Here is a 144,179-nt window from a genome sequence, read left to right as displayed (position 1 = left end):
AGAATAACCCCACATTGGAAAACTCTGGGACCTTGAATGCCTTCATACACCAGTTGGGCCTCTCCACCTAAGAGCTTAAGCCTTTGGGTTGGATAAGTCAACATGGTACCACAGCCATCATGCCCAATACGTTAATAAAACATGTGTGTACAGTCACCCAAAAGAGGAATCACACATGCCACATGCACTGCTACCCAAAAGAGGGGCAACATGTGAGTAGAAGTTTGAGAATAATCTCACAAAGGAAAACTCTGGAATCTTGCTGCTTCATCTAATAGCTTAAGCATTTTGGGTTGGATACTTAAATATAATGTAGCTCAGATTAAAGTGCTTGTATTAGACTGCAATTATATTAGTCATCCCTGACAACTCTGTCTTGATTGGGTGTACTTAGTTTCTTGAATTGTTTATGGCGTGTCTGCTTTTACTGATACTATCCATCTTTGCTTTGCTTCTCAGGAGCACTTTGGAAACCAGGCCTTGCAATATAATGAGGGGGCCCTGGTTGTACCACCAGGCCTATCAATTTAGTGCTAGTGTCAGTTACTTTTCTTTTACATAGCAATGGTCATGGAGACTGCTGCGAGTTTCTTGGTTGTGTCTGAGATTGAGGTTGGATGAGAATGGCAGAGAGTGGTGAAGGTTGTTTAATTTGTGACTGCCCTTCAGCTGTCAGAAATGTGAATATAACAGAGGGTATGAGTCAAAACATAAGTGCAGTGTCTGCCTAACAGATCACTTGAGATGGGAAGGGAAAGTGATCAGTGTATGGGTGTATGAAATCATCTGGATATATTTACCCCTTCTTTTCCAGTTTCATCTGTATCATTACCAGTGGAACTCCAGAACTCATGGGAGTATGGGTTTCTGTACTTTCTCAGCATCTCTATTTTATGACTTCAACTAATTCCTCATAACCTTGTGAAACATTGTCTTGCTTTCAGTTTAAGATGGTCACTCTTTACCCCTATTTAGACTTTCTATCAACTTAAGATGGTAATATATAATGTTATGCCATTGCTAAAGGTTATGTTTACTTCGATCTGTTAAGTGGAATGATTTTGTGGTTTCTGTGTTGCTAAAGAAGTACTAGAAGTACTAGATGGATTTGAAGAATCTTAATTCAGGTTAAGAAACATCTGCCTCTTCTTCACCTTTTAATTTTATCAACCCAAATGAGTACTCCATCTCTCAACGTTTTGTGACAAATTGAATTCTGTTCTTTAATCAGTCTACCTGTCAATGGTTCCAGATCAGTTAAAAATATAAGGTCTATATTAGGTTGAATCTGAAAATGCTGGAAAAGGTGAGGCAAGAACAAAATGGAAATATTAGAATTAATATCAACAATAATTGTGTAACCATGTTTAGTTGGGACTAGAGACCATGTACCCTTCATTTATATGTGGTCCATGATACTATATGTGTTGTTCAAAACTAAAATTATATTTTGTTAGTAACATGACAAGATCCGAGAGAGTCGTTTAAGGTGGTATGGTCATATTCAATTGAGGCCTATGGACACCTCAGTAAGGAGAAATGATATGATTTCAATTGAAGGAGTTACTAGAGCTAGAGGCAGACCTAAAATGATCATAGGAGAAGTTGTGAGTAAGGACATGCTTATTGGAGAGCACGGATCCATGTAGCAGACCCCATTTAGCTAAGAGCTAAGATTCTCCTCATGTGATGGGTTGTGTCTCCCTCCTCTAATAATCTTTCATTCTTTTTTCTTTTATTAAATTTTCATCTTCCATTTCTCATTATTTCATCTGTCCCTATCCCTTTTTTCCCACCTCTTCTTTCCTTTTTGGGTCGGAACTCAGTTTTTCTTATTTTGTTTTGTTTAGATCCATGTAGTCGATCCCATTAAACTGGGTTAAGGCTGAGTTTGTTGTTGTTGTTGTTAGTAACATGTGCTATGGATGGTGGTTTGTTGTGTTAAGGGGAACAATTTGCTTTAACCATATTTTCTTGGTAATACAGTATAAGCAATATGTATTCATCTCATAACAACATAAAAGATAATTATTTAAGTTTTCCTTCACTTGTAGAAAAGAATTCCTTTACTACTAGTGATATAACCTTGTGATTGGACTCTTGTGTCATCATTAACTCTCATTCCCTTCTACATGGTCAAAGATATTCTATTTGCTAATCAGATGATTGAGAGGAGATTTTCTCTTCACCATGGGTAAAAAGAAATTGGATCCATAAATCTTGGAACATATTGATGTAAGAGTATAGTTTTTTGTGGGGCAGTGTACCGCCTTGCTCAGACATAGAGGAGGTGAAATGACCGCCTCACCCCTCATGGAAAGTGAAAATTCTGCTCCCATGATGCTAACGCATGAGCTCTCAATAGTCCCCCTCACACGTAGGGGCCACACTCCCCACAGAGAACGTCGACCCATTAATTCATGGATCTTTATCACCTCCAGTTCCCTGCCCAGCCTAGTTCCCCAGTTCTTATAACAAGGGGGGCTGAAATGATCACCTTACCCCTGCCCAAACACTCTGTCCGGATGGGGTCCACCACCCCCTATTAGAGGAATTGGGGAACTGGGCCGGGCAGGGAAGTTGAGGAGATAATTTTCCTTAATTTATGTCACATCTCATGGGGTTTTTTTATTCAGTGAGGCTCTCTCATGTCACTTTTGAACTGTGACTGGTTTTAAGAGTGGGAATCATGCCAAACTTTGCATACAAGGTGGAAAATGGATGTGGAATGATTCCAAACAGATCCTGCTCTGATTATCCATAGAGGTACCTCATGTGAGGGCTCCTCACTGAATCAATATCCTCACCCCAAATGATAGGTCCCAGCTGCCTTGGATGTGTGGCAAATCAACAACTGCATCTCATCATCCTCACCTTCAATTTTGGAAAAAAAAAAAAAAAAAACAAAAGGAAAACTCAGGGTGAGTTTTATACATAGAGCCACTGCAAATACGTGCCAATCTAGACCGTTCGATGGGTCTCTCATTCAGATCCATAATGGTATGATCGGATAATCGGACCACTGTGATTGGTCAGAGTTCCTTCTTGTGATTACAATGACCACCAGAAACCAAATAACTATCATAGACTTTTCTCTAAAACTTTGAAGGACAGATATGATCTCCTATGGTATATGAGAGAGGGATCGTGGAAGCCACAGGTCCTCAGCCACCAAATAAATTTGTGAATCTCCTCATAGTGATAAAGAGATAAAATGAACCACAAGGAAATGCCACATGTCAAGATAGGATTTCTTACCAACTCAATCTCACACCATTTCCACCCAACAATACTGAGAGCAAACCAACCATAAAGCTCACTAGTCTTTACAGCCATTAGAGCTTTCTCTCTGTATTCTCATTCCTCCATTCTTTGAATTGAGAAAGCCAACAATGGCAGCTTCAGCAACACTCTCTGGTACCATGGTTAGCACTTCCTTCTTCCGAAGGCAACCTGTAACAAGCCTTCGTTCTCATCCTAATGTTAGCCAAGCTCTCTTTGGACTCAAGGCTGGTCGTGGCAGGATAACAGCCATGGCTACTTACAAAGTAACGCTTGTTACACCTGAAGGCTCGAAAGAAATCGAATGCCCAGATGATGTGTACATTCTTGATGCGGCTGAAGAAGCTGGAATCGATCTCCCTTACTCATGCCGTGCAGGTTCTTGCTCCTCATGTGCAGGAAAGGTTAAGGAAGGGAAGGTGGATCAATCAGATGGTAGTTTCCTTGATGATGATCAGATTGACCAAAAATGGGTTCTTACCTGTGTTGCCTATCCACTATCTGATGTGGTTGTTGAGACTCACAAGGAGGAAGAGCTCACTGAATGATCATCTCTCTCTGTTTCAATGGAAGTTGCCCTCTAGAGGGAGTCTCTGTCACTTTTTTTTTTTCTTCTTCTTTCTTTATATTTCTTTTTTAATGATCTAGTTCGGTTTGTATGAGTGTTATGTCGTTTCTGATAGAGTAATTTAGTGTTTTGTAATTGCAAACAAGATTCTTGTTATCTTTTCTTTAGATGACCTGTGTGTGAGTTCCCGTTCCCCTTTTATCTCTGTTCTGTTTTTATATGTTGCCTTTTGAGTAGATCATCATAGAAGCAGCTGGTATACCTGCAAGAATCCATTTCCAGAGATTTTACTAGTTATGTAATTTAATTCCTTGAATCATCCTCTGAATATCTTTTGTATTCTACATGATTCTGTCTGTGTATACACATAGGCCAAATAATTTGGACTTGGAAGGCAAATTTCCTAGGAGGCGGACCTTTCCACAAAGCTGGCGTAAAGCTGTGTACATTATGACCCTACCCAGACCCCAGTGACGGGAGCCTCGTGCACTGGATATACCTTTTTTTTTATGGCAAATATCCTCTTTAAGAATGTGAATGAGAGGTGGAATTGTCTATTGAGATGGTTAATTTGTGACTCTGAAGTTGTGAGTCTAATGTAGATGAATAGTCCTCTTGCATTGCATATGCCCTTTGACTTTGAGTTCATGCCATAGCTACTTAGGACAAGTCTAGAACTGGTACTCCAAGTTTTTTGCTTTTATTCTTCCCCTACCTTGACCCCGACCCCGATCACCTTTGTTATCTGCAGCAAGATTTAATTACCAGATATACAAGGAATGGAGGACTGCTCCAAAAGATGAAAAGAACATAGTAAAACAGAAAAGAGAAACACTCCCAACACTTCCAGACCCAGATGAAGATTGTTGTAAATATTTTTAGATGAATAGATTGTAATAAGATTTATATATTCTTGTTATAAGACTCATTTGGTCTGGTTATGTGAAATAGCACGCAAGCTGAGAACATATTATGAACTTATCCAGCTAGAAAATCTAAATTTACAAGATATGTTAGAACTGAGGTCTGAAATTGTTACATCTAAACTATGTGGCTGTTGTCCATATAGTTATCCCTCTAACCCAAGGAATGGAAACAACTCAATGTGGTCCAATACTTCTTGTTCTTCGAAATAAATCAAGAAGAGTTTTAGCTTTGGAGTCTTCATTCACTGCATTTTGTTCTGGGCTGTCAGTAGGAAGTCGGAACAATCTTTCACTTGGTGATTCAGATGAAGAGGAATGATCACATTGGGGATCATCAAATATCTCAACCGTCACTTGTTTTTCTGTGCATTCTGTGATCTCCTGATTCACTGAAGCTGTGGAAGAGCAACGAGATAAAGTGCCTGAACCAACTGTAATTATTTCATTCCTCTCCTCTATTGTTGCATCAAGAGAACATGTCATCCCAGGATGTGAATGTTTAGACCTCTCTTTCACTCTTTTACACCAACTATGGAGTGACTCTCTAACACCCTCTGCAATCAAGGTTTTCTTAAACTTGGATCCCATCTGAAATTACCAAGAACAAACAAGAATTATAATACTTATTATCATCCTATGAGAGAGAGAGAGAGAGAGAGAGAGAGAGAGAGTCCAAGGGCGTCAACAGTAAACCAGAATTTCTGCAATCATATGTTTCATCCCAACCCTACCCCATATCACTTTATATATATTTTGGTAAACAATAATACTCACATGATCTCTACCAGTGCTATGTTTATAGATATACTAAACCAAACCCTAAATGGAATCACAATCTAGGACTTTAAAAGAATTTCCAACACAGTTTCCTAATTCTTTGTAATTTGAAACTACTGGCAACATAACAATTGGCATAAAAAGTATATGATGCAATCTTAAGTTACAAAACTTTGCTTTCGGATCGCTATGGGCCCCCACCCAAATGATAAATGGCTCAAAATTTAAAGGTGATGGCAATTCTGTAATTATGTGAAAGTTTTGGACCCTTTTAGGAAAGGTAAACAGGAAGAAGGATTAAAAGTTAATTGTATTTGAAGGGTTAGGGGCTTTTCTGGAACTTACGATAAAAGAGGGAAAAGAACCAGAAACCAAAAAACAACTACTACAACATGGAAGTTTCAAGCCTTTTTGTCTCACCCCAATTCTCCTCCACTGTGAGGAATAAAATCTACAACAGATCATTCACCCGAAAAAAAATAAATCTACAACAGATCAGTGGGAGTATGAATTCTAAAGAAAGGTGCATTCTGAACTGCCAATCAATATTTACTTTATTCTATATGTTAGATAAATATCCTAGATTTCACTAGGCTCAACTCCAATGTTTCAACTACAGCTTTGAGGAATTTCATTGTTGACCTGAATGACACCTTTGTGTGCTATAGATTTGAAATCAATTTCTGTTAAGGACTTATCACATTGATGTCCCATATGCTTCTTAACAATCTGACCTCATTTTTTATGCTCAAATTAAGAGTAAATTGATGAGAAAAAAATGTCTATTTTGTACGCACTAATGTGTAACTTTCTGTTATCAGGTAAATCAGAGGACATTATCTCAATACTATATCAGGTTTCTAGCATATTTCTTTATCTCATAATGTTAATGACATATGGAAGTACATTTAGGGTAATACATAATCAAGCTCATCGAAATAGGAGATCTAAACAATATGTTATGGCTCCTTTTTTAACCTGTCCTAATCATGAAGATATCACATTCAAAGTGCCACATCCATTTTTAATATCAATGGGACTACAGTTTTAAACTGACAATCAGGAAACAACACCAATATAGAAATTGTAATGTAAGCATACCTGAGTGACGATCACATTTAGAGGAACTGTATAAGAGCTACACCAAAACTGAACAAGTAGCCTGCATGCCCCTCCCCCCCCCCCCCCCCAAAAAAAAAAAAAATTTAAATTAAATAAATAAATATACATAACTAGCTGACATTGGCGAACTCAAGAAATAGACATAGCTAGCTGACATTAGTTCTCGATATCACCGAAAAGAAAATACTAATCAGTTCCAAAACTGGATAAAGTTTGAGCATTGACAAAGATACAGCAAACCTGTTTCCTTTTAAAGCATGTTAAACAGCACTGAGGAACTTGTGATTGTGCAAAATTTCTTTAGGAGGCTAGGACAAATGCATGTTACCGATTAATTCATAGTAAAGCTCTTGCTAAGAATGCAATATCAGTTTTTGGGCTTTTTCTTTCCTTTCCTCTTTTTTTTTTTTTTTGGGGGGGGGGGGGGGGAGGAGAGGGGAAGCTTATTGGTTCTATAATGAGCCGGAGTGTGAGAATTGAGAAATGAGTCAAATGACAAATGGTGCAAACAAATACTATTAAAAAAAGGGTAAGAAAAGAGACTTCTAGAAGCCTTTTAGTCGCAAAATTTCTTATAAATTGGACATAATTGTATTTAGTGACATAAATGTCTTAATGGTTAACAACAATTCTGAAATCATACCCTAGGTGCGCACAGCCAAGAAACAAAGTAAAAAACAATGCAAACCTTTGGATCTTTAGAAAGCAACAGTCCCATCCCTCACTTTGATAGGCTTTGTATAATAAAAGGTTTTCATGAAGGGAGCAACTTGAAGTGCTCAAAATGTGAAGGTACAAATTAGAGTCTAGATGGAAGTTATGGATCCCATCCAAAAATTACAATGTTTTCTAGCAGTCATGCCAAAGACTTTGGTTGCTATGGTCAATACAGAGAATTTACCCAACTCATGAGAGAGCAACTCAGAAAGAAAACTCACATGAACTTACAGAAAAAGGGGAATTGATTCGGAGGAAAGAAATTTACTATGCCCTACATAGAGTATGACACTTGGTTTAAAGGCCCAAAAGATGCTAGTTAATAACTTGACTGATTTGAACATTTATATAAAAAATAATAAAAAAAACAGTACAATATGACAAAGAAAGAAGTCCAAAGATCAGCAAAGAAATATGATGCAGTCAGGGGTTTTCATGGAAAACTGGTGAAGGTATCTTAAAAAATTAATAAATCACATATATGTTTTTCTAAGTAAACTTGAATCACATGTGTTCTAAGCTTCGGATTTGTTGGGCATCAATGCAATGTGAACTTCCATTACTATATGAAAATAGTTTCAGTCCTAAGATGAGAAGTGGTTAGTATACATTAAAAAAAACTGAAGGGGAAAGCAAACCAAAACAATGATGATACAAATAAAATAAGGGAGAGCATTCTCTGTGGGGGAGCGCAGGGGCCACGCATGCGCGCTGGCATCTCGGGGGGCAGAAATCCCGTCTTTTCATGGGGGCGGGGCGGTCATTTTGTCCTCCACTGTGTCTGGGCGTGGCCCGCGCGAACATTTACCCATGATTTAAACTCAAAATTTTTTATTTCTCATTGGCATGTCAATGTATACCAAAATACAGATAATTCTAATGCATAGTCATATCGATTGTATATAAATAACAGTTCAGTAAATGCATGTTTAAGTAATTTATTATTTATCTGAGTGCTTCAAACAGAATAACAATTTTCTCTTAATCGCTATTTTTTTTTTTTTGCTAAAGGTCAGCAAGGATTAAAATTAAAAGGAAAAAATATTATAGGGTTAACATCCAGGCATTCCTAGATGAAAACAGAAACAAAATAATCTTATCAGCCCTACCTTCGGCAATGCCATCAGCACGAACAGAAAAGATTATCATGTAAGAAATAATTTTGCATACATAAAGAAAAAATATTTAGGGGTAGAAACATACCCAGAGGCTAGGCGGATGGCAATCATAACATGGTTCTTCATGAAGCATGACCTTTGCTTGAACCCCCACTAGACAAACAAATGGCCAACTAAAATCAATTTTATTTACAGAAAACGGGAAAATTATTTTAAAAATAAAAAATAGTTTTACACAGTATCCCAAACACACACACATTTTACTAAACCAGTTCTTCAACTCATCAGCATAATAAAATCCCTCGCAAAAAGGAAAACTATAGGTAGGTATCAAAAGACAACATAGTATGCAGGTCCTGCAGGACAATGTTGGACAGCAAAACTTCCTCTATTATTGTATTTGTTGGGAATAATTCCACATTGATTAAGGCAGAGACCTCGGGTGTCTTCATGTGCTAGTTGGGCCCCTCCACCTAATATTTCAAGCTTTTAGGTTGGAATCTAATATGGTATCAGAGTCCCGTGTGTCTTTCCACATGTACAGTCATTCCGTCTACATGTCCCTCATGCATCGTTTCACGTATACCTCATTCCGGCTATATGTGAGGGGGATTATTGGGATTAATCCTCCCCGTGTTATCCGAGGATTACGTAGTACAATTATAGAAATTGTAAAAATGCCTAAACAAGCATGAGAGGGGAGGTTGATCATTTATATGTTCACCACCAACGGATTCTATTGGCACCATGAAATTTCTCTATCTAAAAGAATGAGTTTTCACCAAGAACTGGAAGTGGAGAGGTGGCAGGGGGGAAACAGTCTTGCGAGAGGGTCTTGGATGATCTTGAAGTAGAAAGGGAAATTTTGTAACTATTCCCAATGCTCAACCAGATGCTTATTTTTAAATCTGTTACAAAGTGATTATGTAGTCCAGAAGGCCACTTTTTGAAAAGGAATATGCCATATACTAGATCCTTGGGGGAAGATGCCGTAGAGAATATTCAACAACATAACATGAATATTATAAGAGGGGGTTTTCTGGTTTGGTTCTTGGACTACTCTTTCATGATGGTGTAGCAGCAGATTTGCCAATTGGATGTATTTCAGCTGTCCCTATGCCTCCCCAGCTGAGAACCCAGCAGATAAGGCATATGACGTGACACACAATAGATCTGTTAGACTATGAACATTGACAACTTCGTCACGGATAAGGGAAAGCGTTGATATGCAAGAGTTGAACCCATCAAGAGTAGAATTTTCCTTTTTTTGCATTCTATATTCTTGACAAAGGCTCTATGGTGGAGTTGGTGGACAACCTTGAAGGTAGACTTTTTCATCTCACTAATTGACATAAGGGAAGAAAGCGTAATGAAAATAATGTGGATCACCTATTCATTGTGAGATAGCAAAACAGGTTTTGGGTGCTTTCTTGACATTTTGGTGTGGATTCGATAGAGCACTGGAGGAGGTGAGGAAATGCAAATTTTTTTTCTTACAATGACCAAAAATGGTGCAAAACAATGTCTGTTAGAGTAAAAAATATCTAGAAAATAAGTTTAAATTTCCAATATTAGCCATACCATTAATGGGGCAAATTGGTGATGTAGTAGCCTGTGTTTGATAACCAATGCCTTGTATCCATATTTCTTTTGCTTTTCTAATTATGACCAGGCACATATTTAAACATGTAAAGTTCTACCACTAAAGATGCATATATGGTATGACATCTTACCAAGGACCAGATAAAAGTTGCCATTTCAAACGCATTCTGCAAGTAAGTCAAAAACATGAGAATTAGGAAATAATCAATAGAGTGAACATAGATATTTAAGAAAATGAACTCATATAAATGGGATAAAATACAAAGATTGCAGCATTTTACCTGAAAGGAGATAAAGTGTATCAACCATAACAGAATATCAGGTTTTTGAAACCAAAAGAGATCATCATGTGGCTTCACTTGTACTGTGGCAGCAGGACCCGTTGATTCAGAAATTTCAAGAGCTAGTAGGGAGACCACATGTTGGAGTTTTGTGCCCACCAACATTACCAGCTTTGATATGTGTTTCAGTTGGAAACAATAACCAGAACTTCATGTAAATGAAAGAGACAAAATTCGCATATAATAGAAGAAGAATAGAAATCCTTACAATAACAGGGATAAAGGAAAGCCAGAAGTATATATTAAGCCCTGCCACATAAAGATGACTTCTAAATGTCCTTATATGAAGCAGTAAAGGTACATAGTATTCCACTCAATTTCATGAGCTAGAACCTAGAAGAATAGCTTACCGTGTATATTTACGAAGATGGACAGTATAGTATAACCCCACAGAGGCCAGCTACAAAACAAAAAAAAAAACCCAATTTAAACACACAAAATTGTATATACCCAACCACCATGGTCATTCAGAATTTCAGTTTTCTTATGAAACCTTAAAATAAAAATGCTGAGGTATCACATTGTTTCTTTCCATGACGAATCAAATATTAGAACAAGACAACTCTTTCAATATTGCTCTACCATAAATTCGGGGAGGGTGTGGAGGGAGAGAGAGACCCTCGACCAACTCGTAGTGGATTTCTATGGTTCAGGCCGATTCTGGCTGAATCACAATCGGTGGTGGCCAATCCCGTTGAAGAACCTTTCTCATGAATGAATGGAGAACATCACAAGTAGGCTCTCAGTATGAAAAAACCTCCAAGTGGTACCATTACAGCACTTGGGAGTACGTCTAGGAATGGCAAAAATTCTAACTGCCCAAAATTCAGCACCTTTTCCCCCTTCACTCCATTACAGAAAAAGAGAAAAAAAACAGGCAGAATTCTTTAAAAGGCTGTCTTTTAATAATTTGATATCACCAATACAAAACACACTATTTAGAACTTAAGAGTCTAGAGCCATTGGTGCAAGGACATACCTGATACCTACTATCCCATGAAACTCATCCTCCATGCTCCGGACTATGTATTTATGAAAATCATAGGAAAGTGGCAGATTGTGGTTCTGGGAAGAGTAGCTGAGGATTAATTGCAGAATATAATCAAAAGAATTAAAACAAGGGAACAATATCCCAATATAAAATGTTCAACTACAGAAACAATTGTAGTTTGGGAGCACCAATAAGCAGTGCTTGTCTAGTATTATATCAACATACCGAGCTTCAAGACTAAGAGGAAGTAGAGAAATAGTGTGAAACTCTTCTATTGAAAAGTTCTCAGAATGATGCTAAAAAATTCGTGAAGTGATTGATTGACTACTTAAGTCGAGTGTTTATTGATTTAATAATAAATCATACATTCGATACAACTCAACTTGACTCAACTCAGCCTTATCCCAACGACCCAACTAAATGGGGTCAGCTACATGGTTTCTTTTCCTCCAATCAGCTCTATTCAAAGCCATACCAGTTACTAGTCCTAGCATATGCATGTCTTTCCTCACCACTTCTCCTAGAGTCATTTTAGGCTTACCCCTGGTTCTTTAGCTCTTTCACTTAGAATCAAATCACTCCACCGTACTGCAGCATTCAAAGGCCTCCGTTGCACATGTCCATGCCAGCTCAAACAACTTTCTCGCAGCTTATCATGTATTAGAGCTACTCCAAAATTAGCTCTAATGAGCTCTTATTTTGTCTTTTCTAGTTTTACTACTCATCCATCTCAACATCTGCATTTCAGCTACACTAAGTTTATCTACATGTTGTTTCTTTACTGCCCAACATACAGCTCCATACATCATTGGTCGTATGTCCTATAAAATTTCCCTTTGAGTTTGAAAGAAATACATAGATCACACAACACTCCGGACACACTCCTCCACTTCATCCATTTTGTTTAATTTTTTGAGCAACATCATCCTCCATTTCTCTTTTTTATATATGTTTGAACCTAGGTACCTAAAATTTTCACTTTGCGATAACTCCCTATCATCAATTTTCACACATCATATACTCTGTTTTTGTTCTACTTATCTTAAAACCTTTTGATTCTAAGGTTGATCTCCATAATTCCAACTTGGCATTTATCCTCGCTTTTGTTTCATCCATAAAATTATATCATCAGCAAAAAACATGCACCAAGGGATAATCTTGAATGTCTCTTGTCAGCTCATCTATGGTTAGCGCAAACAAATATGGGCTTAAAACTGATCCTTGATGTATACCAATTGCAATTGGGAATTCAGTCAATTCACTACCATGTCCCTCCATAGTTTTTACACTAGTCATCGCATCATTATAAATATTTATTCGAAATACTTCTCTTCTCTAATACATGCCAAATTAAATCTTTAGGGACTTTATCATAAGCTTTTTCCAAGTCAATAAGGACCAGATGGAGATCCTTCTTATATTCTCTAAATCTTTCCATTAGTCTCCTAAAAAATAGATAGCTTATGTAGTTGATCTTTCTGGCATAAAACCAAATTGGTTGTCTATAATATTAGTTTCTTGTCTTAGGTGGATTTCAATTACTCTCTCCCAGAATTTCATATTAGGACTCATAAGTTTTATTCCTCTATCGTTATAACAATTTTGAATATCACCTTTATTTTTAAAAATTGGAACCACAATGCTTCTCCTCCATTTGTCAGGCATTTCTTTTTGCTCATGATCTTATTAAACAACTTAGTCAGCCAAATTATTCCACAGACTCTTAAGTTCATCCATACCTCTATTGGAATACCATCTGAACCTATTGTCTTCCCTATTTTCATCTTCTTCAGAGATTTCTTGACTTCAAACACCCTAATTTTTTTTATATATTTAAGACTTGTGGTTTCTTGGTGATTATTACAACCTTCTCCACTATTACTTGTATTATTTTCATTTAGTAAGTCGTAGAAATAGGTTTTCCATTTCTCTTTAATATCCTCATCACTTATTAATACTTTATCATCTTCAATTTTAATGCATCTAATATGGTTGATATCTTTACTCTTCCTTTCCTCATTTTAGCTACTTTATAGAAATTTTTTTCCCCTTCCTTTGTGCTCAAAATGTTATAAAGAGCCTCACATATCTTAATCCTTGCTTTTCCTACTTTATAGTTGCTTGAACTTCATCATCCCATCACCAAGTTTTGCTAGATGAATGCCATTTTCCTTTAGTTTCGCCTAGAACTTCTTTGGGAACATTCTTAATATATGTAGTCATCTCGTTCCACATCATATTAGTGTCTCCAATCTCCATCAAAGTCCCACCTTCCCTGTTTTACTAATTTATCAGTAAATGTTTTCAAGTTATCTCCTTCTAAGCTCCATCATCTTATCCTAGGTCAAATAATCTCACTTTTCTTATGATTCATCATTTTAAAATACAAATTCTATGACCACTAATCTATGTTGTGGGTTAAGCTCTCCCCTAGTGTAACCTTACTCTTTCCATAATAACCTATTAGTCCTTTTAGTGAGAAAGAAATCTATTTGGCTACTATTTTGCTCACTTTTGAAGGTTATTAAATGTTTTTCTCTTTTTTCAAAGCATGTGTTTATCATTTATAAATCATAAGCCACAGAAAATTCTAAAACTGAAGTCCCCTCCTTATTCCTCTCTCCAAAACCATATCCTCCATGAACTCTTTCATAACCTCTACTCTTCCAACATGGCAACATATCTATTTAGATCTCCCCCTATAATAATCTTCTCTCATTGACTAATTCCTTGACCTAATCTATCCATGTGTTCCCAAAAAAGTAAGGATGGTTACAACAAGATTTTCACTTTTTTAAAATGCCAAGTGCAAGACATAAATACAAACAACAAAGAATGGACACCTAAACAATGTAGCATGTTACTCTATTCTGAATAGAATAAGTAAGAGATACAATCAGTCAATCATGGAATAAAATATCGTATTATATCAGTTTGTATCGGCCAATACAGATCAGTATCGGGAGGCATCAATACGATACTGACCGAAATGATACGTAAAAAACAGGGTTAATTGCAAGGATTTGAGCTTGTAAATATGTGATTTTTCTCTGAAACTGAAATGAGAAAATTATTTTACAATTTGTGATTTTCTTGTGTAAAATGCTAATATTATGCTTTGATTGAATTATATATGATCTCATCCTCTTTGATTTACAATAATTTTATATATATTTTTAACTTTTTATTTTTTTAAGTTTATCTATTTTTTTTTTAATTTATATTTTTTTCTCGTACTACTCTTTTCTCCTTTTTGTGGATGATATATCTTTAATATTGCACAATACAGTGTTTTATGCTTCAAAACTGTATTTTCCATGTATCCTAATCATTTCCATACATATCTTTAGTGTATCTTGCATCTCTCCAATATGATATGATACATCTCTTAAAATCATTCTCCCAATATGTTGACCAATACCGATACTTTACACCTTGGATACAACCAATCAAGTAGCTAGTAGTATTTTTAAACATTCCAAAATTCCATTTATGTTCAACTGTAAGTCATACACATTGGGAAAGTCTAACTCTAGTCATACTGCATGCACCATTACAATTATCAATATATTTTGCACCAAAGGTGGGACTCATTTAGCTTCCAACATACTTCTTTCACATCTTTTACTAAAAAGCCATGTAATGTATATTCTCCGGCTTTTTTTTTTTATTTAATAAAAAATTTATTAAATATTAAAAAAGAGGCAAACAAACCTAAAGACAAACTAAAGGCAAAGAAAGCTAAAGCTGAAAAAGGGGACTCAGTTAAAAAATAAATAAATAAATTCCATTCAGATAGATGTCATGAAGCTTGTGGTTGGTCCCTGAGAAAAATTACTAATTACTGATAAAGGAGGATACTGAATTACTGAATGAGTACTAAAAAAATGATCAATTTATTCTATTTAAGGAACTCCATTATAGAAAACCTGAATACTCACAGTGATGAAACCCAAGCGTAGTGCCATGTAATCGGACTTCTCTATAGAACTCTTGAACTGACGTAAAAAGCAAAGCTGCACAAAGAACCACTTGCATGATGAACTTGACAACACAGAACCACCCTGTTTTATATGTCATTAACCACAGGTATCAAAGTACTAATCAACTTAAACAAACAAAGACTAATTTGATCAACTTAGAAATAAAACCCAGCAACTAGATTCATATTTAAGAGAGAAATTAATGAATTTAATTCATTCAGTGTAGATGATAGCATTTAAAAAGTGATTAACGAGACATCATTCACATGGTTGATTTTCAAAAGACAATTGAGAAGATTTTGCCAGTCAGAGGTTCGGCAAAGAATAAGAAATCTAACCAATTGATTCAAATGTTTAAACATAAGATCAGTCAAAAAACCCTAACCATCCAGAGAGAGATATTTGTAGTACAGGAGTGATACCTGGTAACAGCTCCAAATGACTGAAAGAAAGATTTTTTTTTTCTTTTTTGTGGGGATAAGTAAAGATTCCAGTCAGCATTTTAACAGTATATAGAAAAAGTCTACTAATAACCCCAAGTCGTTCTTGCTTCTCCAGAAACAATCACCACATCCCCTAGATGACTCATAGCCCTCATAGCAAACTTATCAATAAGAAGAATAGTAAAGGCACAAGTAATGAGGCTCAACAATATTTCAAATAAAAGAATATTTTTAAACAAAAAATCGAAACCAATATTAGAAGCCTGGATTATTACCATCCAAATGAGAACCCTGCTCCTGCTCCATGGATGGGATGTATAATGAAAGACAAAAGTGGTCTGCCGTCTCATCACCTTGTTCCTCATTGCTATAAAACCAATGTTAATATCAATAACAATCACCAAAGAATCTAAATGATAAATTATCGCAAACCATTTGAAATGAAGAAAAAGAATACATAATAACTCAATTGAAATATTAAATAGAATCTTTAGTATGTAACCCCACCCCACCCAAAAAAGGGGGGGGGGGGGGAAAGATCATGAACCTAGTGTTCACAGACAAAGTAATAAGCCAAGGAGAAATAAATGCTCAAGGACCAACCGGATGCCTCTTTAAACATTAGCACAATGAGGAAAAAGAATAAGTATAAGATCAAAGTAATATTGGAACAATACCAAATACCAAGAACCAGCAACCAACCAAGGAGGGAAAAGAAAAATGTTTCGAGTATAAGATCAAAGTAATATTGGAACAATACCAAACACTAAGAACCAGCAACCAACCAAGGAGGGGAAGAAGAAAACCGAGACTGCTAGAGAACTGCAGAATCTTTACTCTAGCAGTCTCCCTTCAATAATCCTATATAATGTCAGTCAATTACAAGTATACAAGGAAAGTAATTCCTTGTCCAGAAAGAAACACAAAAACAGGAGTCTAATCTAACTAGGAAACAGAATTCTAGCCTAATTAGGAAAGAAATAAACCAAAAGAAAGAAACCCACCCAGCCACGAAGGGAACATTCCCCCATATCATGGTATAAATGTCTACAGTGGTACACTCACCTTTGTTCCCCCATGGTACAAAGGTAGTATTGATAATCAACAGCCTTCAAAGAAAAAATCCCAGAACAGGGAGCAGCAGCAATAATCTTCATAAAACTTGATGGAGATAGGCTAGACTCTTCATGAATCAGCAAGAGAGTATAAGAAAGCCCTAGTTTATATTTTTATCATCATTAACTAGGGCTGTAAAAGGTATATAGGCAGCATAAGGTTGCTGCAACCAGAAAACGACAACAGTCCTTGAGTGGTAAAGGAGATTGATAACTAGTTCTTAGTGATCTGATACCATAAAACAATGCTAAATACTAAGAACCAGAAACCAACCAAGGAGGGGAAAAAGGAGGAGAGAAGAGGATTGAGGAAGAAGAAAACTGAGACTGCTAGAGAACTGCAGAATCGTTACTCTAGCAGTCTCCCTTCAATACTCTTATATAATGTCAGTCAGTTACAAGTACACATGGAAAGTAATTCCTTGTCCAGCAAGAAACACAAAAATAGAAGTCTAATCTAAATATGAAACAGAATTCTAGCTTATTTAGGAAATATATAAACCAAAAGAAAGAAAGCCACGGGTTTCAAGTCTGGAAACAGCCTCTCTGCGAAAGCAGGGGTAAGGCTGCGAACATTATGACCCTCACCAGACCCTGCAGTGGTGGGAGCCTCATGCACTGGGTACGCCCTATAAACCAAAAGAAAGAAAGGCACCCAGCCACATAACACCTAGCCATGATATGGGGACATTCCCCCATATCGTGGTATATCTTTTGGTTTATATCTTGGGATGGACCCTAGTAGCTAGCCATGTGTCTCAATATAAAAGGATCGAAATACACTGTTGGACTGGCGCTAAGAGATTAGTTAGACAAAAGATCAGCTTGAACAGTTCACCCTAAACATATTTTTTTCTGAGTATCTGTTTAAACAATCAAAAAGAAATTAAATCAATTTTTCAAGAGGTCCAAAAATAATCCCTAGGTAAGGTGTTAAAAGTATTCTGATCAAGCTGAACTTTTGTGCATATATCTTATACCCGACACCTCCAACTGTCAATCCTGACTCTCTGAACCTATGATACATGACAAGCCATTGGGATCCCAGAGGCAATACACTCCCTTGATCAACACAAACTTTCAAAGAGTTTCTTAGTTTCAATTTCAAAGTATCTAATCCTTAAACACCTTCCGACATAAAATGTGGGCGTACTAACATTTTATGGCGCTTGATTGTTATGGACTCAACTGATGCATCCAAATGTTTTTTCAGCTCCTTCTGTATCAACACTCAACAGTACCATCTTCTGATTGGTCTCCTTCAAAGTCTACATTCATTTTCTTTTGAACCACCATTAAAGGGACAGAAATACTTCACTTTTGAACCAATATTTCCCAGTGGATTGCTTTTAATTAAGAGATAAAATAATCAAGTTTTTTGATATCTGAATAATGAGAGCCCTGCTGACATGAAGTCATCTTCAGCTGCAATTGCATGCTCCACCTTGACATTGAGACAACAGTCTCAATGAACATTCACCCCATCCCATTGTAAAGGGTGTTCTAGGAAATTAAAGTAGACAATACAGAGAATACCTTGAATATCTCCCTCAGTCTACACATCTGTTAAACCCGTAGTTCCTCATGAAATCTCCTAATAATGGTTCATGACACCCACTGTGCACATTTCTCAACAGAGTATTCTCTTTATCTCTCATAAAAGTTTCTCAACACAGAATATATAACTAAAGTGAAATCTAAGTTTTCATCACCCAGTTAAACAGACTTTTTCTTTTTTTCGCTTCCCAAGCATTGCCAACACAGTTCTAACAACTAGAGAGCAGGCATATCAAGGATCAGACACAATTTGTTAAGGAAAATAAGGAAAAGTCTGAGAACTGGAATTTTTCAAAGTTCTGAGAACTGGAATTTTTTTCGTCTAAAACCTCTGTTTCTTCTTTCAGTTTTAGCTTCATGTGAGACAGCTTCTTCTTTGCTGGCATTTACTGTGCTTTTATTTTAAATGCTAGGGTTTTATTCCAGAAATGGCGATTTTAAATGCCGTTTTGGATCTGTGAAGTACTTAGGCTGTCTCTGTTTGCCATTATATCTTCTTTTTTTTCTGTTATAGAGCGAGGAGGAGCATTTTATTCCTGTCGCTATAATAGGATTTTAACTTTTCAGCTCGGTTTGGGTGAGCATTTTGTTAAGAAAAATCTCTGAAGCTCTTCTGCTATTGATTTCTGAAACTTCGGAGAAAGAAAATGGTGGATTTGTTAAAGAGCTCAACTAGAAATAGGTTTTCGACGGCCGTGTGGGCCGTGAAGCTCGGTTTTCTTTTCATCGGAATCGTGGCCTGAGAAGAGGGCTTTAACGGCGGCACCTCTCTATCCTTTTTATACGGTGGAAGAAATCGTGGCACGAGAAGAGGGCTGAGATGAAGTTCTTCTTCCTCCTGTTTGCTGCAACAGGTGAGGTGGAGAGGATGAAGTGAAGAGGGCTGAGACGAAGTTCTTCAAAAGGTTTATTTCACTTTTGACCAAGGGTATTTTTGTCCTAAAAAATCGGTGACAAGAGTTTTGTATCACTACTAACCCCCACCGTTAGGAGTCCGTACAGTGGGGTCCATTTAGTAATTAGTTTGCACCATGGGGGAGTAACAGTTGTTTGAAAATTTGGGGGGTAATAGTAGATATGAAAGTTTTTGGGGTGATAATTGTAAAAAACCCAAATTCAAAAGTAGGGGAAAATAAAAAAGAGGCGAGCGATTTATGAACATTTCTCACAAAACAGATCCTCTACAGCCCAGCTTTCCGATCGGTCATAGCAACGCAGGCACAATGAGACACGTAATGACCGTCTTATCCCTGCTCGAGCAAGGCATTCGGGCAGAGGTAAAGCGGTAAATGCATGCCTCACATGATCTACACGGCTATGGCCGCTTTTTTCTATCTTTTGCAAGGAAAAGAACAAAGTGATTTTTTTTTTGGTAAAGTGAAAAGAACAAAGTGTGGATGACTATCAAAAGTTTTCACATCAAACAGCACTAAAAAAAAGCTATCCATGGTCACTCATGCTCCTTATTAGTTAACCAATTCATCATCTTGTTGGAATTTTTATCCTCTCAAGTGTGGTGCATTGTCGGTGCATCTTTAAAATGCATTAGAAGATACACCACATTTGAGACTTGAATTTTTATCCTCCAAGTGCAGTGGTCACTGTTCAAAGTGCATTGGGTATGCACCGCACTTGAGAAGATGAAAATCCAATTGATTGAGAGTCAATCAAGAGCTTTATGGTGCATGCTTTCACATGCATTGTCCATTGGATGTCTTGCTTTTGTTTTTTTTGTCTGGCTCTGTTTCTTGTGCACTTTGTGTAAAATCATATAATATTCTATAAAAGTACAAATTATATTTTCATGACCTAAATCTATGTATGGATGTCAATTATCAAACTGAAATCATTTATCGAACTTTTGGATGCGCCATTTTCTATGAAACTATTTAAGAACCATACAACTGTTTAATAAACAATTCACTTTTATTTTCATTACATGAAATCATTTAATAAATTATTCGATTTTGATTTCTACCCCTAACACCATAAACCCAACTGAACTATATCATTTAATCGCAACCACACCGTTTAATACCTTTAGATAGATGCATCTTGCCATTTTGATGTTCTTATTGAAACTTCCTTATCTGAGTATGATTGAAAGATTATCAAGTGATGAGACCAAAGGTTGAGGTAGGGAAGAGTTTGAAGAGTTGGTAATGGATTAGTCATGTGGCTTTAATGGGTAAATAAGGTCCTGTTCCCATGGAAAATGTTTTTAAGAATTTAGGTAGGACAAGGTGTCTCTGGTGAGAAGACCAAACTGATTTCTTGAAAGCAAAATGCAGTTACAAGGGTATTGCTGAACCAACAATGCTCGTGTGGTGGTTCCTTTTGTAAAGTAGGATGTCCAGCGCAAGAAATCCCAATTACAAAGATCCAAAATCCATGGAGTGGAGTTAGGTCAAACTGTCTCACACGCTATAAACAGAGCCTTTCGAGCAAGAGAATCAGCCACGTTGTTAATCTCTCTTGAAATATGATGAAAAACACAAACATTAAAATACCCTCCTTAGCCATATATACCTCAACACAACGCGTGGTTAGCAATATATATTGTGCTAGTAGTTGAGTTGCTTTATTGAGAATTTGAAATTGATGAGATGGGAACAGTAGCTGAGTTTCTTTATTGAGAGTTTGAGAGTGATTTGATGAAAAAGCTTTTTGGTCTTTTAAAAGCCAAGGAGTTAATAATTCCTAAACTATGGGTGGAATGTGATTCGGTCACAGCAGTGGCTGTAGCAGTTAACAACAGATCTATCCCGTGGTTCGTGATGCAAAAATGGATATCACTTCAACAGTTCTTAAATTCTATTGATTGGAAATTGTCTCATTGCTTTAAGAGGCAAATTTAATTGCGGATTTTCTTGTAAAGGAAGTGATAAAGCGTGGATCTTCACTAGATAGAATAGATATTCCATATTACATTCAAGAAGAATTTCAATTAGATGCTTCTAATAGGCCTAGATTTTTCATCTAATTAGTGGGTTTTTGGTTTCCCTGTTAATGGCATTGCCGACGGTGAAGTACCTTTTCCTACTAAGTTTTTTTTTTTGTATCTGTGTAGGTATGCCTAAACCTTAATCCTGTAATTTTTCTTATTCTCATTAATTTATTCATGGATCTTTAAAAAAAATAAAAAAGATTGAAGAAGTGATGTTAGAATTGTCATATTAAAAGTTTCATTGAATTTAGTCAGTAATTGTTATAACAATGTGATTGAAATCTTTCCATTAAAAAATCAAAGTTGTGAAGTAAAAAGTGGTAACCTTCTTTTGATTCTCCCTTGTTTTATTCCTAAAAATTATTTTAAAGCAAGTATAAAAAAATGATTTATATAATAATTTGAAAGTGATTTGTGATTATGTTATTATTAAAAGTTATATATATTTTTTTGTAAGTAGAACTATGAAATGACCTGGTTTACATTCATTGAAAAAGACAAAAAAAAGTGTTATACTAAAAGAGCAAAAAAAAAAATATTTACTATAGTTTTTCACCAACCTTGATTACAAGAATATTTTTCCCAAAATAAATGTTGAATTGAACACTTTATAATATTGTTCTAGATAATTAAATGGTTTCAAGCTAGGCTTGACATGTATTTCTGTTATTAAAATTATCTTCAAAGTTCTTAAAAAAAAACAATTTTCACTTATATGGGGCAAAAGAACACTGCCCGTTAGTGCCCCTCCCCTCATCCTCTCACATGGGATAGTGAAATGATCACCCCAACCCTCCCCTTGAAGAAGTGATGTTAGCTGATATCCAAATTAAAATTTTCATTTTCTAGAGAAAAAAAATAAAAATAAAAGAATATTTAAATTTCATTTTCTTACAAAAAGAAACTTTCGTTTATTTGATAGCTGAGGACGAACTTCAAGACACTCTAGACTATCTATCTAGCATTTTGGATTTATTGATCAATAGTGTACTTGTCTTTGGCTTTCAAAGCTTTATTTTTCCACTTGACAAACTCCGACGGGACAGAAACTTGATCCTTTGCATGGCTGGGATTTTAAAATCTTTGTGTTTCCACATACCAAATTCTGTTAATTCAGGTTGAAACTTAATGAGAGAGTAAGGGGTTGGGGGTCTACATGTTCACAAAATTTTGAATTCAATTGATCTGTATCTTGGTAATTGTTAGTATTTAAAAATGGCAGTTACAAATATTCCTACCATAAACGTGTTGAATTGAGCTCCTTTTTTATTTTTTGTTTTGGTAGAACTGAGCTCCTTTAACTTAATTGTTTGTTTTAGGGTCAAGTTGTCCTTAAGCCTTACCGTGGGACTCCAGAACCACATGAAAAGGTATCAAGAGCGTATTTTGGGGAACATACTAAAACCCTATAGCGTTTGTAAACTGTAGGATGATTTGGTGAACCTTCACCACACTACAGGAAATCTCATTTTTGGTGATGCCAAGTTTCCTTAATCCACGTTGAATGGATCCATTTACCGTGGGAGATGCACACTAAAAAGTATCAAAAGTATATTTGGGTAACATACTAAAACCCTATGGCTTGTTTGTTTGACGGAGACTTAGGAGGAGTGGGAGATTCGGGTGGGAAAGTGCTGATGTGGCATTTCAAAATCCTACCGTAACCTTGTTTGTTTAACTTGGAATGGTGAATTTACAAAAGCTTAAAGAATAACATTAAATGTTTTGTTTGTTGATGTGGCATTTAAAAATCCCACTCTTATGCTATCTAAATTTCTATAAAAAAACAAAGGACTTTAGTTACTATTCATAAAAAAAGTAAAAATTTCACCTCTATTCCCCAATCCACTACATTGTAAGACCTAGTCCCACAACATTCTCACCCCATTTGTAAACAATAGTATACTATTGTGAACCTTCACCCACACGGTTTTGCAAAATTTTCTCCATTATTTAATTAAAGGTATTTTATTTTTATCAGGGCAATGCCTATGTGGTGGGTCCATTGTAAAGTAGGATCTCAGCCATGCAAGCCTCCGTGAGACACGTGGTGTTAATATCATCATTAGTTGAGGTTTTTTTATTGAGCTTGAAGAATTAATTAGATACATCTTTTTATGTTATGGGTCCATTGTAAAGTAGTACCTTAGCCTTGCAAAGTGTACATGAGACGTAGTGTAGGGTCAATATCATCATTATTAAAGTTTCTTTATTAAGATGCATACATCTTTTTAGATGATTGAAGTTGAAGGAGTGTTGTTAGTTGGTATCTAAGTTAGAAATTTTATTTTGGTTTAATAAATATGGAAAGGAATTCTCCCTATGCATATTTGAGAATTGAGGATGACTTTCTTTTGTTTAATAAAAATAGCTTTTACTTTTATTCTCCTATAAAAGATCAATTTGAAGACACTCTAGACCATCTATCTAACATTTTGGATCTAATGGTCTATTGTGAAAGTGTAACTCCTCAAGATAACTCTTCCAAGTCACAAGAAGAGTCCTCAACCGATAACTCCTCTCAAGGATTATCTTTAGCTAAGTCCTAAACTGTAGCAACGGCTCTTATCCTTATCTAATCTTGAGTGACCATCAAGTTACATCTGAATGTAAAACTCTTGTAAAGTACAATATAAATACACAACCTCACATACCAATTCGGTACTAAGGAATTCTATTTCATCTCTAACTTTACATGGTATCATTAGCCTGCTAAAGTTTAGCAGTTCGATCCAGATTTCTCTCCCTTTTTTTTTTTCACGTCTCTGCCATGGTGACCTCTTCATCTTCCTCACTTACAACCACACCTGCTATGGTCTCGGCCTCCACTCCTTTTGGTTTTGGGGGAAACATAACTCATATTTTGCAGATCAAATTGGACCAAACCAACTATCTCTTATGGCGTGCTCAGTTTCTGCCATTATTCCGTCTTCATGGCTATCTCAAGTATGTCGACGGCTCATTTTCGTGTCCATCTCCAACGATCATTGCGATCGTGAGTGCCACTGACCCTGCTGCTACAACTCAACCGCAACCCAACCCTGAGTATACCACATGGCAGCAGCAAGACCAGATGTGATGTGTTGCATACTCTCTACTCTCACCAAATCGGTCTTCTCCTTGGTTGTTGGTTTGGATACTTCTCATGAAGTATGGATGGCACTTGAGAAGCACTTCTCCTCTCGCTCTCAATTCCGTATAATGCAGCTTGAGTTTCAACTTCGTTCATTGAAAGAGGGCACTCTTTCTGTTGCTGAATATGTTCAAAAGGCGAAGACAATTGCCGCACATCTGGCCGCAGCTGCTCAGCCCATCTCTGACAGCCAGATGGTTCTTAGTCTTCTCCACGGCCTTGGGCCAGAATATGAAGGCTTTGTTTCCTCTATTACTTCTCGTTTAGAGCCTCTTGGATTAGATGACTTTTTGGGAATTCTCACAAATCAGGAGGTTGTTTTGAATAGTCGAACTACTGAAGTGGTTCCAGCCACACCCACTGCTAATGTGGTTGTGAAAGAGACCCCTACCAATACAAATGCCAATCCAACTACATACCGTTACAGAGGCCGTGGTCGCTACAGAGGACATGGTCGGTACACCAATGACCATTGTGCAAAGGTGGTTTGTCAAGTTTGCTTTGCAACCGGGCATTCAGCACTGCAGTGTTACCAAAGATTTAATCCGAACATCACAAAGCAGCAACACAATCCCACTGCTATGTATGCTGCCCCATCTCAGACTGGAACTGATGACTCCTAGTATTCAGACTCCGGTGCAACTCATCATCTTACTACAGATATGGCAAATCTGTCCATTCCATCTACTTATCATGGCACCGATCAAGTTTGCATAGCAAATGGCTCAGGTTTGAAAATCTCTCATATTGGTTCATCAATTTTAAGTACACTTGTGTCTTCTTTTCGTCTCAATAATATTTTTCATGTTCCCAATATTCAAAAGAATCTTCTATCCATTTCTCAATTTACTAAGGACAATAATTGTGTTTTTGAATATCACCCAAAATTTTGTTTTGTCAATGATCCATACTCGGGGAACATCCTTCTTCGCGGCCAGAATAATAATGGTCTATATGTTCTCAATGGTGCTTTTGCTTCAGCTAATTCTTTGTCTTCAGGAACATGCTCTACAGTTTCAGCCACATCTCATTCTCCAACAACCTATATTGGAGAACGGGTCCCTCCAATGGTTTGGCATGACCGCTTTGGACACCCTTCTCATCGTGTGGTGACATCTGTCATCCAACGGAATGCCCTACTAATAGACAAGTCTTCTTCTTCTAGTTTTTGTGAGCCTTGCACTTTAAGCAAGTCTTATCGTTTGCCTTTTACTAGTTCTTTTAGTATTTGTAATGCACCATTGCAGTTAATTCATTCAGATTTATGGGGTCCATCTCCAATACCTTCTATTGATGTTTTTAAGTATTATATTTTCTTTATTGATGCTTATAGCCCCTACACATGGATTTTTCCCTTAACTACAAAATCTGAAGCACTCTCAACCTTTATTTCCTTTAAAACACAGGTGGAAAAATATTTTTGTACTAATTGTTGCGTGTGAAAACCTCCGGTACTTGGTTCGCCCGTGGATGAACCTGCAAAAACCAAGCAATGAGCGCAAGAGGGCCGGTGTGGTTCCGGCCTAGGACTCTCCGATGCTCAAGTCAGGTCTTTAACGCGACAGCGTAACTGCCTAGTAAAAAGCAAGATGTGGAATAGAGCTCCATACCTGGGTATTTATAGAGTAAGGAGGAGATGAGATGGCTGGGAGAATCCTAGTATGGTAGGAGTCCTTCTTTTGGAAGGTTCTCTCACGTAGAGCGGAGTGGAGAGTTATTTTCGGGGTCGGACTCTTATTAAGGTAAGAGTCCATGTAGAGTGTGATTCCGTGTTGCGCTGGGATCGTGGCTCGGTCCTTATCCCGTGATTCTCGGGATGTGCTGACGTGGCCCGGAGATCCCCGGTGGGGTGCTATGAGAGCCTCAATGGAGGAGGGCTCGGCCTACGAGGTCGGCCCGTGGGGTCGGCAATGGAGGTCGGCCCGGGAGGAGGTTGGTCTCGGCCATGAGGTCGGCTAGGAGTCTATGGCTGACCCGTATAATCTCGGCCTCAGCCACCGGCCAGCTCGCTCAAACCAGGCTTTGTCAGGTGACTTATCGGATATGGTGTCGGCCCAATTTCCTGTTCGGCCCAACTCGGTTCTCGGACTGAGGTCGGGTCGGCCACGTGGCAGCCTCTGATAGGTGGGGTGTTTTATGCCTCATCACAGGCCCCCCCACTCATCAGGTGTCGGCTCGGCGTTGATGAGTGAAATTTCCTGGGCGCTTGTCTGGAAGATTCTTGCGGTTGGGCCGAGATTATTTATTGCTGCGGATTTGACGTTGCACGATCTGATGGTTGGGTGTCCGTGCCACGTCAGCAGAGTCATTATGGCGGGCTCGGGAATTCGAAACGTCCTTTGATCTGGGCCGTTGGATCATGCTGAGCTCTGGTCGGCCGTTGGATCAGTGAAACCCAAGGATTATAAATAGGCGACTCCTAACTATTCATTCTTCACTGCTCTAAGTTATTGACTTCTCGGCAAGTTTGGAACCGTCAACTCGGTAGATCTCGTCGTTTGCTTGCTCGTGATCGACTCGGCCGAAGCTTCGTTCGTGATCTACTCGGCCGTCGTTTTGTTCCCGCTCAGCTCTTCTTCAACCAGTAAGTCTTCTCCGCCCAGTATGTTAGTTGGTAGTAGTCCTATGGGCGAACTGCTCGCCAGGGCGGCAGAGGGCGCGAGTCCGAGCCGAGAACTCCCCGTCCGCTCTCCCACCATAGACCTGTTGGGCTCGACCTCAGACGAGCCCGATGTAGTGGAGCTTCATCAGGCCGAGGTGGCCGAGCCCCCGTTACCCATGGAGTTTGACCACGCGGCCCAATCCATAGCCGCAGACCGGGCCGAGAACTCCGGGTCGTCCTCATCCGATGAGGAATCAAGCGAGGGAGATTCGTCCGAGATGGGGGTTGGCTCGGTAAGCTCGTCCACCGACGCCCCTGAGCCCGAGGAAGGCAGTGCGGCACCGTTTCGAGCACAATCACGGAGGCCGACCTCGGCTATCTGAGGACGACCTACGCCATCCCCGAGGGCATCCAGCTCCGAGTTCCTAATCCCGGGGAGATGGCCTGCTTCATTAGGCCCGGCGATGTGGCTCTGTACGAGACGCCCTTTAAGTATGCGTTTTGGCTCCCCGTTCTCAGCCTGGTGGACCAGATCTTAGACCACTTCCACCTGTCTCCTGGTCAGCTGGTGCCGAACTCTTGGCTGGCTGTGTACGGCTTCTGCGAGATGGGCCGAGGTGCGAGCGTAGCGCTTTTCTCTCAGCTCTTCTTCCTGAAGAAGTCTCCCGAGAAGGGGTGGTATTACTTCTGCCGCCGATCAGGGAAGAGTGCGGCTCTAGGCGGTCACAAATTTCTGGTCGGCACGCCGACCTTCAACAAGTATTGGAAGCCCCATTTTTTCTTCGCTTCCATTCCCAACAGCCCTCTCCGAACCGAGTGGAAGGAGATGAATCTGAACTATGTAAATAGAGTACTACCCCTGACCGAGAACGAGATGACCTCGCTCGACCTGATCCCCCAGCGTCCGCCCTTCGATGTTCTCCAACTTCAGGACCAGGGGTTTCTTCAGAGTTGGCATATAACCCCTGGTAGGAACCCTTGCCGAGCTTATCTTAGTTGTCCGAGCCGACCCCTTTACTTAACTTAGTTTTCTTTTCCTTTTCTGACTTGTTTTCTATGTTTTCGGTTTCTCTTGCAGTGGTCGGCCACATTCCTCCAATGGACACAGCTCGGCTGAAGGCCGAGATTATCGCGGATAGGAAGAAGAAGAATGCCGAGAAGAGACCCCGGGGCGAGTCCTCCAAAGGCCTCCAAGGGCAAGGGGGTGATGCCGGGACCATCGGACACGGTGATCGGTCTGGAGGCCGAGAAGAACACGGGTCAAGCCGGGTCTCCGAGGAAGGGGAAAGGCCGAAAAAGCGAGAGGAGCCCGCCGAGAGACATCAAACGCCAAAAGCTCTCGGTAAACCTGACGAGTGGCGGCCTTCCGCCCGTGGCCTCTCCCACCAACATCTCCCGATACGTCCTGGGGAGGGCTTCGGCCAACAACGTCCCTGTGAGGCCAACCTGGCACCTCTTCCCTGGGGACTTGGCCTTGACGTCGGTCGCTCACGCCAAGGAATGGCTGGATGCAGGTCGGCTCCCAGCCGACAAGGAGAAGCTCGAGGCGCTGTCCGACCACCCTGAGCTCCTCTCCACCCTATTTCAAGACTTCAATATGGTAAGTTTCCTTGTCGGCTCTTGCCTATGATCTGATATGTGTAGTTTATCCGATTTTTGTTCTCATGCTTTTTTGTAGGGTTCGTCAAGCGGTGGAGACCATGCTCCGCTTGAGCGGCTCCCGATCGAGAACTATTCCTTGGGCGTCCAGGCAAGAAGGCTTATCGGGCGCCCAAGATGCTGTTCGAGGCGTCGGGAGACCCAAGAGAAGCTCACCGCGCGAGGCCGAGTGGAGAGCTCTCAGGCCGAGGTGGTCGGCGAGAGAGAAGGTCCGAGCTCTGCAGGCTCGGCTCGCCAAGGTGAAGGAGAAGACCAAGGAAGATCTGGCCACGGCTCGGAGCGCGGCGATCAGCGACTATCTCCAATCGGAGGAGTACGCCGATATCTGCCATGAGATCAGGAAGCCTCCCTTCGCCGAAGGTTTTGAAGCAGGCCGAGCTGAGCTTTTGGCCGAGATCAAGGCAGCGTACCCTGATCTCAATCTCTCCCGCTTTGACGATGATGCGACTACTTTTGCAGGGGAGATGGGAGATGAGGAGGGAGTCGAGGTCACCCAAGCTCAGCCCCTTGAGGCACCTGCTTCAGCCGACGTCTTCCCTCTGGGAGCTGGACCCCAAGACCCTGCTGCCGAGCCCAATACCGTGGACGCCTCCGAGGGCGCCTCCAAGTCCCACGCCGAGGAGATGGAGATGTAATTTTTTTTTATTTTTTTATTTTTTTAATTTTTTTTTTTGTGGGTGTGGGGCCGAGCTGCCCCTTTTGTAACCGTGCCGATCAGTCGGCTTACAATGAATAAAACAACTTATTTTTGTCAGAATTTGTCTGAGTATTTGAACTCGGCGCCCTCAGCATTCTTTTCCTTGCGTATTTTGTTTTGTTTGTGGCCAAGCTGCCGAGTCGTTTCACTAACCGAGCTTAGGAACTCGTCTATTTTTTATCCATGCCCAACGTTGTCGGCGGTTTCGGCCATTCAACGCCCGAGGTCAATGTGATCTTCGCTTTGGTTGGTTAATTCGCCTTTCCCTTCAGTCCGATTGGAGAGGCTATCATATAAGCGGACGCGTGGCCGAATATCCTTCTTGGCCGAGCCTAATGCCTTAGCTTGGTTTTGTACTTTGTTAGGCTCGGCCAAATAGGGATGTTGGCCCTTGAGAGGTCGGCCTGGTCTATGAGGACCGGTCTTACGACTCGGCTGCCGACCTACGAGGGTCGGTCTGTGATGTCGGCCTGGTCTATGAGGACCGGTCTTATGACTTGGCTGCCGACCTATGAGGGTCGGTCTTTGATGTCGGCCTGGTCTATGAGGACCGGTCTTATGACTTGGCTGCCGACCTATGAGGGTCGGTCTGTGATGTCGGCCTGGTCTATGAGGACCGGTCTTATGACTTGGTTGCCAACCTATGAGGGTCGGTCTTTGATGTCGGCCTGGTCTATGAGGACCGGTCTTATGACTTGGCTGCCGACCTATGAGGGTCGGTCTTTGATGTCGGCCTGGTCTATGAGGACCGGTCTTACGATTTTGACTTGGGAGCTTGCCAATATGTTGAGTGTTGGAGAAAAGACTTTATTGAATCAAATGTCAGAACTGAAGCCGAATACAAGCATGCTCAATTATTGAAAAAACTTTTTCAAATTTTTCGAGTTCCAAGGTCTCGGTACCTTCTTGCCCCCCGGAGTCTGCAAGCGATATGTGCCAGGGCGAATTTGCTTGGAGACTATGTACGGGCCTTCCCAATTTGGTGCTAATTTTCCTTGTTGCCTTGGTTGGGATGCGCTGAGTTTTCTGAGAACAAGGTCCCCTTGATGAAAATGTTGCTCTTTGACTTTTGAATCATAGTAGCTTGCCGTCTTCTGTTGGTACGCCGCGTTTCGGAGTAGGGCATTTTCTCGGACTTCATCGAGGAAGTCAAGATTGGCTCTAAGCCCATCTTCATAGGTCTTCTCATTGAAGTTGAGCACTCGGTACGATGAAGCCATAACTTCAACCGGTGCGAGGGCTTCGGTCCCATAAGCGAGGCGAAATGGACTCTCCCCGGTTGGAGTTCTTACAGTCGTCCGATATGCCCATAAGACGCTTGGGAGTTCTTCCACCCATCTCCCCTTGGCCTCATCCAACCTCCTCTTAATGCCGGCAAGTAATGTTCGGTTGGACACTTCTACTTGTCCATTTGCTTGTGGATGAGCTACCGAGATGGGTCGGAAGTCAATGTGGAAGTGCTCGCAGAATTCTCGGAAGGCCGGGTTGTTGAATTGCCGCCATTATCAGTGATGAGAACTTTCGGTAGCCCGAACCGGTAGATGACCTTATCTCGGAAAAATTTTTCCATGTTCTTCTCATTGATGGTGGCAAGGGGCTCGGCCTCAACCCACTTGGTGAAGTAATCGATCGCCACTACTACGTATTTTCTGTTTCCCGATGCTGGGGTGAAATCTCCGAGAATGTCCATTCCCCACATAGCGAATGGGATTGGGCTCAGCATTGAGGTTAATTTTGTTGCTGGCCGACTTGGGATTGGCGCGAACAGTTGGCACTTCTCACACATCTTCACGTATTTCATGGCCTCTTCTTGCATTCTTGGCCAATAGAATCCTTGCCGAAGTATCTTGTATGCAAGAGCTCGGCCGCCCATGTGACTCCCGCATATTCCCTCATGCACCTCGGCTAATGCATACTCGGCCCCCTTCGGTCCCAGACATCGGAGAAGAGGGGCCGAGATTGCCCTTTTGTAGAGTACTCCGTCGATCATCGAGTACTTGGAAGATCGGATCTTGACCTTCCTTGCTTTGTCTCGGTTCCCCGGGAGCAGGTCATTCTCCAAGTAGTTGACAATGGGGTCCAACCAGGTCGGCCCATCCTCTTCAATGTGCTTTATGCTTTCTTCTTGTAAGGATGACTTCTCCAATATTTCTATGTATACCGACCGGCTCAGATATTAGAGGTCGGCCTCGGCCAACCTAGATAAGGAGTCCGCCGCGGCATTCTCTTTTCTCGGTATTCGAGTCATCTCAAAGTGTTTGAGCTCGGAGATCAAATCTCGGGCTCGACCCAGGTATGCTATCATCCTTTCGTCTTTTACCTCGTAGTCTCCGTTGACCTGGTTGACCACGAGTTGGGAGTCTCCTCGCACCTTCAACCGCTTTATGCCCATAGCTTTGCAGACCCAAAGTCCAGCTAGAAGGGCTTCATACTCAGCCTCGTTGTTTGAGGCGGGAAACTTGAACCTTAGGGCATATTGGACCAGAAAGCCTTCGGGGCTTACAAGTATTAGGCCGGCCCCGCTCCCTCCGGAATTGCTTGAGCCGTCAACATTCATGGTCCAAATCGGGTCGGCCGTAGCCCCGACCTCTTCGACTATCTTTTCTTCTCCAACCTCATGTTCGGGCCCCGTGCATTCGGCGACGAAGTCGGCCAGGGCTTGTCCTTTTATCGCCGTCCTCGGTCGATAGCTTATATCGTATTCACTTAGCTCAACTGCCCAAGAAATCAGCCATCCCGAAACGTCGGGTTTGTGTAATATCTTTTTGAGTGGCTGGTCGGTCAGTACCACGATCGGATGAGCTTGGAAGTACGGCCTTAGTTTCCTTGCAGCCGTGATTAGAGCGAATGCTACTTTCTCGAACCCGGAGTACCTTGTCTCGGCATCAACAAGAACGTGGCTGATATAGTATATCGGCCTTTGAGTTCGACTCTCTTCCCTAATCAACACCGCACTGACCACTACGGGAGTGGCGGCTAAGTAGACTTGAAGCTCCTCTTTTGGTTCAGGTCGGCTGAGAAGAGGCGGGTTCTCCAAATATTTCTTCAGCTCTTCAGAAGCTTCTTGGCATTCGAATGACCAGATAAAATCTTTTGGGTTCCGGATATTCTTTAGGGCCTTAAAGAACGGTAGGCACTTGTCGCCCGATCTCGACATGAATCGCGCCAACGCCGCCACACGTCCGTTTAGCCTTTGTACTTCTCGGATCGTCCTTGGAGGACTCATCTCTTGGATGGCTCGATTTTTGTCGGATTGGCTTCGATGCCTCGATAGAGACCATGAAGCCGAGGAACTTTCCCGAGGTTACGCCGAATGCACACTTGGCGGGATTCAGCTTCATCTGGTTCTTCCTCAATACGCCGAAGGCTTCTTCCAGATCAGCCAAGTGGTGCTCGGCCTTCAAGCTTTTCACCAACATGTCGTCCATGTAGACTTCCATGTTCTTTCCGATCTGCTCGCTGAATATATAGTTCACGAGGCGCTGGTATGTCGCTCCGGCGTTCTTCAATCCGAACGGCATGACCTTGTAGCAGAAATTCTCTTGGTCAGTTCGGAAGGCCGTGTACGACTCGTCCTCCTCATGCATCATGATTTGGTTGTAGCCGGAGTACGCGTCCATGAAACTTAGCATCTCGTGACCTGCCATGGCGTCGATCAAGAGGTCGATCCGAGGTAGTGGGTACTCATCTTTTGGGCAGGCCTTGTTGAGGTCGGTGTAGTCGACACACATTCTCCACTTCCCGTTCGGTTTAGGGACCATGACGACATTAGCCAACCAGGTCGGGAATTTCTCTTCTCGGATGAATCCTGATCGGCGAAGCTTTTCCACCTCTTCTTTGATTGCGGTTTGTCGATCAAGTGCGTAGTTCCTTCTCTTCTCTTGGATTGGTTTCGACCCGGATCCACATGGAGTCGGTGCTCAGCTATATGTCTGGGTATGCCCGACATGTCAGCGGCCGACCAGGCGAAGACATCGGCGTTCGTTTTTAAGAAAACTCCGAGCCGCCTCCTTTGATCTTCATTTAGTAGTGATCCGAGCTGGACCACCTTGGCTGGGTCGTCTTCGCTGAGATGAAGTGGGGTCAGGTCTTCCACGGGTCGCCCTCTTCTTTCGATAAGCTCATCCCGCTGATCTTCGGGGAGATGTACGACGCACATGGCCATTCCCCGAACATTACCTTTGTTTTGCTTGACGAAAGTAGCGTAGCACTCTCGTGCCTTCTTTTGGTCGCCTCGGACCTCGCCGACACCGTTCTCGGTGGGGAACTTCATCTTCAAGTGAGTCGGGGAGATGATGGCTTGGAGGGCGGTCAATGAAGGACGGCCGAGTATGGCGTTGAAAGCCACTACCGACCGTACCACCATGAATTTGACTTGGATCGTTGCCTGGCATGGAGCTTGCCCAATTGTGACTAGTAGATCGATCGAGCCCTTGATGGTCGAGACCGCTCCAGAGAACCCGTGAAGCGAGGTGCCTTCGGGCTTGAGCTCCTCGTCGCCGAAGCCAAATTGTCGGTACGCTTCCAGTGACATAAGGTCCACGAATGCGCCGGTATCGACCAATACACGGTGTACGGGTCTGTTCGCAATTTCTACCTGCACCACTAAAGCATCGTCATAAGGTAAACTTATACCTTCGAGGTCGGCTTCCGTGAAGGAGATCGTCACTGCCGGCTTGAGTTTCTTGGCGGGCATCTCGGCTACTCCGACGAAGCGAGCGTTTGCCTTAGCCTTTCGAGTACTCTCTTGCCCGGGCCCTCCAAGGATAGTGTATATGGGGGCTCCCTTGTCATTGTTCGGCCCGGATTCGTCCTCCTTCTTCTCGGCTCGGACCTTGTCATCATCTCTTTCAACTCGCCTATTTTCGGCCCTAGGCTCGGCTCTTCTTTGATCTCGGTCATCAGGCCGCCGACCTCCACGATCTTCTCGACCTCCTTTGACATATCGCTTCAAGTGGCCCGCTTTTATCAGCTCTTCGATTTCTCTTTTCAGCTGATAACAATCTTCGATGTCGTGACCGATGTCCTTGTGGAATTGGCAATATTTGTTGGGATTCCGAGATGACCCCGCTTGCATCGGTCGGGGTCGGCGGATGTACCCCCCATCTTGTATTTGCATCAGGATCTCCTTGCGAGATGCATTCAATGGCGTGTAGTCGGGGCTCCGAGCTCGATCCGACCTGTCAGCTCGGCGATCCGTCCTTGGCCTTTTGTCTTCTCTTCGGTCGTCTGTTGTCGGCCTTTTCTTGTCGGTACGACCCTCGTTGCCCTTCCGGGCTTGGAGGACATCGACCATATTTGCGAACTCGTTGCACCTCTCCAAGAGCTCGGCCAGGTTTCTTGTCGGCTTCCGGGCCAAGTCCTTGATAAGGTCCATGTCGGCCAATCCGTTGCTCATAGCCGTATGGGCCGTGGCCTCATCCAAATCCTTGATATCTAAGGATTCCTTGTTGAAGCGGGAGACGAATGCTCAGATCGACTCGTCGGGCCTTTGCTTCACGCTGAGGAGGTTGACCGTGGTCTTCTTATGTTTCATACTACTCTGGAAGCGCGTGACAAAGGCTCGACAGAGTTGAGCGAAGCTTTTTATGGAATTCGGCGGCAACCAGGAAAACCATGAGGTCGCCGCGCCCTTGAGGGATGCAGGGAAGGCTCGGCAAGAAACGATCTCGGTTTCCTCGTACATGGTCATCATCGCATTAAAGTAGTTGATGTGATCTGTCGGGTCGGTCGTCCCGTCATACCGGTCGAACGGGGGAGGTTTGAAACCGTGTGGTAGCGGCGCGGTCATAATCTCGGGAGGATAAGGGTGACACCCGACCAAAGAGTAGGCGTCCGGGGTCGCCTGTTTCTTCAACCCCTCCACCTGCTCGGCCAAGTCTCGTAGCCGCTTCTCCAGCTCGGTTTCAGGTGCTCGGCCAGCCGGCTCCTCGGCCCGGGGCTTATAGGGTCGGTCATCCCGTTGTAGTCAGCCATTCTGGTCAGCTCGGTCCTCACCACCCTTCTTTGTTCTTTTTTCTTCTTGGAAGTTAGACCCTCTGGGGCTCCCCTGTTGCTCTTCTCGGGGAGATGAGCTCTGACCCCGGGGAGTATGACGCGATCCTTCTCCTTGTCTCGACGTGCGCCTTTCAACCGGGTCTTTTCTTTGTTCTCGGAATCTCCTCGGCGGTTCGTCCTCTCCGATCCGTCCGAGAAATGCGACCTCCTCGCTCTCAGGCCGGCCGGCTCAATTTCTGCCTGTTCACGGGCTTGGCGTGCTCTTGTTCACCCCGCCGAGCGCCTCTACTGGGGCGCAGAGGTGGAGTCTTCTGACGAGACGGGTGCGAGGACGCAGCCCGACTCGGCTCGGCCCTAAGTCGGCCGCCATTTCGCTGCCGGTTTCTTTCAGCGTGAACCGGAGCTGGAGGGGGCATGGCCAGCGGCTGGCCCATCAGCCCGCCTCGGGCCATCTGGTTCATGAAGGCGCGCAACATCTCGTTGGTGTGGAGCATCTGCAGCTGCAAATCCATAACCTGTCGATTATTGGCCGGGGCTTCTGGGTCCAAACTCTCCGGCAAGGGTGGCGGTGCAGGTAGGACATTCCCGTCCAAACTTGGCTCGGCTTGTACCCGGCTAGCCGCGGCCATGGTTAGTGCACCTCCCCCATTCCCGCTCTCTGGAGGTGGAATGGTGCCCGTGATGGGTTGCGCACCACCTGCCCTAGGGGGTCTTCTGTTTATCCCCTGCCGAGAGGCTTCGGGGGGCGGTGATCGTCTCGTCGGCACAACGGGTTGCGGCTCCTCCGACGGGAAGTAGAGCCTTGCTGCCCGACCTCGTATGCACCATTATTATTGTTCGGGAATTGGCGAAACGACGATGCTTGCCGATGTCGTTCCCACGACGGCGCCAAATCATTGCGTGTGAAAACCTCCGTCACTTGGTTCGCCCGTGGATGAACTGCAAAAACCAAGCAATGAGCGCAAGAGGGCCGGTGTGGTTCCGGCCTAGGACTCTCCGATGCTCAAGTCAGGTCTTCAACGCGACAGCGTAACTGCCTAGTAAAAAGCAAGATGTGGAATAGAGCTCCATACCTGGGTATTTATAGAGTAAGGAGGAGATGAGACGGCTGGGAGAATCCTAGTATGGTAGGAGTCCTTCTTTTGGAAGGTTCTCTCGCGTAGAGAGGAGTGGAGAGTTATTTTCGGGGTCGGACTCTTATTAAGGTAAGAGTCCATGTAGAGTGTGATTCCGTGTTGCGCTGGGATCGTGGCTCGGTCCTTATCCCGTGATTCTCGGGATGTGCTGACGTGGCCCGGAGATCCCCGGTGGGGTGCTATGAGAGCCTCAATGGAGGAGGGCTCGGCCTACGAGGTCGGCCCGTGGGGTCGGCAATGGAGGTCGGCCCGGGAGGAGGTTGGTCTCGGCCATGAGGTCGGCTAGGAGTCTATGGCTGACCCGTATAATCTCGGCCTCAGCCACCGGCCAGCTCGCTCAAACCAGGCTTTGTCAGGTGACTTATCGGATATGGTGTCGGCCCAATTTCCTGTTCGGCCCAACTCGGTTCTTGGACTGAGGTCGGGTCGGCCACGTGGCAGCCTCTGATAGGTGGGGTGTTTTATGCTTCATCACTAATATAAAGAGTTTTCAATATGATGGAGGAGGAGAATTTCAAAATTTTAAATCTTATTTGCATACTAATGGCATTCTTCATTGCTATTCATGCCCTCATACACAAGAACAGAATGGGATTGTGGAAAGAAAACACAGGCATATAGTTGATTCTGGACTTACTCTCCTCAATAGAGCTGGTGTTCCAAAAATGTACTGAGTGCATGCTTTCCGTACAATCGTATTTTTGCTCAACCGAATGCCCACATCAGTTCTGCAACATAAGTCTCCTTATGAAATTCTCTTTCAAAAGAAGCCCATTTATACTGAGATGCGGGTCTTCGGATGTGCTTGTTATCCCTGGCTACGCCCCTACCAAAAGCATAAGTTGGATCACAGGTCACTACAATGTGTTTTTATGGGTTAATCCATTCAACATAGGGGTTATCAATGTCTTCATGTTCCCACTAATCGCATTTATGTCTCACGCCATGGTGTCTTCAATGAGAGGCATTTTCCATTTGTAGATTCATCACCCATAGCTTCCCCTATACCAAAACCCAATACACCGGTTACAGTCCAATTACCGGTTCCACATGTGACCCAGGGGGTGCTGGTGCAAGCATCTTCCCCCTCCCCCCTTCGGCCCCTACTAATATCCAACCACTCATTCCCATAGGTACCCAAAATCCTTCAAGACCTGAATCACCAACCCAACGTCCATCATTTCCTGCTCCAAACCCCAATTCAGTACCCAATACACAACCAGAAACCGAGCCACCTCCACTCTCATCTACAACCTCAACTCACCCAATGACAACTCGGTCTAAGAGTAATATCTACAAATGGAAAGCCTACGCCACAACCCTTACACCTAATCACCACACTTCTTTGCCTCTTGAACCCCCACCCTGATGTAGGGGCTATACGATCAGACAACGATTCTTGCCCGTTGTTTAAGTAAAGGCATTTTTAAAGCAATGCCTGTACGATGGGTTCATTTTAAAGCAGGATCTTAGATGATATCCAAATCTGAAATTTCATTTTTATTTCAAAAAAGTTATATTTAAATTTTGGAAAAAATATCCTTTCACCACATCATTGTAAGGTTTATATACCTCTATAGAGTTTTAGTATGTTTTCCAAAATGCCATCTAGATACCCTCCAACATGCATTTGAACAAGGTTTTAAGTATCTTAACGTATCCACTGATAATGATCAATATGTGTTGTAACTGTAAAATACTGATATGATACAACACCTAATCAATACTACAAAAATTATCGATTGTATCGGGTCGTTACATGATCCGATTTGGTTGATACATATCAATACATCTCTTATAATTTATCTAACACGATCAATGACTGTGCCTGGGTCGTGCTATTAGTCAGTCGATCTCGGTCGGGCAACCGTCGAGTTGGACCCTTACACCAAAAAACGACCGACTGTTCTTCGGACAGACTCAAGCCTGACACGCTTACTAAACGGACCAGACCGATCTCAAGTTTTCCTGGTCGGGCTTTGGCAGGCCTACCGATGCGGGCCTGAAATTGACACCCCTAATTACAACACTCAATTGCTTCTCCATGAGTGGCACTCACCTCAATGATTCCTCTTGTGGAGACATAATCTCCACCAGGGACAATTCTCACAATGAGAATGAGTGTTTCAACTCAAGTTAATATGCGTCTTCATAGCCAATTATACAAGTTCAAGCCCATAACTTGATTCTCACAACTTAAATGCTCATTCTAATGATATATTAATGTGAGTCCAAGAATTCTTGGACGCAATTGTGTAATGGCAATAACAATTTAGTTACTCACCTACATATATTAATGTGGGTTTGCACCAAAAAATGGCAGAAAGATTCAGAAAAGTAAAAGTATGAGCCGAAAATGCTGACATTTATCTTTGGCTTACATAAGCGAACCAACAAGGGTGGCCTTTTGAACTATTTCATATTTTGTTATGGATTTCTGTTTTGTCATTGTGGCAACCAATGCTGCTATTAAGGTCAAGAATGTACATAGATTATTTTTTATGGGGGAAAGAACACTATCAGGTCATGCGTCCAACGTGGTGATCACACCTACACAGAAGCTGCCTTGAGTGCTTAAAAATGACCATTTTACCCTCATGTAAAGGTGAAAATTCCAGACGCCCAAGGCGTGGTCACCACGCTAGGCGCATGACCAGGCAACGTTCTATTCCCCATTTTTTATGTAATTTTCCTTTCCAGAAAAAAAAAATTGGGAAATTTATTATGTTTCTATGTTTTATTAAAAAAAAAAAAAACAAAGTCCATCAGTCTAGATCCTCTCTTGTGGGCGCCGGCGCATACAGCGTGCATCAGACGGGTGGGCAGGCTAACACGCACCCCAAGGCCAACGCACAGCCGTCCAATAGACACTAGATGCACTGACGATGGAGAGGATTTTTACACACATACTAGAGTCCGATCCTCTCCAGTACATTAGTGCATCCTATGCTCTATTAGTAAAAACACGTTTAAAACTCCATTTTAAATGCGTTCTCGTTTTTAATTATTTTAAACAGGTTTTGTCGTATGTTTTGAGATATACGGGAAAAAAAGACAAAAGGCAAGCATTCCCGTTCTAAACGCGTTTAAAACACGTTCTTATTTTTTAGCGTTTTTTAAGACCTTGGACTTGTTAAATAATGGCTTACTTAACTCTCTCTCTCTCTCCCTCCCAAACTTTGATCGACTCTTAGTTAGTAAGTTCGAGAACGGCAATTGAACGGAAACAAATACGTTCGGCAATTAAACGGACTAAACGACAATAATACTTTTCAAAAATTTGATGTAATAAAACACTTATGGCAATAATTCGATACGTGTTTAATACGTATTTAATACGACCGCTCTATAAACAAAAATACGGACATATATTCACTATGTAATAGACATGTACCACCTAATAAACAAAATAATAGCATATAGACAATGATTTTATCAAAAAGAAACCTCACAACTAAAATAAACATAATATAATATTCCCTATTACATCTCATAAGATTATCATTTAACAAATCAAAATATCAATAAAAATATCTCATCCGACATAAGAAAAAAAAATAAGACATAATGTGTTCTAGAACTTATCTCTAAGATGAGCTCACATCAATGAACTCATCTCTAAGATGAACTAACATCACCAATGGAAGTTCATTTGCCTTTGCAATCGCCAATTCACCCAGCTATAATTAACTAGCCACCTGAACTAAAATGAGAACGGAGATGAATGGAATGGGAGCAGTCGACGGCTAGGGTTCAAAGAGAAGACTAAAATCGTATTATGCGAGGGTTTTGTTTTACGTTTTTTCTTCTTTAAGTTTTGAGTTTTTTTTTTTTAAAACAAAACAAAACTTGAATTAAAAAGTATTATACACGTTTAATTCATGTTTAATACGTGTATAATATAAGTACACTTAAAAAATGAATATTTTACTATATATACCAAAATATACTATAAAATAAGTTTTTTTGAATTAAACATTCGGATACGCGAACTTAATAACTAAGTGATCAACTTGATTCTTTCACCGACATAAAAATGACTCAAAGGGTTACATTTCTTATGATATCACCTTTAACTCAAGGTCAAAGTGGGACCTTGAAATTGAGCTACAAATAGATGCATCTGCTGAAAAAGGTTTCTAAAGCGGACTCTCAACTCCAACTAAACATGCATCACTCCATGAATGTATTGGTTGTGTTGACAATAATGAGCAACACCATAATCAAACCACATTGCACAACTTTGGACATTAAGGAATATGAATTGGGAATTGATATTAGATTGACATGTCTTGGAACTTACAATGAGTTGTGAATATATATGGATTAATTTTGGATGTTATAATTGTGTGGAACATTAGAAGCATGTGTTTCAAATAATAATTCCTCAATTTATATGAGATAGTGTCATCTTTTGGTTCTGTTTTTTGAATTATAAACGTTAAAAACGCTTAATATTCCATTCGTTTGTAATTTTTTACCGTTTAAAACCCATACCTTTTAAACTCAATTTTTTTGCCGATCCCATTTTGCCCAACTATGGTCCATCACACATCAGACTGCTGGCAGACTCGAAAGGATTTTTACACACATTGAACACAGAACACCTTCCTTCCTACGCCCCAGGGGCGAGTTTTTTGGTTAAGCCCGTTTCCATGACTCGGTGAATTTTGTAAACGCAACACAAGACGTCGCACCCTCTTCCCACGCCGCTGCGGCTTCCTTTCTCATCTTTCCACTCCGTTCTCTAAGTTTTCTCCCTTCTTCCGAGTCCATCAACGCTCTGATCCGTTTCTCTACCTCATCCGCACTCACAAACCCATCCTCCGCCTGCTCCATCGCCATCGCCAGCTTCATATCCTCCACTAAAATCACCCTATTCAGATGCTGCTCTGCATACAGTGGCCATGCCACCATTGGCAATCCTGCACACACCGCTTCCAACACCGAGTTCCATCCGCAGTGAGTCACGAACCCACACACCGATTCCCGATTCAGCACCTCAACTTGCGGCGCCCATGTCTTCACCACTAATCCTTTATCCTTCGTTCGACCCAAGAACCCTTTCGGCAACAGAGCATCCAAATCGGGTTCCCCATGTCTCGAAGAGCTGCTGGTTCTCACTTCCTCATCCGTTAACGGCGGACTCCGGACCACCCACAAGAATCTCTGTCCGCTTCTCTCCAACCCAATCGCAATCTCCTTCAACTGCGCCGCAGAAAAGGTCCCTCGGCTGCCGAAGCTCAAGTATACGACGCTTCGACTCGGTTGCGCGTCTAGCCATGACAAGCACTCGGCCGTGCGGGCACCATCTCCACCTTCAGCCCGACCATCGTCTTTAGCAACCAATGGACCGATGTAGTAAACAGGGGGGGTCGGAGTGTCAGGCACGCAAGCCCCTTCAGCGATCACTTTGATTGCTTTCGGCTCTAATGCCTCAAAGGTGTTTGTTAAAATTCCCCTGGATTTGGGGAGGTGAGCAGTGCAGTATATGAAATCATGATAGGCCGGGTCGTCTCGGTCGAGGATGGGTTCAGGCATGTGAGATGCCCGGACAGGGGACAAGCCTGGGAAATGGAGATAGGTGTTAGTAAGGTCCTTGAAGCTTTGGGTGTTCTGGTTGTGAATGGTGGGCAGGTAAAGGAAGGCTGCGAGAGCGGCTGCACCGGAGGTGTAGAAGTAGTAAGTGGGGATGTCAAAATCAGAGGCGATGTGAAGGGCTGAGGTGCAAAACATGTCGATGACGAGGGCTTTGATGGTTGAGGTTGTAGAGATGGACAGGAGGGCGTTGAGGACGTTTGGGGTGTTGAGGCGAAGGAATTCGAAACCAATGGCTGCGTGGCTGCGGATGGGAGATGTGTCTTGGGGAATGGAAAGAGGGGGGAAGCTGTGGAAAGTAAGAGAAGGGGTGGTTCGCGTGACCTGGCTGGTGTAAGATGTGGTGGCCGAGGGTTCGTGAGGGCTGGTGGTGAGGAGGACTGTGACGGATAGGTGGTGGTGGTGGCGGAGGATTAGCTTGCCAAGCTCCACCATTGAAACGATATGGCCCATGCCAGGGGATGGGTAGAGCACTATGGTGTCTTGCATTCTGCTTCTGTCTTGTGGTTCACTGTTCACAGAGTTGTTTACAAGGAGGGAAGGACTGAGAGAACGGGGAAACAGATGGAGTAATGGAGTATTGCACGTGGATCAAACAGAACTCCTTTTGTAAACCAAGTGTTGATTAATGTCCTAATGAGTCATAGATGTTAATAGATGTTAAGGAGAAGTCCAGCTCATGTGTTGTCTGTTAGAGATTTGTCCATGTGTACAGTTGATTGTCGCTGTCTTTTTCTTTATCGACCACATGGGTTGTTGTTTATGTTGACTTTCTTTGTATTATATATACCCTAAGACTTAATAAAGAAATCATTTCTGATCAAACACAACAATAGAGTCATACGCCGGGTAGGGGTGTCAATCAATCATTTTGGGCCGGTTTCAGTCGAGTCTAATCGGAGTTGGGTTCACGTTCACTTACGTGAGCATATGAGAACGGCTCATAGTCGTCAGGATGGAATCCACCCTATGGGTCCCACATGGGGTGGATTCCATCTTGACGGCTGTGAGTTGTTCTTGTATGCTCAAGTACATGAACGTAAGTTGGCCTCGCCTAATCGTTCCCCTTATTTTAGGATTTCGTACCGTTATCAATCCGTTTAGTAATCGGTCTTCATAGGCTAGGCATGGTTTCATTATAAATGGTTGGTTAGGTATCGATCTATAATTGGGCTTAAATTAAACGGGTTATTAATAGGTTAATATTAAATGGGTTACAATCGGGTTATATAAGTTTGGTCCATATAGCTCCTAATGAGATTCAATTCTTTATGATGAAACAAAAACTTACTTGAGACTTGAGAGAATGTTCTTCACTGGGTTAATGGACATTCATAAGTATATCTCAAATTTATTTCAAGATTTATGGCCCTCAATTTCAATGGACATACATATGGTGGCATTTGGAATAATATAAATTGACTCAATTATGTAGTCCGTTTATTTTTGACCAATCAACTTCATAGTGCAATAATATACAATTATCAAATCTATGTTTTTACTCGGCCCAAATCTTTTATTTATAGCTTATGTAATGCAAGATTAATCAAGGAGATTAAGAAAGGGTATATTTGGAATGGCCAAATGTTTTCTGTGTTGGGGGCGCAAGTTGCGTCTAGACACATGGGGGTGGGCGAAATGATCACCCTGCCACCAAGAATACCCAGTCCATGTGTATGGGCGCAGGCTACATTGCGGCATGGAGAACATCAGCCCATTTGGAATAAATAGAAAATTTATGGGGCTAAAACAAACGGTCCATAAACTGGCTTAAAAATGTTGAGCTCGATCAGGCTTTCATCGGTCCATCCCCTTGCACCTTGATCGACATATTTAGCTAACGTGTCGGACCGATTTCAGGCTTTCATCGATCGGGATAGGTCGGTCCTATCGGTGCAGGCTTAGAATTGACACCCCTAAATGAGAAATCAAGCAAGGTATGGACATTAAGCATGCTTGTGGGACCTTGTAGACCCTAGAATGATAGTTGAACCTTTTTTGCCTAGTAAAAGAAAACTTTCAATTCATCTTTTTTTTTTTGTAAGAAAAACTTTCCCCATCAATTATTAGGAAAAAGGTAGTGCATGATACCAGTGTGAATATTCTTGAGCAAGCCATCTCACATCGAATCGTTATCATCTCTAATTCCTGTCCGCTCTAATTTCCTCCAATTCCTCACATAGGAGTGGAAATGATCACCCTACGCCTTGCCCGAACACACTGCCCAAGGTGGATAGGATGGTCATTTCTGCTCCTATGTGAGGAACTGGAGGGAATTGGAGCGGGCAGCGAATTGGAGGTGATAAAAATTCATCTCACATCCCAGTTAAAGGTTCACATCTTCTCTCCTCAATAAATTTCCATCATTATTAGACGATAGGTTACCCTCCCCTCCTATTGGTGCAAAACTACACTAGTTTTATGAAACCCTCTCCCTAATTAATATATGAAAATTACTTTTTTTTCTTCCATTAGTATGCCCAGTTAAATACAACACATAACATGAAATAAAAATTGACATATTTTTTGGGTGTAATTTTAGTTACTTGTACTCATTTTAAGTTGAAATTATACCAATGAGATGCTTGCTTGGTCATTTATCACATAGGGTAACTCATGTACTACCAAGTGGTAAATAATAAAACATTATACTTCACCAGGCATAGTAACACCTAGAAAGATCCATGAAAATTAGTTACCAATCAATGAAAATTAATCAAGATAAGAAATATGTGGTTTTTATCATGTGAATAGCAATAGATTGGTTACAAAAGTGTGATTGATATTCTCAGGCCGACACTGAGGTGGGGTTACTCAGTATTCCTTAAAATTTTCTCTTGGTGGCAATAACCTTTGACCCATTGCTCACACATGTCACTGTACTATCATTGTTCGGACTGTAGAGCAAAGACCTGTAGGCACCACCGGTTGGAGAAATTCCTATTGTACCAGTTTTTGTTCGTATGCATCATTGCCTTCAACCAAAAGAGGTCGGGCCTACCAAGGGTTGCATACCCATCCTGTTACGTCAAGAAATCATCGAGCGGTCCTGCGAGTGCCGTCACCTACAAGTGGACCAAGGGGTCAACAGAGAGAACCGGTGTGGTCCCGACGTAGGGCTCTCCGATGCCAAAGTTAGATCTCCTGAGCAAACAGATAAATAATGATTATTCAGTATGAATTTTAGATGTCCCTTTCCTTTTATAGTAGTGTATGGCGGTGTGGAGAGTCCCAGTTTGATGGCGAGTGTGCCATTGAGTGGATAGAGGCCCTGGGTAACGGGGCTCTATCCTGATTGGCCATCTCCCCGCGGGAGGGGGTGTCCTGGTGGTATCAAGATCCTTGGTGGATAGATACCCGCGTGTGGTGATAACGTCATTGGTGCTTGAATCCGTCTGGGTGACGTGACTTCTAAGGGGTGGCCTAGAGTCTTGGTGGTGACATGAGTCTGTAGTGATACGATCGGGTCATAGATGAGTAGCCCCGATGTCCATGCACCTCACGTCTGTGTCCACGATGCCGTGCCTGGGTGCAGGCCCCGCCTGGGTGAGAGGCCGTGCCTGGGAGTGGCCGCGCTTGGTGTAGGCCTCGCCTGGGTGCTAGCCACTCCTGGGTGAGAGGCCGCCTGGGTGTGGCCGCGCCTAGGTGAGGCCGTGCCTGAGTGGTGGCCGCCGCGCCTGAGAGGTGGCCGCTGGGTGTAGGCCACGCCTGGGTGAGGCCGCGCCTGGGTGCTGGTCGCACCCTAGTGGTGGGACCCCGGTTCGTTCCCCTTGGTTCTAGAGCGGGTCACCCTGTGACATATGGCGACCACTGATTGATCCGGTGAATCTTGAATGTATTACATCCTGCAAAGCAAATTACTCTTCTGTCCACAAGCACATAGTACAGAATACGCTTTATGTGGGTTGATAGTGTGTCTACATCCATGGGATAATGCCCAATCGTGGACTTCGTATATTACCTAACTCCAACAGTCAGGACTTCTCCCTTACAACCCATAGCTCCAACAGTAGGTATCTAGCACCGACTAGATAAATTATCTAACACCTTAGGAGCACCCACTCCTAGGTCCCTTACAATGCAATAGAAAAACCAAATTTAAATTCTCAATCCCTATATTTTTTTTGATAATAAAAAGAAAATATTATTAAAGAAAAGAAAAAAGATTGTCTACAATGTTCTCAAAGAGTACAAAATTATGTCTCACGTGGCTAGCATAATAAGATAACCCTTCCACAAAATTAAGAACATAGTTATCTTGGATTGTAATGATCTGAATGTCTTCAACTTGTTCAGAGATCTTCATAAAGAGGGGTACTAGAGTCCATGGCTAGGTCGTCCCAGATGGTGTAGGGCTAATATTGAGAGTCTCCTTGTTAAAACACCAAATTTCGTGAACTTTATGATCTAGTGTAGATGCATAATCCAATCCCTTTGAAATGCTGAAAATTTTTTGTTCCAATAAAATTGAGAAAAACAAAATTTCAGGTGCCATTACACATTAATTCACTTATCCTAGAATAAGAAGTGTTAAATTAAATGGCAAAGTAAAATGTCAATATTAGGAATCTAATGATCAAAATAAATGGATATATTACATCCATCATCCACTCGCTAACATCACACATTTTAATAAAAGTAAAAGTGAGTCCACTTTAAAGGAAAAATGATTTAAAGTGTTTTTACCAAATCTCTCTCTACTATAGATTATGAATGTAAGATTTTGTTTTTTTGATGATAGGTTATGAATGTAAGATTTCATTATGGTTTAAACCCATAAACAAATCGACATTAATTCCATACCAGAAAATCAAAACTGACCAAAAATTGAAGTTTCTTAACGATTTGATTTTGGTCTTATTCATTGCCAAACCAAAACCAATTCAGCCCGACTGAACCGACCGTTTGACACCCTTTGCTATTAGTTATGCCTGTTTCCAAGACTCGATGACTCGGTCAATTTTGTTTCCATGACTCAGTAAATTTTGTAAAGGCAACACGAGACGTCCCACCCTCTACCCACGCAGCTGCGGCTTCCTTTCTCATCTTCCCACTCCAATCTCTGAGTTTTCTCCCTTCTTCCGAGTCCATCAACGCTCTGATCCGTTTCTCTACCTCGTCAGCATTCACAAACCCATCCTCCGCCTGATCCATCGGCATCGCCAGCTTCATATCCTCCACTAAAACCGCCCTATTCAGATGCTGCTCTGCATACAGTGGCCATGCCACCATTGGCAATCCTGCACACACCGCTTCCAACACCGAGTTCCATCCGCAGTGAGTCACGAACCCACCCACCGATTCCCGATTCAGCACCTCAACTTGCGGCGCCCATGTCTTCACCACTAATCCTTTATCCTTGGTTCGACCTAAGAACCCTTCCGGCAACAGAGCATCCAAATCGGGTTCCCCATGTCTCGAAGAGCTCCTGGTTCTCACTTCCTCATCCGTTAACGGCGGACTCCGGACCACCCACAAGAATCTCTGCCCGCTTCTCTCCAACCCAATAGCAATCTCCTTCAACTGCGCAGCAGAAAAGGTCCCTCGGCTGCCGAAGCACAAGAACACGACGCTTCGACTCGGTTGCGCATCTAGCCATGACAAGCACTCGGCCGTGCCGGCACCATCTCCATCCTCAGCCCGACCATCATCGTCAGCAACCAATGGACCGATGTAGTAAACAGGGGGGGTCGGAGTGTCAGGTACGCAAGCCCCTTCAGCGATCACTTTGATTGCTTTCGGCTCTAACGCCTCAAAGGTGTTTGTTAAAATTCCCCTGGACTTGGGGAGGTGAGCAGTGAAGTAAATGAAATCATGATAGGCCGGGTCATCTCGGTCGAGGATGGGTTCAGGCATGTGAGATGCCCGGATAGGGGGCAAGCTTGGGAAATGGAAATAAGTGTCGGTGAGGTCCTTGAAGCTTTGGGTATTCTGGTTGTGAATGGTGGGCAAGTAAAGGAAGGCTGCGAGAGCGGCTGCACCGGAGGTGTAGAAGTAGTAAGTGGGGATGTTAAGATCAGAGGCGACGTGAAGGGCTGAGGTGCAAAACATGTCGATGACGAGGGCTTTGATGGTTGAGGTTGTGGAGATGGATTGGAGGGCGTTGAGGACGTTTGGGGTGTTGAGGCGAATGAATTCGAAAGCCATGGCTGTGCGGCTGCGGATGGGAGATGTGTCTTGGGGTGTGGAAAGAGGTGGGAAGCGGTGGAAAGTGAGAGAAGGGGTGGTTCGCGTGACGTGGCTGGTGTAAGAGGTGGTGGCCGAAGGTTCGTGAGGGCTGGTGGTGAGGAGGACTGCGACGGATAGGTAGTGGCAGTGGCGGAGGATTAGCTTGCCCAGCTTCACCATTGGGACGATATGTCCCATGCCTGGGGCTGGGTAGAGCACTATGGTGTCTTGCATTCTGCTTCTGCCTTATGGTTCACTGTTCACAGAATTGTTTAGAAGAAAGAGAGAGAGATGGTAGAACCAGGCAAAGTTTGGTTGTGGAGTAATGGAGTATTTGTATGTGGTCGTAGAGATGAACTCCTCTTCTATATCAAACAATTGTTGATTAAGGAGAAAGTAACCTTACAACAATCAATCAAGGAGAAAGAGTTTTCTTGCGCGCGAGCATGGCCATTGTGAGTGCACACTGTGACCTTAACAAGATGAGAAGTTTGTGGTTGTTAATTGTTATCATGTGGATGGCGGATAGATTGGGTTATTTGGGATTAGTAATTGATTTGACCAAAGTGTGACTGGTAGAGTGGATTTTGCTGGGCTGGAGAAACCCAACTGCCTAATATAACAGTAACGATATATTGAAAGGGCGAAAATTGAAACTATGTATCTCGAAACCTAAATCACAATCTGCTACTGTTGGGAGTTGGGATTACAACATGGTTATGGTTCCGATTTAATCTTTTATCTTCCCTTCCATAACTCGGCCAATCGGTCAAGGGCCGCAACAGAAGAGCCCCTCTCTTCCCATACAGCCAAGGCCTTCTCTCTCATTTGTCTACTCTTTTCTCTGAGCATTGCGCCTTCTTCCGAGTCCATCAACGTTCTCACTCGCTTCTCAATTTCTACTGCACTCACCAGCCCATCTTCACCTTCCTCCATGGTCATTGCCACCTTCATCTCTTCCACCAATATAACCCTGTTCAGATGCTGCTCTGCATATAGAGGCCATGCTATCATAGGCACCCCTGCACACACCGCTTCCAATATTGAGTTCCACCCACAGTGAGTTACGAACCCAGCCACCGATTCCCGATTCAGCACCGCAGCTTGTGGTGCCCATGACTTCACCACCATACCCCTCTCTCTAGTCCGATCCAGAAATCCTTCTGGCAGCAACAAACCTAAATCAGAATCATCTCGGCCGCGCACCACCCACAAGAACCTGTGACCGCTCTTCTCTAATCCTATAGCAATCTCCTTCACTTGAGTCGTGGAGAACTCGCGTCGACTTCCGAAACACAAGAATACAACGCTCTGACTCGGTTGCGAGTCGAGCCATGATAAACACTCAGCCGCAAATCCCAAATCATTATCACTAGCATGAGTTCGATCCTCAGCATTGGCTGTCATAGGTCCGATGCTATAAACCGGCAACCCATCAGCAATAGCTTTGAGAGCTCTTGGCTCAAGGGATTCAAATGTGTTAACTATAATTCCGTGTGCCTTGGGGAGCTGGGTTGCTAGTTGAAGGAAGTAATGGTAGGCCGAGTTGGTTCGGTCGAGTAGAGGCTGAGGCATGTGGGAGGCAAGAATCGGTGGTAACCCGGGAATGTGAAGGTGAGTTGTTGGGATATCCTTGAAGCTTTGGGTATAGGTCGTCAGTGGTGGGCAAATAGAGGATGGAGGCAAGTGCCGAAGCACCGGAAGAGAAGAAATAGTAAGTGGGAACTTTAAGGTCATTATAGTCGGAGTGAGAGGTGGAGGTGATGAAGGCACGGATGGTGGAGGTGGTTTGGAGGGCATGGAGGACGTTAGGGATGTTGCGGTGGATTGATTCGAAGGCGGCGGAGATAGGGTTGAGATTAGATTCAGGGGGAGGAAGGGAAGGGAGGTAGTGGAAGAGGATGGATGGGTTGGTTTGGGAGATGCGGTGGATGTAAGAGGTGGTGGAAGGTGTGTGTAGAGGTGTGGTTGGGAAGAGGATTGTGATGGAGAAGAGTTGGTGGTAGTGGTGGAGAATTAGCTTCCCCAACTCTACCATGGAGACAAGCTGTCCCACGGACGCGGCATATTGTATTTCATGCTTCTTCTTTTTCTTCTTCCACAGGCACACGGTGATCTGAGAGTGGGAGTAAGAGAGAAATGACCGAAATGTATGTTGTGACTTGTGACATTTTATGAAGGTGAATTCAGGGCAGCCTTTTTGGAATTTTGAAGGAAGAAAAAGTTATTTGGCGCTGCCTTTTTGGAATTTTGGAGGAAGAAAGTGACCTGTGGACTTTAAAAACAAATTGGGAAAAAGATGTATGTCGTAGACTCGTAGGCCACACTCCCATGAGTCTATTTCTTTCCTTTCATGTGAAAAGATATCTCTGCCCCCTTGTTTTCAGGAAAAGAGAGATAGATACATGGGAGCCCGGCCACACTCCCGAACAGAAAACTGCTTCCCAAAAAAAATATATCTTTCAAGTCCACCGAAAGTGTTTTGGTTCTTTCTTCTTTAATCTTTATATTATTTGGATAAAATGCTATAGTCTCACATCGAAAACTACAAGAATTATAAATGGTATTTATTATATTATTTTCTTTATCTCTTGAGTTAAATCGAAAAAGGGACGGCGAGTATGCACACATAGTGTCTGGTCTTGTAACTTTACAATGTGGGAGCCAATGAGAGTGGGGTATCAACATAGATACAAATTTTGATTTCATGGGGGCAGAGTGGTATTTTCGCATGCTCCTATGTCTGGCGCAATAGCCATATGATCAGGTAGTGTTCTTTTTCCTTAAAATGTAGGTATCTCTATTTTTTTTTCCCATTGGGGTTCAACATTTTGATTCACAGTTGATTGGGTATGACGAGATTCCATTCTAATTGTTGGGAGATCAATTTTATGATGTCATAGCTTTTATGGGGTGTAACTATTACGAACATGTAGGGATGTAAACGGATCGGATTCTACTCGAATAGTGCTATATCCGCATCCGATTAGTTTTCGAATGGATTGGGATAGTGCTAAACGGATATGGACATGGATACAGAACAGATATTTTATCCGTTAGCATGTAAATATAGTTTTTTAGATAACTATAGCCTATTTGCATTAGCATCCGTTTGGCTTTTGGACGAATACGGATAGTGCTAAACAAATACGAATACAAATATGAAAACGGATTTCGGCTATTCATTTACACCCCTACGAACATGGTTTTAAATATCTTTTTCCCATAGCTTTTAACTATTACGACCATGGTTTTAAATATCGGTATAGGTCAAGATTGATACCGATACGACGGATCAGTCGTATTGACATGTAATGAATGATTTTGCCTTCATTTTTCAACAAAAAAAAATAAAAAAAAGGGTTTTTGTCAATGCCTCCCTCAAAATGCCCATTTGTCCAATTGCACCGTTACAACTTTACAATTTACACATGCCCCTCTACTTTCAAAATATTGTAACACTTTAGTCCAGTCCGTTAGTCTGCGACGTTAGACGTTAGTTTCAGGACATCTAATGAACAAAATACCCTTGTGACAAAAACCCACCAAAATTAAAGGGTAAAGTGATCAAATTGCGCTCATCTTCCCCAAATCGTTTAAGGTTTGAAACTGAAAATCAAACTCTAAACCATTTGGAGAAGATGAACCCATCGTCCCTTTAGTTTTGGTCCCATTATGTTTCCCACAAAAATTATATGAAAAAGAAAATACACACATGGCTATCTTTTTCCCATGAAAATATCAGCCTCAGGACAGATTTTTTTATTTTCTTTTTCTTACTATATCCCAAATCTAATAATAAATTATAGAGAAGTAGAATACTTTCATTGGCTCTAATACCATTTAAAATTATATGGACCAAGTTTCCCTCAACCCACGGTGAATGGGATCTCATTCACTGACGAGCAGGAGAGAGCGGGAGTGAGTATCGGGAGAATTTGTTTCTCCTCCAGCAACCCAAAACAGGGGTGTTTGGGTCATTTCATAGGCGGGCTGCCCCCTATGAAATGACCAACTCCCCTTGTTTTGGCTGGGCTAGATCCTCCAGCTCCTGCCATGGCTAGAGGAAAGTCAGGTCCGTATCGAGAGGCTATTTTGAAACATACAAAAACCCTAGGATGGTGGGCGAACCATCTATGGGTGGAGGAAAACTGTCTTACACTAGTATTTACTGTGAGAATAACTCATACACTTAGATGGGGAGTTGTACAATTAAAATAACAATTCAAATTTGACATACTAATTAAATACTGAATCCCTTAGGTTAAGTTTGGTTGTGTAAATCAACAGAACGCTATTCTATTGGATCATAATTCTAGAAAAATTAAACTGTTTGGTTGCCTAATTCCATTAGATTACCAGAATTACATAATTTTGATTTCATAACTAAACACAATCCATATCTGAGTTCACCTCGATATGGATGATGATTCAAAGCTTAAATATAAATACTATGGTCCAACTTTGAACAGCAATATCCCAAATTCGAAAAACGCAAGAACACTCGAGTCAGTTTCCAAAAACGCGAAGAACACTTGACGACGAAGAAAACCTGCAAATCGGGAAGGAGGTGCTTACATCTTCTCTATCTCTCTATCTCCCTCTTTGTCAGATCTCTCTCCCTCTCTCTACATTAAGATGGTAGGGTTTTCTTCAAGATTTCAATTTTTGGATTTCAGGGCTGCTCTAATTCGAAATCGTGAGAAGAGATTTCTGGGAAAAACACTCGATCCTTCAGCCGCCGTCGCTCCTTGGAAACCTGAAAATCACAACCAAGCTTCTCCTCTACCTATCTGCCATCGTCTTCCTTGGCCTGAACGTTTATATCTGTAACCTCTGCACTCTCTCTCTCTCTCTCTCTCTCGCTCCCTCTCTGCTCTCTTTCACTCTGTCGATCCTGTTCTTCAAAGTTTACATCCCTTCTGTGGCTTCAACCTTAGAGTTGTTTTGATTAGCGAAAAGCTTGGTTGAGCTTGGACGAAGCCTGCTACCAAGCTGCTGAAAAAGGTATCAATCTCTCTCTCTCTCTCTCTTCATCGCTCTCTCTCTGCTCTCTCTCCTTCTCACCATCTCTCTGGCTTTCGCTTCTGAGTCTGATCACAAGGTAATGTTTCAGACTTTACCAACTCTACCTGAACCCTAATTATCTCACTCTCTGAGGAAATTCGCTTCATGGGTCGCAGATCTTTTTGTTTGATTTGGTATTTCCGCACTTGCTTTTCCGTTACATTAGATCTGCAAACTCGTTTATGTGGAAATGCTTGAATTTTTGGACATACTGTCTGTTGTTCGACTGGGTTCAGACGATCTTGAATTAGTGCTCTTTGTCAGGCTGGTTCAAGATTGCAGCTTGGGGACTAATATGAGGTCTTAGTCGGGGAATTGAACTCAGTGGTGTTGTTTGATTAGGGAATGGGGATCTATGGTTTGATTTCTTAGGGTAGAAAGGGAGGTTTGTGGTTTTATTTCTTAGGTTGGGAAATTCATTGGGGATCCATTACAAAATGATAATTTGTTTGTGTTTGATGGCGTTGGATTCACTTTGTGGATTATTTCTCAGATCATTATCTGAATTTTCTGTTGCTGATCGTATAATGAGGACTTTGTAGCTCGTTGGAATTTTGTATGGCTTACTTTGTTGCTTTGAACTAGAAACCTCTTTTTGAGTTATATATCATTTTTGTGCTATATGCTCAGTGCATTCTGAAATTGGTTATGTTTTCCTTGTTATTCAGCCATTTGAAAACCAAAAGCCATTAGTTGATAAACTGCCATAATGAGTTAAACAGAATTTGATCCTTCCTCCTAACTCCCCCCTTCCCCCCCCTCCATGCGCGTGTGTCATTAAGGCACTGCACTAAACCAAGAATTCTTTTTGTTCACCATCATAATTGACTGAGTTGTCATTCATAGCCTAGTGTTCTTTCTTTTCCTCTTTCTTATCAATAATTTATCTCTCTTACACAATGTTGATTTGAACCCTAGAGTTCTTTTACTATCCTTTTACATTATCTTGTCTGGGTAATTTACTATGTTTTAGTTCTTCAATAAGTAGATCTTCAAAAAGAACAATATAGTACTAATTTGATTTGATCAAAGCTTACTTCTTGGTTGTTAACATGCTTACTTCCTTGTTGTTGTACCTGTTTAGTTAGAGATGATATGATATGGAAATTGTAGTTTTATCAAGAGTTTTTGAGCTATTGAACTCTGCACAATGGACTGTTATTGCATTCCAAGAATTTTAATACAAATAATGTGCTATCTTTTTAATCCTTTCTGTATGTTATTCTTCTAAGTCTTCTACTTCTCCTTGATTTTTGTTGTCGAAGGAAAGCTTTCTATTAATTAGGATGCAGTAGATTTGGTTTTGTGGTTGTGGAGAGTTTTGGATGGATATATTTAGGACAGTTTGTATTTGCATGTGATTTTGTCGTCCCGTTTATTTGGTTGGCAGCATCAATCCTTTGGTTCAATAAATTCTTAGGCATCCAATCAATTATCAGGAAAATAAGTTTGGATCCCTTGTGTCTCTATTTTATGGGGTTTGCAATGCCAAGGGATCTAATATGATGTATTGGTATTGATCTGTACTGTTATATTTTTATTGATCTACCTCTCAACCATCAACTTTCAGTGGTTCCTGATTCATAAGATGTGTATATTGATGTTCTTGGATCTCCTAAGGTGCTTTTGATTCCATTTGCTCCCTTTTGGGTTGCAAAGTAATATGTTCTTTGGATTTCTACATACTCCAGCAAGCTCTATCTGATAGCAAGTCAAATTGCTCACAAATCGGTTCCCACCGTTCGCTATCCATTGTTGATTGTTATGTTGTAGTAGATGATCTTGCACTGGCATGATTGTAGCATGGTTATAGCATGGTTATGTAGGACCCTGTAGATATTTTGCTGCTGTTCTTGTTTATATTTATTTATAAACTTGATGGATATGAGGCATATTATGATTTTCTTTTAAGGTAAAAGCCTAATTCATTAAGGACAAAGAGCAGGCCCAGGCCAAGGCCAAGGCCAATTACATCATCTCTCACAAGGAAGATGAGAATGTGGGGGAGAGGGTGCCTCTTAGTGCAGAACCAAATAGAAAATTAAATTAAATAAAAAGAATGATCAGGAGAAGGTGATGGTATTGAGTATGGCTGGGCAATTAGATAATAAGGAAGAATAGCAGAAAATAAATGATGTTGGATCTTTGGGTTGGCTTCAAATGTTTTTTTCGCTTTTGTTCAGTTGCTATATGATTTTGTGACATGGTTTATGTAGATAGGTAAGTCTTTAGCTCAAAAGGAAGAGCACTTGGGTTTGTTCCCAGGAGATGATGGTTTGACTCTATCACGACTCTCATGTAGCAGTAGCTTCTTATTTAATTTCTTATCTTGAAGTGAACTGATTTACCCATCAGAATAGGGTGAGGCTTGGGGGAATTTGAACTTTTGTTTTACTTAAAGGAAAGCTATTGAGTCATACTGAGTCATACCCTCTATGTTGTCATACCTGAGCACACAGTCACCCCTACCCCTTGCTACCCCTACACCTGAACACAACACTGACACAGTCACCCTCACCCCTTGTTGCCCCTACACCTGAGCACACACTCACCCCCACCCCTTGCTGCCCCTACACCTAAGCTCACACTCACAAATAGCAATGGCATATTAATAACTTTAGGTTATATAAGGTTGGGTGGTAATTGGATTTAATTAATTATTTGAGAACATTAATATGGTAATTGTATTTTTTTTGGTTAATGTGTCTTACACTTTTAAATGTAAGGTTTAGTAACTGACAGACTTAGGGTAACCAAACAGTTATTCAGGTAGATTCAGGGTAAATCCAACTGACAGACTCAGGGTAACCAAATAGTTTTTCAAATAGATTCAGGGTGAATCCAATTGACAGACTCAGGGTAACCAAATACTTTTTCAGGAAGAATCACGTCATAGAATCATGATAACCAAACAATTTATTTTCTGGAATTACGATTCAACAGATGGTAACTCAAGTGGATGACCATCCACAATCAAACCACATCCAAAAGATTTATGCAACTAAACTCAACCTTATTGATGAGGCTCGATCAGAATAATGGACCATGGATGGTGTTCACAACAATTCCAACACGTTCACCATGCAGACGAGCTTTATTACCCAAAAAAGAAAAAACCATGCAAAAGAGCTTTGAGTCGTCTGAGTGGTTACTGAATGACCCATGACTCGGCCAGATTTGTGAAAGCATTCATAGAAGAGCCACACTCGGACCACACAGTCATGGCTTCTTCCTTCATCTTCCGACTCCGTTCTCTAAGCACTCTCCCTTCTTTCAATGCCATCAACGCTTTCACCCGTTTCTCGACCTCAGCTGCACTCACTAACCCATCTTTCAATTCCTCCTTTGGCATTGCCAACTTCATCTCTTCCACCAAAAACACCTTGTTCATACGCTGCTCAGCATAGAGAGGCCACGCCACCATAGGCACCCCTGCGCATATCGATTCCAACACCGAGTTCCACCCACAATGAGTCACAAATCCACCGATCGATTCATGATTCAGCACGTCAACTTGTGGTGCCCATGATTTGACCACAAGAGCCCTCTCCTTGTTCTGATCCAAGAAGCCTTGAGGTAATAGAGCTTCCAAATATGGGTCTTTATATTCCATACACAAGTGTTTGTTAATGTCCTCAGAGACCAGCTGGCGCACAACCCACAAGAACTTCTGTCCGCTCTTCTCCAACCCAATAGCGATCTCCCTCACCTGTTTTGTTGAGAACACACCTGCACTCCCAAAACACAAGAACACGATGCTTTTACTTGGTTACGCATCAAGCCATTACAAGCACTGATCTACAGCTTCATCACCCTCCCCACTTCGAATCTTAGGGCTAGCTATCAATGGTCCGATGTAGTAAAGGTGGGGTCGGAACATCTGCTACGCAGAGACCATCAGTGATGATTTTGATCAATGTTGACTCAAGACACTCAAAGGTGACCGGATCGGGCAAGTATGAGGCCGGCATTGAGGGCAAGCCCGGGAATTAGAAATGGGTAGTGAGTATGTCTTTGAAATTCTTGGTTGTTTGATTGTGAATGATTGGGAAATAGAGAAAGAAGGAGAGTGTCAGAGCGCCACAAGTGAGGAAGTAGTAAGTGTTTCCAGCCCAAACCATCTGGTTCTGATTAGGGTGGGCCAGGCGTGAACCAAGAGTGGGCCATCATCGTTGGACCGAGATTGAGGGGGGATACGGAGATGTGGATGCACCCCTAACGGTTAGGGGGTGGCCCACGTGGCAGAGACACAAGCGGTACCAGGTGTAGGTCTGCGTCTCGCAAGGAACAAGGATGATGATGATGTTGGTGGGACCCGCCACTGCTGCAGCAGTTGGAGTGAGAGCAGGGATGATGGCTTGCGTGTCAGCACCTGGTTGGAACCTGGGGGAGATGGACCGAAGAGGATGGCCTTGGAGGGAGCAGTTGCACAGACTGATAACTGCCAAGGCTTATCTTATATAAGGGAGAAAGCTTATCCGTGAGGACACACACAACACACCAGACAACTAGCATTTGTTTATTTCTCTTTACGTTTTGCCTTTACTTGTTTTGCATTTCTTTATTGCTTTTTATCATTTGAGGTTGAAGGGAATCTACGGTCACATACTACGGACTGCAGGGGTGTATGCACAAGGCTCACACTTGTATCTGGTATGATTGGCTAATACATTTACTATTTCAGTTCATTGTTGTTTGTGTTTCAAAGTTCTTTCCCTTTTTATTTGAGCAATAGTAGCTCGGGCTACAGTCCGTAGTTGTTGGCTTAACCCAAAAGACCTTAGAGCTATTCAGGCAGGAGGGAAACCTACTAGCCTGGTAAGGAGTCAGATTAGCCTGTTCTCGGCCTCGTTTGAACCTGCGCAAAGGTTCTGGCCCCCCCGCACTATTCGCACCTCGTGTGTATCCCCGCGTGTGAGTGTTTGGGAGTTTTATCACCAACAGTAAGTTGGGATACCAAGTTGAGATGCCACATTGAGTGTAGGAGTAGAGAAGATATCTATGACAAAGGCTTGAATCCTGGAGGTTTTTGAAATGGTTTGGAGAGCTTGGTGGACATTTGGGTTGTTGAGTCGAATGAATTCTATAAAAGTGGTTACATTGTTTGGATTGGGATGAGAAGGTTTCACAGAGAGGGAAGGAAGGTGGTGGAAGGTAAGGGAATGGGTTGTTTCCGAGCTGTCGCGGAGGAAGACGGTGAAATTAGTGGTGTCAAGAGGTCCCTCTCCGATGAGGTTTGTGACGGAGAAACGGTTGTGGTAGTGGCGGAGAATGAGCTTTCCAAGCTCCACCATTGATACAAGGTGTCCCATGGCCATCATTGGGTATAACACTATTGTGCCTTCCATTTTTTTTTCTCCTCTTCCTCTCCTACGTGTGGTGTTTCTTCCAATGGTTTTGCTTGATAGTTATAAAAGAAATGGCTTTCACGGTTCTCATTGACCAAATTTTCCTAGTCCATGTGGGACCGGAGCTGATCCCTATTCGGTACGGGGTCCATGGTGGCGTGGCCTCTCTATGCCGAGCAGCGTATGAACAAGGTGTTTTTGGTGGAAGAGATGAAGTTGGCAATGCCAATGGAGGAATCGGAAGATGGGTTAGTGAGTGCAGCTGAGGTCGAGAAACGGGTGAGAGCATTAATGGAATCGGAAGAAGGGAGAGTGCTTAGAGAACGGAGTCGAAAGATGAAAGAAGAGGCCATGATCGTTAGAAAAACTCTGTTTGAAGAAGGAAACTTCAAACTGCTTTGAACGCGATCTCGCTATCTTAAAGGAGATATTTGCCCCACACGACAAATTCACCTTCGAGAATCAACAAAGCAATAAATATAAAACACGAACTCCACTTAGAGATCTTGAATTGCAAGAGGGAGAGATAATTCGTTTGAACACATGACTCCTATTTTATAGAAGTGGAGCACCTCTTCGAATAGACATATCTATTCATTACTGTATCCATTAGATCAATTGCCATATGATCTAACGGTCCATTAAACCAGAGATGAACTCCTCAGGTCATATCCTATTAGACGTGACCTTAGGATCTTCTAATCCGACGGATCGATCATTTAAAAAACAACGTACCACTAACGCCTCTCTCCCACTCACGCCGCGGGCGTGCGTGCGCGGACGGCACGCCGTCCTCACATATACACTGTAGAATGTCTCCTTTTTTCGATTTAATTCAAGAGATAAAGAAGGTAATATAATAAATACCATTTATAACTTTTGTAGTTTTCCGATGTGGGACTAAAGCATTTTTCCCAAAATAACAAATTATTTATTTAATCTCTCATTTATTACAATCTATCAAACAATGACTGTGTGGTCAGAGTGTGGGTCTTCTATGATTGCTTTCACAAAGCTGGCCGAGTCATGGGTCATTCAATAACCACTCGGAAGACTCAAAGCTCTTTTGCATGGTTTTTGTTTTTGTTTTTTTTTCCGGTAATAAAGCTCTTCTGCATGGTGAATGTGTTGGAATTGTTGTGAACACCATCCATGGTCCATTATTAATCTGATTGAGCTTCATCAATAAGGGATTCAGTATTTAATTAGTATGTCAAATTTCAATTGTTATTTTAATCGTACAACTCTCCATCTAAGTGTATGAGTAATTCTCATAGGAAATACTAGTGTAAGACAAAAGCATTGCAAGTTTTAAGTGATATATCTAATTAGGCATAGTAATGGAAAAAATAAAAAAGTAATTTTCATATATAGGGAGAGGGTTTCATAAAACTAGTGTAGTTTTGCACCAATAGGAGGGGAGGGTAACATATAGTCTAATAATGATGGAGGTTTATTGAGGAAAGAAGATGGTGGGAACCTTTAACTGGGATGTGAGATGGTTTGCTCAAGAATATTCACACTGGTATCATGTGCTACCTTTTTCCTAATAATTGCAGGCACATGCAAAGAGAAAACTCACACCCCCATTTTCAATGTGTGTGTTTGGGGGGGGGGGGGGGGAAGTAAAAATACCTAATCTTTCTTATTAGGTCACAAAAATAGACGAAGGCAACGGTTCTATTTCTCACCATTAGGTTTCAACAGACACCCTCTCTCATGTTATCGTTTGGGCAGAAAGTCAATCTTTGGGACAAAATACCTGATTGAACAAAGGAAAATCAAGCGATGCTGCCTTGGGCAGTTGATTCTTAATGCCCACCTTGTGAGATTTTCTTATCTTAGAACCTAATCTTTCTTGTCCCCTTCTCTTCACTGAGGGGGGTTGGGGTGTTTGCACCAGAAAAAATAAAAATACCTAATCTTTCTTATTAGGTTACAAAGTAGACGAAGGCAACGGTTTTATTCCTCACCATTGACTAATGTAGAGTTACTTTTTTAAATTTAAGTTTAATGTTTTAGTACAAGGGTAAAATAATCCTTTCACACCAATAACTAACAACAGACTAACACCGTTACTGTAGAGGGTGTGATTTGAATTTTTTCAAAAACTAGGGGGTGATCTGAGTTTTATTTGAAAATCAGGGATTGACATGTAATTTACCCAAAAAGATAATAACAAGGGTAATTTACACATACCACCCCTGAGGTTTGACGAAAGGATAATTTTACCCCCCAGTTTTGAAAAATTCTGTGTACCCCCCTGAGGTTTGCAAACAGTAACAAATAAGCCCATTCCGTCAGTTCATGACTAATTGCGTTAAAATTTAGATTTGAACCACGGAATTGCCCTTGAAAAAAAAAACCGCAACTCATCTTCCCCAAATCGATTGGGGAAGATGAGTTGCAGTTTATCGTAAACCAATTCCAATCTCTTCACTTCTCCTCGAAATCGAATTTGCAGAAGAAGAAGATGGATTATTAGGGATTGCACCATCCGATCAGGCTGAGCAATAAACATCGACATGAACGAAATTCCATCCCCGAAAGCGTGATGGATTCTCAATACACAACACTTTCGTTCCCTTACCACATGAAACTCCCAAAGCGGAAGAAACCATCAACGATGAACATCTAACAAGGTGCATTCCTGCGGATAGATTACTGCATTTGACTTGTAGCTCTAGTGACTTGGACTTTAAGAGTCTATTCTGTGATGAGCTAGGGCTTCTACCAATCCAACGAAGAGGCACAATTGGTTAATATAATCTCTTCTTTAAACTCTTGTTATCTGCCCAATGGGTTCTGTTGGAGGGAGGGAAGCATCTTTGATGTAGCAGAAGCCAAACCAAGAACAAAGGATAAGAAGAAGCTCAGGAAGGGATTAGAAGAGTGCGCATGGCCAATAAGGACATAGATCCTCCGACTTCCAAACCCATCATCTTCATCCGCATATGGGTTCTTGCGGCGGTTAACCACTCCAAAAAACCCAGATTTGGAATTCCAGCTATCGATCTTCACTGCCCCATAGGCCTGTATCTCTTCTGTCTTCTTGTTGCTTTCTTCGGTTCTTCCAATAAACTATTCAGCTCTATGTGGCTTCTCCGTACTCAACTATTTCAGGGCTTCCAAATCGATTGGATTCTTCATCCCAACCACACAACTAATCACCTGATTCATTTCTGGTTGAAGGAAGAATCTTCTCGTAGGTGTTAGGGGTTCGTCGTCTTCTCTATGAGCTCCAACCTCTCTCTTCATTGCAAATTTCTCTGCTTCCATGTCAAAATCGTTAGATTTGTCGCCATTAAACTGGAACTGACTGCTTCCATGGACTTCAAATTCATGAAAGTCTCCTCCATCTCCATCCGATTGTACTAATCCAAAAGCTTCCTTGTCCCCACTTAATTAATTAGAACCCTTTTACTATAAATTTCTGGGTATCCAATGTGTGATGTTAGATTCTTATTTAAAACTTGTTTGATCGTGAAACCCTAGAAACATGTGAAGTGGATATTTAATCTCAACTAAAAAAAAAAAGGTTTTTGCAATAAGAAGATTAACTCATTTATCCATGAAATAAAAGATCTTTTTAAACTTATTCTCCATAAGTTTTTTGGCCAAGTGGCATTTTTGTTCTAGGCTTTTTGTTTCTGTTATACTTTCGATTGGAAAATTTTCATTGAAATGGAAAAATACGCAATATAGTTGGTAATTTTAACAAAAATTTTCTGTTTTCGATAGTCTGCTGACGTGCAGCAGAGGTTTATTGATTTTAAGTAGCAAAACGATTTTTCTGGAAATGTGATGTCTTGGATTGCAGCATGAAGAAGAAGGGTATTGTTGGGTCAGAAAAGTTTGATTCAATTTCAAAATCAGAGGTTGCAGGAGCATAGTGGCGATGAAGTTGCAAGAGGAAGAAGAAGAAGAAGAAGAAGGGTAAAAGGGTCATCTCACAATGACCACGGGTTAGTTTGGGCATTATAAAAAATCTAACTATGCCATGTCAGCAATTAACAGACAAATGCTAACGGCAGGGGAGGAATTAGTAAATTTTTGAAAACTAAAGGGGAATCGTATGTAAGGTGGGAAAACCATGGCGAGGAACATGTAATTAGGGCAAAGTACACGGGAGGGGTACGTAATTTTCCCTTGTTTTTTTTTTACTAGAAATGAATAGTCATTCATCACCTCATTGTTTGTTGAATGAAAATATATTATAGAGAGAGAGAGAGAACGCTACCTGGTCATACGCTAGACGCATAATCGCCTTGGGGTGTCTGAAATGACTGCCTTCATGTAAAGACAGAAATCCTGGGTCATCACATGAGATTCCATATTGATCCAATGATTCCAACCATTTTGAATTGTGAGCGATAATTTTGAATTGATCTCCATTGACTCGGTGTGGAATCTAATGTGGCGGCCTGGGAATTGAGCGCAACACGATGGTTGCTCAACCCAAGGCCTAAACCCGATCCCGACCCGACCCTGCCAGGGTCAAGCTATTTCTAAACCCTAACCCGCACTTCGGGCTGAAAAATCAGGGTCGGGTCAGGGCCGGGTCAGGGCGGGTTCGGGCCGAGCGGACTTTTTAAAACTACACTAATTTTATGAAACCCTCTCCCTATATATGAAAATTACGTTTTATTTTTTTCCATTACCATGCATAGTTAGATATATCACTTAAAACTTGCAATGATTTTGTCTTACACTAGTATTTCCTGTGAGAATAACTCATACACTTAGATGGGGAGTTGTACGATTAAAATAACAATTGAAATTTGACATACTAATCAAATACTGAATCCCTTATTGATGAAGCTCAATCAGATTAATAATGGACCATGGACGGTGTTCACAACAATTCCAACACGTTCACCAAGCAGAAGAGCTTTATTATCGAAAAAAAAAAAAAAAAACCAAGCAAAAGAGCTTTGAGTCGTCCAAGTGGTTATTGAATGACCCAAGACTCAGCCAGCTTTGTGAAAGCAATCATAGAAGACCCACACTCTGACCACACAGTCATGGCCTCTTCCTTCATCTTCCGACTCCGTTCTCTAAGCACTCTCCCTTCTTCCGATTCCATCAATGCTCTCACCCGTTTCTCGACCTCTGCTGCACTCACTAACCCATCTTCCGATTCCTCCATTGGCATTGCTAACTTCATCTCTTCTACCAAAAACACCTTGTTCATACGCTGCTCGGCATAGAGTGGCCACGCCACCATAGGCACCCTTGCGCACACCGATTCCAACACCGAGTTCCACCCACAGTGAGTCACAAATCCACCCACCGATTCATGATTCAACACTTCAACTTGTGGTGCCCACGATTTTACCACAAGACCCCTCTCCTTGTTCCGATCCAAGAAGCCTTGAGGTAACAGAGCCTCCAAATCAGGGTCTTTATGTTCCATAGACAAGTGTTTGTTATTGTCCTCAGAGACCGGCTGGCGCACAACCCACAAGAACCTCTGGCCGCTCTTCTCTAACCCAATAGCGATCTCCCTCACCTGTTTTGTTGAGAACACACCTCCACTCCCAAAACACAAGAACACGACGCTTTCACTTGGTTGCGCATCAAGCCATGACAAGCACGGATCTACAGCTTCATCACCTTCCCCACCTCGATTCTTAGGACTGGCTATCAATGGTCCGATGCAGTAAACAGGTGGGGTTGGAGCATCTGGTAGGCAGAGACCATCAGTGATGGTTTTGATCAATGTTGACTCAAGACACTCAAAGGTGTTCATTATAAATCCCTTTGATTTGGGTAGATTTAAACAAATCTCTAAGATGTCTGGATAGAACTGGTCCTCTCGATCTTGGACCGGATCGGGCAAGTATGAGGCCGGCATTGAGGGCAAGCCGGGGAATTGGAAATAAGTGGTGGGTATGTCTTTGAAATTCTTGGTTGTTTGATTGTGAATGATTGGGAAATAGAGAAAGAAGGAGAGTGTGAGAGCGCCACTAGTGAGAAGGTAGTAAGTTGGGATACCAAGTTGGGATGCCACATTGAGTGCAGGAGTAGAGAAGATATCTATGACAAAGGCTTGAATCCTAGAGGTTTTTGAAATGGTTTGTAGAGCTTGGTGGACATTTGGGTTGTTGAGTCGAATGAATTCTATAAAAGTGGTTACATTGTTTGGATTGGGATGAGAAGGTTTCAAAGAGAGGGAGGGAAGGTGGTGGAAGGTAATGGAATGGGTTGTTTCCGAGATGTCGCGGAGGAAGACGGTGAAATCAGTGGCTTCTAGAGGTCCCTCTCCGAGGAGGACTGTAACGGAGAATCGGTTGTGGTAGTGGCGGAGAATGAGCTTGCCAAGCTCCACCATTGATACAAGGTGTCCCATGGCCATCATTGGGTATAACACTATTGTGCCTTCCATTTTTTTTCTTTTTCCTTCCAATGGTTTTGCTTGATAGTTATAAAGGAAATGGCTTTCATGGTTGAGGATTGAATTGACCCAACTTTCCTTGTCCATGTGGGACCGGAGCTGATTCCAACTCGGTACGGGGTCCATGTTGGGTGCCTAACATGGTTCCGAGATTTAACCGTCTACCAATAAAATTAAGGATCGGCCGTGGGGTTTGTTATTATCTTTTTTTTTAAGGAAAATTTTGAAAGAATTTCTGTTGAAACTTGAAAGTGAGAGGAAACGGCTCTCATATAAATTATGGAAAATAATCTTCTCTAATTCTTTAAAACTGTGCAGTGCAGCAGTTCGGGGTGGAGATGTCGATACGTGGCAACCCGAACATCTAATAATGCTGGGCTCAACAAAAAAATAAAAAGAAAAAACAATGAAAATCAATGAGCTCGAACCGTTGGATGTTTAGAGTTGCCAAATGTCAAAATCTTCACCTCAAATTGCCGCACTACACATTTTAGGGAATTGGAGAGAATTAGAATCCATAAATTATGCCATCATAGTCACTGATGGATATTTCCTTTAGACAAAACTAACTCAAATGATGAGAGATTAATACCAATGATATGAAATAGGTACGTAGGTTATTGGAGGGTTGTGAGACTAGTAGACCAAAAAGCGTCTCAAGTCTCAATGATACAGAGTTGCCATCTAGATTAGGGTGTAGAACTTACAAACAAAACTATTGACTGCTTCTAACTGGTCTGATCAATAGATTAGGTTTATGTCAAACTGCGGTGTGGAAAAGGTGTTATGACACCCCGATCCACATAGTTAAACCGGACTTCATATTTATTTGGTATCAAGCTATAACATTTGGTTGTTCATGTGTATAAACTGCTGGAACATAAGGGGTTTTAATGCCACCACAAAGCACAGAGCAATTGTTGGATTCCTGAAGAAATTGAAGGCCTAGATTTGCATCCTCATTGAGACCAAGGTGAAGATTGAGGCTGCTATTTCTACTTTCTCCCCAGTCATGCCGGGCTGGTTTTTCTTATACAACGGCTCCCCCTCTTCCACCATTAGAATCAGGGTGGAATGCGAGTATGGTCAAGCTTGATCTTATCCAGTTGGGGTAACAAGTCATTCATATGGCTGTGAAAATTTCTGGCTTGACTTCCCATTTTCAGTACTGCACTTTTGTTTACAGTTTGAATAGGAAAGAGGATAGTTACGATCAAGAAGTAGACCACGGGAAGATGTGTGTTGTAAGTAACAAAGAATACGCTTCATCATTGTCCAATGGTCTTAAGTTGAACCATGTATGAACTGATAGACCTTGTTTATAGAGAAGGCAACATCCGTGCGTGTGAGGGTAATGTATTGTAGGGCCCTCACTATAGAATGATACTGGGTACGTGGGGTTCGAAAAAGGCACACCCCCTGAATGGGAAATAGTGGAACTAGTAGCAATGCGAATTAATATTGGTATGCAATATGTCATGTCTGCTCGATGTAGGAGATCACGAATATAGCGTTGTTGAGTAAGTAATAATCCCTTGGAATGGGGCAGAGTTTCAACACTAAGAAAGAAGCTCAAAGGGCCAAAGTCTTTGATGGAGAATTCGGAACCCAGTAATTAAATGTAGCAAAGATGTAATTTGTGCCTGATCACTGCTGGTAAGAAGTATATCATCGACATAAACAAGAACATAAGTAGTTGTCATTCCAGCTCTGTAGATGAATAAAGATGGGTCTGTCTGAGAAGCAGTAAATCATGACGGTAGAAGAAACTGGGAGAGATAATGAAACCAAGACGATGGCACCTATTTCAGCCCGTATAATGGCCAATGCAATTTGCAAACATGTGTAGGATAATTAGCATCAACAAAGCCAGGGGATTGTGACATATATACTTCTTCAATTAAGACCCCATGAAGAAAAGCGTTGTAAACGTCCAATTTCTTGATAGACCAACCTTGAGAAACAACAAGAGATAAAATGGTGTGAATGGTAGTTGGTTTCACGGTAGGATTGAATGTCTCAAGATAGTCAACACCCTGTTGTTGATGAAAATCCTTTAAAATCAAATGGACCTTGTACCACTTTAAAGAATCGTTATCGTTGCATTGCGTTTAACCGAGTTTGTAAATTCACTTACAACCAACAAGATTCATATTGGAGTGGGAAAGAACCAAGGTCCAAGTGCCATTATGGAATAAAATATTAAACTCTTTAGACATTAATGCAGAGCGCCACCTTGGAATTCAATTTGTCTGGGAAAAACTTTGGGTTCACTGTGAAGAGTACTAGGCGGTGCAGGGGAGAGGGAGGTTAATTTGGTGGCTTTGGGGCATGGGACATGGGCGTACGGTCATTGGGTGGTGGGTGCATGGGAAAGGGAACCCTAGGTAGAGGGGGACGGTAAGGCATAAAGATCGGTAAGAATACGGGTTTTTAAGGGAGGGAAAGGTAAAGACCGTTGAGAGTAGGGAATTGAAGGGAAGCTAGGGGAGAGGATAAAGGTCTGGAGAGAATCGATGAGGGGCGCTACGATGGCGAAGAAGTTGGGGGAGGGGAGGCACCGAGGATGGTAGTGAAGGTGGCAGTGAGGAGGGAGGGGAAGAAGAGGACAGTGGATTCGGTGTGATACATCCAATATTCACAGGGCCAATCAACGACCGCCACGTGTCATAGACGACCCGCCCCATAGCCAAGGGGAACGAACCGGAGTCCCAGCACCATTCGGGGGAGGCCACTACTCGGGCGCGGCCACACATCCGAGGCGCGGCCTCCTCACCAGGGCGCGGCCTCCTCACAGCCTCACCCAGGTGCGGCCTCCTCACCAGGGGCGCGGCCTCACCCAGCGCGGCCTCCTCACACCTCACCCAGCGCGCCTCCTCATCGCGGCCTCACCCAGCGCGGCCTCCTCACCGGGCGCGGCCTCACCAGCGCGGCCTCCTCACGGCCTCACCCAGCGCGGCCTCCTCACGGCCTCACCTAGGTGCGGCCTCCTCACTCGCGGCCTCACCCAGCGTGGCCTCCTCACAGCCTCACCAGGGCGCGGCCTCCTCACAGCCTCACCCAGGCGCGGCCTCCTCACGGCCTCACCTAGGCGCGGCCTCACCCAGGCGCGGCCTCCTCACCAGGGGCGTGGCCTCACCCAGGCGCGGCCTCCTCACCAGGGCGCGGCCTCACCCAGGCGCAGCATCCTGGGCACCTGAGGTGGGGGCCACCCATCTACGACCCCGATCGTATCGCTAAGACTCATGTCACTACCAGGACTCTAGACCCTTAGAGGTCACGTCATCCAGACGGATTCAAGCACCAAGGACGTTATCACCACACGCGGATATCTATCCACCAAGGATCCTGATGCCACCAGGACACTCCCTCCCGCGGGGAGATGGCCAATCAGGATAGAGCCCCGTTACCCAGGGCCTCTATCCACTCAACGGCACAATCGTCAATCAAACGGGGACTCTCCACACCGCCATATGCTACTATAAAAGGCAAAGGTACACAACCCCATGGGGGATATCTAAACTCATACTGAATAATCACTATTCATCTATTTGCGCCAGGAGATCTAACTTTGGCATCGGAGAGCCCTAGGCCGGAACCACACCGGTTCTCTCTGTTGACCCCTTTGGTCCACTTGCAGGTGACGGCACTCGCAGGACCGCTCGACGATTTCTTGACGCAACAGATTGGCGCCGTCTGTGGGAACCGACGCTAGCCATTACAGCTACTAGCTCGCTTCCATACTCATTCAATGGCACGAAGGAAGACTACCACCACCAACAACGGAGCAAGGAATGGATCACCACCCCCAGAGTGCTCTCGCGCAGAGCCAACGACCAGGACCATGTCCCTCTGGAGGAGGAGATCCCCCTTAATGACCAGTTCGTGATCGCCGAGCCCAACAATGACGAGGCCAACGATGTGGTGGTGGAGGTGACACCTGACCCCAATGCTCCAGCCACTGTGGGTCAGATCAACGACCTGCAACGACAGATCCTCGATGAACAACGACTCTTTCAAGAATACCTGACGCAGCGTGCGACATCTCACCGTCGGAGGACTTCACCAGCAGCAAGGGTGGAGTCCATACCTCAACAAGAGCCAAACCCTAGGAGATCATCTCCCAGGGGCGCGAGATCAGAGAGACTTGCGCGACAGGCAACCCCCACTCCGCAGCGGGGGGAGCCTTCCCAGCATCCCAGGAGAACAAGAGACCTCTCGCCACGGTCAGAACGTGGGAGGACGCCAACACCCAAGGTGAGGGTGTCTAGCCCGCAGAGATCGGTCCGGAGGTCCGTGTTCGACGGACGACTGGAAGAAAGTCACATACCACGACGAAGTCGGACCTACAGAGAAGAAAGCCCCTCACCTTCACGACAGGGTTCATCACGGCATGACCATTCACCATCCCGCCAACACTCAAGGCGGGAGGGGACATCCAGGAGAGAGCGTGAACGGGGTCGCAGCGAACGTCCGGCTAGGCGTGGGGGACAGACACGGGACGAGGAGCTCGATCAAAGACTCCGCGACCTGGATGAGAAGCTGGAAGGGTTGAAGAAGCAGACCAAAGGCGAGACACATTCCATACCTGGACAACACCCCTTCTCGGCAGAGATCATGTCAGCCACACTACCTTCCAGGTTTCGACTACCCACCTTTGAACTCTACAGTGGTACCACTGACCCTAATGACCACATCAACTACTTTAATGGCATGATGACGCTGTATGGGGGGTCGGACGTGGTATCCTGTCGGGCATTCCCTGCGTCCCTCAAGGGAGCAGCCACATCATGGTTCTCCAGGCTACGACCGAGATCTATAGGCTCGTTCGCAGAGCTATGCGAGCAGTTCGTCACCCGCTTCCAAAGCAGCGTCAAGCAGAAGAAGACCACCGTCAATCTACTAAACGTGGTACAGAACCCTGGGGAATCTCTCAGGGAATACGTTACCAGGTTCACCAAGGAGTCCCTGGAGGTTCGAGACTTGGATGACCAGACACAGCATGCAGCCCTAGCAGGAGGTATTAGGGACCTGGACTTGATCAAGGACCTGGCACGTCATGAGACCAGGACTATGAAAGAGCTCCTGGAGCGGTGCAACGAGTTTGCAAATATGGCCGAGGTACTACAACCTAGAACAAAAATAATTGAGGCCAAGCCACAGGACAACAAGAGGTCAGCACCTGATGACCGCAACGAGGGTAAGAGGTCGAGGACAGAGCGCCGACAAGAGAAGAGCGATCGCCCATCTAGAAGGACAGACCGCCGCCCAGAGAGAAGCGAGAGGGCAAGCACCCCTGAGTTCACACCTCTCAACACCACCAGTCCCGGATACTCATGCAGATCCAGGACCGTGACCTACTCCATTGGCCACGACCCATGCTAGCAGCGCCAGAGAAGCGAAACCCTAACAAATATTGTCTCTTCCACAAAGAGAATGGGCACGACACAGAGGAGTGCTATCAATTGAAGAGAGAGATAGAACAACTGGTAAAAGCAGGAAGCTTGAACAAGTATGTGAAGGGGAGACGTGACAACCGCTCAGGCCAAGGAGATAGAGGTCGCGACGGAGACAGAGTGGAGCCGAGACGAGAAGAAAGAAGAACAGATCGAGAGAGAGACCGCCCAGAAGAGCGGAGAGATGCCACAGAACCTAGTGGCACCAAGGGACCTCCTATCCTCACCATACTTGGAGGACCAGGGCAAGAGTCCACCAGAAAAGCTAAAGCTCATGCCAGGTTCGTGGGAGTGGCAGAGAAACCCAGCAAGATAGCCAAGACTGAGGCGGTGATCTCCTTCTCGGATGAAGACCTGGAAGGACTAAACTTCCCGCATGAAGATGCCCTGGTAGTACAGGTGGAGGTAGCCAATCGACTGCATACAGTGGTACCGATAGACACAGGGGCGTCCGTTGACGTACTCTCCTTGGACGCCTATTGACAATTCGGGTTCGGGGACGACTAGCTCAAACCAGAGCCCACTTATCTCCATGGATTCTCAGGTGCCACCGCCTCCATCAGAGGTACCATAGAGCTACCCGTCACCTTCGGGGTACACCCTCAACAAGTAACCATCATGGTAAATTTCATGGTAGTCAAGTCCGTGGTGTCCTGCAACGGCCTCTTAGGGAGACCATCACTGACAGCTCTTAGAGGAGTCATATCACCACTTCACCTGAAGATGAAGTTCCCCACCGAGAACGGGGTAGGCGAAGTCCGAGGAGATCAGAAGAAAGCAAGGGAGTGCTACGCCACCTTCATGAAAAAGAATAATGGCAACACCCGTGGAATGGCACTCTGCCTAGAGAGCATGATCAGTGACCAGAGAGATGAACTGACAGAGAGAAGGGGAAGGCCAGTGGAAGACCTCATCCCATGGCCACTCAGCCAGGATGACCCCTCCAAGGTCGTTCAGGTCGGCTCGCTGCTAAGCAAGGAACAGAAAGAAGAGCTTGGACACCTCCTCCAAGCGAACATAGATGTCTTCGCATGGTCGACCTCCGACATGCCAGGAATACCACGTTCCATAGCGGAACACCGACTACATGTCGACCCAACCAGGAAGCCCGTTCAACAGAAGCGGCGTAACTTCGCCCTCGACCGGCAAGCAGCAATCAAGGAGGAGGTCAAGAAGTTAAGCCGATCAGGGTTCATTAGAAAGGAGAAGTTCCCAACCTGGCTCGCCAACGTGGTCATGGTACCAAAGCCAAGTGGGAAGTGGAGGATGTGTGTCGACTACACCGACCTAAACAAGGCATGCCCAAAAGATGAATACCCACTGCCCCGGATCGACCTACTGATCGACGCCACCGCCGGCCATGAGATGCTGAGTTTCATGGACGCCTACTCCGGATACAACCAGATCCTCATGTATGAGGATGATGAGTCTTACACCGCATTCCGGACGGACAAAGAGAACTACTGCTACAACGTCATGCCGTTCGGGTTAAAGAATGCAGGGGCCACCTATCAGAGAATGGTCAACAAGATGTTCGAGGAGCAGATCGGGCGCAACATGGAAGTATATGTGGATGACATGCTCGTGAAAAGCGTCCACACCAACCAACACCTGACCGACCTAGAGGAAGCATTCACAGTACTGAGGAGGAACCAGATGAAGCTAAACCCTGCAAAGTGCGCCTTCGGTGTAACGTCAGGAAAATTCCTGGGGTTCATGGTCTCAGTCCGTGGAATAGAAGCCAACCCATCCAAGATCAAGGCCATCCAAGAGATGGCACCTCCTCGAACGGTCAGGGAAGTGCAGAGGTTGAATGGAAGGGTTGCCGCCCTTTCCAGGTTCGTGTCACGATCAGGTGATAAGTGCTTACCATTCTTCAAAACATTGAAGAACCTCCGAAGCCCTAAGGACTTCACATGGACGGAAGAGTGCCAAAAGGCGTTCGGAGAATTGAAGGAGTACCTAGAGAGCCCACCCTTGCTTGGGCGACCGGAACCTAACGAAGAGTTGCAGCTCTACCTGGCCGCCACCCCTGTCGCGGTCAGCGCAGTACTGCTAAAGGAAGAAGACAAAGTCCAGAGGCCGATCTACTACGTCAGCCATGTCCTGATCGATGCAGAGACCAGGTACACTAGGATCGAGAAGGTAGCCTATGCATTGGTAATGGCAGCCAGGAAGCTACGACCATACTTCCAAGCCCATACCATCACAGTCCTCACAGACCTACCCTTGAAGAAGATATTGCACAAGCCGGACGTCTCCGGACGATTGATAGCATGGGCGGTGGAGTTAAGTGAGCATGACATCAGGTTCCAACCAAGGACAGCCATCAAAGGCCAGGCTCTTGCAGATTTCATTGCAGAGTGTACCCAGTCTGAGATCGAGTCACAAACAGGGGAGCCCGAAGAGAAGGATCACGGATCGTGGGACATGTTCGTGGACGGGTCGAGCAATGCGGCAGGAAGCGGCACTGGGCTCATATTAACCAGCCCCGAGGGATTTCGTATCCAATATGCTCTCCGGTTCACCTTCCAAGCATCCAATAATGAAGCAGAGTACGAGGCATTACTAGCTGGACTCCGGGTGGCCAAAGCCATCCAAGTCACACACCTATCCACCCGGAGCGACTCCCAGCTCGTGGTGAATCAGGTGAATGGGGAGTATGAGGCAAAAGATGAGAGGATGGCATCATACCTAGCACGCGCTCAAGCATTGATCGAGGGTTTCGAGAAGTTTGAGATGGTTCGAGTTCCCAGGGAGGAGAACGCCGCCGCTGATGCCCTATCCAGGCTAGCCAATGAGGAACTCTGAAATTTGGCTAGCGCAGTCTATGTTGAGATCCTGCATGAGCCAACGTATAAGGAAAAGCAGGTTAACGAGATCACGGAGGGACCTAGCTGGATGGACCCTCTACTCAACTACCTCCAGAACGATGTCTTACCAGAAGACAAGGCCGAAGCAAGGAAGATCAGGATGAGAGCTGCAAAGAACACCATCCTAGACGGGTACTGTACAAGCGGGGGCAACAAAGACCACTACTCCGGTGCCTAGGACCCAAGGGGGCGAGTACGCCCTAGCCGAAGTCCATGAGGGGATATGTGGAAGCCACATGGGGGGACGAGCCCTAGCCTACAAAATCCTCCGCCAGGGACTATACTGGCCACGAATGCAAGAGGAGGCCATCCAATATGCCAAGAAGTGCGAGCAATGTCAGTTGTTCTCCCCAGTACCCCATCTACCCGCCACCAAGCTGACATCAATCCTCAACCCCATACCTTTTGCCATGTGGGGACTAGACATCTTAGGCAACTTCACCGCAGCACCAGGAAACAGAAAGTACCTGGTCGTCGCGATTGACTACTTCACCAAGTGGGTTGAAGCTAAACCCTTGGCCAAGATAACAGAGACAGAGATGGAGAAGTTCGTCCGCGACGACGTCATCTACAGTTCGGGTACCACGGATCCTCGCCTCGCATAATGGAAAACAATTCAACAACCCTAAATTCCAAGCATTCTTCACCGCTACAACATCGACTATCGGCCGTGTCGGTAGCATACCCACAGTGCCAATGGTCGTGGAGGTCACCAATGTAACGCTACTCGAAGGAGTCAAGAAAAGGCTAGAAGGAGCCAAAGGCAAGTGGGTAGAAGAACTACCAAGCGTCCTGTGGGCATACCGAACTACAGTACGGACGCCCACAGGAGAGAGCCCATTCCGCCTAGCATATGGCACTGAAGCATTGGCGCCGGTAGAGGTCTGCGCTATGTCCCATAGGGTTCTGCACTTCAATGAACGCACCTATGTCGACGGACTGAGGGCAAACCTAGACTTTATAGATGAGGTCCGCGAAAGAGCACTACTAAGGAACGTCGCCTACCAGCAACGTACTGCCAGGTACTATAACGCCAGGGTCAAGGAAAGGCTATTCCACCAGGGAGATTTAGTACTATGGAGGGCAAGTGCATCGCAGCCACGAAGGCGGGGAAGTGTCACCCAATCGAAGGACCCTACATAGTCTCCAAGCAAATACGCCCAGGGACTTACCGCTTGAAGACTCCAGGGGGCAAGAAGGTAGACCGTACCTGGAACTCAGAACATCTGAAGAAGTACTACCAGTAGAAGCATAGCAGTAGTGGTAGTGATAACAGAAGCAGTAGCAGTAGGAGTAGCAGTAGACGACATCAAGGACAATGTGAATTTCAGTCAAAATAAAGAAATGCTGCAAGAATACTTGTCTTCTCCTACCACTCAATCGAATCACGGCCACTACATTAAGGCAACATGCCAACATCGAGGCTTCGTGCCTAAGGCAACATGCCAACATTGAGGCTTTATGCCTAAGGCGATATGCCAACACTGAGGCTTCGTGCCTAAGGCGATATGCCAACATCGAGGCTTCGTGCCTAAGGCGATATGCCAACACTGAGGCTTCCTGCCTAAGGCAACATGCCAACATTGAGGCTTTATGCCTAAGGCGATATGCCAACACTGAGGCTTCGTGCCTAAGGCAACATGCCAACATTGAGGCTTTATGCCTAAGGCGACATGCCAACATTGAGGCTTCATGCCTAAGGCGACATGCCAACCAACACTGAGGCTTCATTCCTAAGGCGATATGCCAACACTGAGGCTTCGTGCCTAAGGCGATATGCCAACACTGAGGCTTCGTGCCTAAGGCGACATGCCAATATTGAGGCTTTATGCCTAAGGCGATATGCCAACACTGAGGCTTTATGCCTAAGGCGATATGCCAACATTGAGGCTTTATGCCTAAGGCAACATGCCAACACTGAGGCTTTATGCCTAAGGCGACATGCCAACATTGAGGCTTCATGCCTAAGGCGACATGCCAACACCGAGGCGTCAAGCCTAAGGCAACATGCCAACACTGAGGCTTCATGCCTAAGGCGCCATGCCACCGCTGAGGCTCTACGCCTAAGGCGTTAACCCCCAAGGTCAGAGGATCACCAAGGCACGACGTCACTACCAAAATCCGAGGACTATCAAGGGTCAGAGAGCATCAACGCGCAAACAATCACCAAGAGACAAGGCAATCAAAGAAAAGCAAAAGCGATCACATAGAAAAGTCATAGTAGTTACAACTCAAGTTCAAAAAAAAAAAAAAAAGGAAAAAGGTTGAGACGTCTACAGGATCGGGACGACCGTAAGGTCAAGGGATCACAGAGTGGTGGGTCACCTCCGACCCAGCTAAAGACATCATGTCCGCCTCAGAGGACGCGCAGCGAAGACTCCCTCGGCAGGGCAGCCTCCACCTCTAACACCGGAGCGCTCTCACCACACCTACACCCGAAGTGCCACACCCACAGCGCCTCCCGAAGTCCGGACGCGTATCCACTGCATAGATCGACCGACCAATCAGATGACACATACATTCAAATACCAACATGCCAATCAAGTACAAAAGACAATACTCTTACCAGACTCACTTCCGAGAGACAGAAGGCCTCCGAGTCCAACTCCCGGACGTGGAACGGATCGCGACCCAGCACGCCTGAGGGAGTCACCCTCAAAATCACTCACTCAAGCCCCCGATTGACCCTCTTGAGGTCAATAACTTCCCTAACATCGTAATGGGCATCGGGGGACCGTGGCAAAAAAGAAGCGATCCCTTCAATACTTCACGTGACTAGTGATCCCCGTGAGAAGCTCCACAGAGGCATAGGACCCCTTGAGCACGCGGCGAGCAAAGTGATAGCATCCATGGTTCCCCTTCTTCAACAGATAAAAGTGGGAGAACAGGGGAACAGTGGCGGCACGCCCCAGGCGGGCGAAGAAGACATAGAAACCCAAGATCACCCTCCAAGAGTTGGGCAACACCTGCCCAGGGGTGAGGTGCCAATGCTCTAACACCAACTCGACAAAGTGAGGGATAGGAAGGCGAAGGCCCTGGAGGAAAAATGAACGGTAGAGGCAGATCTCCCCCGCACGATGAGAGAAGGCATACTCGCTAGGCCCAGGGGCACGCAACATGACCTCGGCGGGAATATGAAACTCCTCACGGAGGGAAACCAAGTCAGAGGGTGACAAGATGCTAGCAACAGGGCCTAACCTATCAGCAGGACCGGCAGCTGAGGATGCCGCCCCAGAGGGCTGACGATCCCTACGGGGACCGGAGACACTAGAAGGTCCCACTCGTCCATCAGTATCACTAGGGGAGGGGATAGAGGGCGGAGTACCCACCGAAGAAGGCGATCCGGGGGAACGCTCCTCTGAAGATCCAACCCCGACTGAAGCAGGGCCAAGGTCACCCGGGAACGACATGAAGGACAAGAGGGGAACGAACTACTTACTCGAGAAAGCAATCTCCCCGAAGCTGGCAAGAAAAATGAAAGGAATGTCACCTGCAAAATATAAACAGCAGATCCATCACATACAAGAGGAAGAATAGGGAAGAAGAGCGAGGGTCCATCACACCCACGCCGCGGCCACCATAGGCGCGGCATCACCGGCAAGGCGCGGGCCACACCCAGGCGGGGCCAGCCAGGCGGCCACCCTCGCAAGGCGCAGCCACACCCACAGGCGCGGCCACACCCGCAGGCGTGGCCTCATCGAGGCGCGGGCACCCCCGCAGGTGCGGCCTCACCGCGGCCACATCCGCAGGGCGCGGCCTCACCGCGGCCACGCCCGCAGGCGCGGCCTCACCTCGGCCACGCCCGCAGGCGCGGCCTCACTGCGGCCACACCCGGCCACTCCACACCGCAAGGGCGCGGCCTCACCGCGGCCACACCAGCAGGCGCGGCCTCACCGCGGCCACACCCCTCAAGCGCGGCCTCGAGGAGACACCCTACAAAAAAAAAAAAAAAAAAAGGGGTGGGGATCGATTTACCTCAGAAAAAAAGTGACCGCACGGAAGGACAAGCACACGGCGATGACGTAGCCACACCACGAGGCACAATCAAGGGATAGAGGTCACAAGAGCCAAGGCACTCAAGCCAAGCACCACTCAAGCTTTCCAAGCAAACCAAGGCACCAAGGGCACCAAGAGAACACAACCCAAACACAAGGACCCAAAATCAAGCAAAGTGGATACTAGTGGAGGTGACCCAGAAACAAGCACATGGTGGGCACCAAAAAGAGGACAAAAGACAAAAAGGGGGAATTAAAGGAGAACATAAGGGGAGACAAAAAGTAAGAAAGAGAAATGAGAAGTGAAAGAAGAAGGGAGAGGAAGGAACATATACCCACAAAAAACAAAAAGAAAAAGTGTAGGAGGTAAGGTTTGAACCCCCAACCTCTCCTACCTCATTAGTGGATTTACGGGCAAACCCCACAGGAAAGTTTATTCGCAGCGGACCCGCAAAGACACCTACTCTCTTGGACATCCTATCCCAAGAGAGTGGGGGGCAAATGATACATCCAATATTCACAGGGCCAATCAACGACCGCCACGTGTCATAGACGACCCGCCCCATAGCCAAGGGGAACGAACCGAAGTCCCAGCACCATTCGGGGGCGGCCACTACTCGGGCGCGGCCACACATCCGAGGCGCGGCCTCACCCAGGTGCGGCCTCACCCAGGTGCGGCCTCACCCAGGCGCGGCCTCCTCAAAGCCTCACCTAGGCGCGGCCTCACCCAGGCGCGGCCTCCTCACCAGGGGCGCGGCCTCACCTGTGCGCGCCTCCTCACGCCTCACCAGGCGCGGCCTCCTCACAGCCTCACCCAGGCGGGCCTCACCCAGCGCGGCCTCACCCAGCGCGGCCTCCTCACGCCTCACCCAGCGCGGCCTCCTCACACCTCACCCAGCGGCCTCCTCACCAGCCTCACCTCGCTCACCTCTCACCAGCGCGGCCTCCTCACGCCTCACCCAAGCGGCCTCACCAGCGCCTCACCACCGGCGCGGCCTCACCCGCGCGGCCTCCTCACACCTCACCAGCGCGGCCTCACCCAGCGCGGCCTCCTCACTGTGGCGCGGCCTCACCCAGCGCAAGATCATGGGCACCCGAGGTGGGGGCCACCCATCTACGACCCCGATCGTATCGCTAAGACTCATGTCACTACCAGGACTCTAGACCCTTAGAGGTCACGTCATCCAGACGGATTCAAGCACCAAGGACGTTATCACCACACGCGGATATCTATCCACCAAGGATCCCGATGCCACCAGACACTCCCTCCCGCGGGAGATGGCCAATCGGATAGAGCCCCGCTACCCAGGGCCTCTATCCACTCAACGGCACAATCGTCAATCAAACGGGGACTCTCCACACCGCCATATGCTACTATAAAAGGCAAAGGTACACAACCCCATGGGGGATATCTAAACTCATACTGAATAATCACTATTCATCTATTTGCGCCAGGAGATCTAACTTTGGCATCGGAGAGCCCTAGGCCGGAACCACACCGGTTCTCTCTGTTGAACCCTTTGGTCCACTTGCAGGTGACGGCACTCGCAGGACTGCTCGACGATTTCTTGACGCAACACGGTGAGTGTGCTGGCGACGGTGATTGATGGGGTTCCGAGTGAGAAGGAGGGGGGGGGGAGAGAGAGGAGCCGAAACCCATGGAGAAGATGTGGAGGAGGACGACGAAGTAGGACCAAGAATGGAGGGACACGAAAGGGGAAACAATGACTCATCGAAACGTGCGTGATGGGCTATTTAGACATGATGAATGAGGAGATATATGCACCTATATCCTACATGAGAAGAGTTGTAACCTAGGAAGACCTAAGGAGACGAACGAAATTGCATTTTATGGTTGTTGTAGGGGTGAAGAAAGGGAAAGCAAAGACACCAAAAAATACGAAGAAAATTGTAATAAGGATTGGAGATGGCATATAATTGATGAGATAAATCGCTGCCTCAAAAGCAAAATTCCAATAATAATGAGGAATAGAACTGTGGGCAAGAAGGGTGAGACCCATTTCAATAATATGTCGATGACGTCTTTCAACAGAGTGACCTAATGGTGAGGAATAGAACCGTTGCCTTCGTCTACTTTGTGACCTAATAAGAAAGATTCGATTACATGGGAGAAGGTATCCGGATCAGTATTCTCTCTCTCTCTCTCTCTCTCTCTCTCTCTCTCTCTCTCACATCTTATCTTGTTTGTTAGGGTTCACAAGTCACAACGAATGGTTGTTATGTTTCACAAGTCACGACGAAATGTTGTTTGTCTTTAACACTAGTATTCACCATTTACTGCCGGAAGAGCTCAAACACTAGATGGGTAATTGTAAACCTAAAACAAAAAGGGTAATTTACACATACCACCCCTGAGGTTTAATGAAAGTATGATTTTGCCCCCTAATTTTGGAAAATTCTGCATACACCCCTGAGATTTACAAACGTTAACAAATAAACCCATTCCGTCAGTTCATGACTAACAGTGTTAAAATAGGGGGATAAAGTTACAAAAATACCCCTTCAAGAAAAAGAAAAAAAACCTGCAACTCATCTTCCCCAAATCGATTGGGGAAGATGAGTTGCAGGTATCCTTGTGCGATAACACGTAAGGGTTATGCAATTCCCAAAGTTCAAAATCCAATCAAGGATCAAATTTCAAGTATGGCGATAAACCCTAAAATAAGGGAAGTCTCCACAGGGAAGCCCTTTTGGCTGACAAAAACAAGGTAGGGGAATTTTTGCGGAATTCCTATTTTGGTGGTTCCTCTGCCACCAGTCATGAAAACTACTCTCTTCTTTCTGTGTGGTGAAGGAGAAAAAGAAAGTGGGTGGAGTTTGAAGTAGAGAGGACTAAGGAGTGTGGCGAAGTGTTGCTATAAATACAATGTTGTCTAGGGTTGGGTGCTCATAGTATAGGAAAAAATCTCCAGCACATCTCGCCAGTGAATTTATGACCCGTAATTTTATCCCTATTGCTCTGAATCCATTTTTGGTAAATGATGATGCGTCTTCATCTTCTCAATCGTTCGCTCACTAATCACAATTCACTGCTTTTCTCTCCTCAACCCCCTAACTTTCTTGCTTCATAATCTACTACCCAGAATTCAAAATCTTCTCTTGTTTTCAAAAACCCTCCTGTTTTCTTTATCTTAATTCTAAGAGCTCTAAGAAAGGCAAATCCAGAGAAATTAATTGTCCAACAAAGAAGAAAAAGAAGAAACAATGAGGAAGAGAGGAAGACCCTCAATTTTCAGCAAAAGAAAAAGAGGACAGAAATGGCAAGGCAGTGTAAATCAATGATGAAAACTAGAAAGATAATCAAGGGAGATTTCTACAGGTTTCTTGAATTCTTTTCATGTGGGTCACGAGGACCAAAAGTCAAGTGAGCCCTGGAATCTGGGAAAAGCGGAAGCTGAAAGACTGAAATCGTAACTGAAACTAAAAAACTGAATTAAAAGCTTGATAAAGGAAAAGGATCTTCTACCCAGAAAGATAGTGATTGTTTCCAAGGTTTATGTATTTGTAAATTGTTCTCTTTTCCAATTTTATTTGACTAAAAAATATTCAAAATGTTCGCTTCATTTCTCCTCTTCTGAAACGGATTCAAAGAAAAATAAAAAGAAATTGGACACATGATGAGGATTCAGTACTGAGAACTGAGGAAGAAGAAGAAGAAGAACCCTTAGGGTACTTCTGAAATTGATTTGAGTTTGTTGGAGTTCTCTTACGCCAATCAATTCGACCTGGTACTTCATGAAACAGATCACCTCCCTAGGGCAACTCAAATTCCAGGTTCCTGCCCCCATTAGCTTCTCCTATCATCAGAATCGCACCCTGAAATGTGCTCGAGTTACTGCCAGTCCTTGATTTCAGAACTAACCATTCGATTGCTTGCTGGTTTCTAGGATTCTTTCTTGCTGGATTCAAAAAGAGAAAAAAAGAATCCATTAAAACTTGACAAGAGAGAGAGAAAGAAAGGGATATTTGCAACTCATCTTCCCCAATCGATTTGGGGAAGATGAGTTGCAGGGTTTTTTTTTTTTTTGGTGGGGTATTTTTGTAACTTTACCCCTTGATTTTAACACTGGTAGTCATGAATTGACGGAATGGATTTATTTGTTAACGTTTGTAAACCTCAGGGGGGTACGTAGAATTTTCCAAAACTGAGGGATAAAATCATACTTTCGTTAAACCTCAGGGGTGGTATGTGTAAATTACCCAAATAAAAATTGAAATTTGCATACTAAAATATTGATTTCCTGATTGATGAGGGCTCAGATTAAGGATGTCAACCAATATTCAAAAATCCGTATTTGATCCGCGTTCGTACCATTTAGAAAAATCTGAACCAGTTCGAAAACTAATCGGATACGAATATAATAATCCCCATATCCGACTGATTATTATCCGATTCGTTTAGCAATTTGACGACAATAAAATGTCTGACATATATCTTTGTATTCTTCTATCCAATCAAGTTTTTTATTTTTATAATTTTATAAATTAAGATAATATGATTTTTTTTCCTATATTTTTCTATTGGTTTATATTTATTGTTTCATGCAATGTGATGCATGGAATCACATATCTATTAAAATAAATACAAAAAACAATCGAAATAAAAACTGTAAGAAAATGAAAGACTAAGAAAAATAGAAGAAAGGGTAATTATTGAACTCTCAAGTCTCAACCTTAACGCTCCTCATCAAAAAAAAGGTAAAGATGTCAATGGATAAAGTATTATTCGAATCCATCCGAATATAATCGATTATTGAATGACCCATGACTCGGCCAGCTTTCTGAAAGCAATCAGAGAAGAGCCACACTCGGACCACACAGCCGTGGCCTCTTGCTTCATCTTCCGACTCCGTTCTCTAAGCACGCTCCCTTCTTTCGATTCCATCAACGCAGTCACCCTTTTCTCTACCTCAGCTGCGCTCACTAACCCATCTTCTGATTCCTCCATTGGCATTGCAAACTTCATCTCTTCCACCAAAAATGCTTTGTTCATACGCTGCTCAGCATACAGAGGCCACGCCACCATAGGCACCCCTGCACACACCGCTTCCAAAACAGAGTTCCATCCACAATGAGTCACAAATCCACCAACCGATTCATGATTCAGCACTTCAACTTGGGGTGCCCACGATTTTACCACAAGACCCCTCTCCTTGTTCCGATCCAAGAAGCCTTGAGGTAACAGAGTCTCCAAATCTGGGTCTTTATGTTCCCACGCCAAGTGTTTGTTATTGTCCTCAGAGACCGGCTGGCGCACAACCCACAAGAATCTCTGGCCGCTCCTCTCCAACCCAATAGCGATCTCCCTCACCTGTTTTGCTGAGAACACACCTCCACTTCCAAAACACAAGAACACGACGCTTTCACTTGGTTGAGCATCAAGCCATGACAAGCAGTGATGTACAGCTTCATCACCCTCTCCACTTCGATTTTTAGGACTGGCTATCAATGGTCCGATGCAGTAAACAGGTGGGGTTGGAGCATCTGGTACGCAGAGCCCATCAGTGATAGCTTTGATCAATGTTGACTCAAGACACTCAAAGGTGTTCGTCAGAATTCCTTTTGATCTGCGAAGGTTTAAACCAATGTCTAAGACGTCAAGGTAGAATTGGTGCTCTCGATCCTGCACCTCTTCGGGCAAGTATGAGGCCGGCATGGAGGGCAAGCCCGGGAATTGGAAATGGGTGGTGGGAATCTCTTTGAAGCTCTTAGTGGTCTGGTTGTGAATGATTGGAAGATAAAGAAAGAAGGAGAGTAAGACAGCACCGCCAGTGAGAAAGTAGTAAGTTGGGATTCCAAGTTCCGATGCCACGGTGAGGGCTGGGGTAGTAAACATATCTATGACAAAAGCTCGAACAATGGAGGTTTCCGAGATGGTTTGGAGAGCTTGGCGAACATTTGGATTGTGGAGGCGAATGATTTGTGTGAGGGTCCCATTAGGAGAAGCAGGATTGGTTGGGAGAGAGGGGAGGTGGAGGAAGGTAATGGAATGGGTGGTTTCGGAGATGTGGTGGAGGAAGGCGGTGGCATCAGGAGGGTCCTGAGGTCCCTCTCCGATGAGGACTGTAACGGAGAAGCGGTTGTGGTAGTGGCGGAGGATGAGGTTGCCGAGCTCCATCGTTGATACAAGGTGTCCCATGCCTATCATCGGGTATAACACTATTGTGCCTTCCATTTTTCTTCCTTAGTTTTCTCCTCCTCCTCTTCCTCTTCCTCTTCCTATGGTTGGTTTGGTTAATAGTTAAGAAGGGGAAATTTAAACTAAAACATTCTACAAAGTGGATGATGCTTAACCATTACTGCATTCGTCAGTATTGAAAGTCTTTCATATGATTTTCTTTAACTAATCAGCTATTATGACTCGTCGATTTTTTTTCTAAGCTTGAAGCTTCTAGAAGTGCGTGAACCTAAAGTATAACAGCCATAGTTCACAATCTTCTCGAAATTTTGGATATTTTGGTGGGTTTGAGACGAGATGATAAGTAGAAATGAAAAAAATCCAATATTTTGGAAATTTTGATCATCTCGTTTTGTAAATTTTGGAATTTTCGGTTTTGAAAATGTACCCTACGTTTTGTTGAAATTTCGATTATTTCATTTCGATATGTCGCTCATTTCGCCATTTTACATTTTAAAATGGTTAAATAAAATTCATAGGAAAAATACAATGTTTTGACAAAATTTCAACAAAATTTTGATCTGATCGAAATAACTTTTCGAGACGAGATTTAATAGTATGTATTAATAACCCATATATGGAACTATGGAAGTGGAGGTAGACTTTTCTATTGTAATTTGCGTGTCAATTCCCCTATTGTTGTTTATTGGTAAAGTTTGCCCAGTAAGGAGTTAGATTGGTCTTTGGCTGCAAATGTATGAGTTTAGCTGAAACTGAAACATTAATAGTAGGAAAAACCTTCCACTAATCCTATTCCCTTTATACGTTAAGATTTGTTATGGCGTGATCTGGTCTTGCTAATCTGGAATCGCAAATCGTCCTGCAAAACAACAAGCTTAGGCTGAGGGAGTGCCGATCTGAGCCGATGAAATGAACTCCGATGCCTAAATCAGATCTCAAACACAGATAAACTCTAGGATTTAGAAACCTGAGTGTAGAATCGTCCCCTTACCTGTAGGGTATCTGGCTATTTATAGGTTTTGTGCCTTGGATCGTCATAGGCTTCTGCTGTCGATAAACTGTTGTTTCGATCTAAGGGATGAGTAGGTGGAGCTTTACCTGAGTTGACACTTGTCCTGAAGGGTCATCCCAGACGCATGACCCTAGCTCACGTGGCTCGCGTGTCCTGGGTGAAGTAATCCTGCCATCATCAAGTGCATTGTCTCTCGGTCGTAGTAAGATCGGTTCGGTCACTTAAATCTCGGGTCATTCCCCCCAGATCACTTTGAACGGTGCACTTCAAGCTCGGGTCATTCTCGACTCGTTTTGACCCACTGTCTCATTGGTCGACTTAGGTTACCCCTAGATCCAGGTCGACTGGGCCAACCTGACCTTCAAAGTTGACATGTGTCACCGCGTCAGTGATTGAGTAAGAGTGGTTGTAGCCAGATTCATTGAGTCCAAATGCATTCAACTCAAGCATAGGTCCTTGGGTTCAACTTTTCTGCACCCCTTGGACCCACCCGTATCCGTATGCAATGGATTCATGGTTCTCATGCATTGACCTAACTTTCTAATATCATGTGGGTTTGTGTCTTTATCGTAGGGGCCAAGAAAAATAATATTTTAAAAGAATTTCTTTTTTGAAACTGAAAGTGAGAGGAGACAGCTCCAACGTAAATTGGACCATATTATATGGTATATACTTCGGATCTATTGTGTATCTTATTATACATCCAAGAATGAGAGATAGAATTGAATCAGAAATTTTAATTTTTATCTGACATTTAATTGGATGGTGCCATTATAGTCATTGGATTATTTATTTTAGGGGAAAGTTTTCATACACTGCTGTGTATGCATGCACGGTCGTGTTATCTCTCACAAAGAATTGGAAGAGTCATAAATCCACACCCATTAATTAATGTCTTGAAACTCTCACCCTCTCACATGCACGACTTACACAGCCCCAGTATGAAAACTTTCCCTTTTCCTTTATACAAAACTAGCTCAAACAATTAATGAGATATTAATATATACCACTTATATGAAATATATTGGTAGGTTGTTGGCAGTTGTGAGGATGGTAGATCAAAAAGGATCTTAATGTTCAAAATGACATATAGTCGCTACTTAGATTAGGGTTTAAAACCTACAAACAAAATTATTAACTCTCTCAAAGTAGTCTGACCAAATGATTGAGTTCGCGTCAGGTTATGATCAAGGAAGGTGTTAAGCACCCTGATCCATCTGGTTAAATCGAACTTCATATTCATTTGGTATGAAACTACAACATTCCAAGTCATATGACAGAGGCACTACGATATACTGTATAAAGATAAAGGTAAAGCACAAAAAAGGTAGAGAGAATGAGACCTCTATCCAGCTGCGCTATAGCGTAAGGGTTGTTTTAGGACTGTGGAATGTCGATTAACCTTTTAAGATTGGTGTGTGGTTTGTGTGATTACACTTTCCTCAAAAAAAGAAGAAGGGATGTACGGATTTAGTTCCACATCGAATGTGTGAGTGTGGTGTGTGTTGTGTATATCCGCCATTCCAAGGTTCTAAAAGTCGATTAACCTTTTGGGATTGATGTGTGGTTTGAGTGATTACACTTTCATCCAAAAAAAAAAACAAAAGAAAAAAACACATAAAGGTTATTAGTATACAAAAGGTCAACACAAAGACGAATTAAATATGAATTAAGCTATTGTTTATTGTTAGAACTGTACTTGAGGATGCTATTTTACAAATGCAATATATTACAAAAATGCAACTCTAGCTATTGAGCATAAGATATCATTAACCAATGAAAGAGAAAATGTATCCAATAACTCCAAATCATTCTGTTGAATCCCAGTGACGGAATTTTTCAAACCTCAAGGGTAATAGGCAAGGGTCAAAGTACTTTAAAGCTTACACTGGGGAAGACCCTTAATTTGGTGACGGATGTGCTAAATGTTCCTGAAATTTGCCAAAATTTGGTGTTGGGCTCTTGATCTCCTCAACAAGGCACGACTGAAATGTGTGCAGGGAATGTTTACGTACATGAACAACTCACAGTTGTGCAGATAGAATCTATTCTGTAGGAATGCTCCATCTGAATGGCTGAGTCATTCACATACACTCATGTACGTGAACATTGGACCCCCTGGATTGAAACTAACTTTTGAGGCCAATTAGGCCATAATCATGAAGAGAGACATAATTATGGGAAAGATATATGTATCAAATGAACTGTTTATATTGAGTGTTGGTAATATTATGAATGAATTCCATCGTCATCTTATTTTCTTGAGTCTTATGCTTTAGAGAATGGTAGATTAGGACACCCTAGTGCACCCCATACATTAAAAGGTTATTCAAGTTAAGACTTATAGAAGGAAGTCTAAACTATGGTTATTCAAGTTAAGACTTGTAGAAGGTAAGTCTAAACTATCATTGCACAAATGTCCTATATATGTGGTGGTTCAATTCCTTAATTAAGAAGTATCATAAATAGGTTGAAAGACAAAGTGACCTAATAGACCTAGTTCATAGTGACCTTTGTTACTTTAGGTCACATGACTCGAGGGATGGAAAAATGTACTTTATACCCTTCATTAATGGATTCTCTAGGTATACCAAAGTTTCTCATTAGTACCAAGGACAGCATAAAATGCATTTATGTCCTATAAGGTTAAAGTAGAAAGTCAATTGGGAAGAAAGATCAAGTGACTATGGATCGATAGATCGAGGGACTTGAGTATAGGACTCAAAGCCTTTAAAATTTTGTGAAGATAATGGGAGTATACATAAAATCCCAGTCCCATATTAACTTGAATTGAATGGAGTGGCTGAAAGAAAGAATAGGACCTTTAAAGAGGTTATGAACTCCATGTTATTACATTCAAGTTTACCATTGAATTTGAGGGGGTGAAGTCCTATTATATGCATGTCATGTCCTAAATAGAATACCATATTAAGAGTAGACATGCACAATATCCTTTGAGTTGTGACATGGGAAGAGATCATCTTTGAAACACTTGAAGGCTTGGGGATGCCTAGCAAAGGTTGCCAGCTTGGTATACCTGAACCTGAACCTGAACCTAAGAAAAGAAAAAGGAGAAATTATACTGCCACCCCCTGAGGTTTGTACTAAATACAGAGTGACCCCCTGTGTTTCTAAATTATACAACCGTATCCTTGAGTTCCCACTTTGTTAGTTAGGTGTTATGGTGTTGGTTAAGTTTACCCTCAAATGACTAATATACTCCTTTTAGGATGTGAGCTTACCATTTTGCCCATAGGGCATCCCTAACTTCACACCCCGCCCTTCCTCTGTTACTCAAATAGAAAGAGGGTTTAGGGTTTGAAGGAAGAGAATCATTAGAGGGATTGTTTCACTGCCAATATCCTATAATCTGTGTCAGATTGATGACTCCGGTGGAAGCGACAACATATTTGAACCCTCAAGAGATGGTGATCCATTAACCATTTGGCGGAGAACTTTCTCCATTGGAGTAGATGGTCTTGGAATTCTCATCAATTCAACTCCGATCAGCCCAGGAGTTTGGGGAGAACTTTCTCTGTTGGAGCTGAAGTGGCTGTGAGAAGCAACCATGAATCATATCTGGTTTTGATAGTTCTGTTCAATACTCTTGGTCTGAATAACTTTCTCTGTTGGAGCTGAAGTGGCTGTGAGAAGCAACCATGAATCATATCTGGTTTTGATAGTTCTGTTCAATACTCTTGGTCTGAAACCTTTCTTTTTTGCTTGGGAAGATGCCTGCACCTCGGGTTTTTGGAACGTACTGATCCTAACACTTTGAACTAAATCATCTCATTCCTCATTTAATAATAAAGAACACTGAATTGGTTCAATTTTTTTTTTCATTTATGGTGCTCAAAATCATAAGAGAATGGGGTTTAAAGTACTATGATTCCGACATCACACTCCCATGACTAAATTCTCAACAAAATCCCACGGACCATCCTTTTGACTTTGACATTTGATCTTTATTTCAACCTAGCCATCAAAGAACAAAAAGAATACTTGTCCAGAGTTTAAACAAATGAATCTTTCAAGTTCTGTTTTAACCAAGGTTTAAAAACTCGGGTTTCAACCAGGTTTCGACCTGGTCAAAATCGAGTTTTAGTAGGTTTCGTTCGAAACTTGGTCGAAACCAAGGATTTTTTCTCATTGATGGGGAAATCAAGGTTTCGAACCCAAAACAAGGTTTTTAGGTCTGATTTTTTGTAAGTTAGTCTATTTTTCACATTTTAAACACAATCCATGAATTACATTAACAAAAAATCACTGAAAATGGTATTTGTGGTTATTGATCCAAGCTTACTAACATACGCGTTGATACGATACAAACACTAAAGTAGTATTATAATTAGTTCACATAATTATAAAGTACTCGAACCCTGAATAATACATTGAATCCAAATAAAACATTAAGATGCCCCCCTTTTTTGTTTTAAGAATGTAAACATTGTCTATCATCATCCTTTCAATGTGTATCCTAAAGATTTGCAAATGTATACACTTACGTGAGCGTCTAAAGTTGAGGTCTGAGTCTGACCTTTCACCCACATTTTTTAAGTTCAAACTTCTAAACTGAGATGCATAGCTACGAAGTCAAATTTCTGCTTGAATGATGAGAATTGAATCAGTTCAAGAATTAGGAATTGAACACTAAATCGGTATGATTCAAGATGAATTAGAAAAAGAAAATGACTATGAATCGACCAATTCGGATCCAATTTGGACTATCTGATTCCAATTCAGGTAATAACAGTAAGGATTGGTGGAAATCGGAATAAGTGTCAGTCGATTCCAATCCAAATTGCCCGATTCCCGATTTTTTAAATCATGAAGTAAATACTTTCGGCAATGCTTGATTATTGGATCAACTACAGGGTATTTATTTTGTAAATTCTTATTCAAATGAAGGTTTGCGGTCGAGATAGGTGATTTTAGAACCTAAAGAAGATAAGGTTCGACCGAAACCTGGCCTAAACCAGCCAAACTCGATCGAATAATGAAAATTTTAAAATTCTTGGTGGGTTTTGTCTAGGAACTTGTCGAAACCGAGACAAATTGGTAGAGCACTTGGAACATGAGCATGTTCCAAAGGGGGGTGGTTCGAATCCACCAAGGCCCTTTTTATTCAACTGTTCATAGCATAGTCAGTTATGGGACTAATCCACACAAGAACCCAATTTTAATTGCATCTTTGACATTTGACATATTTTTGTAATTACTTTGCTTATGTTAATGAGATATTTTAATTTTATGCTAAGGTTGGTAAGAGAGAAAAAGAATTTGCAAGTATTTTTTTTGGCATAATTTAGAAGGAAATGACACTATTATAATATCAAATTTGGAAGAGCAGATTTTACCAAACGTCATTTTCGTTTTAAATATGTTCTTCAGATCATTTTTCATACATAGAACGACATTCTAGACCAGAAACACCAAAGAACGTTTCTTATCAAGAACGCCCATTTTTTACTCTGACAGTTACCAAACGTAGCCTAAATAAAAGAAAAGTCCTAGATAAGACTGGTAACTAATATATGGTTGACAATTCCATTGGTGTCTGGAGTGTTAAAGAGGCTGAAATGAGGACAGTGACAGAGAAGCGGGGGTGATAGTGGTAGAGAATGAGCTTGCTCATCTCTATCATTGATAACAATATTGCCTTTGGCACATTGCAGGCTACAGCACCATATGGTCCCTTTATTTTATGTCCCTCTTCTATTCTTCATCTACTTTGTGACCTAATGAGAAAGATTAGGTTATAAGATAAGAAAATCTCACAAGATGGGCATCAAGACGTACTCAATTGCCCAAGGCAGCATCGCGTCTTTTCCTTTGTTCAATCAGCTATTTTGTCCCAAAGACTTTCTGCCTAAAAAATAAGATGGGAGAGGGTATCCCTCAGGATCAGTACTCTCTCTCTCTCTCTCTCTCTTATCTTTTTTGTTATGTTTCACAAGTCACAATGAAATGTTGTTTGTCTTATCACTAGTATTCACTATTTATTGCGGGAAGAGCTCAATCACTAGATGGGAAATTGTACACTTTAAATAAAAATTGAAATTTGACATACAAAAATTCTGAATCCGTCCGAAAACTAATCGGATACGAATATAATAATCCCCTTATCCGACTGATTATTATCCGATTCGTTTAGCAATTCGACGACAATAAAATGTCTGACATATATCTTTGTGTTCGTCTATCCAATCAAGTTTTTTATTTTTATAATTTTATAAATTAAGATAATGTGATTTTTTTTCTATATTTTTCTATTGGTTTATATTTATTGTTTTATGCAATGTGATGCATGGAATCACATATCTATTAAAATAAATACAAAAAACAATCGAAGTAAAAACTGTAAGAAAATGAAAGACTACGAAAAATAGAAGAAATGGTAATTGTTGAACTCTCAAGTCTCAACCTTAACGCTCCTCCTAAAAAAAAAGGATAAAGATGTCAATGGATAGAGTATTATTCGAATCCATCCGAATATAATCGATTATTGAATGACCCATGACTCGGCCAGCTTTCTGAAAACAATCATAGAAGAGCCACACTCTGACCACACAGGCATGGCCTCTTCCTTCATCTTCCGACTTCGTTCTCTAAGCACTCTCCCTTCTTCCGATACCATCAACGCAGTCAACCTTTTCTCGACCTCAGCTGCACTCACTAACCCATCTTCTGATTCCTCCATTGGCATTGCAAACTTCATCTCTTCTACCAAAAACACCTTATTCATACGCTGCTCGGCATACAGAGGCCACGCCACCATAGGCACCCCTGCACACACCGCTTCCAAATCAGAGTTCCACCCACAATGAGTCACAAATTCACCAACCGATTCATGATTCAGCACTTCAACTTGTGGTGCCCATGATTTTACCACAAGACCCCTCTCCTTGTTCCGATCCAAGAAGCCTTGAGGTAACAGAGTCTCCAAATCTGGGTCTTTATGTTCCCACGCCAAGTGTTTGTTATTGTCCTCAGAGACCGGCTGGCGCACAACCCACAAGAACCTCTGGCCGCTCCTCTCCAACCCAATAGCGATCTCTCTCACCTGTTTTGCTGAGAACACACCTCCACTTCCAAAACACAAGAACACGACGCTTTGTCTTGGTTGAGCATCAAGCCATGACAAGCAGTGATGTACAGCTTCATCACCCTCTCCACTTCGATTTTTAGGACTGGCTATCAATGGTCCGATGCAGTAAACAGGTGGGGTTGGAGCATCTGGTACGCAGAGCCCATCAGTGATAGCTTTGATCAATGTTGTCTCAAGACACTCAAAGGTGTTCGTCAGAATTCCCTTTGATCTGCGAAGGTTTAAACCAATGTCTAAGACGTCATGGTAGAATTGGTGCTCTCGATCCTGCACCCGTTCGGGCAAGTATGAGGCCGGCATGGAGGGCAAGCCCGGGAATTGGAAATGGGTGGTGGGAATCTCTTTGAAGCTCTTAGTGGTCTGGTTGTGAATGATTGGAAAATAGAGAAAGAAGGAGAGTAAGACAGCACCGCCAGTGAGAAAGTAGTAAGTTGGGATTCCAAGTTCCGATGCCACGGTGAGGGCTGGGGTAGTAAACATATCTATGACAAAGGCTCGAACCATGGAGGTTTCCGAGATAGTTTGGAGAGCTTGGCGAACATTTGGATTGTGGAGGCGAATGATTTGTGTGAGGGTCCCATTAGGAGAAGGATTGGTTGGGAGAGAGGGGAGGTGGAGGAAGGTAATGGAATGGGTGGTTTCGGAGATGTGGCGGAGGAAGGCGGTGGCATCAGGAGGGTCCTGAGGTCCCTCTCCGATGAGGACTGTAACGGAGAAGCGGTTGTGGTAGTGGCGGAGGATGAGGTTGCCGAGCTCCATCGTTGATACAAGGTGTCCCATGCCTATCATCGGGTATAACACTATTGTGCCTTTCATTTTTCTTCCATTCCTTAGATTTCTCCTTCTCCTCTTTCTATGGTTTGGTTATGGTTAATAGGTACGAAGGGGAAATTTAAACTAAAACATTCTACAAAGTGGATGATGCTTTGCTTAAAGCTAGGGATGTAAATGGATATACGTAAATCCGTATTTGATCCGCATTCGTATCCGTTTAGGAGTATCCGAATCCGTCCAAAATTAATCGAATACGAATATGATAATCCCCCTATCCGATCGATTATTGTCCGATTCGTTTAACAGTCTGACATTAATAAAATATCTGAAATATAACTCTATGTTTGTCTATCCTTTTAAGTTACCTTATTGAATTTTGTTATCTTATTTTTATAAATTTATAAGTTAAGATAATGTGATTCTTTTTCTAGATTTGCTATTGGTTTATATATATTATTTTATGCAATGTGATTTATGGAATTACATATCTATTAAAAAATCAAAAGTAAAAAACGTAAGAGAATAAAAGACTAAGAAGAGTAGAAGAAATGGTAGTTACTGAACTCTCAAGTTTCAACCCTAACCCTCATCATAAAAACGATAAATATATCAACGGATAGTCGAAAAATCATATTCGATCCGTATTCATATCCATTTAGGAGAACTTGTATTTAAAAAATCAGTATCCGAAAATTATCCGAATTTGTCAAAAAATCGATAGGATATTATCCGAATCAGTCCGAATATAATCGGATACGAATATGATAATGCCACTATCCGACCGAATTCGATCCGTTTACATCCTTACTTAAAGCAACACTGCATTCGTCAGCATTGAAAGTCTTTCTTATGTCTTTCTTTAATTGATCATCTATTATGTCTGGTCAATTTTTTTTCTAAACTTGAAGTGAACCTCACGTATCATTTTTCATTTTTTCATGTGTTTGATATCATTTTTGAAACTTATTAATTTCTATTTAAAATAAATGAAAACATCCCAAAATGATAATAGACTTGATTATGGCCAAGCATTAAAAACCCTTTCCTTCTGCCCTAAATCCAGTAACTACTAATCTGTGCCACCAAGTCACATGCCATTATCCCAAGTTCCTCCATAGCCCTTCATCTTAATACCAGCCAAAACCAGAAAAAGACGAAGTGAATAGAAAAGGCAAGTGCAGTAGTGGACCAGAGACCAGCCACATGTAAATACTTCAGCAGTAATACACGATTTCATGACCCAGACCACTCAGAAAAAGCCAGCCAAAAGGATCCAGATCTCCTATGGCCCAGCTGCCCGTAGCAGCTTGTGCGATGTGATAGGGCCGCTCGTGAAATGATCGCATTACCTTCGCTCAGGCAAGACGCTGGGCAGGGGATAAGGCAATTATTGCGCGCACGACCCAATCTGTACCGCACAGGCTGCTATGGGCAGCTGGGCCATAGACGATCTTAATTAAAAAAGTATAGAAGGAATAAAATAACAGCTGGAAACAGGAAAGTGAAAACAAACAAAAGAAACCATTTGAAGAAATCGACAAATGGCAACCATTCACTGCAAGAGACAAATATATTTACGGGCTGAAATTGAAACTTGAAACCCACACCCAATAATGGAAGCTCCTCCTTTTAACACATTCTCTTCTCCAAAAGCCGCAAAGGTAATCTCTCAACAATCTCACCACCAGAGCCTATGAGCCCATCCCGCATTTTCAATTCTGAAAATGTTGTTCTTCCACAGGAGCCTCCAGGTACAACCTCTTTGATGGCGGTACAGGATTACTTGGGAGAAACCCCAAAAGCCAAGATGGAAAACAAGTCGAAAGATCTCTTTTTCTACTTCAATGCCTGATCTTTCCATCATGTTCCAAGAGAGATTAACAGCGTGGTTGACTCTTTTGCCCAGAAAGCCTTGTCTCTAACGTGTGAGACAATTTGGTCATCTTCCTCTCTTTAGATTTCGGATTTATGTAACTCGGACTCTTTGTGTGGACACGCTTCAATAAATAAGTTTATCTTTCATCAAAATAAAAAAAAAATTTGTTTGTAGGATAAAAAGGGGTGGGAAACTTGTGAGGGTGGATCCTACATGTTATGGGTTGGGTTGACAAGGAAAGGAAATAATGAAATATATATTTTGTAGTGGGGTGGGATTTAGTGTGAGAGAGAAGGAAGAAATGAGGGATTCCATGGGAAAGGATGGAAATAGGAAGAGGAGAGACATAGGTACCGTTTGACAATGTTACTTTTCTATTGTTTCTGTGCTATTAATGTTTCCAGCACACAATTAGCACAGAAAACGCATTTGAGAAATCTGTTTTGTTTCACTTGTTTTTTATAACAAAAATAGATATTTATAACAGTTTATGAATTTAAAAACGTTTTTGTAATAACAACAATTTGTTGTTTTACATTTTTTGGATCAAAACCAAAAACTGTTACCCATGTTTTGATAGAGCCCTAACGAGATCCCTCGATGATTGCTCATGTCTCCTTAACGATATCTCTCTCTCGCTCATCTCTCGCATCGTCCTCACCGAGATCCCTCGACGATTGCTGTTGCTGTCCCTCCACCGTCCAGGTAAATCTCTCATCATCTCTCTTTCTCTCTCTCAACCTCCTTCTTGAAGAAAAGGTATGAACTCCATCTGCGGTCTGAACTCCACCTGAACTCCACCTGAGAAACGGTGACAACCTCCTCTTGAAGAAAGGTCTGAACTCCACCTGAGATCCTGGTAGCCTCTCGCTCTCACTCTTTGAGAAATGGTCTGAGATCCAGGTAGCCCTTCTCTCTCAACCTCCTTCTCCAAGAAATGGTCTGAACTCCACCTTCACCGAACGGATCGTACAGTGGTGCAGGAAACATCTCCGTCTCTCTATTTTGCTATATATCTGTTCATCTCTCTCTGTTTCTCACCTCTCTATCTCGCTCTCTCGGTAAAATCTCACAAACAAGATGACATTTAAAATTCCAGGTGGGTTTTGTCTCGGAACGTGTCAAAACTGAGACAAATTGATAGAGCACTTGGAACATGAGCATGTTCCAAAGGGGGGGGGGGTGGTTCGAATCCACCAAGGCCCTTTTTATTCAAGTGTTCATAGCATAGTCAGTTATGGCACTAATCCACACAAGAACCCAATTTTAATGGGATCTTTGAAATTTGACTTATTTTTGTAATTACTTTGATTATGTTAATGAGATATTTTAATTTTATGCAAAGGTTGGTAAGAGAGAAAAAGATTTTACAAGTATTTTTTTGCATAATTTAGAAGCAAATGATACTATTATAATATAAAATTTGGAAGAACAGGTTTTACCAGAAACACCAAAGAACGTTTCTTATCAAGAACGCCCGTTTTTTACTCTGACCGTTACCAAACGTAGCCTAAATAAAAGAAAAGTCTTAGATAAGGCTGGTAACTAAATATATGGTTGACAATTCCATTGGTGTCGTAGAAGTAGGGGCGACTGCCATCTTAAAGAGGCTAAAATGAGGACAGTGACAGAGAAGCGGTGGTGATTGTTACACCCATGCCCAAAAACCCGAGCTACTTTGAACTTTGGTTGTAAGTCCGAAACCCAAACCCTAACCCGAATTCGATTATAGATCCGGAACCCGAAGTCGTGGCATCGAGTATATTATGGAGTTTTGGTTGGGTGTTCGATTGGGGAAATGATGAAGAAAAAATCTTTACAACAATGTGTCATGTACCAGTAAAATGACAGATACGTCCCCTGTGTAGTTGCAAGACCCATCGACAGATGTATGGATCGTGGTAAGTTTCATTCACTGACAAGCATAAGCCGTGTTGGATATTTTAAACTTATATATTTTTGGCGAGAGTGTGTTAAAGAAGGTGGGGAAGATCCCCAAAGAAAAGCCCTAGGATTACATGGGCAAAAGGCCATGATTGAGGCATCGGAGGTGTAAGTACCGTGGTCCTCGCCATGGACGAGGTTTTCGCAGCCTCTTTGGCGACGAGTGAATTAATATGGATAATATTATCATGTATTAAAATGACATCAGGGGATTGGGATCATGCATCAAATATATTAAAATAATGTGAAGTCGCCACCTAGGGTTAGGGCCTAGGACCCATTAAGTGTAGTCCTATCCGTTGTGAACAGAATCGGGCTACATAACTTCATATGGTCCGACCAGAGGTTTGGGTAAGGGGTCAGGTTACGAGTGTGGGAAGGTGTTAGGCACCCACCTCGCCCAGTCGAAACAGGTCTCTCTATAATAGATGCTACAAAATAATGAATATTCTCTCTCTTTTATTACGGGGGGAACATTATGTATGCTATATTATGACATTATGAACTACATTAAATCTACAACATATACAGTAAAATGATAAGACGATGGGAGACTACATCGAATCGATGAAAATGCAATAATTTTACCTGTGTGAATGTGTTCCCTTGGCTCAGGAGAGACGGACGAACGGACCGACGCCGATTCCTTTTGGGCAGAATAACGGCTCTTTTAAGGGGCTTGGTAGTAAACAAACAGACAGAGTAACGTCTGTGACGGGGGTTTCGCTTGTTATCCTTACACTGACGGGATAACAAACTCTAAGAGCAAAATCGCTCTATTATCAGACGGGTAATCGAAGGATCTACCCACGCCAAAAGAGCTTTACTCATTCACACACTCACAAGGGAAAGAGGGTGAAAAAAAGGAGAAAAAAGGGGTGAAAACCACCTATGGAGGGTCTCCCTACCCGAAAAACCTCCTTTTGAGGGGAGGGGGACCCTCCTATTTATAGGGGGAGGGGACCCCCAGCCTGGGCCGGATAAGACCTCCGTGGGCGACGTCATCTGGCTAACGTCGAAAGTGGTCTTGGCGCCGTGAAAAAGTACATATGTGCCGTAGGAACCCTCCACGGTGCCGTGGATAGTGTACTTCCCCTCATTTCATTTTTTGGGCCCAAATGGGCCATTTTTGGATTCCAAATGGTTTCTGGGCTTATGGGTTAGGTGATTTTGGGGTTCATAAAGGGAAAAAACGCGTCACCCATCATCCGTGTCCCGTTGTCATCCTCACCAAAGGTGGTGACAAAAATTGGTGTCTACAGGAGGCAAGCAGAGTCTTGCATCCGACCTTGAGTCCGATGTGGACTGAATAGTAGGGTACATTGGATCCAAGCACGGATTCACGCCTAGGCTTGGATCCGGCCTCGCATCCGATGCAGGTCATATGCGAACTTCCAAGGATTCTGTTTAATACATTATTATATGTTATTCAAGAGGGTTATATTATATTAATGTTACTAAAAATAAAGATGTATTATAATATTAAAATTTTTTTTTATATAAGTTATATAAATTATAATAATTTTATAGTATATAATGTACTATGGTGTAGTGTTTATACATATATATATATATATATATATATATATATATATATATATATATATATATATATGATTTATATAACATAGGGGTTATATTGTATTGATTGTTAAGAGAAATAGTGAAAAAGGAGGTGGCATTAGTAACTAGGGTGGTGTATCTATAGGTTTTAGCCACCTAGCAAGTGTTTAGGTGTTAAGCAAAGGTTAGGAGGTGGGAGTGTTTAGGTGTCAACGTAATGGGTAGATGGGTAGAAAATCCTTAATGCTTATCTATTTATCATTATTAACATGGTTTAGTAGGTTTAGGAGGTGGCAGCCTATGGTGTAAATGTGTGAAGTGTTATCTTAGATTTAAACCACCTAGCACATGGTGTAAGGTGTCATGTGAGTGGATTATTAAAACAATAGGGTATTGATCATAATGGGAATAAAATACAATTAACTAACAATTTTAATAATATAATATAATTTAGTTGTGTGTGTTAATGAGTTAACTAAAACAAACTAAACCCATTCACCGTTACTACCTCTACTCTGGTAAACTTTAGAAATAGAAAAAACAAAAACAAAAAAAAAAAAAGGAGAAAAGAAAAGACGAAGAAGAAGAAGAAGAAGAAGAAGAAGAAGAAGAAGAGAAGAAAAGAGAAGAAAAGGGAAGAGATGGAATTCTTGGAATTCCAAATTGTTGTTTTGAAGTAATAACCTCATCTTTACTTTACTCTCTTCTTTAATCACAAGTTTAATGGCAATTCCTTGGCAATTCCTTGTTGAATCCATTCCATATCTCCCTTACTTTCAATTGCCCAGTAAATTCAAGATTTATAGAACTCATCCTATTACTTTCAAGCTCTAAGTAAACTTTAGAAATAATGAAATTCTTCTTAAGAATCATTTCTAAGCTATGAATTAACTCCAATTCTGATAGTAAAATATTTGGATGTTGCATTCAATGTTGTCTGCACCTCTGGTTGGGTCGGATTTAAGGTCGGAGACATGACTAGGTTGAGTCCAATGTTGCATCCGATGTTGTCTGCACCTCTGGTTGGGTCGGAAGCATGCCCAGGTTGAGTCCAGTGTTGCATCCGATGTTGTTAGCACCTCTAGTCGGGTCGAATTTAAGGTCGGAGTTACGCCCAGGTTGAGTCCGATGTTGCCTGCACTGCGGGTTGTAATTCCATTGATTCCAATTTTAAATTAGACTCATAGGATTTTGTTTTGTTAGAAGAAAACATTACCCAGCTCTACCTCTAAGTGATCCAAAATTTCCATACAAAACCTCATACTAACCTGACCCTAACCTACCCTAGGACCCAAGTATTTTTTGGACACCTCCTAACACATATGTATGGTTGATTAATCATAGGACATAATTTCTCGGTCTTCGAACCTATCGACAACCAACTCATGGACTAGTCGGACTTCGTAAACACAAGTAATACAAGGTAAGTGGGGGTAGACTTTGATTTCTTTTGAGAGTGTTTAATTTATTCTTAGTACTATTGGTTAATGAATCATATGCATATTTAAATTCCTATTTTGCTTATGATATTTATTGATTTCATTATTTATGACTTATGGACATGAACAATGTGATGTGCAACGATATGCAATATGAATCTTTGTATTAGAATAGATGTCGTAGTCGGTTTGGAAACGAAAGGTATGGTGTGCCGTAGTATGGGATGCAGGAGCACTGTACACTTCGTACTATGTCATTTAGATTGCTTATGGTTAGAAATGTCATTCCTTGGTACTACAACCCTTATCAGCAGGGGTTCAGGTGCTGGGTGATCATAGCTTTCTGTCGCTGAGGAGTGTGTGGAATACCGGGGTGGGGTACAGGCTATGATTATCGGGGTCCACCCACGGGAGGATCTAGGGATTACTACTGGTGTGGGCTCCATGCAACAATTGAGGTTTCGGCTTGGGTTGAGATGACGGACCCAAGTCTGTTTTTTCGAGTTGTTGGTGTAGTACGACTTAGAGACTTAGGCATTGTTTTTTAGGTGTAAATTAAGTTTAAAATTGAATCCATGCATTAGGATTTTTGTTTCGTATTTGTGAATGCTTGTGTGTGGCCTATCCTTTACTTGCTGGGCTCGGTGGAGCTCACCCCTATGAAATTTTCTCTTTTTAGATAATCCTACAGGTGGATGTGATAGTAGTAGGAAGAATTACTTCGAGGCAAAGGCTGATGATTACGGTGAACATGCTGATGTGGACCCAGAGGGTTGTGACCCCAATCATGCGGATGATTAAGGTGTCCTTGGAAAACAAGGACTGATGTTGTGGGGTTATCTTTTGGTTTTCTTTTATTAAAAATACTATTATTTTGGTGGAAGAGGTTCCACTGTAAATATCTTGGAGTAGATGTATCTTGAGCCGATGGTTGTGAAGCTTGGGATACTGACCGTCTGGGAACTTAATATAAATAATATGTATATAAAACTTATCGTAATTTACTTTCCCTTCATTCTGATCAATGTAACACTTGTTATCTCGATATTGTGTTATGCTTGTGACGTGTATTTACTGCATCTGGAATCTGGAGGTCTTCGAATACTTTGGGTATTCGGGTCAACCATCGAATCCTCCCAGAGGGTGGGTTCAGGGTGTGACAGTGATAGTGGTGGAGAATGAGCTTGCTCATCTCTATCATTGATAACATTATTGCCTTTGGCACATTGCAGGCTGTAGCACCATATGGTCCCTTTATTTTATGTCCCTTTTCTATTCTTCGTCTACTTTGTGACCTAATGAGAAAGATTAGGTTACAAGATAAGAATATCTCACAAGGTGGGCATTAAGACGTACTCAATTGCCCAAGGCAACATCGCGTCTTTTTCCTTTGTTCAATCAGCTATTTTGTCCCAGAGACTTTCTGCCTAAAAATTAAGATGGGAGAGGGTATCCCTCCGGATCAGTACTCTCTCTCTCTCTCTTGTCTTGTTTGTTATGCTTCACTAGTCACAACGAAATGTTGTTTGTCTTAACATTAGTATTCACTATTTACGAATTTTTATCCTCTCAATTACACTACCACGTCTCTTGTCTTGTTTGTTATGTTTCACTAGTCACAACGAAAATGTTGTTTGTCTTAACATTGGTATTCACTATTTACGAATTTTTATCCTCTCAATTACACTGCCCGTACTTGACGTCAAGTACATCTAATAGAGGGAAGTGGACCCCACGTGGATCCCATCTTGGGCAATGTGTTCGGGCAGGGGGTACGATAGTCATTTATGCCTCCTCTGTTAGATGTACTTGACGTCAAGTACGGGCAGTGTAATTGAGAGGATAAAGATCCCACTATTTACTGTCGGAAGAGCTCAAACACTAGATGGGAAATTGAACACTTAAAATAAAATTTGAAATTTTACATACTAAATACGGTTTAGGAGAATTTGAATCCGTCTGAAAACTAATCGGATACGAATATGATAATCCACTTATTCGATTGATTATTATCCGATTCGTTTAGCAATTCGACGGTAATAAAATGTCTGACATATATTTTTGTGTTCATCTATCCAATTAAGTTTTTTATTTTTATAATTTTATAAATTAAGGTAATGTGATTTTTTTCTAGATTTTCTATTGGTTTATATTTATTGTTTTATGTATTGTGATGCATGAAATTGTTTATCTATTAAAATAAATACAAGAAACAGTCGAAGAAAAAAACGTAACAAAATCAAAAACTATGAAAAGTATAAGAAATGATAGTTGTTGAACTCTCAAGTCTGAAACCCTAACCCTTATTAGAAAAACGATGAAGATGTCATTGGATAGAATATTATCCGAATCCGTCCGAATATAATCGATTATTGATTGACCCATGACTCGGCCAGCTTTCTGAAAGCAATCAGAGAAGAGCCACACTCGGACCACACAGCCATGGCCTCTTCCTTCATCTTCCGACTCCGTTCTCTAAGCACTCTCCCTTCTTCCGATTCCATCAACGCAGTCACCCTTTTCTCCACCTCAGCTGCGCTCACTAACCCATCTTCTGATTCCTCCATTGGCATTGCAAACTTCATCTCTTCCACCAAAAATGCTTTGTTCATACGCTGCTCAGCATACAGAGGCCACGCCACCATAGGCACCCCTGCACACACCGCTTCCAAAACAGAGTTCCATCCACAATGAGTCACAAATCCACCAACCGATTCATGATTCAGCACTTCAACTTGGGGTGCCCACGATTTTGCCACAAGACCCCTCTCCTTGTTCCGATCCAAGAAGCCTCGAGGTAACAGAGTCTCCAAATCTGGGTCTTTATGTTCCCACGCCAAGTGTTTGTTATTGTCCTCAGAGACCGGCTGGCGCACAACCCACAAGAATCTCTGGCCGCTCCTCTCCAACCCAATAGCGATCTCCCTCACCTGTTTTGCTGAGAACACACCTCCACTTCCAAAACACAAGAACACGACGCTTTGACTTGGTTGAGCATCAAGCCATGACAAGCAGTGATGTACAGCTTCATCACCCTCTCCACTTCGATTTTTAGGACTGGCTATCAATGGTCCGATGCAGTAAACAGGTGGGGTTGGAGCATCTGGTACGCAGAGCCCATCAGTGATAGCTTTGATCAATGTTGACTCAAGACACTCAAAGGTGTTCGTTATAATTCCCTTTGATCTGGGAAGGTTTAAACCAATGTCTAAGAGGTCATGGTAGTGTTGGTGCTCTCGATCCTGCACCGTTCCGGGCAAATATGAGGCCGGCATGGAAGGCAAGCCTGGGAAATGGAGATGGGTCGTGGGTATCTCTTTGAAGCTCTTGGTGGTTTGGTTGTGAATGATTGGAAGATAGAGAAAGAAGGAGAGTGTGACAGCACCGCTAGTGAGAAAGTAGTAAGTGGGGATTCCAAGTTCGGATGCCACGGTGAGGGCTGGGGTAGTAAACATATCTATGACAAAGGCTCGAACCATGGAGGTTTCCGAGATGGTTTGGAGAGCTTGGCGAACATTTGGATTGTGGAGGTGAATGATTTGTGTGAGGGTCCCATTAGGAGAAGGATTGGTTGGGAGAGAGGGGAGGTGGAGGAAGGTAATGGAATGGGTGGTTTCAGAGATGTGGTGGAGGAAGGCGGTGGCATCAGGAGGGTCCTGAGGTCCCTCTCCGATGAGGACTGTGACGGAGAAGCGGTTGTGGTAGTGGCGGAGGATGAGGTTGCCGAGCTCCATCGTTGATACAAGGTGTCCCATGCCTATCATCGGGTATAACACTATTGTGCCTTCCATTTTTCTTCCTTCCTTAATTTTCTCCTTCTCCTCTTTCTATGGTTTGGTTATGGTTAATAGGTAGGAAGGGGAAATTTAAACTAAAACAGTCTACAAAGTGGATGATGCTTAAGCATCACTGCATTCGTCAGCATTGAAAGTCTTTCATATGTTTTTCTTCAATTAATCAGCTATTATGTCTGGTCAATTTTCTTTCTAAACTTGAAGTTAACCTCAAGTATCATTTTTCATTTTCATCTTTTGATAAATTTTCATTTTTTCATATGTTTGGTATCATTTTTGAAACTTGTTAATTTTTATTTAAAATAAATGAAAACATCCCAAAATGATAATAGACTTGATTATGGCCAAGCATTAAAAACCCTTTCCTTCTGCTCTAAATCCTGTAACTACTAATCTGTGCCACCAAGTCACATGCCATTATCCCAAGTTCCTCCATGACCCATCATCTTAATACCAGCCAAAACCAGAAAAAAGACGAAGTGAATAGAAAAGGCAAGTGCGGTGGCAACCACATGTAAATTCTTCAGTATTACACGATTTCATGACCTAAACCACACAGAAAAGCCAGCCTCTAATTTGAACTTGGACAGAGTCAATGAAGACATTAATGTCACACATTGGAAGAAGAGATCTTAAAAACTATAGAAGGAACAAAATAACTGCTGGAAACAGGAAAATGAAAACAAACAAAAGAAACCATTTGAAGAAATTGACAAATGACAACCATTCACTGCAAGAGACAATTTTGATGAAAATTTACAAGCTGAAACTGAAACTTGAAACCCACACCCAATAATGGAAGCTCCTCCTTTTTACACATTCTCTTCTCCTAAAAGCCGCAAACGTAATCTCTCAACAATCTCACCACCAGAGTCTATGATCCCATCCCGCATTTTCAATTCTGAAAATGCTGTTCTTCCACCGAAGCCTCCAGGTACAACCTCTTTGATGGCGGTACAGGATGATTTGGGAGAAACCCCAAAAGCCAAGATGGAAAACAAGTTGAGGGGTCTCTTTTTCTGCTTGAATGCATGTTCTTTCCACCATGTTGCAAGAGAGATTAATAGCATGGCTGACTCTTTTACCTGGAAAATCTTGTCTCTAGCGTGTGAGACAATTTGGCCATCTCCCTCTCCTTGGATTTCAGATTTATGTAACTCGAATTCCTTGCATTGGACATGTTTCAATAAATAAGTTTATCTTTCACCAAAAAAAAAAAGAAAAAAAAAGCTTGTTTGCCGAATAAAAAGGAGTGGGAAATTTGCGAGGATGGATCCCACATGTTATGAGTTGGGTTGAGAAGGAAAAGAAATAACAATGGGGTGGGATTTACTGGGAGAGAAAAGAAAGAAATGGGGGATTCCATGGAAAAGAATGGAAATAGGAAAAGGAGAGACTGACTCAAAAGTAACTTTTTCATGAATAGTATCTAAATAAAAAGAATGGAAATAGGAAAAGGAGAGACTGACTCAAAAGTAACTTTTCCATGAATAGTATCTAAATTAGAAGGACTTTGAAAGTAAATGGAGGTGGGAAAAAGAGTAGCGCCACCCCATCAGACAAGAATAGATGCATTTAATGAGCTTGTCTTGAAGTTTTCCACCCCATGTATCCAAACACACAAATCCTTGGTATTTTATTGAGAAATAATACACTTTTTTACCCTTTTTTGCCTATCCCACTTTTATCCGACAAACAAACGGGCCTTATCACAGTTTTGTGTTAATTTGGAAAAAAAGATGGGTGATTGGGGAATTTCCTCACTTACCATTAAAAATTGTTTACACATAATTACTTTCCAAACGATTTCTCAATCTATACTCTATTATGTCTAATAGCTACCAAAGAGTTTTCATTTTTTTATAAAAAAAACTTTTTATTAATGATTTTTTTAAATAGATCATAAATAAAATGAAAAATGATATCGAAAAGACCCTTAATTAATCAGCTATTAAGGCTGGTCGATTTCGTCTCTAAACTTGAAGCTTCTAGAAATACGTGAACCTCACGTATAATAGTCATAGTTCAAAATCTCGCCGAAATTTTTAAATTTTTGAATATTTTGGTGGATCCGAGACGAGATGACAGATTGAAATGAAAAAAATGCAATATTTCGATCTAAAAAATGCACCATTTCATCGAAATTTTGATAATTTCAATCATTCCGTTTCGATATTTCGCTCATTTCGATGTTTTGCACCTCAAAATGGTCAAATAAAACCCATAAAAAAATACAATGTTTCGACAAGATTTCAGTATCTTGAAATTTAATTTGCACATCAATTCCCCTATTGTTGCTTATTGCTAATGTCTGCCCAGTCAGGAGCTAGATTGGTCGTTGGCTGCAAATGTATGAGTTTAGCTGGAACTGAAACATTAATATTAGGAAAAACCTGCCACTAATCCTATACTTTTATGTTAAGTTTCAGTCCAGATGCATTCAACTTTTTGTTTTTTTTAGTAAAGAGATGCACTCAACTCAAGCATAAGTCCTTGTGTTCAACTCTTCTCCACCCCTTGTGCCTTCCATTTTTCTTTCTTAGTTTTCTCCTCTTCCTATGGTTTCATGGTTCTAAGTATCGGTATCGTATCATCCGTATCGGGTGATATGTATCGGTTTTGCTAGTCACTGATATCAATATCATGTCGATACCGTATCGATAGCATGATACAAACAAGGAGTAAAATGATAAAAAAAAAACTCCTTTTTTAAAAAAATTCAAGGGTATTTTTGTCCAATCTAGGCCGATACCATATCAGTTTTGCCGGTCGCCAATACCCGTTCCGATACTATGCACTAAAACCATGTATGATTTGATTGGTTAATAGGTAGGAAGGAGAAATTTATCCTCTCAAGAATATAAACTAAAACATTCTACACAGTGGATGTGCTTAAGCATCACTACATTCGTCAGAATTGAAATTATTTCATGTATTTCTTTAATTAATCAGCTATTATGACTGACTGGTCGATTTTGTTTCTAAACTTAAGCATCACTGCATTTGTCAGCATTGAAATTATTTCATAATCAATTATTACGTCTTTCATAGGAAGATTTCCCTATTTTAATTTGCAGATCAGTTCCCCTATTGTTGGTTATTGCTAATGTCTGCCCAGTCAGGAGCTAGATTTGGTCTTTGGCTGCAAATGTATGAGTTTAACTGGAACTGAAACATTAATTAATATTTGAAAAAAAACTTCAACTAATCCATGGATGTAAATCCTCTCCAATTCTCTAATCTTCAAGTGGGAATATTCGGTCCAGATGCATTCAACTCAAGCATAGGTCCTTGTGTTCAACTCTTATCCATCCCTTGGACCCACTCGTATGAAATGGATTTCATTGACCTAACGTTCTTAGTCTATCCTACTCAAGAGCCCACAGGCCAACTACTAGCTAAGGGGGAAGGTTAAGACAAGTCAACAATCCATACCACCAGGGGGGTTTTATGGTCTCCATTGCACGATCCACAAGTACACATCAAATGCACTTCCAAAGGGTGACACGTGGCCAAAATGAATCAGACAGCCGATAGTTTCTCTCTCCATTGAAAGACTCTTCTGCACTGGAAATCATAATCGTCGGCCAAGTCTTCGCAGCAAATTCAAACTTTGGTTGCGGTCTCATACGGTTTCTCTGGCAAGGGAATGGTGAGGGAGAGAGAGAAATGTGGAAAAGTTTTTCCATGGAGAGAGAAACTATCGGCCATCCAATTCATTTTTACCACGTGTCGCGGGGTGCCTTTTTGACGCAATATGCAATCCAAGAGAATGGATCCTTTAACCTCTTGGGAGTGCATACACTCATCAGGCAATGCCTCCAACCAACCGAGCTAACGATTGTTAGCAACTTTCCTAATCCATGTGGACTTTTGGCGCCGTATGGGCTAAGAAAAAGAATAGTTTGAAAGAATTTCTTTTGAAACTGAAAGTGAAAGGAGACATCTCCAACGTAAATTGGACCATAAGATATCATATATACTTCGGATCTATTGGATGGTGAAAAAGAAAAGCTATTTTTTTTATCTAACATATAATTGGATGGTGCCATTATAGTCATTGGATTATTTCCTTTATACAGAACTAGCTCAAACAATGAGAGATTGATACAACTGATATGGAGAAGTTGTTGGTAGTTGTGAGAATAGTAGATCAAAAAGGGTCTTAAGGTTCAATGACACATAGACGCTACCTAAATTAGGGTCTAAAATCCTAAACAAAACTATTAATTCCATTAAAGTAGTCTGACCAAATTATTGAGTTCGCATTAAGTTGTGATCTAGGAAGGTGTTAGGCACCCCGATCCATCTAGTTAATCGAACTTCACTTTCATTTGGTATTAAACTACAACATTCCAAGTCATATAGAAACACCATGATAAACTACATACAAAGAAAAAGATAAAGCACAAAAGAGGAAGAGATAATGAGAACTCACCTCTATCCAACTGCACTACAACATAAGGGTCAAAGTACTTTAAGCGTTACAGTGGGAAAGACCCTTTGTTGAAGGATGTGCTACATGTTCCTGAAATTTGCCAAAATTTTGGTGTTGGGCTCTCTACGCAACAATGCACGATTGAAACTAACTTTTGAGTCTGATAAGGCCATAATCTTGAAGGGAGACGTGTTTGTGGGAAAGATATATGTATCGAATGTGCTGTTATATTTAGTGTTTCTAATATTATGAATGAAAATTCCATCTTTTTATTTTCCTGAGTCTTATGCTTCACGGAATGGTAGATTAGGACTTATACCAGACATTAAAAGGTTATTCACGTTGAGACTTATAGAAAGTAAGTCTAAACTATCTTTGCGCAAGTATCCTATATATGTGAAGGTTCAATTCACTAAGAAGTATCGTAAATAGGTGACATGACTCAAAGGATGGAAAAATGTACTTTATATCCTTTATTAATGGCCTCCCTAGGTATTCCAAAGTTTCTTATTAGGACCAAGGACAAAGCATAAAATGCACTTATGTCTTATAAGGTTAAGTAGAAAATCAATTGGGGAGAAAGATCAAGTGACTAAGGATCAATAGAGGGACTCAGTATAGGACTCAAAGTCTTTCAATTTTTTTTGAAGATAATGGGATTATACATAAAATCACAGCCCCATATGAACCAATGGCACGATTCAACCCCACCATCACTTTGACATTTATTTAGAGGATAAGTGGTAGCATCCAAGGTTCGAGAACTCGCGAGATCTCGCCAAGTTTCTCGATTTTTTAAAATATCGAGTCGAGATCACATACGCATTCTAAAAGTACATTTTCTCGGCGAGATCTCGACGAGATATCGAGATCTCAGCGAGATCTCTCCGAGATCTCCGAGTTTCTCGGTTTGACATAGGAAAATGCCCATGTAGGTCCTTTACATGAGTGCCAGATCTCGAGATCTTGCTGGAAATTCTTGGTATACAGACACCTATCTATGCCAGGAACTAAGACAGACACTTATTTATGCCTAATAACATTTAAGTAAATGCTTTTGTATTTGTATTTCATTTACTTAAGATATTATTCATAAATAAGAAAATACCCCCCCATTTGAATCCAATAAAAATAGTTAAAAAATCAAATTCCAAAAGGAAAAAAAGTCAACCCCCCAGTTCAAGAACAAAAACTGGATTTTCGGTGGTAGGTGCAATTTTCAACTTTCTAATACTGGGGTTTTTCTCAAATCTAAAAATTCCATAAATCTTATTATGGTAAAACATTGCTAAAAAACCAAAAGTGCGGTAAAATATTCATTTGTTTTGATGTCCAAAAAATTATTTCCATTCGAGCGATTTTGACAAGACAAGACAAATTAAGTTTGACCAGATCATAAACTCTTTTCAATATAAATCGATTTTAGCAATCTTAGACTTGTTGGAAAGCTTTCAAAACAAAGCTTTCCAACAAGTTCAAGATTGCTAAAATCGATTTATATTGAAAGAGTTATGTACCAAACTTAATTCTGTGCAGAATCTGTCAAAAATCTAGTTAGTTAGAAAGTTTGAAAATTGCACCTATTGCGAAAAATCCAGTTTTTGTTCTTGAATTGGGGATTGACTTTTTTTTCTTTTGGAATTTTATTTTTTAACTATTTTTATTGGATTCAAATAGGGGGTATTTGCTTATTTATGAATAATATCTTAAGTAAATGCAATATCATTTACTTAAATGATATTAGGCATAAATAAGTGTGTTTGTTCTGTGTCTGTCCTGGTTTCTAGCATAAGTAAGTGTCTGTCCTGCTTTCCTACTAACTGAAACTCCTATTTGGACTTAGTTTTTGCAAAATCTGATAGTGCCATTGTGTTTAAATGACCTAAAATAGGCTGAATACCAAGTTTCAGACCCCAAACTAGGTCTAAAACCCATCGAGATGAGGCTTCGAGTCGAGAAAAAAAAAAGTGCAACAACTCGACGAGATCTCGACTCGACTCGATTTTTCAAGGGTCCGAGTTGGCACCGAGTCCCTAGTTTTGGAACCTTGGTAGCATCGAGTTGATGTTCAAGGGATACGATTCAAGTGCTTTACAAAGTGGAATTCTATAATTGTCATTGAGTTCAAGTTCGTCAATGAATTCTATATTGCTCAAGTTTAATTTTAATTCTACAAATCCCTCAAATCATAAATTGACAGTCATTCTTACTATAAAATTTGATATCATAAATCTCGATTGATGAAGAAGCTTCTAGGCTAATGGGATTTTTATCCTCTCAAGTGTAGTGCATTGTCCAGTACACCACATTTGAGAATCCAACCATTAAAACATGAACAATGGAATCTTTTTATTGTCTCAAATGTTGAGTGTACGATTGGATTTTCAAATGAGATGCACTGGGTAGTGCATCCCACTTGAGAGGATAAAAATCCAAGTTTACTGCCCATGGATCGTATTCACAAGAATTTCAGCACGTTCACATCTTTGAGTCATCCGAGTGGTTAGTGATTGATCCATGAGTCAGCCAGCTTGGAGAAAGCAGTCATAGAAGAGCCACACTCGGACCACACAGTCATGGCCTCTTCCTTCATCTTCCGACTCTGTTCTCTAAGCACTCTCCCTTCTTCCGATTCCATCAACGCTCTCACCCTTTTCTCCACCTCTGCTGCACTCACTAACCCATTTTCCGATTCTTCCATTGGCATTGCAAACTTCATCTCTTCCACCAAAAACACCTTGTTCATACGCTGCTCGGCATACAGAGGCCACGCCACCATAGGCACCCCTGCACACACCGCTTCCAAAACAGAATTCCACCCACAATGAGTCACAAAGCCACCAACAGATTCATGATTCAGCACTTCAACTTGTGGTGCCCATGATTTTACCACAAGAGCCCTCTCCTTGTTCCGATCCAAGAAGCCTTGAGGTAACAGAGCCTCCAAATCTGGGTCTTTATGTTCCGACGCCAAGTGTTTGTTATTGTCCTCAGAGACCGGCTGGCGCACAACCCACAAGAACCTCTGGCCGCTCTTCTCCAACCCAATAGCGATGTCCCTCACTTGTTTTGCTGAGAACACACCTCCACTCCCAAAACACAAGAACACGACACTTTGACTTGGTTGAGCATCAAGCCATGACAAGCAGTGATGTACAGCTTCATCACCCTCCCCACTTCGATTGTTAGGGCTGGCTATCAATGGTCCGATGCAGTAAACAGGTGGGGTTGGACCATCTGGTGCGCAGAGCCCATCAGTGATGGCTTTGATCAATGTTGACTCAAGACACTCAAAGGTGTTCACCATAATTCCCTTTGATCTGCGTAGGTTTAAACCAATCTCCAAGACGTCATTGTACATCTGGCTCTGTCGATCCTGAACTGGATAGGGCAAGTATGAGGCAGGAATTGGGGGCAAACCAGGGAAGTGGAGATTGGTGGTGGATATGTCTCTGAAGCTCTTGGTAGTTTGTTTATGAATGATTGGGAGATAGAGAAGGAAGGAGAGTGTGACAGCGCCGCCAGTGAGGAAGTAGTAAGCGGGGATGCCAAGATCGGATGCCACGGTGAGGGCTGGGGTACAGAAGAAATCTATGACTAAGGCTCGAACCCTGGAGATCTTCGAGATAGTTTGGAGAGCGTGGGTAAGATTTGGGTTGTTGAGGTGAATGAATTCAGTACAGACCAATGGACGGGGTCGATTCGGAGAAGGTTTTATAAAAAGGGAGGGGAGGTGGTGGAAGGTAATGGAATGGGTGGTTTCGGAGATGTGGCGAAGGAAGGCGGTGACATCAGGGGTGTCAATAGGTCCCTCTGCGATGATGACTGTGACGGAGAAGCGGTGGTGGTAGTGGCGGAGAATGAGCTTGCCCAGCTCCACCATTGATACAATATGGCCAATGGCCATTATTGGGTATAACACTATACGGCCTTCCATTTTACTTAGCTTCCTCTCCTCTGGTGTTTCTTTACAATGGTTTTGTTTGATGAGTATCAAACTATCAACTATCAAGGACCTGGACGCACAGAATATTGACTAAAATCCCCCAGTAAGTAGCAGGGTTTTTGGAATCGGTATTGGATATGACCGATCCGTATTTAAGGGTGTCAAAATGAAACCGAAATTGAATACCGAAATCGGAACCGACTGTTTACGATCGAATCGAATCGAACCACAAAAAAATGGTGCGATTCTGATTTCACATGTTCTCTATCCAGTTCGGTTCGGTTCAAAATCGGATAATCGTCGATTAACTATCAATTTTGAACCGAATAGAACCGGATAGAATCCAAGATTCCATAACTAATGTATAATACCCGTGGAGGGTTTGCTTGTTCAGTATAGGTACCAACTTACGATTTCTTCATTAATCTTTTATCACATTTAAGAAATTAACAAGAAAAATTTACATTCACTTTGCATAACAGGGAGGTGTTGCAATCTCTAGAGCAGAAAATTCTAATGGGTGGAGACGGGAACATCTAAAAAATTAAAGTGACGTGGATGCATCTTTGTAGAATGTCTATGGTTAATTATGGACTGTTGGATTGAGATTGGAGCTTGGAAGCATAACATTACAGAATATTAGATTATTCAGTCATTTTTCCTTGGGGATAATTTTGATGATTAGAACTTCTTTTGTTTGCTTGATTTTGGTGGTGTTGGAAACCTTATGGAATCATCTTTTGAACAAGATCAAGATCTTTTATTTAATGTTTGGTGTTAATTTTTTATAGGGTTCTATGTTGATTGCTTATATTCTGATTTGTTGATGAAATGGGTTAATTGAATTAAAGGATACAAAGGTGGAAGGTTGAGTATTAATTATAAGGTTTTGTTAGTGATATTCTGATTTGTTAATTATATTCTAATTTGTTTATGAAATATACAATTTCTCCCACATATCAAGGAAATGGATGATAGAATTAAAAGGTATAAAGTTGAAACCAGATGTGAACTGGTATGACAAACCGCATGTAAACCGGTTGTTAGCCGTATAATAAAACGATTTTGATTTTGAGTGATTCTTATCCGATGCGATTTTGATTTCTACCTTACAAAATATGCACCTAACCAAAATCGCACCGTTTGACACCCTTATCTGTATTGGTATCAATCATAGAATCCAATGCAGATAGAGGGTAAACTAAAATGATCAAAATAATGTTCATTTCGATATTTTGGGAGCAAAAACTTGCATTACAGATAACGATGAACTAAATCCATGGTGGGTAGTGCCCAAGACATCACTGCATTCGTCAGCAAGTTTAATGAGCTATTTTGACTGGTTAATTTCCTTTTGAAATCAAAGATTCAAGATTAGTCCATTTGGTGGACTTCACATGTAGCAAGTTTTGTGGGAAAAGGTTCTCATCCAAAACCATTGGGAAAATTTCAATTCACAAAACTATCTATCAAATCTTTCATTTAACTAATATATCAACAATAAAGATTGGTATTACAAAAATAGCCAAAACAGTAACCTTTATACATAACATCCTACAAATTGGACAATTTTGTCCCTAAAATTGCACCAATATCTCTCTCTCTCTCTCTCCTCTCTCCGTGGGCGATCCCTTCCCTTGAAATTGGTGCTGCATCGCTCACACTGCCCTTCACCGGACTTCAAGTCTTCTCCTGCATCTCCAACATTATATGATTTCTGGGTTATGGGTGATATGATACTGAACATCCCAGTAGGTGGAATCAAAGTAAGGATTTTCAAACAAGTGATAATCCATTTATCTGATAATGGGTTTTACTTCTGGAACTACTTTCTGAGTATAATAAGATAAGAAGACAAGGTGTGGAGGCAACGGTTAAAATCAAGGCATATTTAGAGATACCATGCGATCTCAGATCTTAATGTCTCCGCTTGTCTCGATTTCACTGGTATCATCCCTAGTTGTTGTGTTGCTTTGCATTCGAATAGCCGGAAAAACAAAACAGAAATCAATTTTCTACTTTCTAGAGGAAAAGTTCTAAAGAGATCGACACTCCGGTGACGGATGCAGAAAAGAGATAGCTTTATTGATTTGGGCAAATGAATTGAAAGGGAAATGTTAAGCATTTATAGTAAGAAGGGAAGCAAATGTCGTTAAAGAGAGGTGTACGTTGTGGATTATTAATTTGGTTGTCACACTATTTAATGCTAGAACCTGCTGGTTTAGTAGGATCTTCTGGAGAGAACTATTTTGACTTTCATGACTTCCCTAGGGTTAGAGATGACTTAGATCAAATCCTCTTTCCTCTGTTCTTCTCTCTCTCTCTCTCGCCAAAGAGAAATCCTTTATGAATGTTGTTGGTGGACTGAAGCTGAACGGTTTCTGAATATCATGGTTGTAGGGTTTCCTGGGTTTCCTATCAACGCGGATTTGCAGCGGTGAGTCGAAAAATTTAACGGTGGTGTTCAATTAGGAGGTAAAGGTAACGATTGCAAACAGAGAGGGAAAAAATGAGGGTAAAAATGTCATCAACCACAGTGAAGTGAAAGGAAAACGCTGTTTTGGTTAGTTTTGTAATGTCGATCTTTATAATGGTTAATATGGTTAAAAGAAAGTTTGACTAGTTACTTTTGACCTTTTGTAATGTGAAACCCAATTGTTGCTAATCTAGTCGCATTACAATTTTTTATTTTTAAAAGGAAAACACACGTGCAATCATTGTCCTAATGGGGTTTCCTCCTTTTGTGGGGGTAATTTGGTATTGTTACATGTTTTGGTGTTTACATGTAGGAATCATATGGGCCATGCGACCAAGTAGCATTCTCAGTCTCGCATTCAATATTTCCACTATGATGCTCTCTCCATTGCCAAGGTTCACAAGAAGCTTGTTTCAGTAATTTCTTTCGGGTAAATGGAGCCTAGGGTACCTTATGTTTTGTGAAATTATAGCTAAGATACCCAATGCTTTACATATTATGTTTGCGGTACCCAGACCAAGATAGCATTAACCAGATTAACCAAAAAAAAAATTTTAATTTCCCATGTTACCCTTAATTATCCTTACCCAATCCGTCCCATGCCCCCTCCCCCAATTTCTGCAACTACCTCGCGTTCATCACTTACCGCAGTCCCCACCCCACCCCCCTCCACTTGTTTCACTTCCTCCGCCCATCACTGCAACTTCCCAGCCATGCCGCATCCTTGGCCCCTACCTCCACTCCCACCCTCACCCCTGTCTCACCATCAACCCCTGCAATTCCACAGCAATGCTCCACCCTTGACCCCTGTCCCCAGCCCTTGACTCCTGCCTCCGCTCCTCACCTGTGTAAGTTGCAACATACAGTCCCGCATGTGAGCATGCATTTTTGGGGTTTATGATTGAGTCAATCGAAAAACTCACTGAGTCTGTGATAGAGGAATAGTAACGGGTTGTTCTCCACTAAGTCGTTTTTTTTTTTTGTTCTCCACTCATGGAGGAATCAATGAAGATCTTCCGTGAAGAAGCTTGGCTTGTCATGGCAACAAAATCTCTGGCGTTTTGAGTTTCTTGTACCGATTGATAAGAGGGTCTTAATTGATGGGTTTTTTAACTCAGATTTGGGAACCAGTAAATGGCTTTAACCACATTTTGATATGTAGAAAAATGAAACTTGGTGATGAGAAAAGTACAGAAGAGAAAGATTAGGTTTTATAAAAGCAATTGGGTCTGGGCAGAGGCAGTGGTTCTGTTTTAATTGTAAAGACTGGGAGTTTCGATAAGTATTTATAAATGCCATAGACTTATCTGCTAACTGGTCAAATTGTTATTTTACGAAGATTTCTGAAAATTCTTCACAGCTTGAATTCTAATGGCGTCAAACCTAGAACCCAAGACATGCAAATGAAGTTAGCAACTTTAAATGCTTAATTGACTACATGACTTTGAAAGCTTTTCTGTGTTCAGACCCCATACATGCATGCTCGCAGGGGCAGAGCTGGGTGTTGCAACTTGCATGGTTGAGGGTGAGGGTGGGGGCACAGGCAGTTATCAACTGCCGGGGGTAAGGGTCAAGGGTGTTGAATTGGAAGTGTGGGTGGCGGGGGCGTGGGTGGAGGTGGAGGTGGAGGTGGAGGTGGAGGTGGAGCCAATGGCCAAAATCTTACTTCTGCTCTTGCTTACACAACAAGACAATAAAACAAGGTAATACTCCTCCAAGTCAAATATATCCATCGGGTCGGGTTGAAACATCCCGCCCGGGCTTTGCGCCTGCACCCCAATTCGAGATCAGTGATGGGCTCTAGGTTGGTCCTATTGGTCCAAGCCCTCCATGCCATCACAGACCTCACAAAATTTCGCCACCAAAAAAATATCGAAGCGGGGCAAACTTCGAAACTAGAGGGCGGTTTCCCTCCACCCGTAGAGGACGGTTCACCCACCATCGAAATCCTAGGGTTTGCTTTTGATACATAAACAATTTGACAGAAAAAATTAGATTCTAGTGTCGATGAATTCCATATCAAGAATAAAAAGTACTAACAGAACAAGTAAACCAAAACTTCACACCTCACAGTGAGATACTAAATTACTTGATTATATGCTCTGCACCAAACTTTTGAAGTTAAATACATAGACCTCTTAATAGGACAATATTTGACGTTTACAATCATTTAAAACTCTCAAGTTTGAAGCAGTAGTATATAACTTTTTACACACATGAGAAACCTTCTAATCTTCTATGGAAATCCCAAAATCAAATTAATATTTTGCTGATAACAAAGTAAAAAGCATAGTCCTTTTTAACTGATTGGAAATTCTCCACTAGCATGTACCTGCTTAACTCTTTTGTCATACTCATCTTCATCTTCCTCCTCTTCTACTTCTTCCTCTTCTACCCTGCCATCCTCTTCATCTTCCTCACCACCCCAGCCGAAGCCCCCAATAGACCTAGAGACTGGAGGTGGTGTTCTTGCTTCTCCCACAATTTTCATTACTTCCTCTACGGTTTGAAGGGAATAGCTTGGGTTGTTTGGGTTGTCTCTTTGATAATAGATGGCTTGAGCAGTTTCTGTTAGCTCCCTTGGCAAGTTCTTTAAGAACCATGGATGGCTCTTGATTTCCTTAATGGTAATCCGCTGCAAATTCACCAAACAAGCAATTTTGCAAAAATAAATGATTAGTGAAGTAGCGATATAGACTAGTAGTGTTGCATAACTAGCAACGCTAAAAAGATATTCTGACAACTGGATTCATCCTTGTTGATGTATGTGCAGCATACAAATGGCTCACTAACTCTTTAATGGTTAAGCAGAGAGTTCAATCCTGTATTGGGCTTTAGCCAAAAACATCAGACCATGAGTAGAAGCATGGCCCTGTCAATATCTAGAGGTCAGGGGGGCAAAATAGGAAAACAGTTAAATACATTCAGCTATTAAAGCCGACAAGAGTTATTTCCCCAATATGAGTCAGGATTCTGGGTCAGTAATCTCTATCTAAATGAACAAAAGGCAGTAATCAGGTCACTGATGTGTTTTCCCTTTCGAGAAAAAATAAATATCCTATGAGCATCTAGTAATGAACTTGTTCCAGTGCGTCAAGATATATACCATTCTATCACAACCATATGCCAGTACAATTGCAAGCAAATTTCAAACATTGAGATGCCTTAACTTATCAACTAACTATTCCATAGAAACCTAAAAAATCCGCATCAAATACTGCAGCCTTGGCTCCGGCAAAAGATGATGATAACAAATTGAATGAGAAATACCCTGTAACACCCTAAGAGGCTTCACTAACTTTGACCAACCTTAAACACTGTGTCATGCATAGACAGGTAGAAAACTTTGCCTAAAGCACCCCTTCCTGAAAAATACTGCAAAAATTAGATTCATAAATAGCATATAAATTTCCACATCGTGCAAAGTACACAGGACCTGATTTACACACAAAACCTAGAAAACTTAGAAGACTAGTGTGTGATCAACTAGCTTATCTGCAGCCTGATGCTATACAGCCATGGAACACTTTGCACATAGCACAAGCTGCAACACCATGCTGCATCAATAGTGGTCAGTGGATGTCCGGGCCTTACTGTTCTGTTCATTATTGAGAAATAGCCCTTGCAGAAGCCATCACTAGAGAAGTTCTATAAGGTGATGGTATCCAAGCAATGAATTGGACACACACAATGAGGAAAAAGACACGAAGAACTCGCATAGGACTGGTTTGGACTGGCAACTATCTGATGGAGTTTGACCCCACCTCAGCCATAACTGTCACAAAGGGCAGAAAGGAAAGACATTGGTGTGAAAATGAGGAATCATAAGGATTGTCTCTTTGAGTAGGATGATGCTACCAAAATCTGACCATGGTGAAGCAAAAAATGTGCAAAAGAATTTATCTGACTAACATCTTCACATCATATCTTATGAATCCCCCGATTGTCAACTGAATAGCCAATGCACCCAAATATGTCAGTAACCACCTGAGCCTGGCATTGTTCATCGCAAGTGCTGCAGTATGCACCTACAGAATCAAGAATAAGAAATTGTAAACTTAATGCTAAGAGCCTAACTTTCCTGAACTACAATGATACCACAAAGGTCTCTTCGTGAACAGGGGACAAGCAAAACCCATGACTACCCCACCTAGTCTCCGTCAAGTGATACATCTCTTCTTCCTTCCTTTTCCTGGCCATAACCTTACACAAACACTAGTCACATCAATATCACATCCACCATTAGAATAAATGCCTCTAGACAACCACTAAACTAGTTCTGATCATAAAAACAACAATTTCTTTGAAGTTGGCTTGTATAAACCCAGTGTTCAGCACTAATGCTAGCAGAACTATGCAAAAAGATGTTGCGTAGTACCTTCAATTAATGTTTAAAAATAAATTCTGATAAAAAAATGTTTTAAAAGACCATTAGACTAGACAATTGGATTGCGATCCTTGAACTTTTAGTCTTTTCCCTTTTTTCCCCAAATTAGTGGGCAAGCGTTGGCGAGCGTTGGTGCAACGGTTAAGTTGTGCCATTGCAATATGTTGGTTTTTGGTTCAAAACTTGGAAACAACCTGTGAAGGAGGGGGTAAGGCTGCATACATTTACCCCTCCTGGACCCTGCAGTAGCGGGAGCCTCATGCACTTGGATGCAGTTTTTTTCCCCCATATTACAGGGCCTGTCGGTCCAATTTTTTTTAGAAATCTTGCCTTTAATATTGATAACTGATAACAATGTAGCAATAAATGTTATGACCATGTACTTCTATAATGGCAACACACACTAATTGATGACTTTCATCTCACTATACTGGCAGAAAATTTTCCTTGAAGTGAAATACTTTGACGGTTTCAACACTACACATACCTTGGATGAGTTTGCAACAAATATGCGAGAAAGGAGATGCTTGCAATCTTGAGATATGTGAACATAGTCCGGGATTTTGTATTGAACAGCCATTATCCGCTGCAGAAAAATATCATAAAGGAAATATAAATGATTAAGAGAATAGGTAAGCATGAATAGGTAGAAACGATCAAACAGAGAGGAGAGATACTAACTCCGATAGTTTTCCTGAAGTTTTTGGGGTCTTCTTGGTCTTCAAAAGGATAAGCTCCAACCAACATAACATAAAGAGTGACTCCACATGACCAGACATCTGCCATCTAAATGATGCAAAAAACACCAATATCAATAGATTAAACATTACATGCTAACGCTCAGATGTACAAAATAGAAGTTGGACACACACCATGTGTGCTTAGATGAAAGAAATTTAATTAATTATAAAGTAGGTACAGGTCATGCTGATAAATGAATATATTAGAATTATTTTACTTTTGATTTTTCAGCCATTATAACTCAAATGGATGAATGGTTCAGATTGATAGAAAGGAGCCACCCTAATCATCTGAAGAAAAGCTTGCAAAGAATGGAACTTAACCACCACATAACCCTTTTGGTTTAAAAAACAAAAAAAAAGAACAAAAACAAAAGCAAAACGTAACACTTTTAAGTAGTTACTACTGTTCATAGTTGTTAAGGCGCCTAGGCGAACCAAGGGGGTTAAAAACCAAGTCAACATCAACAAGGCGACAAGGTGTCACCTAGGCGACCAAGGCAACACCAGAAATCAAGGCAAGAGAAAGGCACCTGGACGCCTAGGTGATGCCTTGACAACTATATTGTTATCCTTGTTCTACAAAGAAAATACGGCTCATATGGTTATCATCAAGTTAAGATAGGACCTTCCTGGTCAAGAATTGACAGACTCATATCAAATGGTAATGCAATGGAATTAGGTTTACTACATGTTTCTGTATCTATTAGTTCAGTTGTACAAAGTTCATGTTATCACACAAGTAAGTGGAGGTCCACCAATAAAAAAGATTAAATCAGCGGTTCATTCGAAAACCAAAATTGTGCAACACAGAAGGAAGAGTAAACATGAAATTCATTTGATCAATACAGAGGCTTCAGAAATAATCCCCTTCTAGTTCCACAAAAGTTGGGAGGTGAACCTTTCAATATTCAATATTTAGGTTTTTAATGGCAAGAGAACCAAAATCAAGGGCTCTCTTTTCTAAAAGTAACAATCTAGTTTCCCAGTTCAATCTAGTTTGATAATAAACCTTGAAAAAGTCTAGATACCGGCAAGCCCCTTGGATTTGGATTACTGGGAAGAAACCAGAATTCACACCTCCAAACAATCTCAACCATTCTTCCATCAGAAACAATGTTTTAAGCGAAAAGAACTCTGTCCAGGAGTGTGGCCTACACCAGCACTCCCATGAGTCTCTCTCTCTCCTCCTCATATGAAAAGACACCTATGCCCCCTTGTTTTGAGGAGAGAGATAGACACCTGGGAGTGTTGGCGTACTCTACCAAACAGAAAACTACTTCCCATGTTTTAAATATTGGTATCGGATCGGTCGAATATTCGAACGATCCATTGGGCAATCGATTCTAGGGTTTTTTGGACTGGATCACTAGGTTTTCAGATCTGGAGCCAATTTTAGGATTTTTGGGACTGATTCCGGCTGATTCAATCTCCGATTCGGAGTTTAAAATCCTTAATCAGAAGGGCTCTTTCCTTGAACTGTGACAATCAAGAAGTTTGGGTGTCAGTTTAACATCATAATGAACGTTGATGGGTAGGCCAAGACTAGGAAACTACCATACTCCTCATACACAGTCAAAATAGGCACCGTATATATTCAACAAAAGCAGAACAGTAGGCCCTACCACGTTTGGTGCACAAGTATTTTAAAGGAAGTAGGAGCAGGAAATACGAACGTGGCGGATGGGCAACGATATACATCTGGGAACGCAGAAGCGGTTATCAATTTGTCCAAAAAAGGAAACGAAATTACGAAATGTACCTTTCCGTCGTACTCTCGCCGGGAAAGAACCTCCGGAGCGATATATGCCGGAGTTCCGACAGTCGATTTGGGTCTTGAATGCAACAGAGACGACTGCAGAGAAATTCAGAAAACCAGAAAGAAAAATCTAAGAATTTAGGTCTTGAAAGCTCATTGTTAGTTGTAATCATTTGAATTTAAGAAACCGAACAGAGGAAATAAAAAATTTTCGTATTAAAATTGGGTCTTGAAATATAATAATTGTTAGTAGTCATTCTTTTGCATTAAATTTGCATACCTTGGAGTAACCGAAATCACATATTTTCAGGCGAGGAGCTGGGCTTCCATCCAATAGAGTGTTCTCGAGCTTCAAGTCTCGATGGCAGATTTGCTGGAATTCAGAGAAGAAAATTTAATTGAGAGAGAGAGAGTACATTCAAATTTGAGAATCTGTAAAAGGAATTCGAGTCATTTTACCATCGAATGACAGAAACTGACACCTGAGATAAGCTGCTGAAAGAAATATCTGGCCTGAAAATGTCAAGAAGAATAGTTAAATTACTTGGGGAATGAAGAAGAAGAAGAAGAAACTCAGAAAGGAGAAAGCAGAGCCGAGTGAAAGAGAAAGATTAAACCTCGTCCTCACTGAATCTTCCAGCGGTGCAGATTCGCTCGAAGAGCTCTCCCCCTGCGGCATATTCCATGACGATGGCGAGATGGGTCGGTGTCAAGACAACCTGCGAAATCAAAAACCCTAATTACAGCCACTGAGACTAAGCGACGGAGAGCTTTTGAACACGATAAGAAGCAGATTTTAAAAAATAAATAAATAAACGAATAGTTACCTCCTTGAATCGAATTATGTTGGGGTGTCGAAGCGATCTGTGGTTTATGATCTCTCTCGCCACATTCTCGTCGATCTGCCACGACAGAAAGAACAAAGAATTGAAACAGAATTCGATCCATAAACAACAAATTCGACCTTGAACCGAAATTACAACTACAGGACTGATTTTTGGCGAAAAAAAAATTCAAAACTACCGAAAGATTTCGAATTTTAACAAACCTTGTGTCCACGCTCGATGTATTTCATGGCGACAAGCTCTTTGGATTCCTTGTTCCTCATAAGCCTCGCCACACCAAAATTCCCAGACCCAATATCTCTCACAAGCTCGTACTTATCCATCTTTTTTCTCTCTTTCTCTCCCCTTAATTCCTCAAACTTCTATATACCCACCAACCAAGATCTTCAATTCAAAAACAACTTTCAAATTTCAGCTACTCCTCATGTCTCTCCTTTCACAATTCCAAGCTCAGAAACTTACAGAGTCGGCAGAGAAGAATCGATGACGAAATCGAAACCAACAGTTTGGGGTTTTTAACGAAGGACACGTGAGACAACCATTAAAAAAAATTAAAAACTGGGTTTTAAGATCCCATCGCTAGCTTGCATCCAATAGGTTTTCCATTAATTGTTTTTCTTCTTCTGAGTTCCGATCTCCAAAATCGCCGTGGTGTAAGGAGAAAAAGAGAAAGACAAAACGCGGATGTTTGACCTTCTGAACCTTAATTCGCTTGGTTCGAGGAACTCTTCTGGAGAAAAGCTGGAACTTTTGTATCAATGGAAACTTGGAAAGTGAAGAATTGTGAAGGAAGAGAAGAATTGAAGAAAGGGAGGAGTAGAACAATAAGAAATGAAAGAGGAATCTTTCTCTGTACCTTTGTTTGAGAAGAGAGAGAGAAGTTTACAGAGATGTTGCTGGGATAGTACACGGAGTATTATAATATGTTAAAATGAATGCTTTGAGATTTCCCCATCACGTGTGGGGCACATGCATGATGGACTGTGGACCCTGAATCATGTCCATCTTTTTTTAATGATCCCATAGGTAGGTTAAGCAGATCCAGGACTACAGAATAGGCTGTATTCCTTGAGCTGATAGCTGTTGGATTGGAATATAGTTTTCTGATTGTTGATTTTGAACTCTTTTTTTAACCAAGATAAGTAAATGAATACTACTCAAAAGATGTCATGCAACTATGTACAAGAAAAGTTCCTTACATGGGACACAAGGGCCACATCCAGACACATTGGGGGCTAAAATGACGGCCCTGCTCCTTTGAATGGTGGAATTTCCACCCTAATATGTCATCACACACTCTTATTGGCTGCCATGAGCCCTAACCCTCCATGCAAAAAACGGTTCCCCAACTATATATGTTCTATGGATGCACTTTCTTTTAAGGTGTTGTCTTTGTGTCAGGGAACGAAAAAATGATTTCTTAAGCCCACAAAAGGACTAGGACTGTCAATCATGGTTCTAAGGATTGGTATGCATGGGTGTCAATTTAGAACCAAAATAAAAAATTTAAACTAAAATTAGTAGTTTAAAATTGAATTAAACCAAATCGAATAAATTGATTCGGTTTTGGTTTCAAAAGTTATAATCTTTTCTTGATTTAAAATGTTTTCATGACTAATACTATTGAGACGTACTTATTTTTAATGTTTTAATCAATGTGGATGATATATTCTATTTCTTTATACTGTTTGAAAAAAAATTTGGTGTATTCTAACGCTAATAAACAAGGAAGTGTCTAAAATGATATCTCTATAGGTTTACTTAGAGCTTGACACCTCTTTTAATTGTCCCTTTATTTATTCTCAAAAGATTTTTAAGATAAGTCTATGAAAGAGTTTTCAAAAAAATAAATTGAAAATGTCATATCATCGTGTCATTATCAAAAGATGTCAATTCATACACATTTCCGAGTATGCATATGTAATGACACTCTAATCTTTGTTGTAAAAAATTTATGTCATACTATAAGGCCAAAAAAGTAAGATTATAAATTATTTGACTCAACAAACAAAGGGTGTCAATAATAAAATCCCAAAAAACAAGGGTTTTTTTTTTTTTTTTTTTTCGGTTGAAGATGTAAAAAGTTAGCCCAAAGACCTAAAATAAGACTTAAACCGAACAAGGAATCAAATAAATAAAACCAAGTCAATTTGGTTTTGGTCTTGAAAATGTGTTCCATTCTCGATTCGGTTCTATTTTGATTTCTACATGTTATATCTTGAACTAAACCACATAACCGAAACCAAAGCGATTGACACTCTTAGTATCTTATTGACATATGAACCAATACTTATTGATATCACCAGAGCTCGATACCTCACGCAAAAATTGTTTCAGTTTTAAAATTACATTCGATACCGAGCTGATACGGACCGAATCTAGCCAATCCGAATTGATATTGTATTGGCATCAGCCAATATCGATACTGTCTGATTCCAACCGATCTGTAATGATACTATATTGGTATCATACGGACACTGGTACCAATACCTAGAACCTTGTAAATGCTCTGTAAAATTCAGAAAACCCTTCCCCTATCTTCAACTATGATGAGTGTCGAATAATTATCACCTCCAATTCGCTGTCCACTTTAATTCTCTCAAATTCCTCACATAGGAGCGAAAATGACCACCCTACCCCACCCAATCCCATGAAGCCTCGGAGTAATTAAGCAAGGCAGCGATGGGAGTCCAATCAGAAGAAATGTATCCCAAATTGCAGGGGAGAAGGAAGGCATCATATTTAGCTTCAGTTTCCAAAGATGATAGCTGAAAAGAAAAGTCTCCACTTTAGCTGCTAATAAGAAAGAACAAAAGAGTCTTTTGATTTGGACTACACTGCTACCTGGCAAGAAGATGAAGTGTTGACGAACTTTCCCCAAATCCAAAGAGACACAGAAAAATAGAAAAAAAAAAACAGCCAAAATATTCCTTCTCTCGATGACTTTATCTTGTCATAATACTTTTTAACTATTTCCACAAATTAGATGGTCGGTCCACTACAAAAAGGCTAAATACTAAGAATAAATACTACTGCCTCTGGTGGGTGGCCCTCCATAAGTCCAACTTACATTCCTTAAGGTTATGTTTGGCTGTTGGGAAATGGAAAAAATATAATGAGATAAAAATCATGATGAGCCAATGATTGATTTATATGTATATTTTTTTCCTCAAATTCCAAATTTTTTGAAATCCTTTTTTTATTTTTTTTTCAGATTTTTAACATCCAAACATAGATTAAGGGTGTCAATTTGGGATCAAAATGGAAACTAACACGTTAAAATCTGAGACTGATCTATCTCATTAGTAATTAAGGGAACTATTCTCTGTTTGAGATTGTAACTCCTACACATGCATAGGGGCCAAAGGGAGATGTGGGGCATCATTTGCACATTTCATTGGGGGCGGGGTGGTCATTATGCCTCCCCCCATGTGTTTGTGTGCTCGGTGTACACTGTCAGGCAGAGTTCTTTTTCCCTACTAAATAATATGGTTTGGGATGTTGATTTTGATACTATTATTAAATGGGACAAGACTATTCTAAGATCGGTTTCCCAACGGATCCAAAATTGAAAGTTTAATAATGTACTGGTTTGAACCCAATATACCTAAATAAGGCTCGCTTATATTAACGTGACGTGGCAAACCCACAACTGTGTGGAGCGATTCCCGACTCGTCAAGTTATACCCGCACGATACCCGACCGATCCAGATCAGGAAACCTAATTATGTGAGGAAACAATCCCCACATAGAAGGCAACAAACATAACCAAAAAGGGAACAAGATCTTCCACCAATCAACAATATGGAAACTCTCATTAATGGTGGACTCTCCAGCCATCACTCTCTTAACAGCTCAGCATGGAACGCAAGACTCGTCATCTTCTAGGGAAGCACAACCTTTGCCTAGTCTGACATATAAATAGAAGACCTACAGGTCAGGTAGATCGATAATATTTCTCAAGTTCTCTTGAATTGTCTGCTGCTAAAAAGACCTGACTAAGACATTGGAGAGTCCCCTGCCAGAGAAGACCGCCTCTCCTTGCTCATCTCTTCCTCTTTGCAGGTTCCATTTTGAAGGAATCAACCGAAGGTTTCTTGACGCAATGGAACCTAAATTGCTTGAACCCATTTAAGATTTATATTTACTTAGAAAGACGCAGGCTCTCTAAGCAAGTGACATAGAAAAGCCCACCTATGAGGCACGGTAAAATGGTATCGTATATTGGAGGGCAGCAAAGACATGTCATGTAAGGAAGATAGAAATAGAGACATAGACGCTAGTATACCCTACGCCAGCGGCTTAGAGAACCTTTTCCCATTTAATTATGAAAAAAGAATGTTGTCTGGTCATGAGTGAGTCTTACGCCAAAACAAAGGATCACACAAAATTACTGTCCCGCCCCTTGTGAAACAAAAATTTTCATTCATGCTGATACACCTATGCATGCTCTCATTAACCCTTGCGCTAGTGCAAGGCCACACAACCACAAAGCGATCTCTTGCCTTTTACTTGTTTAGTGTTTATTTTTAATAATCCCTTATTTTTTCGAGTTATTATTATTATTATTTTGAACATTGGAGTGTTGTATGCTCAAAAATTGATGTTTGATTAATCTTTACAATTAAGAAAATTTATATTCTTCTTTTTGCAAGAAAATATATATTTAATTATTTGTATATTTGGAGAGTTATTTATATACTAAAGAATTTTGGATTTATTTGAATATTTGAGACTTTTAAATGTTTAGAACCGTTAAAGAATCGAACCATCCCCTTATTAAACAGCCATGTAGCAACTTCTACCAAGAAAAAAAATTGCTCCAGTGCCTTTGTACAGATTCCTTTATATCCTCCTCATATGTATATGATACATAGTGAGACCTTATGTGGCCCAAGTTGGAAATGGTAGATCCATTAGCCCCTGGCTTGACTATTGGATACCAAACCATCCTCCTCTAGCAACTCCCTTTCCCTTGCCTTCTGAAGCACCAACCATAGTCGCTCACTTCATTGACCCCCTAGCTTTGTCATGGCATAGAGAAGAGGTTTTTCACTGATGGCCTCCAGACATCGCGATCATTATCCTTTCTATGCCCTCTTCCTATTTCCCCCCACGATAACCATTTTGTGTGGGGCCCTACTTCTACTGGTGTCTTCATCGTGGCATCAGCTTTTAATCTAGCCATTACAAGCTGCTTGCTCCCTTCTAACCCCCTCTGGCTTAAGGTCTGATACCTTCCAACTACCCCTAAAATTCAACATCTTATCTGGAAGATTCTCCATCAAAGACTACCCCTCCTAGATCTTTTAAACTCTAGGGAATTCAATCTCAATCCTATTTGCAATATTCGCCACCTTTTCCACCAAACTGCTAGTCATTTATTTCTAGAATGTCCGATTATTCAAGACTTGTGGAGACAAGTGGGTCTTCTCAACAACTTCTCAAGCAATGATCTGATTGCTGGAATCACCTCTTTTATTAATGCAAAACATGCCAGTAATAGAGAAGAAAGGCTTCGGGTTTCCTTTTTCTGTAATGTCATATGGCACATCTGGAACAACTACTGGGATATGACATTTAGGCAAGTAAGGTTCAACTGCAATGCGATTATTCTCAGAGCTATGGCCTCGGCAGGAGATCACGTTCAAGGATTCATTCAACCAAGTACTCCTAGATGTCGTCTTGTTAAGTGGAATCCTCCCCCAAACAGCTTTGTTAAATCCAATGTGGATGGTTCAAGTTTCGGTAACCTAGGGAAAGCGGCCATAGGTGGAGTATGCAGATCCTCCAACACATCTTTCATAACATGTTTCTTGATTGGTATTGGTTGGAATTATGCCTTAGTAGCGGACGCAATGGCTATCAGATTCGCTCTCTCTATGGCATGAAGGAAACAATCGACTAGTTATCAACATCCTTAACAAGGTCTCACAGTCAATCCCATGGAGAATCTCCTCTATCGTTTCGGACTGTTGGGAGCTCGCTCTCAGGTTTGACAGAATCATCTTCCTTCACACACTTCATGAGGCCAATGCAGTGGGAGACTACTTAGCAACTCAAGGATCTAGGCTCCAACATCACTTTGTTGGGCATGAATCGCCTCCTTTTTGTATTTTCCTTCCTTTGTATGCAGACTTTCTAGAATTTTGTTCCTTTGTTAGTAAATTTTCTTATCAAAAAAACAACAAAAAAAAAAAAGGCCCAATATTGATGATAGTATATTCCAAATCCGTCATTCGTTGGAGTGGGCAGAACACTGCCCTATAGAAACCCTCTTCCATTGGACAATATAGTCAAGGATTTCTCTCTCTCTCTCTCTCTCTCTCTCTCTCTCTGTATCTATCCCTATTGACTTATGCTTTATAATTTATAATGGGACCCACCACCACGTGGTGGATCAAACTGTAGAAATCAGAAATCGAAGACACGTTCACATGGAACCAGATAAAAGATTTGATGGGTGTTGTTGCATTTGGCTGCTTCTTCTCACAGTTTTCCCCCCAACCGCTGTCCTTTATTTCATTTGGCTATCTTCCTTCCATTATCGTTTATGAATTTGAGTTTGTGTTTGACACGTATTCTTGAAATAAATTTTAGGTTTAGAATATATTCTGAAATGAGAAAATGAAGGGACATCCCTTCATCGATCTTGGACTTATGGTTGGGACTTGGGACCACTGGTCCTAATGGTGCATGGGTTATGTTGATCAAGAGTTCTGAACCCATCCTTCGCCTGCGACCCTTCTTGGCTCCTTCGTGGGTCATCTTTAGTGGTAAAGTTTAGCCAAAAAACAAAAGAGAGACAATAGAGAAAAATCAATTTCAAAATGCATCCTAGACTCAAAAATTTATTCCAAGAATACATATCAAACACAGCCCGAAAATGCTTTGAAATTGGACATGAAGGGCTGATTGGGTATGATTTCGATTTCAGATTGATTTTATGAAATAATCAATAAATATATATTTTTTTTAAAAATTGAAATTGTTTTGATTGCATTAATCTGAAATATTTCATGAATAAAAAATTCATTTGATAGTTCAATTTATGAGAATAGATTGTATATATTTATTTGATAAAAGGTGATGGTGGTAATAGCGGTTGGGCCACGAGTAGGGTCAAGGCTGGACGGGAGTAGTGGAGGTGGTGGTGATGGTGATGGTGGTGAAATAGAATGGTTTTGTTTTCATATCCTTTTAAATATTATAAATGACACATTTACCCCTATTATTTATGCATGCTCATTAAAATGGAACGCAGAATAGACTTTGAAACAGGTCCTCAACTATTTCATTATTTCTGATGAAATTATTTTTAGTTTCTCACCAATAAGGTGAAAAAAAATCATATCAAACACCATAATTTCAATTTATGAAAGCCAAAACAGAAATAGAAATCATACCAAACCCATCCAAAGATAATGATGGGGACTTCGGTGGAGAGAGCAAGGATTTAGTTCACGATATCAGCAGTTCAGTATCAGTATCAGTCACTGTCGATACCCATACTTTTCCATCATATCAACCGATCTATTGTGATTAAGTATCAATATTGATTATGATGGATACCGATACGAATCGGCCGATTCAACTGTTCTACCAAAAACAATGAGTGAGAGTGAGAGTGAGAGTGAGAGTGAGATGAGACAGCAAGGTCTACTGAGGAGCTTTAATGGCCGCATGGGTTTATAAGATTACAATCCATGGCTCCATGCCAAGGTCTGTTGATTCATAGGCAACCAAAAACAGTTATTACAGAATGGAAAACATCCATATCTTATGAAAAGTCCTATCAATTCCTCTCATTTCCAAAGTGATGATAACTGGTAAGGATATTTGGTCCGGACCCTCAAAGTTATTCTATTTATAAACCCAAAAGTTGTATTCATTGAACTTAGGCCATTGAAAATGCATAAAAATAATTATTTGTGATCAAAAGCTACAAATTTATCCATTTAAATAACCCACAACTTGGCCCTTCATGTTGATAAGGTTTGGCAGCTTTTTATGACACACCTATCACTAATTTTATCTTTGAACATTTTCCATTCCTACTTCTTCTATGATCATAGTCTCTCTATCAATGGTATTGGGTGACATCCTACATTTTGATAATTATGGTATGACAAAAATAAAATAAAATTGGGTAGAATAAAAACCCTAATGTCAAAAGTACAATATGGGATTACTAATGTTCCATTTGGTTGCATTTCATGGGAGTGATTCCAGTGATTTTGTATTCTCAATGAGTAATTTGGGGGTAGAATTGTTCTCCGTTACCAATGTGCGATGGAATCTCCAACGTCAAGCCAATGGCCAAGAATACCAAGGGCATCACGAGAATTGTACATAGGAGACCTTATATAGGGGATCCACATGTCATCGAAGAGAGTGTTACCAGGAGAGGGAGTATGAAATGGTCACACGGATTTTTATCCTCTTAAGTTTCCATCTACCAGTTCCCTTCCCAGTACCTCGTTAAAAAATTGACACGTATTGTACTTTAATCCGACGGTCCAAATTGAATCAAACAATGTAGCCAACTCTAACCCATTTCTCTCTCGTCTCTCTATGGCGCAACCCTCTACTCTCCTCTCCTCTCACTCCTCTCTTATAAGGGGTTTTATCCAACACACAATCATGGTCAAATTAAACAGAGGTAATGCACTCTACCTCCTGACGGTTCTAGAAAAATATTTGAGTCGCTTGATGCCATGTCTCTAATCAACTCATGAAAATGATGAACTATCTCCTTCCACGAAGTCCAAACAATAATGGAGATTTTCCTTCTTTCGGTAGGACTCTGTCAATGGAAAAGAGATTATCTGGCTCTTGATAGTCTCTCTCTCTCTCAAGTCACACTAATGATGATAATTGTATACATACAGGATCTTAGAGCCAAAACCATCTTTACCTTGTTTTACTCCCCACATAACTAGGCACCATAAAATAAAAAAATAAAATAAAAAAAAAACTACCCACCATCACTATAGTTACCTAGTCAGTAAGGTAACTAATGTTGTGTATCAACTGTCTCTCTCGCGCCTTTCTTCAGCTTGTTCCTGTTCTTCTATTCGGGATGGGGCAGGCAGCACACATACATGAAGAGAAGAAGATGGGGGGTTCCTTGTCTTTCGATCGAAGAAGGCCACAAGTGGAAGCAATCGATGCTTTGGTCATTCAGGCTTACAGCACCTTGCTGCCAATCCGTGCTTGCTGTCATGCTGGCAAAAGCAGGGGCTTCGGCTGGTTTTGCCTACTATTGGATTTGAACCAATGACTCTCGCCATATGAAAGCGATACTCTAACCACTGAGTCAAGTAGGTCAAGCTGAGTCAAGTCAGAGAAAATAGACCCATAAGAGAAAGCCGCGCAACCAAAGTTCTCCGAGGGTCGGAGCGCTAAGAAAGAGAAAGCGTTGTCTATCACTTTTTGCAACACCTACACGTCTACTGATGCATGTAGTTCTCGGAGATGGACTCCAGCGAGATGAGACCCAACTCCAGTGAAGGCAAATGACATCAGAGCCAAGAATGAGAGAATAACCTAAGAAATTAGAAGAAGTTGTGCATTCTCTTCACGTTGGGCAACAACAAATTATGGAGAAGCTTACCAAAATCATGGAAAAGCATACCAAGCCGTTTGATATAATTGGATTGTATACATCAGCCAACGACCTTGAATGGAAGTATCTTCAAGCAAGGTAATCAGATCAAAGGAAGAAGAAGTAGTCTTAATGATGTACCCAGCGTAGCCAATGAAGAAGATGAAGACAACGAAGACAAAGAAGAAGATATCCTTCAAGGAGATACCATTCTCTACAGCAAGATTGACTGACCGTGAGATGATCATTCTAGCTTCATTAATTGGGATAATTCCATATTAAAAAATGGGAACCTGGTAGAATTATTATTTTTCATAATTTCTTTATCTTTGAGGACAAAGACACTTTCAAGGAGAAGGAACGTTACATATTATTTAATTTAAATTAATTATTTTATTTGTAATATGTTATGTACGGGTAGTTGTAGGGAGTTAGTAAGATGACAACTAGTAGATGGAGTTAGACGATTGTGGGAAAGGTATGGGTTCGATTATTGAGAAGTGGGATGTTGAAAATCTGATATCAAAGGAAGAGGACAGAGAGAAAGTCTGAGTCGAACGAGGTCATTCTGTCCTTAAGACAGTATTTGCACCCTACTACTAAAAATGGGTTGCAGCAAGCCTGCCTCTCAAGATAAATCAGGCTGGACTGATTATTGATTGCAGAGATAGTAATCACTTGAAACTATCAGAGAATTGATATCTGACTGACAGATTTCGTGGGCCATTTATATTCTCACAAAGTCTGTTCGGATGGGTCACATCCATTGGGCAAAGTGCGCCATCAAAGTGCCACATTGCCCTCGTGCACGTGCATGCGTACGCGTTCGGACGGTCACCATCCTCGCTTGTAAGTGCACCGTACAATCCTTTCTAAACATAACATGTGCTAATACATCACAAACATATAGAAGCCAAAAGATTTTCTTTGTCACAACCAATGTGGAACTAAAATCCCACTCCAATATTTAGAAAAATTCTAACACGGGAGCTGTTACAACTCATTATAATCCTTAAATAGATATGAAGTGATATTAACTATAGACTTTTGAATCCTAAAATATCTCTAAGAGATGAGGTAGACTTCCTCACCCAAGCCAAGATGTCCGGCTTTGATACATCCAATATTCACCGGGCCAACCAACGACCGCCACGTGTCACAGACGACCGGCCCCATAGCCAAGGGGAACGAACCGAGTCCCCCCACTGGGCGGCCACTACTCGGCGCGGCCACACATCCGGGCGCGGCCTCACCCGCGCGGCCTCCTCAGGGCGCGACCTCCTCACCCAGCGCGCCCCCTCACCTAGGCGCGGCCTCACCCAGTGCGGCCTCCTCACGAGGGCGCGCCTCCTCACTCAGGGCGCGGCCTCCTCACCCGCGGCCCCTCACCTAGGCGCGGCCTCACCCGAGCGCGCCTCCTCACGAGGAGCGGCCTCCTCACTAGGCGCGGCCTCACCCGAGCGCGCCTCCTCACCCGAGCGCCTCACCCAGCGGGCCTGCACCCGCACACGTCGGCACGTGAGGTGGGGGCCACCCATCTACGACCCTTCGTACGCTAAGACTCATGTCACTACCAGGACTCTAGACCGCCGCTTAGAGGTCACATCATCCAGACGGATTCAAGCACCAAGGACGTTATCACCACACGCAGTATCTATCCACCAAGGATCCCGATGCCACCAGACACTCCTCCCACGGGAGATGGCCAATCGTGATAGAGCCCTACCCCAGGGCCTCTATCCACTCAACGGCACAATCGTCAATCAAACGGGGACTCTCCACACCGCCATATGCTACTATAAAAGGCAAAGGTACACAACCCCATAGGGGACATCTAAACTCATACTCGAATAATCACTATTCATCTATTTGCGCCAGAGATCTAACTTTGGCATCGGAGAGCCCTAGGCCGGGACCACACCGGTTCTCTCTCGATTGACCCCTTTGGTCCACTTGCAAGTGACGGCACTCGCAGACCGCTCGACGATTTCTCGACGCAATGATTGGCTCCGTCTGTGGGAACGACGCTAGCCATTACAAATACTAGCTCGCTTCCATACTCATTCAATGGCACGAAGGAAGACTACCACCACCAACAACGGAGCAAGGAATGGATCACCACCCCCGAGTGCTCTCACCGCAGAGCCAACAACCAGACCATGTCCCTCCTGGAGGAGGAGATCCCCTTAATGACCAGGGCTCGTGATCGCCACGCCCAACAATGACGAGGCCGACGATGTGGTGGTGGAGGTGACACCGACCCCAATGCTCCAGCCCACTGTGGGTCGATCAACGACCGCAACGACGATCTTCGATGAACAACGACTCTTTCAAGAATACCGACGCAGCGTGCGACATCTCACCGTCTGAGGACTTCACCAAAGCAGAAGGGTGGAGTCCATACCTCCACAAGAGCCAAACCCTAGGAGATCATCTCCCGTGGGCGCGAGATCGAGAGACTTGCGCGATAGGCAACCCCCACTCCGCAGCGGGGGGAGCCTTCCCAGCATCCCAGGAGAACAAGAGACCTCTCGCCATGGTCAGAACGTGGGAGGATGCCAACACCCAAGGCGAGGGTGTCTAGCCCGCAGAGATCGGTCCGAGGTCCGTGTTTGACGGACGACCGGAAGAAAGTCACATACCACGCACGGTCGACCTACAGAGAAGAAAGCCCCTCACCTTCACGACAGGGTTCATCACGGCATGACCATTCACCATCCCGCCAACACTCAAGGCGGGAGGGGACATCCGGGAGAGAGCGTGAACGGGGCCGCAGCGAACGTCCGGCTAGGCGTGGGGGCGGACAAGGGACGAGGAGCTCGATCAAAGACTCCGCGACCGGATGAGAAGTCGGAAGGGTTGAAGAAGCGCACCAAAGGCGAGACACATTCCATACCTGGACAACACCCCTTCTCGGCAGAGATCATGTCACCACACTACCTTCCGTGCTTTCGACTACCCACCTTTGAACTCTACAAAGGGTACCACCGACCCTAATGACCACATCAACTATTTTAATGGCATGATGACGCCTGTATGGGGGTCGGACGTGGTATCCTGTCGGGCATTCCTGCGTCCCTCAAGGGAGCAGCCACATCATGGTTCTCCGTGCTACGACCGAGATCTATATGCTCGCTCGCAGAGCTATGCGAATAGTTCGTCACCCGTTTCCAAAGCACAAGCGTAAGAAGACCACCGTCAATCTACTAAATGTGGTACGTAACCCTGGGAATCTCTCGTGGAATACGTTACAGGTTCACCAAGGAGTCCCTGGAGGTTCGAGACTTGGATGACCGGACACGCATGCAGCCCTAGCAGGAGGTATTAGGGACTTGGACTTGATCAAGGACCTGCACGTCATGAGACCAGGACTATGAAAGAGCTCCTGGAGTGGTGCAACGAGTTTGCAAATATGGCCGAGGTACTACAAGCTAGAACAAAATAATCGAGGCCAAGCCACAGACAACAAGAGGTCGCACCGATGACCGCAAAGAGGGTAAGAGGTCGAGGACAGAGTGCCGACAAGAGAAGAGCGACCGCCCATCTAGGAGGACAGACCGCCACCCGTAGAGAAGCGAGAGGGCAAGCACCCCGAGTTCACACCATCAACACCACCAGTCCCGGATACTCATGCAGATCCAGACCGTGACCTACTCCATTGGCCACGACCCATGCTAGTAGCGCCGCAGAAGCGAAACCCTAACAAATATTGTCTCTTCCACAAAGAGAATGGGCACGACACGAGGAGTGCTATCAATTGAAGAGAGAGATAGAACAACTGCGGTAAGAGCAGGAAGCTTGAACAAGTATGTGAAGGGGAGACGTGACAACCGCTCGTGCCAAGGAGATAGAGGTCGCGACGGAGACAGAGGGAACCGAGACGAGAAGAAAGAAGAACAGATCGAGAGAGAGACCGCCCGTAAGAGCGGAGAGATGCCACGAACCTAGTGGCACCAAGGGACCTCCTATCCTCACCATACTTGGAGGACCAGGGCAAGAGTCCACCGTAAAGCTAAAGCTCATGCCAGGTTCGTGGGAGTGGCAGAGAAGCCCAAAGAAGATAGCCAAGATCGAGGCGGTGATCTCCTTCTCGGATGAAGACCTGGAAGGACTAAAATTCCCGCATGAAGATGCCTTGGTAGTACAGTGGAGGTAGCCAATCGACCTGCACACGGTACCGATAGACACAGGGGCGTCTGGACGTACTCTCCTTGACGCCATCGACGCTCGGGTTCGGGACGACCAGCTCAAACCAGAGCCCACTTATCTCCATGGATTCTCAGCCACCGCCTCCATCGAGGTACCATAGAGCTACCCGTCACCTTCGGGTACACCCTCAACAAGTAACCATCATGGTAAATTTCATGGTAGCCAAGTCCGTGGTGTCCTTCAACGGCCTCCTAGGGCGACCATCACCGACAAACTTTTAGAGGAGTCATATCACCACTTTCACCGAAGATGAAGTTCCCACCGAGAATGGGGTAGGCGAAGTCCGAGGAGATCGAAGAAAGCAAGGGAGTGCTACGCCACCTTCATGAAAAAGAATAATGGCAACACCGTGGAATGGCACTCGCCTAGAGAGCATGGTCGTGACCGAGAGATGAACTGACAGAGAGAAGGGGAAGGCCAGTGGAAGACCTCATCCCATGGCCCTCACCCAGACGACCCTCCAAGGTCGTTCAGTCGGCTCGCCGCTAAGCAAGGAACAAAGAAGAGCTTGGACACCTCCTCCAAGCGAACATAGATGTCTTCGCATGGTCGACCTCCGACATGCCAGAATACCACGCTCCATAGCGGAACACCGACTACATGTCGACCCAACCAGAAGCCCGTTCAACGTAGCGCGTAACTTTGCCCTCGACCGACAAGCAAGCAATCAAGGAGGAGGTCGAGAAGTTAAGCCGATCAGTGGTTCATCGTAAAGAGAAGTTCCCAACCTGGCTCGCCAACGTGGTCATGGTACCAAAGCCAAGTGGGAAGTGGAGGATGTGTGTCGACTACACCGACCTAAACAAGGCATGCCCAAAAGATGAATACCCACCGCCCGGATCGACCCATCGACGACGCCACCGCCGCCATGAGATGCCGAGTTTCATGGACGCCTACTCCGGATACAACCAGATCCTCATGTATAAGGATGATGAGTCTTACATCGCATTCCTGGACGGACAAAGAGAACTACCGCTACAACGTCATGCCGTCGGGTTAAAGAATGCAGGGGCCACCTATCGAGAATGGTCAACAAGATGTTCGAGGAGCAGATCGGGCGCAACATGGAAGTATATGTGGATGACATGCTCGTGAAAAGCGTCCCACACCAACCAACACCGACCGACCTAGAGGAAGCATTCACAAGATCGAGGAGGAACCAGATGAAGCTAAACCCCGCAAAGTGCGCCTTCGGTGTAACGTCAGAAAATTCCTGGGTTCATGGTCTCACCGTGGAATAGAAGCCAACCCATCCAAGATCAAGGCCATCCAAGAGATGGCACCTCCTCGAACGGCCGGGAAGTGCAGAGGTTGAATGGAAGGGTTGCCGCCCTTTTCGTGTTCGTGTCACGATCGGTGATAAGTGCTTACCATTCTTCAAAACATTGAAGAACCTCCGAAGCCCTAAGGACTTCACATGGACGGAAGAGTGCCAAAAGGCGTTCGGAGAATTGAAGGAGTGCCTAGAGAGCCCACCCTTGCTTGGGCGACCGGAACCTAACGAAGAGTTGCAGCTCTACCTGGCCGCCACCCCGCGCAGCCAAGCAAGATCGCTAAAGGAAGAAGACAAAGTCCGAGGCCGATCTACTACGTCAACCATGTCCGATCGATGCGAGACCAGGTACACTAGGATCGAGAAGGTAGCCTATGCATTGGTAATGGCAGCCAGTGAAGCTATGACCATACTTCCAAGCCCATACCATCACAAATTCTCACGCACCTACCTTTGAAGAAGATATTGCACAAGGGACGCCTCCTGGACAATTGATAGCATGGGCGGTGGAGTTAAGTGAGCATGACATCGTTTCCAACCAAGGACAGCCATCAAAGGCCAGGCTCTTACAGATTTCATTGCAGAGTGTACCCAATCGAGATCGAGTCACAAACAGGGGAGCCCGAAGAGAAGGATCACGGATCTTGGGACATGTTCGTGGACGGGTCGAGCAATGCGGCAGAAGCGGCGCTGGCTCATATTAACCAGCCCCGAGGATTTCGTATCCAATATGCTCTCCGGTTCACCTTCCAAGCATCCAATAATGAAGCGAGTACGAGGCATTACTAGCTGGACTCGGGTGGCCAAAGCCATCCAAGTCACACACCTATCCACCCGAGCGACTCCTACTGTGGTGAATCGTGTGAATGGGGAGTATGAGGCAAAAGATGAGAGGATGGCATCATACCTAGCACGCGCTCAAGCATTGATCGAGGGTTTTGAGAAGTTTGAGATGGTTCGAGTTCCCAGGAGGAGAACGCCGCCGCGATGCCCTATCCAGGCTAGCCAATGAGGAACTCCGAAATTTGGCTAGCGCAGCCTATGTGGAGATCCCGCATGAGCCCACGTATAAGGAAAAGCAGTTAACGAGATCACGAGGGACCTAGCTGGATGGACCCTCTACTCAACTACCTCCGAACGATGTCTTACCGTAAGACAAGGCCAAGCAAGGAAGATCGATGAGAGCTGCAAAGCACACCGTCCTAGACGGGCACTGCGTACAAGCGGGGGCACAAAGACCACTACTCCGGTGCCTAGGACCCAAGGGGGCAAAGTACGCCCTAGCCGAAGTCCATGAGGGGATATGTGGAAGCCACATGGGGGACGAGCCCTAGCCTACAAAATCCTCCGCCGGTGGACTATACGCCACGAATGCAAGAGGAGGCCATCCAATATGCCAAGAAGTGCGAGCAATGTCGCTTGTTCGCTCCAAGCACTCCCCATCTACCCGCCACCAAGCTGGCATCAATCCTCAACCCCATACCTTTTGCCATGTGGGGACTAGACGCCTTAGGCAACTTCACCGCAACACCAGAAACGTAAAGTACCTGGTCGTCGCTTATCGACTACTTCACCAAGTGGGTTGAAGCTAAACCCTTGGCCAAGATAACAGAGACAGAGATGGAGAAGTTCGTCCGCGACACGCCATCTACAGAGTTCGGGTACCACGGATCCTCGTCTCGCATAATGGAAAACAATTCAACAACCCTAAATTCCAAGCATTCTCACGCTACAACATCGACTATCGGCCGTGTCGGTAGCATACCCACGTGCCAATGGTCGTGGAGGTCACCAACGTAACGCCATCGGAAGGAGTCAAGAAAAGGCTAGAAGGAGCCAAAGGCAAGTGGGTAGAAGAGCTACCAAGCGCCCCGTGGGCATACCGAACTACAAGACGGACGCCCACAAGAGAGAGCCCATTCCGCCTAGCATATGACATCAAGCATTGGCGCCTAGAGGTCTCGCTATGTCCCATAGGGTTCTGCACTTTAATGAACGCACTTATGTCGACGGATGCATGCGAACCTAGACTTTATAGATGAGGTCCGCGAAAGAACACTACTAAGGAACGCCGCCTACCAAAGAACGCATCGCCAGGTACTATAACGCCAGGGTCAAGGAAAGGCTATTCCACCGGGGAGATTTAGTACTACGAGGGCAAGTGCATCGCAGCCACGTAAGGCGGGAAGTCAGTCACCCAATCGGGAAGGACCCTACATAGTCTCCAAGCGTATACGCCAGGGACTTACCGCTTGAAGACTCCGTGGGGCAAGAAGGTAGACCGTACTGAACTCGTAACATCCAAGAAGTACTACCAAGAGAAGCATAGCAAGAGTGGTAGTGATAACAACATAGCAGGGAGGAGTAGCAATAGATGACATCAAGGACAATGTGAATTTCAGTCAAAATAAAGAAATGTTGCAAGAATACTTGTCTTCTCCTACCACTCAATCGAATCACGGCCACTACATTAAGGCAACATGCCAACATCGAGGCTTCATGCCTAAGGCGAGACGCCAACGCTGAGGCTTCGTGCCTAAGGCGATATGCCAACATCGAGGCTTCATGCCTAAGGCGAGACGCCAACACCGAGGCTTCGTGCCTAAGGCAACATGCCAACATTGAGGCTTCAAGCCTAAGGCAACATGCCAACACCGAGGCTTCGTGCCTAAGGCGATATGCCAACACCGAGGCTTCGTGCCTAAGGCGATATGCCAACACCGAGGCTTCGTGCCTAAGGCGATATGCCAACATCGAGGCTTCGTGCCTAAGGCGATATGCCAACATCGAGGCTTCGTGCCTAAGGCGATATGCCAACACCGAGGCTTCGTGCCTAAGGCAACATGTCAACATTAAGGCTTCATGCCTAAGGCGACATGCCAACACCGAGGCTTCAAGCCTAAGGCAACATGCCAACACCGAGGCTTCATGCCTAAGGCGCCATGCCACCATTGAGGCTCTACGCCTAAGGCGTTAACTATAAAGGGTCGAGAGCACCAACGCGCAAATAATCACCAAGAGACAAGGCAATCAAAGAAAAGCAAAAGCGATCACATAGAAAAGTCATAGTAGTTACAATTCAAGTTCAAAAAGAAAAAAGGTGGAGACGCTCACAGATCGGGACGACCGTAAGGTCAAGGGATCACGAGTGGTGGGTCACCTCCGACCCACGGAGACATCATGTCCGCCTCAGAGGACGTGCAAGAAGACCCCCTCGGCGGGGCAGCCTCCACCTCGACATCGGAGCGCTCTCCACCCCACTGCACTAGCGCCGCAGAAAACTCGTAGAACCCCGAGACAGAGAAGTCATAGTCGGGGTCACCTCCAGACACAAGCGGCTAAGTCCCGGACCCCTCCCTCATAGGCGGGCTGAGTCGCGCCGACAAATGTCGAGAACGCAGAGGATGCCTGGAACTCGACCACGGCCGCTCACCGCAGATGCCCCACCTCATGCCTTCCCCTCAATGAATGAAGCTCCTCCTCCAAAGCAAGAACCCTAGCCGAGCTCTCGGCCGCACCAGCCAGGTCACACGCAGCCCCTCGTACACCTATAGGAGCTTCCTGACGCCACAGAGCTCCCGACACCCTCGCACGTCGGCCTCGGCCCTCTCACGGCATCGACCTGACCCTCGGAGCTCCTCTCCACGTCACGCAGGTGCGTCGTATCTCGCACCTCACGAGAAGCGAGACCCTCCAGTGAAAGCACCGCCTCGAATACGGTGATGTACCTACAATCAACATGGCAAGCGATAAAATAATGTAAAAATAAATGGAGCAATGGACATGAGGAGACAAGAAAGGAATAACTCACCAAAGCCATGTCATGATAGAGGGTCTCGAGCCGGACAAGCATCGCTAAGCCTCTCAAGGCCATCCTCGCGGTAGGGAGCCCGCCCCTATCCACCCACTCCCGCGATACGCGGCTTCACCAAGGTCGAGCCCTCCGACGCCCAAGGTGATCACCAGGGGACTCACCCGGCGTGGGAAGATCGAAGGCGATTCGCCCGAGGAACTCACACCTTTCCCCTTGGAAAGGGGCAATACGAAGATTCTAAGGAACGACAGAGGGAGGCAGAGGCACAGAGCCCGGAACGCCACCGTCACCGGGGAAGTACGGGAAGGAGGACCCGCACGCCGAGCTCGTCACGCGGGCATGTCCTCGTCCACCCTTCCGCTTTGCTCCAACAACCACAGCGCAGGAAGCACCACTAACATCGGTCACTCCAAAGAGATGGACCACCCCGAGAAGCGGCCTTCCTCCGCAGATTGCCGCGAGCAAATCAAGTCCGACGCTGTATCCACCGCATAGATCGACCAACCAATCGGATGACACATACATTCAAATACCAACATGCCAATCAAGTACAAAAGACAATGCTCTTACCAGACTCGGCTTCCAGAGAGACAGAAGGCCTCCGAGTCCAACTCCTGGGCGTGGAACGGATCGCGACCCAGGCACGCTTGAGGGAGTCACCCTCAAAATCACTCACTCAAGCCCCGATTGACCCTCTTGAGGTCAATAACTTCCCTAACGGTCCGTAGTGGGCATCGGGGGACCGTGGCAAAAAGAAGCGATCCCTCCAATACTTCACGTTGCTAGTGATCCCCGTGAGAAGCTCCACAGAGGCATAGGGCCCCTTGAGCACGCGGCAAGCAAAGTGATAACATCCATGGTTCCCCTTCTTCAATAGATAAAAGTGGGAGAACAGGGGAACAAGTGGCGGCACGCCCGTGGGCGAAGAAGACATAGAAACCCAAGATCACCCTCCAAGAGTTGGGCAACACCGCCAGGGTGAGGTGCCAATGCTCTAACACCAACTCGACAAAGCGAGGGATAGGAAGGTGAAGGCCCTGGAGGAAAAATGAACGGTAGAGCGGATCTCCCCGCACGATGAGAGAAGGCATACTCGCTAGGCCCAGAGCACGCAACATGACCTCGGCGGAATATGAAACTCCTCACGGAGGGAAACCAAGTCGAGGGTGACAAGATGCTAGCAACAGGGCCTAACCTATCGCCAGGACCGGCGAGAGATGCCGCCCGCAGGGCGACGATCCCTCACGGGGACCGGAGACACTAGAAGGTCCCACTCGTCCATCAGCATCACTAGGGGAGGGTATAGAGGCGGAGTACCCACCGAAGAAGGCGATCCGGGAACGCTCCTCCGAAGATCCAACCCCTATCAAGCAGGCCAAGGTCACCCGGGAACGACATGAAGGACAAGAGGGGAACGAACTACTTACTCGAGAAAGCAATCTCCCTGAAGTGCAAGAAAAATGAAAGGAATGTCACCCGCAAAATATAAACAAGAGATCCATCACATAAAAGAGGAGGAATAGGGAAGAAGAGCGAGGGTCCATCACGCCCACGCCGCGACCACCATAGCGCGGCATCACCGGCAAGGCGTGGACCACACCTGAGCATGGCCACCCGGCGCCGCCAGCGGCCACACCGCATGCGCGGCCTCACCTCGGCCCACACCGACGGCGCGGCCTCACCGCGGCCACACCGCAGGCGCGGCCTCACCGAGGCCACTCCCGCCGGCCGCCACACCCGGCGGCGCGGCCTCACCGAGGCCACTCCGCCGGCGCGCTGCCACACCGCGGGCGCGGCCTCACCGCGGCCACTCCCGTCGGGCGCGGCCTCACTGCGGCCACACCCGCGGGGCGCGACCTCACCGTGGCCGCACCAGCAGGCGCGGCCACACCCCGCAAGCGCGGCCTCGAGGAGACATCCTACACAGAAAAAAAAAAAAAGGGGGCTGGAATCGATGTACCTTAGAAAAAAGGTGATCGCGCCGGAAGGACAAGCACACGGCGATGACGTAGCCACACCACGAGGCACAACCAAGGAATAGAGGTCACAAGAGGCAAGGCACTCAAGCCAAGCACCACTCAAGCTTTCCAAGCAAACCAAGGCACCAAGAGAACACAACCCAAGCACAAGGACCCAAAAATCAAGCAAAGTGGATACTAGTGGAGGTGACCCAAAAACAAACACATGGTAGGCACCAAAAAGAGGACAAAAGACAAAAAGAAGAAAGGAGAGCAAAAGGGAAGACAAAAAAGTAAGAAAGAGAAATGAGAAGTGAAAGAAGAAAGGAGAGGAATGAACATATACCCACAAAAAACAAAAAGAAAAAGTGTAGGAGGTAAGGTTTGAACCCCCAACCTCTCCTACCTCCTTAGTGGATTTACTGGGCAAGCCCCACAGAAAGTCTATTCGCAGCGGACCCCTCACTATGCAAAGACACCTACTCTCTTGGACATCCTATCCCAAGAGAGTGGGGGCAAATGATACATCCAATATTCATCGGGCCAACCAACGACCGCCACGTGTCACGCACGACCGCCCCATAGCCAAGGGGAACGAACCGAGTCCCCCCACTTGGGGCGGCCACTACTGGCACGGCCACACATCCGGGCGCGGCCTCACCCAGCGCGCCTCCTCGTGGCGCGCCCTCCTCACCGGCGCGCCCCTCACCTAGGCGCGCCTCACCCGAGCGCGCCTCCTCACCCCGGCCCTCACCTAGGCGCGCCTCACCCAGCGCTGCCTCCTCACGAGGGCGCGCAGCGCGGCTCTCTCACGAGGGCGCGGCCTCCTCACCTAGGCGCGGCCTCCTTACTAGGCGCGGCCTCACCCAGCGCGCCTCCTCACCGGGCGCGGCCTCCTCACCCAGGCGCGGCCTCACCCGAGCGGGCCCCGCACCTGACACAGCGTGGCACGTGAGGTGGGGGCCACCCATCTACGACCCTTCGTACGCTAAGACTCATGTCACTACCAGGACTCTAGACCACCGCTTAGAGGTCACGTCATCCGCACGGATTCAAGCACCAAGGACGTTATCACCACACGCAGTATCTATCCACCAAGGATCCCGATGCCACCAGACACTCCCTCCCACGGGGAGATGGCAATCGGATAGAGCCCCGTTACCCCAGGGCCTCTATCCACTTAACGGCACAATCGTCAATCAAACGGGGACTCTCCACACCGCCATATGCTACTATAAAAGGCAAAGGTACACAACCCCATAGGGGACATCTAAACTCATACAATAATCACTATTCATCCGCTTGCGCCAGGAGATCTAACTTTGGCATCGGAGAGCCCTAGGCCGGGACCACACCGGTTCTCTCCGATTGACCCCTTTGGTCCACTTGCAGGTGACGGCACTCGCAGGACCGCTCGACGATTTCTTGACGCAACAGGCTTA

At 43.1% G+C, this 144,179-nt stretch overlaps 11 protein-coding genes and 1 non-coding gene across 12 annotated transcripts; 1 reads left to right on the top strand and 11 right to left on the bottom strand.

The window, feature by feature from the left end:
• The first annotated feature begins 3,294 nt into the window (after positions 1–3,294).
• On the top strand, positions 3,295–4,020 carry LOC122662626 (ferredoxin-A-like). Its single transcript, XM_043858314.1, has one exon. The coding sequence runs from the start codon at positions 3,393–3,395 to the stop codon at positions 3,828–3,830; it is 438 nt and encodes a 145-aa protein (XP_043714249.1). The 5' UTR covers positions 3,295–3,392; the 3' UTR covers positions 3,831–4,020.
• An 808-nt stretch (positions 4,021–4,828) lies between these two features.
• On the bottom strand, positions 4,829–16,249 carry LOC122661122 (MLO-like protein 4). The gene is made up of 10 exons (XM_043856442.1): positions 16,146–16,249; positions 15,386–15,460; positions 11,433–11,518; positions 10,804–10,853; positions 10,662–10,702; positions 10,394–10,564; positions 10,244–10,279; positions 8,596–8,663; positions 6,655–6,715; positions 4,829–5,364 (listed from the first exon to the last, which is right to left on the bottom strand). Exons 1-10 carry the CDS (start codon positions 16,233–16,235, stop codon positions 4,951–4,953), a joined length of 1,092 nt encoding a protein of 363 aa, XP_043712377.1. The 5' UTR covers positions 16,236–16,249; the 3' UTR covers positions 4,829–4,950.
• Positions 16,250–41,348: 25,099 nt separating this feature from the next.
• LOC122663434 (UDP-glycosyltransferase 88F5-like) lies at positions 41,349–42,869 on the bottom strand. Its single transcript, XM_043859146.1, has one exon. It carries the CDS (start codon positions 42,798–42,800, stop codon positions 41,355–41,357), a length of 1,446 nt encoding a protein of 481 aa, XP_043715081.1. The 5' UTR covers positions 42,801–42,869; the 3' UTR covers positions 41,349–41,354.
• Positions 42,870–47,267: 4,398 nt separating this feature from the next.
• LOC122663262 (UDP-glycosyltransferase 88F3-like) lies at positions 47,268–48,752 on the bottom strand. The gene has a single exon (XM_043858947.1). The coding sequence runs from the start codon at positions 48,711–48,713 to the stop codon at positions 47,268–47,270; it is 1,446 nt and encodes a 481-aa protein (XP_043714882.1). The 5' UTR covers positions 48,714–48,752.
• A 465-nt stretch (positions 48,753–49,217) lies between these two features.
• LOC122663261 (UDP-glycosyltransferase 1-like) lies at positions 49,218–50,262 on the bottom strand. The gene has a single exon (XM_043858946.1). It carries the CDS (start codon positions 50,214–50,216, stop codon positions 49,218–49,220), a length of 999 nt encoding a protein of 332 aa, XP_043714881.1. The 5' UTR covers positions 50,217–50,262.
• Positions 50,263–56,668: 6,406 nt separating this feature from the next.
• LOC122660761 (UDP-glycosyltransferase 88F4-like) lies at positions 56,669–64,889 on the bottom strand. The gene is made up of 2 exons (XM_043856000.1): positions 64,427–64,889; positions 56,669–57,275 (listed from the first exon to the last, which is right to left on the bottom strand). Exons 1-2 carry the CDS (start codon positions 64,749–64,751, stop codon positions 56,695–56,697), a joined length of 906 nt encoding a protein of 301 aa, XP_043711935.1. The 5' UTR covers positions 64,752–64,889; the 3' UTR covers positions 56,669–56,694.
• Positions 64,890–82,386: 17,497 nt separating this feature from the next.
• On the bottom strand, positions 82,387–83,835 carry LOC122663260 (UDP-glycosyltransferase 88F3-like). Its single transcript, XM_043858945.1, has one exon. It carries the CDS (start codon positions 83,809–83,811, stop codon positions 82,387–82,389), a length of 1,425 nt encoding a protein of 474 aa, XP_043714880.1. The 5' UTR covers positions 83,812–83,835.
• A 7,454-nt stretch (positions 83,836–91,289) lies between these two features.
• On the bottom strand, positions 91,290–92,719 carry LOC122663258 (UDP-glycosyltransferase 88F3-like). Its single transcript, XM_043858944.1, has one exon. It carries the CDS (start codon positions 92,709–92,711, stop codon positions 91,290–91,292), a length of 1,422 nt encoding a protein of 473 aa, XP_043714879.1. The 5' UTR covers positions 92,712–92,719.
• A 9,141-nt stretch (positions 92,720–101,860) lies between these two features.
• LOC122661296 (UDP-glycosyltransferase 88F3-like) lies at positions 101,861–103,305 on the bottom strand. Its single transcript, XM_043856651.1, has one exon. The coding sequence runs from the start codon at positions 103,280–103,282 to the stop codon at positions 101,861–101,863; it is 1,422 nt and encodes a 473-aa protein (XP_043712586.1). The 5' UTR covers positions 103,283–103,305.
• A 6,889-nt stretch (positions 103,306–110,194) lies between these two features.
• Positions 110,195–111,707, bottom strand: LOC122661295 (UDP-glycosyltransferase 88F3-like). Its single transcript, XM_043856650.1, has one exon. The coding sequence runs from the start codon at positions 111,658–111,660 to the stop codon at positions 110,227–110,229; it is 1,434 nt and encodes a 477-aa protein (XP_043712585.1). The 5' UTR covers positions 111,661–111,707; the 3' UTR covers positions 110,195–110,226.
• Positions 111,708–116,218: 4,511 nt separating this feature from the next.
• On the bottom strand, positions 116,219–122,701 carry LOC122661297 (serine/threonine-protein kinase SRK2A). The gene is made up of 10 exons (XM_043856653.1): positions 122,570–122,701; positions 122,080–122,238; positions 121,859–121,933; positions 121,649–121,750; positions 121,491–121,544; positions 121,312–121,404; positions 121,035–121,127; positions 119,214–119,318; positions 119,020–119,118; positions 116,219–116,780 (listed from the first exon to the last, which is right to left on the bottom strand). Exons 2-10 carry the CDS (start codon positions 122,197–122,199, stop codon positions 116,445–116,447), a joined length of 1,077 nt encoding a protein of 358 aa, XP_043712588.1. The 5' UTR covers positions 122,200–122,238; positions 122,570–122,701; the 3' UTR covers positions 116,219–116,444.
• Positions 122,702–131,132: 8,431 nt separating this feature from the next.
• Positions 131,133–131,205, bottom strand: TRNAM-CAU. The gene has a single exon. It is a non-coding gene; the product is annotated as a tRNA-Met (tRNA).
• Positions 131,206–144,179: the final 12,974 nt, after the last annotated feature.

This window comes from Telopea speciosissima, chromosome 5, assembly GCF_018873765.1.
Source record: "Telopea speciosissima isolate NSW1024214 ecotype Mountain lineage chromosome 5, Tspe_v1, whole genome shotgun sequence".
Classification (NCBI taxonomy): Eukaryota; Viridiplantae; Streptophyta; class Magnoliopsida; order Proteales; family Proteaceae; genus Telopea; species Telopea speciosissima.
Note: the sequence above shows the minus strand (reverse complement) of the source record. Positions and strands in the feature narration are given on the sequence as shown.

Coding starts and splice junctions, on each gene's coding strand:
- LOC122662626 (XM_043858314.1), top strand. CDS start 3,393: ATGGCAGCTTCAGCAACACTCTCTGGTACCATGGTTAGCACTTCCTTC.
- LOC122663258 (XM_043858944.1), bottom strand. CDS start 92,711: ATGAAAGGCACAATAGTGTTATACCCGATGATAGGCATGGGACACCTT.
- LOC122661122 (XM_043856442.1), bottom strand. CDS start 16,235: ATGAGGAACAAGGTGATGAGACGGCAGACCACTTTTGTCTTTCATTAT. Junction 15,461..16,145: donor GCAGGGTTCTCATTTGGATG/GTAATAATCCAG, acceptor TTCTTTGTGCAG/CTTTGCTTTTTACGTCAGTT. Junction 5,365..6,654: donor TAAATGTGATCGTCACTCAG/GTATGCTTACAT, acceptor TGGTAATTTCAG/ATGGGATCCAAGTTTAAGAA.
- LOC122661296 (XM_043856651.1), bottom strand. CDS start 103,282: ATGGAAGGCACAATAGTGTTATACCCGATGATAGGCATGGGACACCTT.
- LOC122663262 (XM_043858947.1), bottom strand. CDS start 48,713: ATGCAAGACACCATAGTGCTCTACCCAGCCCCAGGCATGGGACATATC.
- LOC122663261 (XM_043858946.1), bottom strand. CDS start 50,216: ATGACCTTAAAGTTCCCACTTACTATTTCTTCTCTTCCGGTGCTTCGG.
- LOC122661295 (XM_043856650.1), bottom strand. CDS start 111,660: ATGGAAGGCCGTATAGTGTTATACCCAATAATGGCCATTGGCCATATT.
- LOC122663260 (XM_043858945.1), bottom strand. CDS start 83,811: ATGGAAGGCACAATAGTGTTATACCCGATGATAGGCATGGGACACCTT.
- LOC122660761 (XM_043856000.1), bottom strand. CDS start 64,751: ATGCCGGCCTCATACTTGCCCGATCCGGTCCAAGATCGAGAGGACCAG. Junction 57,276..64,426: donor CTTGTGTTTTGGGAGTGGAG/GTGTGTTCTCAA, acceptor TTGGGAGTGCAG/GTGTGTTCTCAACAAAACAG.
- LOC122661297 (XM_043856653.1), bottom strand. CDS start 122,199: ATGGATAAGTACGAGCTTGTGAGAGATATTGGGTCTGGGAATTTTGGT. Junction 121,405..121,490: donor TCAGTTTCTGTCATTCGATG/GTAAAATGACTC, acceptor TCTGAATTCCAG/CAAATCTGCCATCGAGACTT. Junction 116,781..119,019: donor TTGTTGCAAACTCATCCAAG/GTATGTGTAGTG, acceptor GTGAATTTGCAG/CGGATTACCATTAAGGAAAT.
- LOC122663434 (XM_043859146.1), bottom strand. CDS start 42,800: ATGCAAGACACCATAGTGCTCTACCCATCCCCTGGCATGGGCCATATC.